Below are 124,251 nucleotides of genomic sequence, written 5' to 3'. Positions count from 1 at the left end.
CAGGAAATTTACCACTAACGCCCGCCCCTTTTGCAAAGTGTGTGAAACTGGGAGCATAAAAGCAGGGGTACAACTGTGAGAGAACTTAAATTGTTGTTCAACCGTCGACTGTGTCGCACCAAGTGAAAAGCCCAACCCGGGAGCACAACAGAGAGCATCTGAGTTATTGCAAAGGTTGTTGCTAGCCAAGCGGGCTAGTCCAATCCAACCACGTCGTGGCTATCCGAGTGAAGCCAAATCTAGGTGTTCAGGCCAGCTGCCCTCTTGCGAAGGAATGCCAGGTTTCCTGCTCCCACCCGGCTCGGTTCCCGAAGGGAAGGCGAGTACCGTCAACCAACCAGTGCAGTACAGTCCACCGTACCTTGATCAGGGATGATCCAAGAGATGCGTCTTGATCTTCTCGACGTCGGTTGTCATTGCATGCTTCCGCAGGCGAAAACGAAACGTTATTGAGTTAAGGTCCTCCTGGACAACAGGACCTACCATTAGGACATCGTTCAGCGACATTCCACTAGTCGTTGCGCAGGAAGCGTCAAACACGACACGCAGTTTGGTCGTCGTGCTTTCGGGCTTTATTACCGCATGGTGCGGTAAGAAGTAAGCAACCGGGAGTTTACTTTTTAACTCCAGTGGAGAAATCTCACGCATGTGCTGCATCCGTAGATATTCGTCAATGAAGTCAGCATACATCTTCTTCACAGCAGGATCTGCTTCAAGTCTTCGCTCCAATGCCATGCAGTGACGAACTGCGATTGACTGCGACTCTCCCAGACGATCAACTATGAATTGCTTCTTGGGTAATTGCACGACAAATCTTCCACTAAAATCTCTCGTTGTCATCCTCTCGAAATGTAGCTCGCAAGCTGATTCTTCCAGCGACACGATTTCAACTCGAAGAACCGCGCTAATTCTTCTTCTATGCTCTCAGTGGCAGGAAGGTCCTTTCAATTAATGACATTAAAGGGTGTCCACGATGAAATTGCCACACTATGAAATTGCTCTAACTTTTTAACCGTTGGGTAGAATTTAATGAAAATTTGGGTGGATTTAGTTCATAGTGCATTATTTACATCCTGCAAGTTTTAAAGTCCTGTGATCAAAACTCGCGGAAATGGAGTCGAAAGAACAGCTCGTGCGTGATAAAATCTTGCGCATTCATCACGAGAACAAGGATCTCTCGCATCGTTCCATCGCTAAAACGTTGGGAATCGCGAATTCCACGGTGTCGCGAGTGATTAAGCGGTTCGAGGAACGGTTGACCACCGATCGGAAGCCCAGAAGTGAAGGAAAAAGTATTCCGTACAACACCAAAAATCACAACCGCCTAGTTGGGGCCCTCAACCGAAATCCGAACGCCTCCGTTAGGGATGTGGTTAAGAAGCTGCACCTAAGCCGAAGTTTTGTCCAGAAGGCCAAAACTAAGGCTGGGCTTCGAACGTTCAAGGTACAAAAGGCCCCTAATCGTGACGAGAAGCAGAACAAGTCCGCCAAAACCCGTGCCAGGAAGTTGTACCTCAACATGCTGACGAAAGTTGGACGACGAAACATATGTGAAGGCCGACTTCAAACAGATCCCCGGCAACCTGTTTTTCACGGCCAAGGATAAGTTCAGCGTTCCGGAGCATGTCCGCACTCAGAAGATGTCCAAATTTGCGAAGAAATTCCTGGTTTGGCAAGCCATCTGCACGTGTGGGAAGCGGAGTGCACCTTTCGTGACCCAGGACACGATGAACGGACAGGTGTACACAAAAGAGTGCCTCCAGAAGCGGCTGCTTCCTCTCCTGAAGGCCCACAACGTCCTAACAATCTTCTGGCCGGATTTGGCCTCATGCCACTACTCCAAGGACGTGCTGAAGTGGTATGCGGACAATAAGGTCAATTTCGTGCCGAAAATGTTCAACCCTCCCAACACTCCGGAGCTCCGCCCCATCGAGAAATACTGGGCGATTATGAAGCAGCACCTTCTTAAACGACCTAAGGTAGTGAAGACAGTCGAGGAACTGAAGAAAGTATGGGTTTATATGCAAAAAACGGTTGTTTCACAGGTTGTGCAGAATCTTATGGCCGGGGTTAAGGCCAAGGTGCGGGCATTTGCGTATGGACTGTAAATATTTTTTGACGTACGATTACGTCTTTTGGCAACATATTGGGGGTGCAAATTAAAAAAAAACTAAATCAACCACGTTAAGAAAAGGGGTCAGGTTTCGACAACTTATAACTCTGTCAATGGCGGATGGATTTTAATTCTAAACAAGCCAATCGATTGAAAAAATTTCTGCAAATCTGCTAAAATGAATACTTTTTCAATTTTCAATAGGTCACTATTGAAAATAATACAAGTGTCCAACTGTTGCAATGGTGATTAAAAACATCTCCGATTGCCAGCAAAAAGCGCTTTCCCTAACAAAGATTTCAAAATCGAATTGCATCCGGTCTCGCCGAAAGGTGTTTTTTCACTCACTGCGTGTGGTGAGTGGTGGTGTCCAGTCGTCATCATCAGCAGCAGCAGCAGCAGTGCTTTCGGCGCGTGGCGTTGTACATTTTTCTCCTGTACGCAACGATAGGCTCTCCGCAAGCAGCCATCTATCAGGCTGCCCTCAAGTAGTAGTAGTAGTAGTAGGTGTTAAAATATGTTTATTTCTGTTGATTATGGTAGGACATTGAATAGCCTACCTGGTTCTTCATCTTTGTTTAATTTGATATTCTAATTTAATATTTGCGTTTTTCAACTAGTTTACAGAATATCTCTTTGGGGATGTGTTTTATTTGAATTGAAAAAAGTGATAACCTACCTAACTACGAGTATAACTTAACCTAACGTGCTTCATCACGTTTGATCTGATGATTTGATCTCAGACAGGTATCTCTGAACCTTTCCAGGATGAAAACTCTCCGTTCTTCTAATGTCTGAATTCCAGCCAGGAGGTGGATCTCAGAATTTCTAGTCCGCGGGGGACTGTTTAGGACCATCCTAAGGATCTTGTTTTGGATCCTTTGGAGTTTAAGGTGATGGCATTTTGCGCAACTCTCCCAGATTGGCATACCGTACTCGATTACAGGAAGGATGATTTGTTTGTAGACAGCAAGCTTATTTTTCAGGAACCGGGTTGACTTCCTGTTGATAAGTGAATACAACGATCTTATCAAGATGTTGCACTTGGTTTTCGTTTTGTCAACGTGCTCTCTGAAAAGAAGCTTGCTGTCTAGTGTTAGCCCGAGGTACACGACCTCTTTGGACCATTCCACCACTGTGCCGTTTAGGCAGATTTTGTTATTCTCCGACGGAACAAGTCTAGAAGATTTAGAGTGTGGAAAGATAATGACCTAGGTCTTTGCCGCGTTGATACGGATTTTCCAGCTGTTGAAATATTCAGACAGGATGTCCAGGCCTCTCTGCAGTTTGACAGTCAGAGTTCCGATGACCCTACCCTTGTAGACGATGGATGTGTCATCTGCGAACAGAGACAACGATCCACCATCAGGGAGAGCCGGCATATCGGAGGTGAACAGGTTGAATAGGATGGGGCCAAAAATGCTTCCTTGTGGAACCCCGGCACCAATGTTGAAAGCATCCGATGTGATACCATTCAGAGAGACTCGGAACGTCCTGTCTGATAGATAGTTATTTATGATCTTTACTAGGAAGATTGGAAGACCATACTGCTGCAATTTGAACACCAGGCCATCATGCCAGACATTGTCGAATGCTTTTTCAACGTCCAACAACGCCATGGCAGATGTTTTCGAAACAGACTTGTTCCGTCTGAGAATGTTTGTTACTCGAGTCAGCTGGTGGACGGTCGAACGACCTTTCCGAAAACCAAACTGTTCCTCGAGTAACAAGTTGTTTTCATCGGCAGATGTTAGGAGCCGGTGGTACACTGCTCTTTCGAACAGTTTTCATAACCCTGAGAGAAGGCTGATTGGTCGATAACTTGAAGGAGGGGACGGATCCTTCCCAGGTTTCCGGATGGGTATGACTTAAGCTGACTTCCAACACGAGGGGAAGTAGCCCAGTCTGAGGCACTGATTAGTAATCAGTGCCAGATGGTTGTAGAATCTGGAACTCAAGTGTTTGAGTTCCAGATTCAGGATGTTGTCGAAACCTGGGGCCTTCATGTTTTTAGATGATTTGATATAGGCCAACAGTTCGTCAGCCGTAATCTCGGATTCCTCTGGAAAAATGTTAGGAATCTGAAGAAGATTGGTTGCATTTTCAGCAACCTCAGATTCATGAGGGCTGACGATGTTTTGTCCGAGATTATGGGAGCTGACGAAGTGTTGACCTATCTCCGCAGCCTTCTCTTCAGGAGTTATCAGTTGAACCACTGGGTCGCCGGGACGCTCCAGTGGGGTTAGTGGGGGAATGGGCCTAGGCTTGTTTTTAAGAATTTTTGTAAGTTTCCAGAAGGGCTGCCCAACAAACAATTTGAGTTGATTAATAGTCGAATAAGTTATTTTTTAGCTGACGAAGCATATTTTTGCCTGAATAAGTTCTTATTCAGCTTTCAATGTTTGTTGGGTGAGCACAATCTGGGAGAGAGCGGATCTTACTAGCAAAATCGTTATTTCTGAGACCTGAATGGTCTTTGTTAATCGATTACAATTGGTCTTGAAGTTAGGCAGGCCAGTACGCTGGTACTGCCTACGAATGGTGTTACGGAGTCTAATGAGATCTTTGGTAGGGCTGTCAAGGTTCAGGGTGTTACTCACCTGTCTGGATACTGGCACGTGATTTGTAGACACCGCTGGACATCGTAGTCGATGGTTGTGTCGACGCAGTGTTGATATTGCGCCCAGTTGACTCGATGGTAGTTGCGCCGGGAAGCTTCGAATCGGTTTACCGAGGATCCAACTTCGGCCACCACCGGGTAGTGGTCCGAGCTCAGCTCCTGGAATGCCACAGGTTGCGAGACGTTGTGTCCCATGTTGCTTACGAAGATGTCGATGGTCGCATGGACCCCAAACCGACTCAACCGGGTGGGAGAGTCCAGAGCCTAGATGGTATAGTGGCCCTCTTGCAGGTCTTCATTGAGGATGATGCTGTTTCTATTGCTCCGACCGTTGCCCCAAGCTTGGTGTTTTGCGTTCAGATTGCCAGTGATGATAAAGTTCCCGCTCCTCCGGGTGAGTTTGATGATGTCTTTGCGGAGGGCTACTGACGACCCGTCCCTGATGTTGGTTTGCTTGGGGCAGTAGGCCGCGAAGATGGTGATTGGGCCAAGTGATGTGCTCACCTCCACTCCGATGGCTTCAATTGTTTTCAGCTGGAAGTTTGGTAGCAGCTGGCAACTGATGTTCCGTCTTGCAGCGATGGCCACTCCTCCACCTCCAGAGCAGATGCAATCAAGTCTGACGAGCCGGAAGTCGGGAAGGAATATGTTCAGTTCGGGCTTCAAGTGCGTCTCGGTGATAATAGCAATGTCGACCTCCTTGGTGTTGAGGAAATCGAGTAGCTCTCTATGCTTGTTCGTCAGTGAGCAAGCGTTCCAATTTGCAAGTTTTATAGCTTCACGGTCCATACTTGGTGACGAGTGACAAGGCAGCATGAAGCTGTTCAGATCGAGTCTTGCAGGTGCGCATAATGATGATGACCTCGGCCACGAGCGTCACAAGTTCCTCCTAGGTGAACGGAGAATCGTCGACAGATTCACCTGAGACAGCACCAGCGTATGATAAACCAGGGGCGGTGGATTAATCTGGAATTGGCTGGGCCGCAGCAACAGCGAGACGATGCTCAACTGTCCGACTGTTGGGAACCATTTGGATACTCGCAGGATTGGCTTGTTGGTTGTTGAGCGGAAGCGAGGCTAGGTTCGGAACATGTCGACGGGGCTGGAGAGCTGGGTTCTGGACTTCCGTGAGTACAGGAGGCGAACGATGATTACGGAGGCGACTGAGCTGGTTGTTGATTGTGGCCTTCCGACAGATATTAATGAACTCCACTCGCTTGGGACATCCGCGATTGGAGGCTTGGTGGTTTCCACCGCAGTTGACACACGTTGGCTCGATGTCATCGACTTGCTCACAGGACGCAGTTGAGTGAGTTCCAGCACACTTGCCGCAGTTTGTCTTCATGTGGCAGTTTTTGGTGCCATGTTCATATGAGAGGCAGTTCATACACTGCGTTACATCACGATGTTGCGGTTTGTATTGCTCCCAACTGATGATGACCTGAAACAGGTCCCGGATTTTGGATCTCAGAGCCGCAAGACTGGTGGATCCCTTCGTGAAATGCACCAGGAACAACTGATCGCGGAAGCTGGTGTTTTAGTTGGGACGCCGGTTCATCTGGAACACGGCCTCAGGTTGGAGCCCAAGCCGCTCCAGCTCGGATTTCACCGCAGCAGCCTCGAATGACGGTAATCCACGCAAAACCACCTTCAGTGGCTTGCTCGATAGCAGATCATGCGTGAAGAAGTCCACGTTGTTGTTCTTCAGGAAACTTCCTGTTTGTTTGTACTCCTCCAGGCTGGAGCACATGATTTTGGTACCGATGCTGCAAAGCTTGAAGCGAGGCAGCAGCTTGTGTTTTGCCAGTTCGGCACCCAGCTTGGCAACATCCTTCACCGGCGTGAAAAGCGGGGGAATCCGCTCTCGTCTTGCAATGGGAACGGCGTCACCATCGCCATTTTCTTCCGGGAGTACTGCATACTGGTTGGCTTGCAGTACTCGTTTTCCGGCGTCATCCTACGACGCGCTGGGCTTGATTAGCATCTTCTTTGAAGGGCCCGCTAATCTTGGGCCCGCTTGTTTCGTGTTTGCAAGTTCAAGTGAACTTATTTGCCAGAACGCGAGAAGGTGGCGACACTTCCAAGGCGCAACGCGACAGCAGAAAACGAAACAAAATCGAATCGAGAACTCGAGCGAAAATACGGACTGAACAGCTCGACAGTCGAGCAAAGAATCCAGGCTGCCCTCAAGAGCCCTCGATTCACCAAATAAGGAGGAAGAAGCCGCACCGCTACTGATCGGATTCAGTTGCTCGTCGTGAGTCGCTGTGGGCCATCTATGCCAAGCGCGTCATCCTCGTTCCAAACTACATACAGCTCACCAGCCTCATCCGTGTTAAACACCCTAAAAGCTCAGGATTACTCAACCATCACGACAAAACGATTCACCCTAAATTATTGTTGTTTAAGAGTCAATTTTCATTGAACGTTGCTCGCTCTGCTGCCAGCCACATCACCCTCAAAGATCTTTGGTAATGTACCCAGCAACCAAACGTTTGTAGTCAAATGCATAATAGTATTCTCGCAAGAATCCAATACCACCTGACCGTGTCAATTAACCAGAAACACATCGAATTGAGGTAGGGTTTTTACCCAGGACGCTATAAAAAAACGCAATAAGATCTAGAGTTTATATGATTAATTGCGAATGTCTCGCGATTGAAAAATTTAAGCAAGAAATCCCTCCAATAAATTTTTACTTTTTTATTATCTATTGAATAAATCAAAAATTCCGTGCGTTTTGTGCACGAAAATGCGCAATTTTGTCATTAGAAAACGAAGCGTTTCCGTGATGGGAAAAAGTGGTATCCCTAACACAGTCGCCGAATATTAATACCGAGCTACGTCAAATCTACGGTCGTGTCTTGGATACAACCTCTTACTTTTTTGATGTCCACCCCAGTGTAGATTTTCGTTAGTACAATAACATGGCGCCTACCAATCAAAAAATATGAAAATTTCACTAAACTTTTTCTTTGAGCAATAAATGTTCTAAATTTGTCCCTAAAATAGGCAATTACTTTATGGACTACAATTTCACAGCAGGTGTGGTATTAGTTTTTCATAACCATTGTGCATTACTGCTGAATGAATGAATTATCTGCTTGACCGGCCGAAGTGAGGGGCTAGGCTAACATTACATCCCGTAGCCCTAGTTGGCATTTCAAATTCATTCCCATTTCAAATATTCGAACATCCCCATCAACCCCATTCCAGCTGGCAGCAGCACTGGTGATGATGAAGGAGCAATCTCCAAGTTTTAAAAGTTCTGTTTCATGTACATTCTTCGTTGAACCAACCGACATCGATGATGAAAACCAGTGCCAACGGCTCCTGCTGCTGCTGCTGGAACTGTTTATGGAATTACTTCACCGATTTTGTAAAGGATGCTCCAACAGCAAAGGCACCTATCCCGTATAGAGCGTCAGGACAGGACCGCTCGGGGGCGGAGGCTGTGAGCACCCCGTTTGGAGCAATAAAACTTAACGATGCAATCGTTCCGGGTTTGGACAGTAGTGTAGGGTACTACTGCCAGCCAAGAACCAGAAGTGGTCGACTTTTGAAGAAGCGTAAATAGTTGTAACTGTTGTACAGGGTGCCTACACAGATGTATCTCTCCCAGCACCGTCGCACCACTTCTGCATCGATGGGTGGAGCTCGTTTGTCGTAAATTTCACAACTCCACGCCCACCTACACCCCCCTTATTGCCCGATCTGATGTGTTAGGTGAAATCGTAGCCGGCTGTGAAAACGAGTTAAATTACAATGTTTTATGGGAATCATTTGCAGCGGCCTACTACGCGTCTGTTTACATTCGGGATTATCAGGACGACGACGATGCAACTGACGTCGTAATAGTTGTTGTTTTTAGTCAAAGTGGCACCGCGTTGTGTCATTAGTGTTCAGTTACGCCCATTTCACTTCTGGCGGTAATAAAATGTGTAACTTGCACAGATTTTCAACTTTGTACGGCGTGGGATTTGAGCGGATAAGTGATCGTAAATCAAGTACAGCGTTCAAGACGAGCCCCCGACGAAGATAGACCGCATCGTTGAGGAAGGCCAGGATTAGAAAAGCAATAATCTTGGATGATTGGATTAATAACGGGGCAATTCTCAGTGGCTAGAATGTACTCAGTAAGAGTAGAATGTCCTGTATGCTATGAACTAAAAAAACTCTCATGCTGGAATATAACTTTCCTTATCCCAGTGGCCAGACTGCTCCATTACTTTTCCAAAGCTTCCGAACGAAGATGTCACTGGTTCCACATATACCAGGATGATACTAACAATAATTAGGTACATAACATATTTATTAGCATTACTCCCCATCCAGCGGTCATAATGTTTGGCCCTTGGTCTTGCACTGCCCGTTGTTCGTCTACTACCGACCGATGCTGTTGGTTCCCTATACGATAGTATTTTCTAGGAAAACATGCCACACACAGTGCCCTGAGCTGTGTCCTACGTCTTTGTCATCGTGAAGCTACTGCGTTAAACATTGAACGTGGACGGTGCTTGAAGAAAAAAAGCACACAAGGCTAACTAGATTTTCCGTGAATCTATTTGTTGTAATGAAAATTTGATGCGAAATTTTCGCAGCCAGTTTAAACAAATGATAACTAACTAGACGGATGCGATGTGAATCGCCAAGTTGCCCGACAAATTGCTACTTTCCATCAAAATACAAACGGAACATTGCAGGAAATTCAGCCAAAAGCCCAACATTTTCCGGATACCAAAATTCAGCCCGGAGTCCAACCGCCAAGGTTTGCTGGAAACGCCCGTGTTTCCATTCATTGTTATCGTGCCGTTATCATTGTCGTCGTCGTCGTCGTCGTCGTCGTTCTGGTGGCAAGTTGAAACAGCACAGCAGAGCAACCCGGAAATGGTTCGCGGAAATTCCATTGGTGAGTGGTGAATTCCGGTTATGCCTTCTCCTGCTCCTACTAGCCATCTCATTCATTCATTCACTCCCGTGGCAGAGACAAAGGCAGGCGTCAAACAAGCCAACGGAAAAGGCGGAAAAGTGCCATAACTAGCTAAAAATTACACTTTTTTTTTGCTCTCTCCTGTGTGTGTATTCCCAGCCGTCATCCGCCCCGGGACACGGCCGAGTACCATTCGAGCATGAACTTCCTGTTGGGCATTTCCGGGTATGGCGGTGTTGTGCGTTTTGAAAGTGGTTATGGCGAGTTACAGCCGTTGTGCGATAAGCCGTTTTTGTACTTTCTGCTTCTGCAAAAGACTGACATGTTCCCTGTGAATGGTGGGGTGGGATGGTTTGGTACACGTGTTTATCTCTTCTGGAGCGTTTTTCGTCAACAAATCATTCCCCACAATCTGGATAATGAATCTAACTTTTGCAAATGCTTCTGACGCGTTAGGCATGCAAATTTTGGTGGATGAAAGAAATTAGTAGAGAGGATATTTTTAGCAATGCGTTACGGTTTTCCTACACTGGTAGAAGGAAGTGTATTGACGTTGATATAGTCTCAAAATTATCAATTTTCTAAATAACATTTCAAATACCAGGGACAATAATTGCTGTAAACCAAATGTTTAACCAGCTGGATCTCGGTGGTTTCGCAACCAATTCCTAAAACTATTTCACTAATGTCTTACCCAGCTCATCTAGTTGAAACCAGTGAAAGTTACATAACAACAAACTGAGGTCACTACAATTGAATTACACAACACAGCAGAGCGACCAGAAATCACACAGTTTAGTTAACACAGTTGTGGCTCAATCCGTCGAATGTTTCGTGGTAAATCGCTCGACACAGCAGTTCTCAGAAGAACAATTGACACTTCTCAACAAGGGATTGGGATATGCGATCTCCTCAAAACCTGACGTGGAAGAGGCCATCGTTGTCATGGAGAATTCAATCACTCACACACTTCCTATTCAACTACACGAGACTGTCAGGAATATTATTTCAGAGACAATACAAAACTGAAAGGGACATTCACTTAGTATAACCGAAAAAGAGGAAATTCGAATTCTCAATGAACTAAAAACAAAGCTGGTATTCTATACAAAAGCGGACAAAAGGATGACGGAAAAAATACTAATGACCCATTCAGACAGTTGAGGATTGACCCCCTCCCATCTATTATAAGACCACTTTTCGGCCCCGGAACCGCTGTGTCCCAGAAGGAGACCAGCCAAGACTCCAAGCTACTGGTCTATAGCCGACGGTAGCTTCCAGGGTGGGCACACAAAGCCACAAAGGTTCTGGGTCTCAGGGCATTCGGGCAAGGGGGACCTTTCGGATGTGAGGAGACCTAGAAAAAGGTTAATTTTGTTGCCTTACGCTTTATTCGGCCAGTGATGACAGTGGGGCGGTTCAAAAATCGGGTGATGGTTGATCTCGGTCCAACGTGGCTGAAGAATACCGAGGTTGGCAGCTCAGGCGGAATGACGGGCGGTAGTGCCGCTCTAGACGGTGATCGGGCGGTCGCCAGGAAGGAAATCGATTCTTGCAGCGTTGGTGGCAGTGATGGATGCGACGATGGTGGCGGCTATGGACCCAACGCTCAACTGCGCCCGTTCACTATTCGGCGTCGTCGACCGCCGACGCTGTACCATGAGTGATGATAGCTTGGTGGATAGCGGACCAGCAGGGCGTATTCTTGAACCGCCGGGAAGCCTGGCTACGGCGATGTGACCTTGGTTCAGGGGTCGCCCGGAGCCAGCAGAGGCCGACGTTGTCCGGTGGTGTGACGAGGGACTAGCGGATCGCGCTATGGCGCCGGTGGAAGGCCGGCGGGAAGGCGACCGACGAACGGGCAATCCGTGGAAGTAGAACCGGGGATGATCGCTGTACCTGGCCGGTACGTGGGTGGCTTGGCCTGGTAATAGCGGTGGTTGGCGGCCACAATGGTCGAGTTGCTGCTGGAACTAACAGTCCGCGCTTTCCCGGCAACGAGAGGCCAATCCTTGCTAGGCGCTTTGGTGACGACCCGACAAGCACAGTTGCTGGATAACTTTCGGTCCGATAACCCGGACCCGGAGATCATTAGACGGCCGTACTGATACCGGACACTTCACAAACCGCGTGGGTCGAAACGGGGGTCTTGATCCCGAAAACGTCTGTTTTAACTCCAAATGTCATTCGTCCTCGGCAGAGGCTCGCCACGCACACGCGATCCACACCGTCGGGCGTTGATCGCCCCCACTTCAAATCGACCGTTAGCTACACTAACAATTTTATTTGCCCTACTTCCCACATCTAATGATGGAAAACAAAATGTTACCCGCCGGTAACACTATGGTTAAACATGTGGATAAAACGTTGAAAGAGTGCAAGGCGTTTATTGGCAACACTACGAATCAATTGAAAGTTTCAAATCCTGTTCTACCTAAGATCAAAGGTTTACCAAAGATTCACAAACCAGGAAGCGAAATGAGGGAGATTATCTCGGCTGAAGGATCACCCACTCATAAGCTTGCCAAATGGCTAGTAAAGGAATTTCAATATATGCCTAAACCCTTTACCACTCGCTCAGTTAACAACACACATAAATTCGCAAATCAACTTCAGGCACCAGGACAGATTCGGGAAGATGGAGTCATGGTTTCATTTGATGTCACAGCACTTTTTGCGAGTGCACCAGTAAAGGAAGCCATCAGCCTTTTAGAGGACTGGCTTCTGAAGCAACGTGAGGATTCTACTTGGAAAAACAAAGTTCGGTCATATTTCAAGCTTACTCGTCTTTGTATGGAGGAAAATTATTTCATTTTCAGAGGAAATTTTAATAAACAAACTAAAGGTTCTCCTAAGGGCAATCCGCTTTCTCCATTTTAAAATGTTCATGGCTAACATAGAAAATACTCTGGAGGATAGGAATTTGTTACTTTTGGTTTAGGTACGTGGATGACATTTTTAGCATTGACAAAATGGAAGATTTATCAAAAATTTTGAAGGCTGTCGTGACCTGACCGAGGTTTTAAGCCTCGGCCATTTGTCTCAACAAAGACTAGCACGTCATTGAAAAACTGGTAAATGTCCAGCATTGTCCAAAAGCGTCGAATTAACTAACAAATCCACCAATAACCTACATGCATATGCTGCTTCCCCAGCACAGTCGTCAGAGAGTAGCAAGTAGACGAAACAAGTTGAAGTGGCATTCGCCTCCGATCCTCGGACGCGTGCGAATAGGGAGGATGGAATTGCGTAATATTTTGCACACTCATCGCCATATTCAGAACCAAACGCAAATTCTTCGAGATAACCACCATCCGTCGTCTGGCTCACCGTGGCGGTGTCTGACGTATCTCCGGTCTGATTTACGAGGTGTGCTGAAGGTGTTCCTGAAAAATGAGATCCGTGATGCTGTCACCTACACTAAACACGCCAAGCGTAAGCGGCTGCGGATGTCATCTACGTTTTGAAGAGACGCACTCTATTTGGTTTCGGAGGTTAAATCATCACCAACTTTGGCAACAAAACGGCTCTTTTCAGGGCCACCAAGCTTATTACAGTAAAGAGCAGGAATAGAATTCATCTGCCTGTTTGTCCATATTCAGAACCAACGACCACACAAAATGCTCATGCAATCAAATTGGAAGCAGGGGTACAAATTATTTTGAACAACCTTGATCAACTTTGAATCGCCACGGCCGGATATTTTCGATGGAAGAAGCAACAATCTAGCATCTAATTCGACGAAGACGGCAGAAAACATTTGTGAAGCCGAGTTATTTACGAAAGAGAGTGTCGATGAAGAGAATCGATCAATGTAAATAGGACCTGTTGAAAAGTGACGCGAGATTTGTTTTCCGTACTGAGCTCCAATGCTACCGATGCCAGGGAGGCAGCTCCCACACCTGGACCCTATCAATCGACCCATCAACTCATGAACCGGGGACCAACGGCTTTTCTTCCAAAAAAAGGCTTGATCAGAGATGTTATGCCTTAGAACATGCCAGTGGCACCGACTGAGATTGGACCCAGGCCTGCTGGGGTGAGAGTTTATCACGCTAACCACCGGTACCGATATCTTTCAAGGTGATATCACGGCGAATGAGAACGACCCAAATTTGAGCTTCTTCTTCTTCTTCGCATTTCAAGCTTATTGCATATCGCATATTTAGCTTATTGCGTGCTCTCAACTTAGTGTTCTAGATGCACTTCCACAGTTATTAATTAAGAGCTTTCGATGCCTGTACCATTTTTGCGTTGGTATAATTGTGTGGCAAGTCCAATCATACTTCTATGCCCAGGGAAGTCGAGAAATTTTCCAACCCGAAAAATTCCTAGACCGGACCGGGAATTGAACCCAGCCACCTCCAGCATGGCCTTGCTTTGTAGCTGCGCCTTTACCGACTGAGCTAAGGGAGGCCCCAAATTTGAGCTTAGTTATCTCAGAAATAAGAAATAAATTGCAGGAACTCAGCGATGAGTAAATTTGCGTCATGTTTTCCCAGATTTTTCCAGGATTTTCCTGGGAAAAATTCCTGAAATTGAAAAAAGTAAAGATTCGATTTACTCAGTCTATTGGTACTACTCCGAGACTGAATAAAATTTTCGTCAATTTCCTCATTTTCTGGCAGATTTTTTAGGTTTTAGGAAACCATGAGACAAATTTACTCATCGCTGAGTTCCTGCACTTTTGGCGATAATGAGTGAACTAAACTCAAATTTGGGTCGTTCTCATTCGACGTGTACGCAAAAGAAAAAGAGCCAGTGTCGCTACTTTATAGCAAACTACTCATAATGGGAGGAGTGTTTGTAGCTTTTATACCACTTGGTTGCAAAATCATTTTGCTTTAACCTGAAAAGATATAAAAGAGCCCTGCTGTATGGCATTAGCTCATTTTCGCTTCGGACAGCGTGGTCATCGCAAAGTTCTTCAAGATAACCACCATGAAATGTCAAACGTATCTCCGGTCTGATCTACGAGGTGTGCTGAAGGTGTTCCTGGAAAATGAGGTCCGTGGTGCTGTCACTTATACTAAACACGCCAAGCGTAAGTGGCCATGGATGTCCTCTACAATAAAACGGCTCTTTTCAGGGCCATCAAGCTTATATCAGTAAAGAATTGGAATAGAATTTATCTATGCCTGTTTGTACATATTCAGAACCACAAGCCCCCAACGACCACACAAAATGCTCTCCAGAGTTGTAATCTTGTAAGCAAACTTGGAAGCAGGGGTGCAAGTGATTTTGATTGATTGTCTTAATCAACTTTCTCTTTGAAAAAAAAAATACTACAAATTTGGTACGCCTACAATTCAAAAAAGGAAAGACTTGAGATAATGGATAATTGATCAATTAAAAGAACTAAATGCTCTTCACATTTATTCCGTCCACTAGCGGTCCTACGTCAAGCTTCCGTTCGTGCCCCTAGGCACAAACCCTTCTACTTTTTTAATAACATGTGCGCTATCACAAAATTCATGATTTGCAAAGGTTCAATTGAGATTGTCATAACTTATAGTCGTTACTAATTCAATTCATCTTCTCGTTATAATTCTGAAATAAAAGCATCAAACTTGCCTACATAATTCTAGTGATCTAGTCTAGCTGATTTGCATGAAAACTACAGCTTTACAGCCTTAAAACCATCCCAACTTTTATCTTGTACATACATTAGGATACATGTCATCGCTGATTGAAAACAACATGGAACATCTATGCAACTTGTTAATTTTACAATTGATTCAGCATAGGACTCCAAGGACGCTGCTATAGTGGGAGCGAAAAGGCGTGCTTAGCGTTCTATACAAAAGAATTCCTATTATTTATATTATTCGTTACATTCGATTTCACGCTTCCTCTTCGCTCTCAGTGTTGTTAGATTCTGTGAGTGAACTTGCAGTTGTCACAAATCGTCGATTGAATTGATTGTTTACAATATCTGATACGTTGATTTGAATGATTATGCTTGAAATACCTGAAATCACATAGAACCAGAACGTCAAAATTGAACACATGTTGGATTCAATCTGTGGGGCTGTGTTCCATTTGGTGAATTTTAATTCAATTTCGACAGATAGAAAATTTTCAGATTGTACCAAACTTTATTCTGGCATTCAGCATAATTATAATAATAATTTATTTTCGAAATGCAAATTTAAGTAAAAATTCAGAAAAATGGAAGGCCAACCGTTGAAACATAACGATTTTAAATTGGCTCACTACTTTACTAGTCTATTGGTCCCAAGTAAATCTATAAGCGTACCCCATTAGACTGATGCAAAATTTGAAATTATCGCTCCACAGTGCTCAAACGGTTCCAAATTGGGCCCTGATTAGCCTCCCAAAATTTGAACTCATTTAGTGAAAAACTGACTTGGCACAAACTATTTGAAATTTATATGGGAATTAATATGGGAATTAATATGGAAAAACCCATACTTTCGGTTCATATCTATCTCAAAATTCACCAGAAAGTGATAGCTGAGCTTGTTGAAAATTTTCTCAGCTACAACTTTGTTCCAGATCACTTTTCGATCAAATGTAAGGAACAAAAATTATTAATGATTCAAGTCCCTGATGTCTTATGATTATGCTCAATCAACTGTTCAGCAGGCAACATTGGTGTTTATGGCGCGTAGAAAAGAGAACCAAAATCATGGCTACACACTGCAGAATATAGTGTTGCCCACAATACAGTTGCTTAATCTTGCCATAAGATTGTCAATCTCTTAAACAATTAATAATTATTTAATTTGGCGTTTGGCTCAAAAACGATATTCAGCCAAGTTGTAGCTGATAAAATTCCCATAAGAATAGTCATTGAATTTTTTAACAGTACAATATGTAAAAAGGCTAGAAGACAATGAACAAAAAGTTTGGTTTTCTTATAGTAATTTCCATATAAACTTCAGATGGTTTGTGTCAAGTCAGTTTCTTATCAAATGAGTTTTAACTTTCGGAGGCTAATCAGGACCCGATTTAAAGCCGTTTGAACACTGTGGAGCAAAAATTTCAAATTTTGCATCAGTCTAGTACCCCATTCTTGTCTAAATTCTAGTACTACACTATTGTAACTGTTCGTTTTTTCCCGGCAAGTTCAGTAGCAAGAGACCCTTCGAACTGGGTCTCAGGATCGGCTTACTACTTGGTAATCTCGAGGAACTTCGCGGACAAAATGTGCAGCGTACGGTCACCTGACTAGAAATACTATGTAGTGTGAATTTATTGATTTAAAAATTAACTTTGACTGTGAGGGTTTTTATTTTAACAAATTGGTGTGTTGGTGGGATTGGGTTAGATTTCTGTAGTCTATTTTTCTAATTGTGGGTGTGGATAAAATTAACTTCGTTCTTCGGTACGTACCACTGCACTGCTTATTCTGGCGTCCTGCGAGCGCTCGCTGCTGCTGCTGCTGCTACTGCTGCTGACGACGAGCTGGCAAGCTGATTCCCAAACAGTGGGTAATTACTGTTACCGCACGATGGTTTGGCGGGGTTTGTCGAGGGTATGTGGCTGTGTAAGCCTTTCAGGCGTCCTCCCTCATTGATGGAGATTGACACGGCCCAGGACGATACCAGAGTGACCGCGTCAAGAGGGGGAAGGCTCCTTTACGTTTAGGGGTTTCGCCCCCGAGCTTGAAAAGCCTCCTTACGGGCGGCTGACCCAGAGGTTAGATTGGTCCTTTGCGGTTAGACGTAGCAAAGCGAGGTCTACTACGCCGAATCGTGTGCACCTGGTCGAGCTTCTCACCAGACAAAATGGCGACTTTCAGTCGAATTTACACAATACAAAAAGGTCCTGACGAATCCGCCGTTTTCTCCCTTTTTCGCTGGATACCACTCACTTAACAATGTGAAGGGCACTTTAAAATATGGCTCTTGTGCACACGAACGCCTGTAACTTTATGAGCAATGGCGCTCCTCCTTATTCTCCTCAAGCCCGTTGTAGCTTTTTTGTTGCTGTCTGTAAGGTTGGGGGGGGGGGGTTTGTTATCACCACCTTTGTAAATTTTGACCCACTTCGCCTGCTGGTCTACTCTTCTATCATTTAGTTGTTGTACCCACTGGCTTGCATGCGATTCACCCCACTTATTTTGTACAAAATTCAAATTCTACTAACCTATAACATTTTTAATAGATACTAGGTACATTTTTACTAACATTTACTAGCCTATAACATTTTTAATAGACAATAGGTACATTTTTACTAACAGTTACTAGCCCTACTACTAACCCTAAATTTAATCCAACACCACTTAACTCTAGAGACGTGACTGTACACAAAATAAAAGCACAGATAAAAAAATACTAATAATTTGTAACAGTCGGTTACACTACGTTTGTTTTGATTCACTATGAAAGTTTGACAGATAAAATGAGGGGTTCGGGGATTTTCCTATGTTTCGAGGGGTGCATCGATTAGCTTGGTACCGAAGACAGTACCAGAGCTAAGCCAAAAAGTTGAGCACTTTTCTTCTGGACCTTCTGGTCTTAGAGTTACCTCTATGCTAAGGCTGTGTTCCATTCGATTAATTTTCACTGAAACTTCGATAATAAATTATAATGATCAAAAATCTCTCTGCTGTTGATCGTTCGATTCACGAGAAATTGTTGGTCAAAATTGATTCAGGTTTGTCTGAAATAAGTCTGGTAGAATAGCAGGTTTATTTGATAATTTTGCATCTGTCAAATATGAGTTAAAATTCATCAAATGGACCACAGATTATATAATAGGGAGGGGGGGGGGTTGACAGCTGTAGTATACTCCGGCATAGCGGTGCAAACTCCAATATGCACAAAACGATTCTACACAAAAAGCCGTCGACACATTTCAGATACATCTCCAGACAAAAGACATTATTCACCTTACCTTTCTACGAACTTTGCAAACACAATAAGTGGATTTTTAACTTCACATACCACGAAAAATACACCCTGACACTAAGTACACTTAAGTACTATCTACTCGCACTCCCGCCTCTTCCACGGTTCAAGTCAAAGTGAACGAGTAGAAGTTCCAGAACCCTCAAATAGGTGTGAATTCAACGGTCATCGTGGCCGGAAGTACGTCAAATTATCGAAGTAATTCCACGACCTTTCAAACGACAATTTTCATTATCTTTCTCTGTAACCATTCAATACACATCTCTTTCCTTATAGTGCAATTTCAACCTACTATCATGCTCAGATATATTTTCGGTTACTCTTTTATACGAGAGAAAGGTTCGGATTCGAACCCCAGACTTAAACGAACAGGTAGAGTATTCGGGTCCAGTGATGGGAAAATATCAAAAAATCAAATCTCACCAACGCCCAAGATCACGCTTGATTTTCGCAGACAAAAATCAACAAGCAAACTACTGCGGTTGATTTTGCAAGCTGTGATATCGCAGTTCGGAATATCAAGTTAACAAAACTCACCAACTGCAAATCTCTCCAAACTGTGGTGAGATTGAGTTTAATGATTTTTGCTTTACACCCGAATGCAACCGAAACTTCCATAACGGCTTGCAGCAGTCCCTTCGCGTCTGTCATCGGTGAAGATTAAAAAGAAATAGCAAACTATGCTTTCTCTTTCCATTTGTGTCGAGTCAACTCTCAGCTTGATTTTTGCACGTTGTTAATAGTCTCGCAATATCAAAGGAGCTAAAATCAATATCAAGCATGATATTTTGTTCCAATATCACGCGTGATATTGCGAGCGCATGAGAGCGGAAAAATATTACTTGATTTCTGATTTTGCCAACACTGTTCGGGTCAAATGAAGTGAATTAGCTGAACGTATTGAGCACTCGTTGGTTTTTGTATGACAAGTGTAACTATATATAAGTGGACGTACGTTCTTTGGCGGTGAATACATTTATGAATTTAATTGTAAAAACGAAAGTTCATGCAAAATACTTAAATGTGGAAAATTGTATAATTAGGAATACTGTGAAAATAAATAACTAAATAAATAAATGGAAAAGCGTACTTGTTACACACTTCAAACCATTCCCATCAACACAAAATGGCCACTTTTTCACCACACACACCAAAAAATTCTGAATTTTACGGGCGATGTAAACATCCATGCATGCAAACATTCATACATGTAAACTTCCTTTTCACGTAAATTAGCAACTTGCAAGAAATGTTGCAAACAAAAGTGGACAGTTGCATAAAATATATGGGATATTGCATGACATGTCTCATAAATTTACACGATCTATAATCTTAATTTGTATGATATATGACGCTCCATTTATGTGCATCATAGTAACGGAAAATTACACTACTTTTTTTTAGCTGTGCATGGTTCACAGGATGCAAACTCTTCCTCTTAGCGGCAAATCAAAGGAAATAGCTCACATTGACAACTCATACACCAGTAACTGAGGGTTTAAAAAGGGTAGCGTTGAATTTTGACAAAAACATTACCAAACCATTGATTTCGAAGTTTAGAAGTTTTGGCCTAGATTTAGTATTCAGCAGCAGGACAAATCAGCTGAACAACAAGCCAACAATAGAGCCATTTCCCCTATGTTAATTAAATAAATTAGTTCATCTCTCACACCACTATCAACCAGACGTGTTCATCAATTGTTATATTACTGTCCCATGCTATATGCAATCTATATGAGCCATGAGACTTTTATGCGTGTAGTGGCAGAATCGGCAAAAGAAAAATTAGAAGATGAAAATAGAGAAGAGAAAAAATAGAAAAGAGCATACAACACCAGGCAATGAAAGAGCTGGGCATTCAATAATAGTAATGAGATAAATTGAAAATATAAATATAAAGAACGTCAAAACAGATAACGACAAAAAACAGACAATTGAAGGCTAGATAAAACAGAGAACAAAACATTAAAAGAAAAGAATAACAAAATTGTACAGCAGGGAAGAAAATTGAGGAAAGAACAATCGAAAACAGGAAACCAAAAAAAAAACAAAACATAATGGTAGATCGAAAAATTCCCTAATCTCTCGATCAATCAACTAGGTCAAACTCCGTTCCATCCTGCTGGGTCGTTTGATTAAAAATCAACACTAAATCAAAATGGGTAAAACCGATAAAGGCCCCTCCGGCGTCCATTGCTGGCAGCGCACATGTCCGAGATCCGAGAAAAGTAGCAATCTTGGTCGAACGAGCTTCCGAAAATTTGCATACAGTTTCTTGCACACCAAATTGCCTTTTTTTTTTTTGTTGGCTTGGTTGGTACTCTCGTTCCGTTTTATGTCATCGCAGGAAGGATTGTATGTCACCGTAGAAGTCGATCGCACGGCCGGAGGACAGCTGGAGCAGGCCAGGGAGGGGGAGGTTGAAGCAGTATGTAAATAACAGTTTGGAACAGAAGGTTTTTCCTGCACATTTCACCACCATCATCACCAGATTCCACCAAGAAGGGAGCTACACTGCAATAGAGCAAAGTCATTTCCCACTGCAAGACGAAACCCATCTGCACTAAGCAAGTTAGCTACTACATGTAGGCATGGGGAAAGGGGGACGACAGTTTTCTTCTTCCGATGCTTTGTCCTCACTGAATGCTGATATGCAGATGTATGTAAATGCGACCAGTCAGGAAAGTAAGATCGAAAAGCAAGCCTGGATGAAAAAAGCTGCAACTGTTCGCCCTTTGGAAAATGGCTTGTTTCAATGTTGACATTGCCTTTTACTGGGCTGAATGGAATGAAAGGAGTGAGGCACCTACAGCCTCAGCAAAAAAAAAATAAAGAAGAAAAGAGCTCGAAATACAGAAAAACCATCGTCGTCTGCCAGGAGAAGGATTAGCCTGATGAATGGAATTTCCTCATTTTGTCGACTTTTATTTTTTGCCCATCGAGGATGTTGCTTGTCAAGCAGCAGCAGCAATGTTCAAAGCCTCGCTTTTGTGGTCATTATCAAGACAAGTGTGAGAACGGGAGGGGAAGGGGTCGGTCATGGGAGGATGAAAATTAAAAGAGCAACACTTTGATGAATTTGCTTTGATATTGCATAGCGAATTCTGCTTCAAAAATTAAAAAATAAGGAAAATTGCTTCGATGACTTTTTTCCTTGATTTGTTTTCCGCATTGAGTACAAATGCTACCAACGCCAGGGAGGTAGCTCCCACACCTGGGCCCTACCTATCGACCCATCAACTCATGGACCGGGGACCAACGGCTTTACTTCCCATCCGAAGGTAGATATGATCAGAGATTTTATGCCTCAGAAAATCCCGGCGGTACCGACTTGGATTGAACCCAGGCCTGCTGGGGTGAGAAGCAATCACGCTTACCCCTTAAACCACCGACGCCGCTGTTTTTAATATCTGTTATAAGTTGTCAGTTTTCAAATGTGATTTGTTAATTTTTTTTTTAGTTGTCAATTTCTGTTTTCAGTTTTCAGTGTTCAGTGTTTTCTGTGTTGTCTGTATTTTCTATGTTTTCTGTAGTTTTAGTGTCTTCTGTGTTTTTCCGTGTTTCTGTGCTTTTTGAATTGTATGGATTATGCATTTGGTACCTACATTGAGAGTATTCCATATATGTTTTCCATTATTTCCATGGCCTCCGCATGTTTAAGATTTTATGTTTTCTGAGTCTACAGGGTGTTCAATAAGTTCGAATACAACTTTTTATAGTTGTGTAGGTGCGCACCATGTGCAGTCTGTGTATTGGTATTGGTGTCAGCCAGTGCTGAGATTTGTCATTGTCATTGACAGACTTTCGCGCGATATTGACAAAATTTTTCGTCACATAGTCACTGACAGACTTGATCCTCAAAAAAACCTTCGTCAAAATCTCATTCATTTTTACGTCAATGACAAAGATTCACCTGGTAATAAAAAGTGTAATTTAGTATATTCTGTGTCACATTATTGTTATCCAAGTAGCTCAGGACGTAGATACTTGTTCACTAAAGTGGATCCATGTAATTGTTTTGCTTTTGCATTTAATTTCGTAACATATTTAGCTAATAAACAAATCTGCACATGTTCGTCACTGACACCATTGTCATTGACAATTGACATGGTTTGCCTTGACTATGACTGTTAGCTCAAATGAGTGACCAAAGCAAAATTGTCAATATCACCGTGTACTGTCGAGATTTTGCAGCACTGGTGTCAGCTTTAGCCTCATATATAGGTGTCAACTTGCTGTCATTTGTTGATTGTTTACCGCGCACGATGAAGGAGTACCACGACGTCGTAGTAAAGCTGTATGCGAGAGGTGAGCGACCGGAGACATATTCCGGTGATTGAAATCCCATGGGGTGAAGCGGAATTTCATCTATACCACCATCCGTCAGTACCAGGAGACAGGTTCGGCCAAGGACCGTGCGAGATCCGGACGGCCGCGTTCGGCGAGGACGCCATCTGCAATCAAGGTGGTGAGGATCCGGAAGACCGCTGCTGACCTGGATGTGTTGATCGAGACTGCCCACACCATTATGACGAAAGACCTGGGATACAAGCCATAAAAGAAACGCAACGTTGACGGGGTAACGCTACAACGAAGAAGAGGCTGGACAGAGCCAAACTGATACTTCCGCGGCACGCAGGTCAGGAGTTCGTGTTTTCTGATGAGAAACTCTTTGTCTTGCAACAGCCGCACAATGTCCAAAATTATCGGCTTTGGGCTCCGACGTCGACCACCATCCCCCTCTCAGATCCCACTGGTGTATATCGTTAAAAACGTGAAAATCAACGCCGCGTACTATAAGACTGAGGTTCTGGAGACGGTTGTGGCCCCTACACTTCGGGACCTCTACGAGAAGGATCATTACGTTTGTCAACAGGACGACGCACCGGCCCACACAGCGAATATCGTCCAAGCGTGGTGTCGGGAGAATTTGACTGATTTTCTCGATAAGACTTTGTGGCCTCCCAGCACCCGGACCTTAAACCCCTGGACTTTTATGTATGGTCGTACATACTGGCCAAGCAGAGCAAACATCAAGTGAGCACTATGGACCAATAGAAGCTTATTTCCAAGATCTAGGACGAGATGCCGATGGACCAGGTGCGTGCCGCGTGCGGTTTATTTTTGAGATTTCTGATTTCCATAAATGACGTTGCATGTATTTAGCCCCCCCCCCCCCCTTCGCTCTCGTAGCGTATTTTGCTATAACTAATACATGGCCAGTCACAGCTTCTATAAACACCCCTCCTCCCTCAAATACTTCGTCATTTATACATGTGCCTTTTATAAAATCTCTGTTTCCTGAGGTTACTGTTTTATGAAATATATTTTTCAGAGTTCTTTGGTTTCAAAGTTTTTAATTTTATTAGGTCTGGAAAGCCGAGTGTTAGGTATATCGATGCAGCTCGACGAGATAGGAAAATGTCTATGAATGTATGTATGTGTGTAAGTAACGAAATGTTTTTCAAGCCCTGTTTCCCGACAAGCACTGAACTGCAATGGACGCAACATCCACCAAATGAAAGGTATCATAGTTCATAGAATTTTGAATCTTTTTTGGAATCGGTCAACTGGTTCCGGAGATAGGATCTTTTTTTTTTTTCCTTTGGTTTGTTTTTTTCCGTCGATCTTGTTTTCCGTGCTGAGCACCAATGCTACCGACGTGCCAGGAAGGCAGCTCCCACACCTGGACCCTACCTATCGACCCATCAACTCATGAACCGGAGACCAACGGCTTTACTTCCCATCCGAAGGAAGGCGTGATCAGAGCTGTTATGCCTGAGAACATCCCGGCAGCGCCGACTGGGATTGAACCCAGGCCTGCTGGGGTGAGAGGTAATCACGCTTACCACTACACCACCGGTGCCGTTGGAGATATGATCGTATATAATTGTATTTCTCGGCAACCACTGAACCGAATCGGACGCAAAAATTGTCAAATGAAAGGTTTCATGATCTCGTAGAATTCTATTGAGTAGTTTTAGAATTGGTTATCTGGTTTCGGAGATACGGTCGGAACAAGATCCAGAAAACACGGATTTTGGGAACTGAGTCAAGTTTCTCAGCAACCACTGAAATTGGACTTAACAACCGCAAAATGAATGGTATTATCTATTATGGTCTCATATAATTTAACTGAATAGTTTTTGAATTGGTCCTTTGATTTCGGAGATATAGCTGGAAAAAGATTCGAAAAACACCGACATTGGGAACTGAGTCAAGTTTCTCAAAAATACTGAACCGAGTTGGACGCAACAACTATACAATGAAAGGTATTAATTTTGGAATTGGACATCCGGTTTTGGTGATATGGCCGGAATAATTCTTGTTTCTTGGCACCAGTGATGGCTAAAATCAAGATCAGAAAATCAACATCAGCTCTCTTTTAAGATCAATATCACCTAAAATCACAAGTACCAATATCTCACAAGCTATCATCACCACGAAAATCACCTGTGACTTTGGACCAATATGAGATGTGATTTTCAAAATCATTGAAAATCATAGGATTAAAAGATATATTAAATTCTAGAGTATAGAAAATTCTGAAATTTAAGTCAGTATTAAATCCAATATGGCGGCTTTCGGACAGCAAAAATGCATCCAAACCTATGCAATACGGGTATGTACAGAACGGGCTTTATGAGTAGAAGCGGAACATTTGCATTCGTCGCCATTTTGGAATTCAAGATGGTGGACCAAAATCAAATTTGGCAGCCTTCCGGACAGTGAATATGTAATATGGGTATATACGGAATGGGCTTGATGAGAAGAAGCGGAAAATCAACATCCGCCGCCGTTTTAGAATCCAGATGGCAGACCAAAATCCAATATGGTGGCCTCCGAACTGCGAATATGCATCTAAACCCATGCAATATGGGTATCTACAGAATGGGCTCGATGAGTAGAAGTGAAAAATTGACATCTGATACCACTTCAAAATTCAAGATGGCAGACCAAAATCAAATATGGCAGCCTCCGGACAGCGAATAAAGGGTGATACGGTCAAAATTTGGTCAAGGAAAAACGCGTGTAAATCGGTGAAATCGTTTATTTAAAAAATCAAATTAAATTTCTTTTTCAAGTTCAATTAGTATAAAATTCAGGAAAAATATTTAGTTAGGCTTCCGCTTTTCCAAATCCGAATTGCCGGGCCTTACGCTTGACCCCTGCCATCAGATTTTGTACAGCCACCTTGTCCACCTTCTTCGCCGCAGAAAGCCAGTTTGCCTTGAACTGCTGCTCGCCCTTAGCAGTTTTTTTTTTTGGTCTTCTTTAGGTTCCGCTTGACAATAGCCCAGTATTTCTCAATTGGGCGGAGCTCTGGCGTGTTGGGAGGGTTCTTGTCCTTGGGAACCACCTGCACGTTGTTGGCGGCGTACAACTCCATGGCCTTTTTACCGTAATGGCAAGATGCCAAATCCGGCCAAAACAGTACGGAACAACCGTGTTTCTTCAGGAAAGGCAGCAGACGTTTATTCAAACACTCTTTCACGTAAATTTCTTGGTTGACAGTCCCGGAAGCTATGAAAATGCTGCTTTTCAAGCCACAGGTACAGATGGCTTGCCAAACCAGATATTTCTTTGCGAACTTTGACAGTTTCATGTGCTTGAAAACATCTGCTACCTTTCCCCTTCCTTTTGCCGTATAAAACTCCTGTCCCGGAAGCTGCTTGTAGTCGGCTTTGACGTAGGTTTCGTCGTCCATTACCATGCAGTCAAACTTCGTCAGCATCGTCGTGTACAGCCTCCGGGATCGCGCTTTGACCGTCGTATTTTGTTTATCATCGCGATTTGGAGTCACTACCTTCTTGTAAGTTGATAGTCCGGCTCGTTTTTTGGCTCGATGCACGGTTTTAGACGATACACCCAGCTTATTTGCGGCATCTCGGAGAGAGAGGTTAGGGTTTCGCTTGAAACTACCGGCAACTCTCTTTGTCGTCTCAGCGGCTTCCGGTTTTCGATTTCCCCCCGATCCAGACTTCCTGGCTGTCGACAAACGTTCCCCAAACACTTTAATTACATTTGTAACGGTTGATTTGGCAACTTTTAGCAATTTTGCCAACTTTGCGTGCGAGTAGCTCGGATTTTCGCGATGCGCGAGCAAAATTTTGATACGCTGCTCTTCTTGCTTGGACGGCATTTTGACAACTGAAGAGTGAATTCCAAAATCAAAATAGGAGCAACATTCTACACACACACCTTCAAAATGAGGGGTGTTCAGGTTTTTTAAATGCAAAATTGAAAGAAATACGTCAAGTTGATATTGACCAAATTTTGACCGTATCACCCTTTATGCATCTAAACCCATGCAATATGGTATTCATTTTCCGTTTGGTGATGTTGTTACCTCAAAATCAGCTAAGGTTAACATCAGCCTTGATTCTTTGCTATGTGATTTTGCTACTCTCAAGATCAGCTAAGATCAAATCAGCCGTGAATTTCTGGTTATGATTTTGCTGATCGCAAAATCAGCAGTGATTTCAGCCGTTCTTGATTTTGGATTTTAAGGATTTTTCCCATCACTGCTTGGCTTCTACCAGTGATGGAAAAGTTCGCAAAAAATCGCTATGACTCGCGAACTTTTCCCTTGGAGAACTTCGTGAAATATCGCAAACTTTTCCAACACTGGCTACCACTAAACCAAATTGGACGCAACAACCACCATATGAAAGGTATAAAGATCTCATAGAACGCATTTTTGGGATCGTTCAACTGTTAGCGTTAGCGTTGTTATGATATACTTCGTAGATTGGATACTAGCGACACTCACGTCTCTTCTAAAATTATCAGTTAGACTACTTTCAAGAATAATGCTCGGGAGTAAACATTGGTTCCAATCTAAACAAGAGTAACAGAAGCATGACTGTCGCTATTCCCGGCCACGCCCATCTTTACCATAACTAGGGATAGGGAAGGAAATGTTGATGTAGTACTTACTTAACGAGAGGCCACCGACTTAGCGACACCCTCATAAGTGCTACGAATCATAAAACCACAGACTGCGACACTCTGAAAGCGAAATTGACAGGCTCTATGCGTCAAACCCGTCAAACGTCTCCTCCCGCATCCAACAACACAAACCTTCACTACAACATCTAACGAATTCAAAACTCCAAAAAATCACTCATCTATAGCAAGTGAGTGGAAGCAACCCTGCATGCAACCATTCTTCATGATACACTTTTTTCTGCCTATTAGGCCTGTGGACATGCGTTAGCTTCGAAACTTCTAACCAAACTGGGAAAATTTTCAGATCAAAAAAAAAACTTGAACAAAAATTATCGCAGTAGGCCGCGCTTGAAAGCTGGCGTGTTTTTCTTTTGCTGTGTATTTTTCGTCAGCGAATTAAATATTTAAAACCCATCATGAGATCCTTCCGGTTGTAATTAAATTGTTGGTTTCAAATCATAGCCAACATACTTTTTAAGTTATTTGATACTGCAAATATTTTATTGCAAATATGATGTTGAAACTACTAATGGCAGCGTTTTCTGGGCTGTTGACCTGGTCAACCTGATATCTTTAAACAATATCTGTGAGACGTGACTTGAATCGTTGAAATGTTGAAGATCTTCAGAATAATATCCGACCAATTTGAAGTCTTGATAAAATATCCAAAGGAATTAATGGAGATTTTTGATCAACTGACGGTCTTTGGAAAAAAAATTTGCTCAACACGATATCTTTAAAAACATATATCTAACAGACGTAACTTAAATTGTTGGCCTGTTGATGATCTTCAGAACAATATCTGGCCAACCTGAAGTCTTGAAAAAATAGCCAAAGGACTAATAGGGATCTCTGATGAACTGATGGTCTTTGGAATAGTTCTTGGTAAACTTGATAGCATTTAAAGATATCTGAGAGACGTGACTTGAATTGTTGAACTGTTGAAGATTTTCAGAACCATATCTGACCAACCTGAAGTCTTGCAAATTATCCGGAGGGCTTAATGGAGAACTTTGATCAACTGAAGGTCTTTGGAATATTTCTTGATCGACTTGGTATCTTGTGAAAATATCGGATAAACGTGTCTTGAATTTACAGGCAGTTGAGGATCTTCAGAACGTTATCTGATTTACCTGAAGTCTTCCAAAAATACCCAAAGGACTTTATGAAATGAAGGTCTTTCGCAAAATTCTTACTCAACCTGATATTTAAAAAAAAATACATATCTGAGATACGTGACTTAAATTGTTGGCCTGTTGAAGATCTTCAGAACAATACCTGACCAACCTGAAGTGTTGGAAAAATATCCATGGAGACCTTTGATCATCTTAAGACCTTATTTCCTGATCGTATTGATATCTTGAGATAATAGATGAGAAACGTGACTTGAATTAAAGGACAGTTGAAGATCTCCAGAACAATATTTGACCAACATGAAATCTTGAAAAAATATTCAAACGACTTTATTGGGATCTTTGAAATAATGCTTGGTCAACCCGACAACTTTAAAAAATATCCACGAGACATGACTTGAATTGTTGAACTGGTGAAGATCTTCCAACAAGCTCTCTAAAATTGCGTCAAGTTCACAGAACTTCTGACAAGTTCAAGTAATGTCAAAAAAGAACATAGATCAATCGAAAAGTTCATAAAACTCACCTATTTTCCTGCAATTTCGCTGAACTTCAGACGAGTTCACAAAACTACTTAAAAGTTAACAAAATTTTCAATAGGTTCCGACATATTTATAGAACTTCCGACAAGATCCGACAGAACTTCAACACTTTTAAGTATTTTTCTTTTCTTTCCGTTTTTTATGTATTCCCTTCACGAGTTCGTAGAGCTTTCGGGCAGTTCACAGGACGTAAGAGGATTTCATTGGATTTTCTATGTGAGTAGTTCACTGAACTTACGAGATGTGCATGGAACTTTTGAGATGTTCGTAGAACTTCCGAGAATGTAATAGACCTTCCGAACAGTTCATACAGCTTTTGAACAGTTCATAGGACCTCCAAGGCGTTCATAGAACTTCCTAGATGATCATGGAGCTATGTTATGTATTCTAGAATTTCCGAGTAGTGTATAAAACTTCCGAGATGTTCATAGAACTTCTGAGCAGTTCATAGAACTTTCTGTTTTTTAACCCGTGTAATACCATAGTCTCTCAAGTCCAAATATGGTCTGATAACATCTCTACAAGTATTTTCCAAAAAACAAGAAGCTTCACGCTCTTTTTTTGCAATTCAACCACTTTTAAAATTCTTCCGGATCTGCCAGAGAACCGCTATGTGGCCCTCAGGGTTCATATTTTAGTCGCAAGTTCTAATTTAGTCTGATAGCACATGTACAAGCATTTTTCTATAAACCGTGGAGCTCTACGTTCAGTTTTACGAATTGAACACTTTCATGATTGGTCCGAATTTTTGAAAAGCAGGGGGCCTTCAGCTTCATATTCCGATCATAATTCACATGATAACACACCTACAAGCATTTTCCTAAAAACCACAGTGCTCTAGGATGAGTATTATGAATTGACCACTTTTACGGTTGTTCCGGATCTTACAGAGGACCCCTCTATGGCCCTCAGGGTTCATATTCTGGTCACAAGTCCAAATTTGGTCTGATACTAGATCTACAAGCATTTTCCAAAAAAAAAAAGTGTGGCACTTAAGGATGAGTTTTAAGAATTGACCACTTTTACGGATGTTCCAGATCTTCCAAAGGACCACTTTGTGACCCCCATGGTCCGTATTCTGGTCACAGGTCCAAATTCGGTCTGACAACACAAATGAATGGATTTTACAAAAAAAGTGCGGCATTCTAGGATGAGTTTTAAGAATTCACCACTTTTATGGATGTTCCGGATGTTCCAGATCTTCTGGAGAACTATAGGAATCCAGCATGTCCTGATCTACACTACAGAAATCTGGAGCTGAGTTTTATGTGGCCGAAGGAACAAGGTTCCCTAAACATACTGCAATTATGTGCCAGTAAATAAAGTGAAAACGGAAGTTGGTCTGTTTTTTACCCTGTCTGACCTAGGTAACCACCGGTGAAAATCTGGTCTGGTGGTTAGAAACGACTTGATTATATATTTCCCATAAACTAATCACTTGAATGAGTAAGTGTTAAACCTTTCATTAAATTTGGTTGAAAAATGAGAGACGATTTTTTTAATTTGCAATGCAAACGGGTTGAGCAACATGTCCCATTGAACTTTCGAGTAGTTCATAGAACTTTTGAGTAGTTCATAGAACTTCCGAAATGTTCATAGAACTTCCGAGATGTGCATGGAACTTCTGAGATATTCATGGAACTTCTGAGATGTAAATAGAACTTCTGAGCAGTATTATGATCTTCCCAGAAGTGCATACGACTTCCGAGATGTCATGGACTTATGAGATGTTCATTGAGCTTCGGAGTAGTTCACAGAACTTCGGAGAAATTCATAGAACTTCTGAGCAGTTCATAGAGCTTCTGAACAGTTCATAGAACCTCCGAGGTGTTCATAAAACTTTCGAGATATTCGTAAAAATTCCGAGTAGTTCATAAAACTTCCGAGATGTTCGTAAAACTTCCGACATGTTCGTAGAACTTCCGAGCATTTCATAGAACTTCTAAACAGTTCATTGCACCTCCGAGGTGGTTCATAGAGCTTCCGAGATGTTCGAAAAACTTCCGGGTAGTTCACAGAACTTCCGAGCAGTTCATTGAACTTCCGAGATGTTCATAGCACTTCTGAAATGTCCCTAGAACTTCCAACGAGTTCATAGAACATCCTTGCCGCTCACAGGTCATTGGAGAAATTCATAAAATGTGTGAGATGTTTGTAGAACTCCTGAGATATTCATAGACCTGCCGAACAGTTCACAGAACTTCCGAGCAATTTGCAGAACTTCTCAGCAGTTAATAGAACTTCCGAGGTATTCATAGAACTTCCGAAATAATAATAGAAACTTCAGAAAATTTAATAGAACTTTGGAGATATTCATAGAACTTCCGAGAGTGCCTGGAACTTCTGAGATGTTCATAGAACTTCTGAGCACTATTTTCCAGTATCTTCCAGGCAGTGTTTAGGACTTCCGAGATTTCATAGACTTCCAAGCAGTTCATAGAGCTTCTTAACAGTTCATAGAACATCCGAGGTGTTCAAGGCACTTCCGAGATGTTCGTAGAACTTCCGAGTAGTTCATAGAGCTCCTGAACAGTTCATAGCACCTCCGAGGTTTTCATAGAGCTTCCGAGATGTTCGAAAAACTTCCGAGTCGTCCATAGAGCTTCCGAGCAGTTCATAGAACATCCGTGCAGTTCACAGGACATTGGAGAAATTCATAAAATTTGTGAGATGTTTGTGGAACTCCCGAGATATTCATAGACCTGATAAACAGTTCACAGAACTTCCGAGCAATTTACAGAACTTCTTAGCAGTTAATAGAACTTCCGAGGTATTCATAGAACTTCCGAGATGATCATAGAAACTTCCGAAAATTTAATAGAACTTTCGAGATATTCATAGAACTTCCCAGATGTGTCTGGAACTTCTGAGATGTTCATAGAACTTCTGAGCAGTATTTTTCAGTATCTTCCAAGCAGTGTTTAGGATTTCCGAGATTTCATAGACATCCGAGCAGTTCATAGAGCTTCTTAACAGTTCATAGAGCCTCCCAGGTGTTCATAAAACTTCCTAGTAGTTCATAGAACTTCCGAGTAGTTCATAGAACTTCCGACATGTTCGTAAAACTCCCGAGTAGTTCATAGAGCTTCTGAACAGTTCACAGCACCTGCGAGGTTTTCATGGAGCTTCCGAGATATTCGAAAAACTTCCGAGTAACTCATAGAGCTTCCAAGCAGTTCATAGAACATCCGTGCAGTTCACAGGACATTGGAAAAATTCATAAAATTTACGAGCTGTTTGTAGAATTCCCGAGATATTTTTAGACCTGCCCAACAGTTCACACAACTTCCGAGCAGTTTACAGAACTTCCCAGCAGTTAATATAACTTCCAAGGTATTCATAGAACTTCTGAGATGATCATAGAAACTTCCTAAAATTTAATAGATCTTTTGAGATACGCTGTTCACAGAATTCCCAACCAGTTTACAGAACTTCCCAGCAGTGAATAGAACTTCCGATGTATTCATAGAACTTTCGAGATGATCATAGAAACTTCCGAAAATTTAATAGAACTTCTGAACAGTTGACAGAACTTCCAAGACGTTTATAGAACTTCAGAGATTCTCTTAGAACTTCCGAGGTGTTCATAGAACTTCCGAGGTGTTCATAGAACTTCCGGCAAGTTCACAAAACCAAAACGTGATTCAGAATAACACTTTTTATCGGTTTCCGTTTTATGTGTTTCCCCCGAGTTATATCCGGTTTTCTGAGTCTGTTTCAGAGCTTTCTGATATTTTTTTTTTTCTGTATTCTGTTTTCTAAGTTTTCTATTTTCTAACTTTTCTGATTTCAAAATTTTCTATTTTCTGATATTTCTATTTTCTGAGCTTTCTGACTACTTAGATTTTGCTAGAAATCGATTCCTCCCGGGCATTTGATTAGAACCATAAATATTATTTCTTAATGTCTTTGTCATTTGGAGAGACACCATGTCAACCGTTTCACTTGAACCTGCTACGGATGACGGATGTCACTTCCGGAAAACCATCCCGTCAAAAGTAACGCATCCAAAATGGAACAAGACACATTTTCCCAAACGCCCTTCCACAATCTATCTCGACCAACAACAGCAAAAAACCCATTCAATGTTGCCATTGGGAGACCCCTCTACCCATCCATCCATCGTTAGCCAGGGCAAAAAGTTGCCCGTGGTTGCGTTGTTGGTCGGTGCAAGATTTATGACTCACTTTGGCCGCCATAGGAACGCACTTTCCGACCGGCTAAACAGCGACGACGAGGCGCTGGTCCTGTCAACACCCGTAGCCTACTGATGCTGTGCTGAGCCTGACTGGTATGATGATTACAACTCGTGGCACCGTTGTCGTCGTCGTCGTCGTCATCAATTGGACCGTGCGGGGGCCTTTCGGCATTTTTCGGTGGGCCGTGTTGTGACAAATGCGGTCGGAGTTGCTGCGCTCAAATGGAGCAAACGAGTTGGCCATTGGGGAGACATAAATTTATTACAAAACAATAACTGCGACGCGAAAAGATGGGATCGCTTTCGGCAGCCTGGTCGTTCGCATTGAGCACGGACAGGACCAGAACCATCAAAGGATCTCCGCTGTTGTACGACAAAATTGCTTCGCATATGCCGGAAATCGAGCGAGTGTCATTTAGCGAGGCGTTTCCGCTTTGCAATCGGTTTATGGCTTCCTGGGGTCGGGGATATTTGACAGCGTAGCTTGTTACGTGTGACGGAAGTGGAACGTTTTGCTTTACGTGGGGGCCAGTGGATGCGAGTTAATCGATCGATCACTAATAGGATTCGGAAGTGGCGTCCCTCGGGAGGAGGATTGCTTATATCTTTCCGTATTTGCCCTAGTTAGCAGCCGAAAAGTTCTAACCACCAATCCGTCACGTATGTTAAGTATCGATACCTATTTATATAACAGTATCAAGGGATAATAACCCAAATTCCAGCGCCAAACAGCGCAACCATCTTGAACGTCCTTGCCATCATCGTCGCTACAGGGAACCAAAGTATGTCATGAGCACGTAGTCTTTCAGCAGGAAAATGAGTCAAGTTCACTTAGTCGATGCTGCTGCCGAGGAAAGTCAAGTTCGTTGCGAAACTCATTCCCAGAAGATTATCGCAACTTTTAGCGTCAGATGGGACTACGTGACAAATAACTCCACTAACCTCCCATTCTCTCTAGGAGGAAGAAAATCTCCAAGGGCAAAAGGAAGAACAAGGCCTCATTTTCCATCAACAGCATCAGCATCGGTAACATTATCATCATCATCATCATCATCATCATCGTCATCATTGTGACAGACACGGTGTAGCAGCCATGACAGCGGAAAACTCTTGCGATCGGGGCTTAAAAATCAATTACGATTCTCTGCGTTGTTTCCCATTCGCACAGAATCCCCCCATGTTACACTCCATGGTCGCTAGTCTGTGGTAATAAGAGCTCCAGTGCATCTCAATCATAGCAGGCGGGTTTACCGAAAGTGATACGGTTGCTTGGTTAGTAGAAAAAAAGGCAGCTGTGAGATGATCAAAAAAGTGACATTGTTATTTTTATTTTTTTCAAATTCGAAATTCCAAATTCTGAGAATTATAAATTATTGAAATAGTATTCGGCTTCTTTTGATCTCATAGAATATATGTTTTACCATATCTACCGACGCTTCCACTCAGTCATTATTCAGCTATTAAGCTGAGTGTGAAATTGAAAGGCGCCTATTCAAATGTTAGCCAGCTGAGCAATTCCACGCACAATAACGAATCGATCAGATTCGACCTTCTCTATACCTGTGGCTACTTCGTACTGACGTAGACAAAATGGACAGTATTTGCGGGGCCGTGTACGCGGAAATATGTAGAAACTTCAATCTTAGCTATTAGTGGCAAGAGCCACGAAATAGTCGCTTGCATACGTGTTTCTAGTTTTTCTCCCCGAAAGTATCCGCGGTTCTTTTGTCTGCTCTCTGGTGCTCCCTTTGTTCGCTTTTCCGGTGATTCCGTGCGTCCCTGTTGGTGCATAAAGGTCTACATGATCAAGATTGGAATAATCGTAAAAGATTATCCCCTGCAGCAAATGTCCACGGCACAACTTGATGCTGTACAAAATCGAAGAGCAAAGGCATGAGGTAATGAAACCGAAATTCATCAAATGCAGCTAAAAGCATGGTTATGTGTCCTTAGTTTTTAAGGATCAAGCAACAGCGACGTGGCTAAAGGAAGTGACGAAGGTTCTTACCCCTTGGGAAAATGCAGAACTTTTTGCCCAGGACGAGAAGGAGGTCCCTCGTCCGGATTTGTTCCACGCATTCTTCCCCCTAAGTGCCGAATTCAGCGATGAGAGGATTATGGGACTCATCGAGAGTCAAAATGACGACTTAAGCACGAATGGCTGGAACATACTAAATCGTTCCAACGTAAATAAACATGCCAAATGGACACTAAACGTTGATTCAAGCTCGCTTAAGACACTAGCGGAACGTAACTTGGTGTTCAAAACTCGAGCATCAAACGTTGGGTCTATCGCTCGCCATAAAGGCAAAAATGACCGAACCAATAAACAAAATGAAACCAATTAAGCTCCTGCAAGCGAACCTCCACCATGCAAAAGGTGCTTCAGCTGTAATGTGTCGGAGGTTCAAAAAGCAGGAGCTGGACGTGGCACTCATTCAAGAGCCATGATCCAATAGAGGAAAAATACACGGTATCTACATAAAAGCATGTAAGTTGTACTATGATGAAAAGAAAAGTTCACTCAGAACTGCTATTCTAGTTAGTAAAACATTGAAATGCTACCCTATTTCAGAATTCATCAAACGGGACATCGTTGCAGTCATGGTTGAGGTACCAACCACCAGGGGGAAACCGATATAGTAGTTGCTTCGGCTTAGTTTCCTGGTGATGCTCCTGAGGTGCCTCCTCCGGAGATCGCCTCGTTAGTCCAACATTGCAGAGAAAACAACAAATAGTTCATCATCGGCTGCGATGCCAACGCGCATCATACCGTGTGAGGTAGTACGGACATCAACAGTCGAGTTGAGTGCCTTTTGGAATTTCTCTCTTCTTACAATATAGATGTATGCAACAAAGGAAATGAACTTACTTTTTCAAATGTCGTTAGACAGGAAGTTTTAGATTTGACCTTATACAATTTCGGAAAAAAAACATCGAAATTGGCATGTGTCCGATGAAATCTCTTTGTCGGATCATAAACATATTATGTTTGAATGGGGGGAGGTGATTTGTCACCTTCTGCATTAAGGGATCCTAGGAAAACAAACAGGGATCATTATGCACAGTTCAATTCTGACATATTAACAAATGATATTAAAATTGAATCGAGTCAACAGTTGGAGCTATTTTCCCAAAAGTTAAACGAAAGGATTACCAGTTTTTTCAACAGTAGTTGTCCTATCAAGCGGTCCTCCTCTAGCAGGGATGTACCGTGGTGGAATTCGATCTTGGAACGCCTTTGGAAAACTTCTCGTAAGATGTTCAGTAAGGCGAAAATCACTTCTGATTGGACACAGTACAAGAAATCTCTATCTGAATATAATAATGCAATAGGGAAATCTAAGAGGCGGTCTTGGATTCGAATGTGTGAGAGCATAAACAGTATTCCGGAAAAGGTGTTGAATGATTTCATCAATTCAACTTACATGTTCACCTATCCATTATCTAATTTTCAGTTTGCGTATCAATCCGGAATGTCAACAGTTACTGCTCTCCATACCTTAGTAGCAAAAATTGAAAAATCTCTTTCAGTTAAAGAAATTGCACTCATGAACATGTGAAATTGGTGCATGAACATATGCAACTAGAAGCGGAAAGAAGTGCTCTAAGGCTCAAAAGATCTAAAAATGTCATGCCAGATGATCTTGTTGGTGATCTAAGCATCTTACAATACTTCCAAAGAGGACCAGTGATGAGTATGAATGGAGACTGGATGAAACATTAGGACAACTATGAAATTCCCTTCAACGTATGTGAAACGTCACGTTCGGATTGGGAAACTGGTGGTCCTAACGTTCGTCAAGGCTCAATCATATTTTTCACAGATGGCTCAAAAATGGGATTACGAACAAGTTCAGGAATCTTTGGTCCCGGGACAAACATTTCAGTTGCGATGTGACATTTTCCAACAGTGTTTCAAGCGGAAATTGTAGCCATACTTGAATGTGTACATGTTTATCTCAGGAGGAAATAAATGGTGGGGGAGACCAACTATGTACGTTCGAGGGACCAAAACCGTACCCAGCAGCCTACCTCCGAATGCTGACCTCTGCTGAATATGATAAGAACCGTATCTTGGGGACTTCTTCGCTTCTGGTTTGTATGTCCACTGGGCCATGCAGCATGCACCTTCAGTTTTTTTTTTCAAAACACTACACTTAACACATTAAAGTAAAGTTTACTACATAAAAACATTTTATTATAAAGCAACATTTATTCTTAACTATAAACAATTTAAAATGGGGTTTGCGCGAGGGCCATGCCCTTTTCGACCGTATCCGACGGTGATCGAGTGGTGACTGATATCTGCTTCGTTAGAAGAGATCACATATTCTTGACGATTCATTCCTCTCAAGGCTCTCAGCATCCCGAAGATAATCCTCGATCCGCGAACTCCTACAGTAGCCCACGGTTTGGACAGTAGTAATAAAGTTGTGATGGCTGCGTACGTTGTTAACCTAATTGGTAAGGTATAATCGTAGACATCCTCGCCCACCCTGAAGTAACTGGTGACTTCTGAAAAGAAAAAAAGAAAGATCTCTTTCGACGCACTGAATGGGTACCACCGGTAGAACTAATCGCTTGCGGCATCATTCGTCGGACTTCAGTCTTCTTGTGTTGGTAGTAAGCAAAGTTTGACAAGAGGTCTTGTCAGAAATCCTGTTGCTGTCTTCAGTGTCGCTACACGTGATATACCGTCCGGTCCTGGATTGAGCTGATGAATTCTACCTTATTTCCATTTCATCAGTGGTAAATTTGGATCTACGATGACAACGAGCCTGCCGACGTCCATCTGTATTGCTGGTTTCCAGTTCTTCATCCGCCCCTGCAGCTGTGAGAGATACTCGGTTCACCATCTCCGCCAAAAATCCTGTAACTGCTGCTGTATCTTCTGCCATCGGTTCAGCCTATTCAATTTAACGCTGCTATAATCTGGTTCTGGCAGCGCCTGTAGAGATCCACCAGTTAAAAAATGAGCCGGTGTCAGAGGTTCGAGATCTGTAGGTTCATTAGATAAAGGAGTCAATGGCCTTGAATTTAGGCAAGCTTCGATTTGTGTTAGAAGAGTTGTGAAATCTTCGTATGACGCAGGATTTCCTCCCAGAACCCGTAGAAGATGAAATTTTGCTGAGCGAACTGCGGCTTCCCACAGCCCGCCAAAGTGCGGGGCAGCTGGAGGGTTAAAGTGCCAGTGTATTTTTTGATTAGTGCACTCCTTCGTAACTGCTTCCTGATGTCCATTATCCTTCAGCAGCTGAAATAGTGCCTTCATTTGATTTTTGGCTCCGACAAAATTGGTCCCATTGTCAGAGTATATGTCGGTGCATCTTCCTCGTCGTGCTATGAACCGTTTCGATGCTTGCAGAAAACGATCAGTACTCATATCCGTGACCAGTTCCATATGAACTGCTTTAGTGCACATACACACGAAAACAGCAACGTATGCCTTTATTGCAGCTCGTCGTCGACCATCACGGATATAGACCGGTCCAAAATAGTCAACGCCGGTTCTGGAAAACGGTCTGGCGACCGTCACTCTCGCTGTTGGTAGTTCACCCATTTGCTGCTGAAGAATAGAAGGCTTTGCTCTGAAGCAGCGTTGGCATTTGTGAACCACCTTCTTTGCAGTACTCCTTCCTCCTAGTGGCCAAAATCGTAATCGAACTGTGCTGAGAAGTAACTGTGGTCCCGCATGCAATAATTTTTCGTGATAATGCTTCATGATCATTTCAGACAACAAGTGTTTTGATGGTAGAATCATCGGGTTTCATACGTTTCTTTTGACTGACCCAATCTTCCACCCACGCGTAAAACTTCTTCCTTTGCCGTTACAGGTTTAAGCCAGCGTAAAACGGATCCATTTTGTACGGAGCTAGTTTTGGACAGCGCTGCACTTTCCTTGGAGAATGTTTCTTGCTGTACACATCGTACAATCACCATCTCTGCTTGCTTCAGTTCCGTGCTGGTTAAGAACCCATGGCCTTCCGATCTGGTGTGACGTAATAGTGCCATTAATCGTAGCCAATACACTGTATCCGGAGCATCTTGGTGTACGAAGAGAATTTAGAGATGAACGAAACGCAGAACGGTGGTTCTACCGTGCCCATGTTGACTACAGTGCTACATCGTTTTTCAGGAACATCCTCCAGATGAACATCTTGTTGATGTGGCCATCCCGTCTGCTCGTCTTTAAACCAGTTAGGGCCCTCCCACCACAAACTGCATTTCTGGATTATTTTTGGTTGAATCCCTCGTGATATTAGATCCGCTGGGTTGCTGATACCTGGTACGTGTTGGCATGTATGATTTTCCGTGATTCGTTGTATTTTTGCGACACGATTCGCCACAAATGTGGTCCATGCGTTCGGAGTCGCACTGATCCATCGCAGTACGCATGTTGAGTCTGTCCAGAAGAATGTGTGAAATGGACCCTTGATTGCTTGCGATGCTTTTTCGAATAGCTGTGCTGCTAGTAAAGCACCACACAGCTCCAGTCGTGGTAACGATTGTACCTTCAAGGGAGCCACCTTAGATTTGCCGTGAATAGTTGAACCGACAACTTGCCTTGCTCGTCCACACTTCGAATGTACAAACAGGTACCGTACGCCTTCTCCAAGGCGTCTGAGAAACAATGTATCTCAATTGATTTTGCCTTTGATACGATCACGCAGCGAGGTACTCGAAGCTCGTTTAAGCATACCAGTTGCTCATGAAAGTTTCGCCACTCCTCCCCCACCGTGTTTGGTAATGGCGCATCCCAATCCAATCGCTGCCCTCGTTCATTTCGCAAACTCCATAAATGCTGCATGATGATTTTCCCCAGTGTTATAGTTGCCCCCAAAAGTCCAAGAGGGTCAAATAGCATCGCTACGGCAGACAAAACCATCTCAGTCGATTTGAATTCTCTCTAGTTTCGTTCGTTCGTTCGCAAGTCGAATTAGCTCCGCGTTGTATAGTGACGCTCTCGCTGACCCAGCCATGGGTAAGAAATCGCGCGGTAACGCGAGTGCCGGCTTATCGGGAAAACAGACTCTCCCAGGAGACGGCGCGACCACCGAGCCAGCTCAGAAGAAGCAGAAGAAAACCCCATTGCCCGTCCCGACAGGCGTTGCGGACCCGCAGCCGGGGCCTCCCGGAACTAAACGACCCAGACCTGAAGACATCAGCGCCACCGCATCGGCAGCAAAAAAGCTGCTGAGCAACAATCCGTTCTCCGCCCTGCAGAACGGAGCCCAGCCGCAGTCGGACCCTGAGACGGTGCCGAAAAAAGTTAAGTTGCCACCCTTCTATGTGAAGGGCTTCCCTCCCGGGCTATGGGAGCAGCTGGATTTCTACATTAAGCAGGGCCTTCGCTGCACCATTCAACGGTGCACGGAAGGCTACAAACTGATGGTCTCGGCCGAAAATCACTACAACGCAGTCCAGGCCCTCTTGGACAGGATGAAGCTGGAGTACTTCTCCCACGACGTCGAGGCCACCAAGCCGCTGAAAGTGGTGCTGCGCGGGCTCCACGACATGGACACCACCACCTTAATGGACGAGATTAAGGCGAACGGCCTCAAGCCGGTCGAAATCCACAAGATGACCCGCAGCAAGGCCATCAAGTATCGTGACCAGCTCTACTTGGTCCATCTGCAGAAGAACTCCACAACCGTGAAGGATCTCCATACGACACGCACACTGTTCCACATCGTAGTGAAGTGGGAGCGGTATAAGCCAACCCACCGTGGCGTCACTCAGTGCTCGAACTGCCTATTGTTCGGGCACGGCACCAGGAACTGCCGCATGGCCAGCCGCTGCATCAAATGCGGCAAAAACCACAAGATCGACGACTGCGACAGCATCGAGGAAGCCGCTCCCACATGCGCCAACTGCGGTGCTGCCCACAAGGCCACGAGTAAGGCCTGTCCGAAGCGAGCCGAATACGCCGAGATCCGGAAGAAGGCCTCGTCCAACAACCAGCCCGGTCGCAAGAAGGTCCCGGAAAACAACGCGCAGAACTTTCCTCCGTTATCACCGGTCCAACCACGGCCAATTCCAGTGTTGGCGCCGCTCCCGCTCAACCAACAGTTGGCTGCTGCCCAGTCGGCTGCCGCTGCAGTACCTAGTCAAGCCTCCGGCCCATCGACGGATCCCCCTGCTCCGGGATTGGCCGGTACAACCGGTGAAGCTACAGACGATTCTCCGCTGTCAACGGATGAGATCGTCACACTGTTGGCCCAGGCCATCATCATCAAGCGCACCTGCGCAACAAGAACACAACAGTTCCAAGCTATCATCTCCTTCGTCGCTAATTATGGACCGTGAACCCATAAAGATCGCCTACTGGAACGCTCGCTCCGTAGGGGCGAAAAACATTGAGCTTGCAGACTTCCTCCGCAAGCACGACATCGACGTGGGCCTCCTCACCGAGACCCACCTCAAGACCGGTGACAGCTTCTGGCTGCCCGACCACAGCATTGTCCGGCTTGATCGCACCAGCTCCAGGGGGGGCGGTGTCGCGGTCATCATCAAGAAAGGCATCAAGTACTGCACCCTACCCCACTACCGCACTTCCATCATCGAGGCCGTTGGCATAGAGGTGGAAACATCGACCGGAAACGTCCGGTTCATCGCCGCCTACTGCCCCCGGCAATGTACCGTTAGCAATGGTACAGCACAGCAGTTCAAGAACGACCTTGCCATCATAACCCACACCAATGCCCGCTTTGTAATCGGAGGGGACCTGAACGCCCGGCACGAGGCCTGGCGGAACTACCAGCAGAACCAGAACGGCCGCCTGCTATTCGACCATTCCCAGCATGGTCTCTATTCCGTCTGGTTTCCGGACGAACCAACCTTCACATCACCGACGGGCAACCCATCGACGCTGGACCTGTTCTTGGCAAACACCAGATTAGCCAAGCCGGTTGCCGTCAACGACCTGAGTTCGGACCACCAACCGGTGCTGACCGAGCTGGGCTACAACGTGGCCCCTGCACCGTGCCAGCGGAAGGACTACCATCGAGTCAACTGGGTCCAGTTTCGACGCGTGGTCGGCCGCCACATCGACGACAACCCACCACTCGACACAGTGGAGGACATCGACCGGGCCCTGGAGGGTCTCCATCAAGCCATATCCGTGGCTGACGAAGAGTGCGTTCGACGAGTTCCTGTGAGGGGTAAGTTTCAAGCAATTGATTCCCACACCAAACTCTTGATTCGGCTCAGAAATGTTCGTAGACGCCAGTTTCAGCGGACTGGGGATCTGCAGCGTAAATACGAAATGGTCGATCTGAATCGGCAGATCGCTTCCAGAATGGTCTCAATCCGGAACGAGAGTTTCGGGCGGCTCGTTCAGAACCTGGACGACCGTTCCAGACCATTCTGGAAGGTTGCCAAGGTGCTGAAGTCTCACCCCAAGCCCATTCCACCACTTAGAGTCAATGACGAACGGCTTATCACCAACGAAGAGAAGGCCAATGCGATTGGGGAGCACATTGCCCAGTCGCATTTGCTTGGCTCTAAAATCCCAAGTCCACTCGAGAACCAGGTTGCGCAGTGCGTCCTGACGTTAGATGCCTCCCCTTGTGCCGTCCCTCCAGAAGAACGGATTACAGAGGAACAAATTTGCTCAGCGCTGAAATACAGTAAGAACATGAAGGCTCCCGGGTTTGACGGAATATTCAACCTAGCGTTGAAAAATCTCAGCCCGAGGGTGCACTCGCTGCTAGCAGCCACCTTCAACAGATGCTTGGAGCTGCACTACTTTCCAAGCATCTGGAAGGTGGCAAAAATCATCCCGATCCGCAAACCTGGGAAAGACCCTTCACTACCGTCAAGCTACAGACCGATTAGCCTGCTCTCAGCGCTGAGCAAGCTGTTCGAAAAATTGATCCTCAGCCGACTAAACAAGTTTGTGGAGGAACATGACATTCTTTTTCCGGAACAGTTCGGGTTCCGTAAGGGGCATTCCACCAATCATCAGCTAGTGCGGGTGATGAATAACATCCGGAGTAACAAAGCTGTATCCAAGTCCACAGCCATGGCCTTGTTAGACGTCGAAAAGGCGTTTGACAATGTCTGGCACGACGGACTTATATACAAGCTTTGTAACTCCAACTTTCCACCATACCTTGTGAAAATCACCCGTAACTATCTCCAGCAAAGGTCGTTCAGGGTGTCGTTGAATAGTTCCCTTTCGGGACAATTTCCGATCCCAGCAGGTGTTCCGCAAGGGAGTCTGCTGGGACCACTGCTTTACAGCATCTACACGTCGGACATCCCTCCTCTAGGAGACGGTTGCGTGTTCTTTCTGTTTGCAGATGACACCGCGATAGCCGTCAAAGGTAGGATGCCTCGTGAAATTACGAACAAGCTCCAACGATGCCTTGACACCTTTACTGATTATGCCACCACGTGGAAAATCAAAATCAACGCCTCGAAAACCCAAGCGATCATGTTCCTTCACAGACAATCATTAAAACTTAAACCGTCTCCCTCCTGTACCGTAATAATGGATGGTACAAGGGTCGAGTGGTCCACTGATGTTACTTATCTCGGGATGTTGTTCGATGAGAAGCTCCTGTTCCGCTCGCACATAGAGAAAACCCTAGTTAAGTGCTCCGCCTTGGTTAGGTGTTTGTATCCGCTCATTTGCCGCAGATCCCGCCTCTCAAGGCAAAACAAACTGGCTGTTTACAAACAGATCATAGCCCCCGCGATCTTCTATGCCGCCCCGGTGTGGGAATCGTGCGCTCAGACCCACAGGAACAAAATCCAGGTTGCACAGAATAGAGTGTTGAGGATGATCCTAGATCGTCCATTCGACACAAGAATAGCAGACCTCCATCAAGAGGCAGAAATTCCCAAAGTAGATTCCAAAATTGATGATATGACAACTAAATTTATTCAAAAATGCAATCTTTCTGAACATGCTTTAATAAGCAATTTGTACATAGTAGGTTAAGTGTATATAGTAGAGTAGGTTAGTTTTAAGCTGTAAATAGTAGTATTAAGTAGTTTCTCTTCAAATTCTAAAAACAAAACAAACCAATCCCACCAAGGTGGTCGACCGTGTACTAAGTCTAGGACTAATTCTGTAAAACAAATTTTGAATTTTGCCCATACCTAAAGATGAAGAAAGCAATTAAATCACTTAGTAAAAAATTTATATGGTAATCGTCCAAGTTAAACTAAAATAAAGATCATTTAAACTAAAAAAAAAAGACAAAACCATCCGTTTGGTAAGAATTTCGTCTGGCTGGAAGGTTGGTATTTGAAATTGGTATTTGGTAACCAAGTTAACCCCAAGGTTTTTACTGATTGATCCTGTTCCCAATTAACTTCCTGCGTGTTGTGAAGCGCTAGATTGTCTCGTGGTATGCCATCCAAAGCTGCTGAGCAATTAGACGCCCATTTTCTAAGCTTGAACCTGCCACTTGCCATCATGGCGTTAAATTGTTTTTGTAGTTCCACTGCTGTTTCAATGTCATCTGCGCCGGAGATAACATCATCCATGTAGATATCCTCATCTACAGCCTGTACTGCAAGGGGGTACCTTTCCCGCTCGTCTACAGCTAGTTGATTGATCGTACGAGTTGCCAAAAAGGGTGCCGGCTTCGTTCCATACGTCACCGTCGTAAGCTCGTACGTTTCATCCCGTACGTTTCGTCTGTCTCGAACCGCCATAAACTACTTTGCAGTGGAATATCCGTTGGGTTCATATTAATCTGCTGATACATTTTTTCCGCATCCGCTACCAGCATCACCTGACGGGTACGACTGCGGAGAACTATTGTACGGAGATCTTGCTGGATGACTGGCCCGACCAGTAGTGTATTGTTGAGGGAGATCCCACTCGACGTTTTGCACGAGGCGTCGAAGACAACCCTCACCTTTGTAGTTGTGCTGGCCTCCTTCACAACTGGATGATGTGGTAAGTAGCACCGCTTACTCCCGTTCAGAGCATCATCCTCCACCTTCCGCATGTGACCTAGTTTCAAATATTCCGCCATGCAGGCCTTGTACTGTTTCGATAGGTTCTCGTCCCTTGAGAGCCTGCGTTCCAGTCCTTGCAGACGTCTAAACGCAATGTCCTTAGATTCCCCGAGTTGTGATAGAATATCCTCCAAATACCGTCTCCGTTAGCATGGGAAGACCGTGACCCAATGATATTTCATGTCCTGTCTTGAAGAACCTGAAGAAGGATTGTGTTCCCAAGACCAGATCTACTGTGCTTGCCTTGAAGAAACTTGGATCAGCCAATTCTATTCCTTCTGGAAATTCCCATCCTTTAGTATGCACCAATGTTGTAGGTAGATTGACGATCACTTTTGGTAACACCAGAAAGCTCAGGGACCGACAAAATAGTGAAACTCGTGACTTAATTGCCACTTGCAGCCGCTCTGTTGCCTTTGTCGCGACGTGGCCAATACCCAACACCGACCCGTCGACTTTCTCTCTGCTACGAATGTTCAAGCGCTGACTCAATGTCTCCGATATGAAATTGCATTCTGAACCGGAGTCAAGCAATGCATGAGCTGGATACCGAGATCCCGTACGTCTTCAACGAGAACTAATGCTGTGGCAAGAAGAATGCTTGAAGTCCGCCCATGAGCCATGTTAGATGATGCAGTGCTAGAGAATCCCGTATTCGCCTCTTGCTGATTGGTAGCTGCCGACGACCCGTTGTTAATGCCAGAACCTCCATTATTTCCATTTGGAGCAGCTTGAAGTTTTGAGTCTGATTCACCCTTAAAACAGACTAGGGTGTGATGATGAGCCTTGCATTTCCGGCAAGTGTACTTTGAAGAACAGTCCCTTGCCTAGTGTCCTCTCTTAAGGCAATTACGACAAAGAGCATGTGTACGAATCAGAGACTCTCGACTGGAAACCGTCATTTGAAGAAAGGATGGACAAAGATGCAGCAAATGGTTCTTCGTGCATGCAGGGCATTTCAATGAAGTTGACTGCACAGCGTTGTTGGTGACACGAACCCACTGTTTCCTTTTCATTACCGCTGGTACCGACTCTTGACGACTATCCGAAGATCTTATGGGTAGCGATTCTAAAATACGAATGCGACGTTGAATAAAGTCAATGAGTTCCGGCAAAGTGTCTTGTTCTTTCGTTGAAGAGAGCTCTTCCCATCCACGCCGTGTACTGGGGTCCAACCGTGCACTGAGAACTTCTATCAGCAAAAGATCCTTATAATCTGCCGGCTGAACTACTTGATCCAGGTCGATCACTGATTCCTTCCCAAGGTTTGGCAGTTTGAAAAGCGTCTGAGCCTGCCTTTTCTTTAGCAACTTGCTGTTATTATATCGCTTTTGAAGGGTTTCCCATGCTATCGAATAGCTGCCTCGAGTGATTTTCAATGAATCTACTAACGCCTTCGCTTCACCTCCGAGACAACCCTTAAGGTAATGGAATTTTTCTACTTCTGATAAATCTGGCTTCCGGTGAATCAATGAAGTATAAAGATCCCGAAAGCTCAGCCTCTCGTCTATGTTGCCGTCGAAATTTTGTAGTTTAATTTGCGGCAGACGAACATGATTCATCTCTCCATGCAACGTTGCAGCTGATTCGTTGAGAGCTGACGTATTTGTAAATTCCTTGGCCTTGTCAAGCAAAAATGACTTGACGTCATATTAGCGGTTTTCAAAATCCGAACGTTCCTTTGAAAATACATCGCTTTCAGTGTATTCCTCGTGAGTTTTGATTTCATAGAGAGATTCACTAATTTTCTCCCATAGATCATCTAAACGTTCAAGACGCACGTGAATTTGGCTAGCAGTGGTACCCTCCGGAAAGTTCTCAACGAATTTGTAGATATTGTTGACGGAAGTTTGTTGCCCCTTTGATTTAGTGTAAAGAGACTTCAGTGGTGGACCTTCCTTGGATCTTGAAGGCATGTTGACGGATTTTAAAAGAGCAGCGTCTGAACGAATTTATGGTCGACGCAACCCGGTACAGACTGACAATCCAACAAATCCAAAATCGAAAGAAAAGAGAGGTGTAGTATCCAAATGGCCCACTTCGGCCAAACATATACTATGTAGTCTCACCTTCGAAGCTAATAGCTGCGCTGGATGACCGAACGATACTGGTAGCAATCTCCAATTTTCTTAAAGCTCGTTCAAAGTGCAAGGCAATGTACGATTAGCTTTCATCCACACGTATATGTTAAATTATCACCGATTCAGGAGTGTCGAAAGAGAAAATGGCAGATGTAGTATCAATAATCCAACTACGGCCGGACATATACCGTTTAGCTTTACCTGGGCAAAGAACGAAGGCGCCAACCCAGTACGATCTGAACCCCAATGAAACCGTAGGTTCTCTTATGCGACGATCGTTGGCGAGACAATGAAGCGATGGAATTCCATAATGAATGAATGAAGAAAATCGTCGAAAGTAGTTGAGAGATTTAATCTCGAACCTCGCAAATCAGGGATTCGTCCGCAAGAAAGTAGTGATCCCATGTTCACCGAAAAGGTACAATTTATTGTTGGAGTACAGTTCACAAATCCAGCAACGGCTGGACATATATTTGTGTTAAAATTTGCCTGCTAGAAATTATGGCTCCGCGACGTCCACCGTAACGTTATCTCATTCACCGTCACCACTCGATATCTACGAAATCTTTGATTCGGAATATCGTCCACTGTATCCATTCACGGTAGTCTGCAATCCACTGATGTGGTCACCAAATGACGAATCGCTTTTGGCAACGGTTGAGCCAACGGAACACCTCCAATAGTAGATGTCGAGCGAATCTCAGTTCCGAGAGTAAGAGTGAAGAAACGAAATTTGGTGTAAGAAAGTTGCAGGTCGATGCTTCGGCTGCACATATACTCGTTCTCGCATCCCGAAGATAATCCTCGGTCTGTGAACTCCGACAGTAACCCACGGTTTGGACAGTAGTAATAAAGTTGTGATGGCTGCGTACGTTGTTAACCTAATTGGTAAGGTATAATCGTTGACAACAGATGTGCAAAAATTTGTATTTTTTCTGATAGTAAAGCAGCACTGAAAGCACTGAGTGCTTACAAATGTACATCAAAGATCGTCTGGAAATGTATTCTCTCGCTTCGGAAACTATGCCAAGGAACTCAGTAAACTTATATTGGGTACCCAGACACTGTGGCATTGAAGGGAATTAAAGGGCAGACGACCTAGCAAAGTTAGGTTCCAATTCATAGTTTTTGGCCCAGAACCATACTGTGGAATATCATATTATCACACATGGCTGGAGTAAATTGGATCATTCGGGTGAGACGGTTCCTTTTTGTTTGTTTAATTTTATTTTAAACAGGATTAGAATTTTAATTTAGGAGCTTGGCTAGCTTGGCGGCTACCTAAGCTTTTGCTTACTGACTAGAAGATCGTGGGTTTACTCCCAAGCTTCTCGAGAACACAACAATTACTATGGTCGCATCGCCTGCTTAAGCGAATCCTGACCCATCTCCTACCAAACTAAAGGGCGAACACGAAATTATTGCGACACCGAAAATGTCATGCCAATTTTCTTATAATGTTTAGAATCAAACCAAAATTTAAGGGTAGTTTTATACATATATTTAATTCAAAAATCAAAAGAAAAGTTAATCGATGGAGCCTTGAGTGTAAAATTGAACGCATTTTCGCTTGATGCCCTCCATCAAAGTCTTTACAGTGTCATCCGGTACCAGTTTCTCAGTTTTTTTTCCATTTTCTTAACATGTCCTTCTCGTCTTTGACTGTCTTCTTGCTCTTCCGAAGTTCCCGCTTCATTATTGCCCAGTACTGCTCCACCGGGCGCAGCTCCGGACAGTTTGGCGGATTCATGTCATTTGGAACAAAATGGACAGAATTGGCCTCATACCACTCCAGGACACGGCAAAAGGCGCTTCTCGAGGCACTTAGATTTGTAGATCTCGCCATTTACTGTGCCCTTTGTCACGAAAGGCTCACTCCTAAGTCCGCAAGAGCAGATGGCCTGCCAAATGAGATATTTGGAGGCGAACCAGAGGCCGGTGAAAAACTCCAACCCCGGAATTTGCTTAAAATCGGCTTTTATATACGTTTCGTCGTCCATCACACAGCAGCCATATTTTGTCAGCATCTTCTCGTAGAGCTTCCGTGCCCGAGTTTTAGCCGTCGATTGTTGCCGCTCATCGCGGTTTGGGAAGTTCTGTACCTTATATGTGTAGAGTCCCTCCAGGAGGCAACAATCGAATTCACCAGAAGGAACACTTTCGGAACTCGCCAATAAAACTCGTTTAACCACTTTAACTTTAACAGACCGTTTTATTCACTACCAGTCGCAACAATCGTTCATCGGCTTCTGCCTCAATAAATCTCCTTTACACCGAGGCGCTCGTTTGTCGTCGTCCGTTCTCTTTCACTCTCCTTGATTCTCCCGCTCGATATACATAGGTCTCTTCCGGGGGTGGAGAATGGTTGCCATATTTACGTTTATCAACTCTACAATATGTATGTAGTCCAGCTCTCTTCTTTGCATTCTGGGCGTAGCTCTGTGACATGCCGATCTTTTTAGCCAAATCACGGCTTGAGACGTTGGGATTTGATTTAATCATCCGCTTCACCTTTCCCTCCGTCTTTTTGTTCTCCGGTCCCGGTTTTCTTCCAGCTCCTTTGCCGTGGTCCAACGTCAACCGCTTCTGGAACCGCTTCAACACTCTGGAGACGGTTGAATGGTGAATGTTCAACATTTTTCCCAACTGCCGGTGCGACAGGTCAGGAAATTCCAGGTGTTTGGAAAGAATTTGTTCTCTCAACTCGCGTTGGTTCACCTCCATTTTCGTTGAATCGAAAAACACGACTTCGAGTTTGACAGCATGTACACAATACACATCAATGAGAAAGTGTGCAAAATTTGGTTGATTTTTACCCAATGGTAAAAAAGTTATGCCCTGTTGAATGTGTCGCAATAATTTCGTGTTCGCCCTTTAACCCATGTCCTGAAACTAAGTGACGGTGAAATTCGTAAATTATTGTGGAGCGACGAAATATTTAAGCGAGCATGATTCCGTTAAGAGATTTCAATTATAATAAGCAAATCACAATACTTCTCACCAAGCTGTTTGAATTACCGCGACTATAGATTGAGAAACGCTGCCTTTAGGTATTTCGAGACTTGCATCATGTGTTGATGGAATTTTTTCTGAAGAATCCTTGTAACCTCTCAGATCTTCTCTCGAAACGTTCTTGAATATGCATTAGAACTTACCTGAAGTTTGATTGTCACGGTCACCGTGGTCAATAAAAGTAAATTTTCTTTTGCCATTTTCAAATGACAGTGTCAAATTGATTAAATCTCTGCTAAAAACTCTATCGTTGAACACCACAGAAAAAAATCTACTAATCGTCACCTAAACGTCACGCACGCACGTATGGTTAATTCAATTATAATTCCTAGCCTGCTGGGACCTGTTGCCATGCGAACGGCCCACACGAGCGGCATGTGCCACTATAAATTGACAAGGGAATACGCCGTCTCATGTCCCGGAGAGTTAGGGGCGGGACACAAATTGAATTTCATTCTCGGCAAAGTTTGTGTCGCTGTTGGCAGTGGTACCGATCCCATACCAAAACAATGATCACGTGAAAAAATATGTATGTGGGGTAAAAGCGGCAGGTGGGAATCGGTTAGCGATAATCTAGAAAAGGGACTGTTTTTCATTCAACAGAGTAAACGCATTCTCTGCTGGAGATTTATGGCCAGTTTAGGAATGTCGGTCGTTTAATTGCTAGGCTTCCACCGTGCTCTCACAGGTATTGCGGTGACGTTTTCGAAGTTGTCGGTATTGTTCGCAGTGACGAAGAATGCAACGCGTTGCAAAATATAACAATTGCTGCGTGTTTGTGTTTGTTCAATGAAACATGTCAACTGGTACGCAGGAAGCTTAGAAAATGTCATTTACTGTGCATTTGCACACGGTCAAGCAGTGTTTAGTAATTAATTTCGAAAATTTTACCCAACAGCCGCAATACCCCTCATTAAAACCGTCGGTACGTCGATCAGGCGTTCCCGAAATACCCTATTCCCTCCCGGTGCAGCCTACTGCCTTCGCTTTCGACTGGGCGAAATTAATTGAATTCCTCGTCTCCATGGCGCTGGCTGGCAGTTTCCACCGGTAGAGCTCCGGATGGGTGCGGTCAAGCTCATTTACGAAATCGGTGGAATTTTGTAATCGAAAATGTGGTCCTGGCTGCCTGGCCGGGTTTTTTGGCGGACGTCAGTCACGGAAGCTATTTTACACTCAAGTTGATGTTATTTCTCTGAAACCTGTAAATAACCGAACTGAATATAGGTAGCATTTCCATACAATGGGGACGGTATGAAATGTAAACATGAATTTGTTTTGTTTGGACTCGGATGGGCTTGAGTCGTTTAACGAACTAGTGGAAATGTTTTAGAACATGGTCAAGTTCGTACGCTGATAGTTCCAGAAGCTTGTAGAAGGGATGGCTTGACCCTTTTAATAATTCATACTTAGAAATAACTGCTTTTACACGAGACGTAATCCATATTAGATGTTCTCAAACCGAAACATAAGCAAAACTTGACTAAGAGAACGTTTGATTGAATTGATTTTCTCGTTTCTTTCAACTGATTCTTATGTCGAAAGGACCGCTTACATGTGCCGGTCTCAGGGAACCGAAATTTACACGACCTATTCGTAGTGTGTAAAGCACATCCTGGTGATTAGCCATGCAATTAGCAAGAAAGAACGGTTACACCTTTTCACCTACACTCTCCCATCGTTGATTTCAATGAAGTTTTATTAGTTTTACATACAACGGTTCTCATACCTACCCTTCGCATTGAATATAAGCGGATTCCAGCGATTCAATGGTAGGGAAATGTAACATTTTATTCTGTGGCCCATTTTCGCAAGTTTCCCATTTAAAAGTAGTTCCATTTCGCTCCTAAGAGGATCAAGAAGATTGAAATATAACGTAACAAACCCGGACGGAAATCGGGAGCAAAAATCGAGTTGAAAATGTTCCTGAAACATAAATCCCATTTTCCGTGTTATTTTGCTGTGCTTACTTGAAATCCTCAAAGAGAAAAACATCATACCCAGCAATTCTACAGTTACAACCGGCGAGAAACACAGAGCTTAGTGAAATTAAATGCTAACACATATCCACCCCAAGCCAGGCGTTCGGTTCAAAGGTCATCTGACCGAGCCGTCTGACTCCAGACCGGGGATCTTGATAAAACAGAAAACCCGTCAGTCGTAAAAGCTTTGCAGTAGTGAAATGCCGTCCAGGCGCCGGGCCGGCTTAGGGATTCATTTCACTTCCAGGATTAACAAAAAGCCAACGTGTCTCGGGGACCGAATTGATAAACTTGCCGAGCGGCGCCATCACAACAGGATAACATAATCGCAGCAACCACTTGCGAGGGAAAATGACCGACCGAGGGCGTCCCTACACGAGAGGATCAAAGCAGGCTACCACCGCAACAAAAGCCAATATTTAAAGGATTAGTGTTCCAGCGGGCAGTAAACGTTTGTAGGTCGCCTGCTTCGTCCACTTGAAGCAGGATTACCAAGATCTTGATTCTTTGCCTACTTTTATTTTTCGTTTTCATCTAATTCGTATCTACTGTGGGATGTAACCATCTTGCCTTGAATTTGCTGCTCGCTGCATACAACAGCGGAACACCGAACACTCTCTGGCTCCATCACCGTAAGGTCGGTCGGTCGGTCGGTAGTTAACCACCATCCAACAACACCATAAACCCACGCTGCCGGTGATGACGACGGCAGTGGGAGGCGTTGGCTTCTGCAGACCATGTATTCAAAGTTTATCTACATTTTGCAAAGCACCGGTACCAGGTAAATGATGTGGGCAGGTCAGCGAATCCAAGGATGGGTCGCACGCTACACGTCTGTCTTGTTTATCCTTCGAGCATGAAGTCAAGCGGATGCGTTGCTTCGGTTGCTGGCGGGAGTTGTTGCCCAGGTAATTACTGCTTTAACAATGTGCGCCGGTTACTGCGATTTGTTCGAAGTCGTTAAAAATTAGACCTTGGTTTGAGGTTTTGTTTGAGAGTTTTGAATTTAGTCGGTGACATCGTTCGCAATTTAATGAGCACAGGTTGATTGAAGGTAAATGAACTGGTGGGGGTTTTGTTGTTTGCAGTTGAACAGCTATTTTCTTAAGTACATTGAACAAAATTAGCATATATTAAGCTCATTTGTAATCAAAACATTAATCATCATTCGCCTTGGATGTAGAAGGAAAAGAACGCGAAAACTTATTATGACTCGTGAACTTTCCTCTTGTTTACCTTGATGCAATTTCACGAATACTAAAATCCCCCGAAGGTTAGTGGTTCTGCCCACTCACCGCTATTTCTCAGCTGTTTTCCAACCGATTGAGCTGATTTTAGTGCTCACCCGGAAGACCTCCTTAAACTATATAAAACGACTATTCTTCAAGGGGTAGGTCACTCCGCACACCAATCTTGGGTCATCTTTTTTGTCAGTGTGCCGCAAGTATGCCGATTGTGCCGGTCATAGAGCAAGCTGCGATTGTTTGTAAAATACCCATCCCGGCAACCCGGTATTTCTGACACATTGAATGTTTTGGTTTGAAATCGCAAGGATTAATCGGATTGAAGATGACGCGGGAACTGGCAGGTGTGTGAACTTTCGGTGTTTTGTGATCCATAGGGTAATAAAAGTCCTGTGTTTTAGTGTTTTATAATGCCCTCAAAGGCAGACCAGAAATCTAGCTTTTCGGCCGGAAAGAGTTGGAACCAGTGGGCAGCATTGTTAGAGACCAACTATAGAAGATGATGAATATACTTCTTTAGCCTGTTTTATGTGATTTGCAGCATTATTTGAATTAAAGGTACTAATGAGGTCTGATTAACTGCCTCTTCCTCTTGAGTCCACTCTAGAACCTACATTGCATATTTAGATCTATAAGTGAAATGCTGGTCTGAGTTCCTCTGGTATATTCATTTAGAAGATATTCCTTTACATACAGTCAAACAGCACGTAATGTTCTGAACAACTTCAATGACAGTTGTCCAGCAGTGCTCCCATTTTATTTACAACAATCTAATCCCTACGAGATTGTGCCGAAGGTATGCTGACAATGTGCCGATGGATGTGCCCAAGCTGTGTAAAATATAATTCAGGCACATTGTGCTGAGTGACTTACCCCTTGCTATTCTTTCAGTTCTTGAGTATGGCTCTTTCTGGTTCAATATCGTTGTTTACGTATTGCCCTAGGCTGTATGCATTCAACACACAATAATATTATGAGCTTAGAGGTTCTGGCAGGCGTAAAACCCCTGAAGAACCGTTTCTGGGAGCTCTCATTAAGAGTATTGATCAAATGTAGTGTCAGTAACATCCTTGTGATTGAAAACTTCGATCTATCTCAATTCCCCGTATTTTTGCTGAAAAGTACCAACAAGTCAATTGCAATAGAAGATTTTTCACTGATGGATCATGCATTGGTCATCCACTGGCTTCAGTGTCTTCAATGAATACTCATCCGCCTTCCGGAAACTTCAACTTCGCATTGCATTGGGGTGTTGGAAAGTACACCACATGCCGTCTACATCAGTGCGTCCCTCGCACAACGACAACGTAGAGAGCAAACAAACTATGTTCTTTTGAAAAACGTATGATGCAACCAGAAGTTTATTTTCCGTCATTCTTCTAAAAGCATGTAATTGAACCACATTGAAATAAAAACGTTGCTCGATAAATCTCGCCTTTAATAGTTGTTCAATATCCGATATTTCCCAACAGGTTATGGGCCCAGCACGCTTCCACTGCGCGTAGTTTGCAAATTGTGAAAAATTCCGTTCGGAAATCGGATGTAAAGTGTGTTTTTTTTTCTCCGATAAAAAACATTTTCACTTGTGAAGACATTTTTTTTACTCGCTGCTCATTCTGGATAGTACCATAGCAACATGGCAACGAACGCGAGCTTGGCCGTAGATAAATTGAATGATTTCAACTACGAGCTCTGGAAATTTCGTATGGAGCTGGTGCTTTTGAAAGAGGGAGTGAGAAACGTTGTCGATGAGGAGAAGCCGGAAGTCCCTAACTCGTCCTGGATCTATAGAGATGGCAAGGCTCGGGCTCTGATCGGTCTCTCAATTGATGATGGCCAAACATGCCACGTCATGCATGCTGCCACAGCTCGCGAAATGTGGTTGTCACTGAAGAACTACCATGCCTGGTCATCGCTTGCCACGAGAATACATGTTTTGCGGAAGCTCTTCCGAATGTACTTACCGGAAGATGGAAATATGGCCGATAATTTGGCGCAAATCACGCAACTGGCCAACCGGCTGTTAAACATGGGAGATCCGCTGAAACATTACTGGTTAGTTGCCATCATCCTGTCAAGTCTGAACGAGTCATATGACAGTCTGATCAAAGTCCGGTGGAAGTGCTAGCGGCAGTAATGAAAAAGTGTTGAAAACGGAAGTGAACCAAAAGAAACAAAAGAAGAAGAAAGAAAAAGTTTGCCATTATTGTGGTAAAGAAGGACATTTTCGACGGGACTGCCGGAAGCTGGAGTACGACATGAAGAACAAAGAAAAAGAAAGTGCCAACAATCAGAAGGCGAACATAGTGGTCGAAAATAAAGAAGCTGACGAGGTGTGTCTGGTTGCTGGACTGCTCGGTGGTGATTCAGGTGATGTTGTGTGGTGTCTAGACTCGAGAGCCACATCGCATATGACCAGTGATGCATCGCTTCTGGAAAACGTTACGTAGGTGAGTTCGATTATTGGCCTTGCTGATGGTAACAAGATCGCTGCGGCAGGGGTTGGTTCCAGCAGATTCCGTGCGCTGGATGGCAATGGTAAGAAGGTACCTGTGACTATCGAGCAAGTTTACCATGTTCCTGCGTTGGCTGGTAATCTACTGTCGGTAAGTAGATTGACCGATGAAGGGTGTTCCGTATTGTTCAACAAAACCAGTTGTGAGATCCAGAAGAATGGGAAAGTTCTGCTTGGTGCTGAAAGAAGAGAAAATCTGTATCAGCTGAAAATCTATGTTCAGAAGGCGTTAAAAACGATGGCAGGCCACAACCAGAATTGTATTCATGTGTGGCATCGTCGTCTTGGCCATCGCGATAAGCAAGTGATTGAGAAGATCGTTCGAGAGGGTCTCGGAAATGGCCTAAATTTGCAGGATTGTGATGTTAAAGCTGATTGCGGAGTGTGCTATGAAGGAAAAATGTGTCTGCTGTAGCGCTGTAGGAGATCTTGTCCATACTGACTTGTGCGGACCGTTGGAGGTTGCGACACCTCGAGGAAATCGTTTCCTGATGACTATGGTGGACGATTACAGCCGGTATTGCGTTCTATATCTGCTGAAGCACAAGTCGGAGGCGGCTGAGAAGATAGTCGAGTACTCAAAAATGATGCAGAATCAGTTTGGTAGGTTGCCGAAAGTAATACGCTCGGATGGAGGAGGAGAGTACTCCTGTACTGAGTTGAAGACATTTTTGACTGGAAATGGAATCCTATTGGAACAAACAGCACCCTACAGCCCTCAACAGAATGGCACGGCTGAACGAAAGAATCGCACTTTGCAAGAGATGATGCGATGTCTTTTGATGGAAGCTCGACTTGGTAAACAATATTGGGGGGAGGCAGTGTCAACTGCTAATTTTCTGCAAAACTTACTACCGACTGCTGCTATCGAAGCTACACCGTTTGAACTTTGGTGGGGGAAGAAAGCAAACTATTCTTTCCTCCGAGTGTTTGGGAGTGAAACGTACGTTCACATACCGCATGAGAGAAGACGAAAGCTTGATCCGAAGACAAGAAAGATGGTGTTTGTTGGATATGCTGATGGCAGGAAGGCATATCGTTTTTTGGACTCCACTACGAACCGTGTCACTATTAGTAGGGACGCAAAGTTCCTTGAACTAACTAATGGTACGCGCGAGCGAAGATCCTGAAGAAGTTTCGGAGCAAGAGGATGGAACCGATGACAGCAATTCGTTTCACAGTTCAGTCGAGAATGAACTTGCATTCGAGGAGTTTGAAGGAGACAAAAATCTTCGTCGATCATCTCGCGTCAACAAGGGAATTCCCCTACGTCGCACAGTGAGGCAGCGAAGCCATTCGTCTGGCCAAAACCTCTAGCGCCGTTGGTTTGCTTTCTACAGCAATACAATGTTCTACAAAGTTGTTCAATACTAAAAGCGCCATCTTTTGAAAGTTTCATATTAGTTCATTTTTACGCCAAATAGGTGGCACTCGAGTCTATCTTTTGAACGGAGCATCCTAGGTGAATGGTTTTCAGGGCAAAGTTGTGTAATTTAAAGTGTTGAGAAATGTTGTCCAAGACATCAAAACTCTATGACTCACATTAAGCGAGATAGTGGGCAATTAGGAAAACTAACCTCTAAAATTGCGTTTTTTCCTTTTTTTCACCTATATTCGTCAAATGTATAAGTTTTATACTCTGATAATTATCAAAATGGTTTGACTCATCCAATAAATACCCATTACTTTATATATCATGCCTTATTATAAAGTTATTAACATAAATGTCTCAAAAAAGTGATGTATAAAAATGTCAATTACTCAAAATATAGCAAAAAGTAGCAGCCAATTTTTATACAGTGATTAGTGTAGACCTTGCTGGATAAAATAACGACCACAGTTCAACAGGCAACAGGCTTGGATGATTTTGTTCAAACGGTTGCAATTGGTCTTCAGGTTAGACAGCCCAGTACGCTGGTACTGGCTACGAATCGTGTTGCGGAGTCTAATAAGGTCTTTAGTGGGCCTGTCAAGGTTCAGAGTATTACTTATCTATCTGGATCAGGGCTTTTTTTTCGCCACGAGCTGTCTTCGGGCGCGGACGCATTTGCATTTTGGTCCGCAAGTAATTTGTATATATATATATATTTTTTTTTTACACTTCGACAACGACGCGTGTGGGTCTCGCTGGCCATTTGTACCTTATATTATCGCGTCGAATATTTAAAACATAAGCAGTTATGCCGTGCGGTGTAATATCATGCAGCATCAACGACGACCGCTTTCTATGGAAGTGCGAATTTTGCAACAAAAAATACCATGCTGCCTGTGTCGGAGTACAGCGACAACGGGAGCATTTCATCACGGCATTCATGGTGCCTATGTGTGCTGACTGCCAGCACATTTTACGGAAGGAAGCCGACGTGAGGAAGCTGCTTCATCAACAGGAGCAACTTGTGGAAGCAATCCACTCTCAAACGGACGCGAACCACCGCATTGCTGCTGACCTAAAAAAATTCTGCTTAGTATCAGAATTATTCGACAGCATTGAGCACCTGCTAAATGACGTAAAAGAAACGTTGGCAGTAATAAATAAAAACAATAATAACATGTGCAGCGCGGTCGGCCAGCATATGAAAACGTGTGATTCACAAGCGCACGCGACAATAACCGGCATCAACGAATCAAATTCGTTGATGTCACAAAAAATTACAAAATTACTTGACGAACGGCTATCAAGCTTATCTAATGACATGGCACTTTCAATAAAAGGGGCCGAATCATCACCTCATCATCATCATCCAGAGCCGAAACTTCTGGAAATTCTTGAGGAAGTGAAATTTGTATCTGGGGCTGTTTCTAGTCTTCAGATAAATGCTGCAGAACCTCATCAGAAGACCTTGGAGGAAGAGTTAGCTGAAAGTCCTCCAGTACACAAAAATACAATATCTCCAAAAACTGACCATTCATCTCCTGGATGGCGGTTTTTAGGCAACAAATGGCACTGGAAGCAGGACTGGTCTAAATTTGACGCAAAACAACGGACTCGCAGGTTGCAGGAAAAAGCTGCTGAAAAATCCAAACGCAGCAGAAAACGACGAAAACAACAACAAATCCACACCAGCAGTACCAAAAACATCATCCAAGGAAATGAATACAGCCGCGCCAAGGGATCGGACAAGCAACTACTGGCCACAGCGAAAGTACAATTTGCTGGTCCGCCATTGACCACCGACCACCCAATTGCAGCCCTCTCGGTCCCAAAATTCATCAACTTCAGGAAGGGTGAAACCATCAACCAATACCGGACAGAAAAGCAGGTACAACACAACAACAAGACTGAAACGCCGTCATCATTGCAATCAAATACAAATACATCAAATCAAACATCTGGATGGTCACTCGACCCTATGCGCCCACCCATCGTAAGCTTGACGCAGCAATCAGCTGATGGGGACGGGCGTTTCCTGAAAGCACGACTACGGGACACAAAAATAATGTACATCGTTCGCCTTTATTTGGCATATATGCATGACAAGGCATGACTCCTTTCGACGAGAAAGAGGTAAATAATAATACCAATGAAAATATTTTATCAACCGACGTACTTCCAAAAGTCTCTTCACATAAACAGAATGCGACTGAAATTTTGATTTACTGTCAAAATTTCAATCGCATGAAAAGCCCAGCTAAAATGAAGGAAATCTATCAAAATTTATTATGCTCATCCTTCTCGGTCATTCTGGCAACTGAAACAAGCTGGGACGAAAGCGTGAAAAGTGAAGAAATCTTTGGAAATGCTTTTAATGTATTCAGAGACGACAGAAATTTTCATGCAACTCAGAAGAAGTCAGGCGGTGGAGTCCTTATAGCTCTTTCGGCCAATTTTAACTCAGAAATTATCTTTACACCAAAATTTACAGAATTTGAGCATATTTGGGTGAAATCACACATTGCCGGTGAAACGCACGTGTTCGCCTCAGTGTATTTTCCACCAGACCATGCTCATAAAAGCACTTATGAAGCCTTCTTCCAAAGTGCTGAACAAATTCTATCTGAGCTTCCTCCTGAGGTTAAAGTTCACATCTATGGAGACTTTAATCAACGCCATGCTGACTTCATTCTGGACTCTGAAAATGAATGTATCTTACTCCCAGTCGTTGGGGATAATGAAACATTGCAGTTCATTTTTGACAAAACTGCTAATTTAGGACTGAACCAAATTAACCACATCAAAAATCAATAAAATTGCTATTTGGACTTTTTACTAACGAATATTTATGAAGATTTCTGTGTGACCGAATCATTAAACCCATTGTGGAAAAACGAAGCGTTTCACACAGCAATTGAATATTCTTTATTTGTACACGAATACCAAAGACCCAACGACTGCGAATACGAGGAAGTCTTTGAATACAAATTAGCAGACTACGAAAAAATCAAACATAAATTAAACAGCGTCAATTGGCAAATAATTCTAAGGAATGAAGGAAATGTCGAAACTGCTGTAGACATCTTCTACCAAATTTTATCAGGAATAATTTTGGAAGAAATACCTTTGAAGAAAAAAAGACGCTACAGAAGCACAAAAAATCCAGTCTGGTATAACAGACAAATAAAAAACTTAAAAAATCGAAAACAGAAAGCACATAAACATTACAAAAAACACAATAATAGTGAAAATTTGGCTATCTATTTGGACTTATGCGATCAACTAGATTTAGCCATCAGTAATGCATTTGAAGAATTTAATTCAAAAACTGAACTTGAAATAAAGTCCTGCCCAAAGAACTTCTTTAATTACGTAAAAACCAAATTAAAATCTGACAATTTTCCATCAATAATGCATCTTGACGAACGTGTCGGGGATAGCTCGGAAAAAAATTGTAAGCTTTTTGCAATTTTTTTTCAAGAAATCTATACGACATTTTCCGATGAAGATCGCGACCGCGATTATTTTGCATTTCATCCAGAATTTTCAAGGGACATTGGCGTCAATCAACTTCAAGTGCAGGATATTTTGCAGGCTTTAAAGAATTTAGACGCCTCAAAAGGTCCTGGACCTGACGGAATTCCTCCAGTATTTTTAAAAAGTCTAGCAATGGAACTCACTGCTCCATTGTTTTGGCTTTTTAATATGTCACTGGAATCCGGAACCTTCCCAAAAATATGGAAAAGCTCATTTTTAGTACCTATTTTTAAATCTGGCCGAAAATCTGACGTACGTAATTATCGTGGAATAGCCATTATCTCTTGCATTCCAAAGCTTTTCGAGGCAATTGTAAATGAAAAATTATTTCTTCAAACCAAAAATAGAATTACTGACATGCAACACGGCTTCTTTAAAGGACGTTCGACCTCGACAAATTTACTTGAATTTATAGACTATTCATTAAATGCAATGGATAATGGAAACCACGTAGAAGCTCTCTATACAGACTTTAGCAAGGCATTTGACCGAATTGACATAACAATGCTTCTTTTCAAATTGAAAGAAATTGGAATTGAGCCAGGACTCCTGAAATGGCTTGAATCATATTTAACTAACCGCCAACAAATAATTAAATTCAACGGAAAGAAATCGACCCCAATTCAAGTCACCTCAGGAGTCCCGCAAGGCTCTCATCTGGGACCTCTTCTTTTTATTCTGTACGTAAACGACATTTCCTTCATTCTCAAAAAAATAAAATTGCTAATCTATGCCGACGACATGAAGCTCTTTTTGGAAATAAAAAATGATGAAGACATCAATATATTCCAGAGTGAAATACACATATTCTACACATGGTGTAAAAAAAGCCTATTAGAACTGAATGTAAAAAAATGCAACTTAATATCATTTAGCAGAAAAAGAACACCATCAAACATTTCAATTGCATTAGGAAATCAGAATGTAGAAAAATGTGAAAGAGTCAGGGATTTAGGGATTATCTTAGACTCCAAACTAACTTTCATAGACCATTACAATACAATTATTCACAGGGCAAATAACATGCTAGGCTTTATCAAGCGCTTTTGCTATAACTTTCAGGACCCATACACAATTAAAACACTATATATTGCCTATGTGAGGTCAATACTGGAATATTGCAGCATTGTATGGTCTCCATTTTCAATCACGCACGAAGAAAGATTAGAATCAGTACAAAAGCAATTTCTATTATATGCCCTTCGTAAATTAGGTTGGACATCATTTCCTCTTCCATCATATGAAGCACGCTGCATGCTTATAAACATACAAACATTAAAAGAGCGTCGTGAATATGCAATGGTTTCGTTTGTAAACGATATCGTTTCGCAGCGCATTAACTCAGCAGAACTTTTATCAAAATTAAATTTTTATGTACCTACTCGACAACTCAGAAATCGAAATTTATTTGCCGTAACCCATCATCGCACAAATTATGCAAAATTTGGGCCATTAAATCGCATGATGGCGTCTTACAATCAATACTGCGAAACCATTGACTTTTCAATGTCTCGGCATAAACTAAAACAATATTTTAACTCCATACGGAATCATAACTCGTAGGAAGTAAAAATATAATAGCTGACAATATATTTTTTAATATTCTTAAGAAAAACAAATTTGTATATGTATTTGTACTAGTCTACATCGGTTGATGAAATAAATAAATAAACATGTTCGATGCTCTAAAATGAACTCGAGTTTTGTTTCTCTCATACAAACGTGTTCAACGCTTCATTTCTAAAACACAGCTAGCTAGAAACGAAAATGAAAAAGAAACACGCTTAGAAGGAAAGGCTGGCTGTGGATCTTCTCGTCGTTGCTTTGCTCATCGCTTTTAATGTAAGTAACGTCGATTTTCTAGTTAAACAAAACCTCTTTATTACTTTCAATCACCTTTCATGAACACTCTATCACCCCTCTTTCAATTTGTTTAAAATGCGTTATGTCCCGTTTTCGTTAATTTTTTTTAACGTAGGACTACGTCTGTGATTTATATATGGGGCTACACTTTGTGAAAACCGAAAATGGAACATGTAACAAAATAATGAAAGATTTTGAACGTTAATAACTCAGCTGTCCCTGGACCAATTTCAATAATTTAATCACCAATCGAGCAGAAATATTCCTACGCATCTACAAATTTAAGACTAAATCATTTTTCAACATGTGAATTGCACGAATGTGCAACTGTTGCTATGATAATCAAAATTATCACCGATTGCCTGTGAAAAGCAATTTCCCTAACATAGATTTCAAAGTAGAATTCCATCCGGTCTTACCAAACGATGTGGTGAGTGGTGGTGTTCTCCGGTACACAACGAAAGGCTCCCCGAAAGCAGCTAGTTATCAAGTCTGGCCTCAACCGCTGATCGGATTCAGTTCCAATCACCGTGTGTGTCACGTGCTTTCGGCACGTGACGTTGAACATTGTTCTCCAGTACACAACGAATCCAATGCAATGCAATCCATCCCACATGAGCATCCATAGAAGGAGGAAGAAGCCACACCACGATTGATCGGAATCAGTAGCTCTTCGAGAGTCACTGTGGGCCAACTATGCCAAGCGCGTCACCCTCATTCCAAACAACATACAGCCAACCAGCCTAATCTGTGTTTAACACCCTAATAGCTCAGCATTACTCAACCATCACGGCTAAACGATCATTTTCAGGACCACCATAAATTTGTAAAAGAGTATTTTTTGGACATTGGTCAAGGTCATCAACCGGATGTCAGTTCCCATATCAAGATAGAGCTGGAATTAGGGCGTAACAGCTTTTGTAAACAATGACTTCTTTCGATGATGTCTTTAAAGTCAAGACTCGCCCACGCAAATCAACATCACCATCAGGTGGCGTAAAATTTCCCCTGGCTGACGGTAATGTAGGTTTGCGTGGGCGTGCCTTGAATTCTTAAAAATCATCGAGAGAAGTCATTGCTTACAAAATCTGTTACGTCTTATTCCAACTCTATCTAGATATGTTGAAATCTAACATTTACTTATTTATTTATTCATCTGACTTTTTGTCGTCTTAATGAATGTGATGGGGAAAAGCCAATTTAAATGGCGTATAAACCCCATATCTTTTCGCAATACAGTACAAACATTACAAAACAAGCACATCCGTGAACAAGAACATAACATAAAGTGAACATGGCTTCAAATATCAACTGTAGTCAAAAACATAAAAAACATTATAACTCTATCAGCTCCATTGGACATCCATCATCCGAAAAAGATACAGATAGCATAATCGTTACAAACTAGGAGCAATGGAATATTACTCACCTTTCACAATAACGAATCTCACTCGATCCATTAATGCAATTCAGTCAGTCTATGCTTAAATGTTGCCACAGTAGAGTTGAAGTCGAAGAGGATGTAGACTTCGTTGAACCTAGTCGACATAAAGCGGACAGGATCATGAAGGCCGTACAAGGAGTTGCGGGGCTCAAGCAGCAAAAAGTTCCGTTGGCGAAGTAATCGTTCAGGAACGTAAAGGTTAAGTTGACCTAGTAACTCCGGTGTGTCAGTTTTTTCTGTGAGAAGTTTAGCTACAAACACCGCTTGGGCATCCTTGCGTCTCTGCTCAAGCGTCTGCAGTCCCAATAATCTGCATCGATCTCCATATTGTGGTAGGTTTTACGGATCTCGCCACGGAAGGCGTCGTAGGGCATATCTCACAAATTTTCTCTGAATTGCTTCGATCCTACCAATCCAGGTTGACTGGTACGGGCACCATACTACAGAGTTGGATTTCATTTATGTTTTCTTAAAGAATATTAACCTTAGATTGTAAGTTTGATTAACCTTGTGTGTCACGTCCCTCGGACGGTACGCACCTACCTTAACAACACCTTGTCTTCATCGACCGTTGGCATGACTGGCGTTAGGGACGATGAAAGGCAATTTGACAGGGAGAGAGAACAAGCAAACTGCTGATTCATGCAAAGGCCACGGCATCGTAGTAAGGCAATAATTTAATCTAGTGCATTTAGATGTTTTTTGAGCTTAGTCAGTTACAATTATAAGCAGTTACGATTAAAAGTGGTTAGTTGTGAAGTGATGGATTATTAGTTGCATACGATTCATAAATTCCTATTATTATTTATCCTACAGTTGGTTTATTGATTATTCTAGAATTGGTTACCCTAGAATTTATTACCCTACAATTGGTTATCCTACAAGTTGTTTATTCTATAATTTAGTAATACTAGTTTGAACAAAGGTAAGAATTGAATCCTAAACTAACTAAACGAATTAGTAAAAAGCTTATCCTAAAATGTATACCTATTCATGCAGCTTAACCTAAATTGGGAGATCTGGCTCAGTGGAATCGTGGTAAAGGAGGTTAGGAGGCACTAAACGTAAGCAAATTTATATACCCGTATTCTAAAAACTAATTAATTCTTTATTAAAGGAAATTTTAACCAACCTAAAATTCCTGTGGTGGTTCATTGTTTCGGAAATCTCCCTCCAGTTGGCTCGGCCAACAAATTAAAATTTCGTTTACCAAGGAACGATGTCGGATAAAAGTCCTCATAGCGACGCAGTCGCGAGCTCGACTCCCAAATCTCAAAATCGTGCCAATCCAGTGCATAAAGCCACACCGGTGGTTCAGAGTACTTGTGCGAATTGCGATCAGCTGGACGATGATGATATGGTGCAATGCGACACTTGCGATGTGTGGCACCATTTCTCGTGTGTGGGTGTTTCCGCGGACGTCATGGACCATAGTTGGGTTTGCTTGAAATGCGCTACCGCGAAAGCAACCAAATGTGTGAAATCCCGAAGGAAGAAACCATTGCAGAAAAAATCGTTCATCAAGAAGGTGGTTCGGCCAAGTAATGCGAAATGTGCGAAGAAGGTGACCGCTACAGCGAAGCGGGCCGATGGTGTTGGTGTTTCGGATGGGCAACGTGGAGCAGTTCCAGTTGCTACAACGAGCGGAAACAAGGAGCGTGTGAAGGCGGCAGTACAGTCGATAGTGCGCAAAGCCGGTTCAGTTCGAGGTTCAGTTGCATCGGCAGCATCAGCCAAAGCGCGTTTGGATGTGGAACTTAAGCGGATTGAGGCAGAAGAAGCATTGATGCAGGAAGAGATACGTCGTAAGCGGAAATTAGTGAAGAAGAAATTTGACGTCCTGAAGGAGATGGCTGATTTGGAAGGCAGTGGTGAGTCTGTTCCTGATCTGCAGATTTCCCGTAAGAAAGTGGTGGATTGGTTGAAGCATCGAGACGAGAAGCGTACGTCGATCGAAGATTCCAGCGTTGATTCGGAAAACGAAAGCGAGACTGAAGATTCGTGGGAGGATGACGATTCCAGCGAAGATTCGAGCGAGGGTTCCGGAGAAGAGCCAACATCTGTCAGTGAAACGGATCGTGATGACGATGACAGGCGACGCAGGAGATCGACGATGAAACCAACCAGGAAAATACGGAAAGACGCCAGCAGGCCCGTACGCAACAACCAACTCTCCAAAAACGAACTAGCAGCGCGCCAGGTCGTTCCCCGCGAGTTACCTAAATTTAACGGTAATCCTGAGGAATGGCCAATGTTCCTGTCTACGTATGAGGATACTACGAAGATGTGCGGGTATACCGAAGCCGAAAACATGATTCGTTTGAGAAACTGTTTGAAGGGGGACGCATTCAATGCCGTTCGAAGTTTCTTAATGCGACCTGAAACTGTGGAAAGAGCGATCAGTGCATTGAAATTGCGTTTCGGAAGGCCGGAGACAATAATCGAGTACCTGAAGGACAAAATTGTGTCGATGCCGAGTATTAAGCCTGACGCTATGGACAAGCTTGTGGATTTTGCTCTGGAGGTACAAAATCTGTGTGCCACTGTAGAATCTTGTGGAGCACAAGAGTACATGTTTGATATGACGCTGCTGAAGGAGTTCGTCAAGAAACTGCCACCGCAAATACGACTGGACTGGGCGCGGTACAAAAGGAAGCTTTCCAAGGTGCAACTGACCACCTTCAGCCAATGGATTTACAATTTGGCGGAAGATGTGAACGTGGTGTTCGAGCCTCAGTGCCGAGGGAGCAAGAATCAGGAATTTCAACGAGTTCGAAAGGAAAAGTACGTGAATACTCACTCAGAGGTCATTGCCAAGGACAAACATCAGCAACAGCATTCGACTCCAAGCAGCACAGTGACCGGAGACAGCAAACCTTGCCCGGCATGCAAGGGTGATTGCAAAAATCTCGGGAAATGCAAGCGATTCCAGGAGCTATCGTACGAAGCGAGATGGGCGACAGTTCGTGGATTCAACTTTTGCCGCAAGTGTTTACGACAGCACAAAGGTGGTTGCAACTCTGTTGTTTGCGGAAAGAATGGTTGCACCTTCAAGCATCATGTATTACTCCATAAGGATATGTCTGTTCCAGCAGGACCGAGCAGAGGCGCACTTAACACACGTGAACCGCAAAGTCAGAATGAAGAACGCAATGTGAATACACACCAGTCTGGTATGGGTCCCGGTTCTTTTCGCTACTTGCCAGTAACTCTGTTTGGAAATGGAGTGCAGGCAAAGTGTCACGCCTTTTTGGACGACGGATCAGAGCTCACTCTAATCGACCAGGAATTAGCCGAGGAGTTAAATCTGTCTGGAGATGTCCTTCCACTTTGTCTAAAGTGGACGGGTGGCACACACCGGTACGAGTCCAATTCAAGGAGTGTAAACATTGAGATCAGCGGACACGGAGGGAAACGAACGTGGCTTCAGGACGTAAGAACGGTTGAAGAGTTGCAGTTACCCTTCCAATCTTTGGATATGGCTCATCTCGCGGAGAAGCACACATACTTACGTGGATTGCCGGTTGAATCTTATTCAAACGTCCGCCCGCGAATACTGATAGGTCTACGGCACGCCAATCTCATGTTAGTTCGTCGGAGCCGCGAGGGAACGATAGGTGAACCGATTGCCGTGAAAACAAATCTCGGCTGGACGGTGTATGGTGGTTGGACCATGGAGAACTCGTTAAACAACACCAGTCACACTTATCATATCTGTACCTGCAACGAGCAAAGCGAAACATATCTCAACCAAATGGTAAAAGATTACTTTTCCATCGACAGTTTGGTAGTCAAGCCGAACCAGCTCCGAATGTCTAAAGATGACGAACGTGCCATGTCACTGCTTGAATCTCGTACACACTTCAACGGAGTCCGCTACGAAACGGGACTGCTGTGGCGTTCTGATAAAATTCGTTTGCCGGATAATGAAGCTGTAGCAGTTCGTCGTTGGAGATGTTTGGAGAAGCGCATGGAAAAGGATGAGGATCTGGCGAATACCATGAACGAGAAGATTGCGGAATATAGGACGAAAAACTACATCCGTAAGTTGACATCGGAGGAGCTTGCAGCAAAGTACGATCGGGTTTGGTATTTGCCTATTTTCCCGGTATTTAACCCAAATAAACCCGGAAAAGTGCGGATTGTCTGGGACGCTGCCGCACAAGCGTATGGAATATCCTTGAACTCGGCACTCCTCACTGGTCCAGATCTACTAGCATCGTTGGTTGGCATACTATATCGGTTTCGGGAGTATCGGATCGGTGTGTGTGCGGACATTCGAGAGATGTTCCACCAGATGGGGATCATTCCCGAAGACCAGCATTGCCAGCGTTTCCTGTGGGGTGATCGTGATGAAGACGGGCCGAGCACATACATAATGCAAGTTATGACCTTCGGAGCGAGCTGTTCCCCAGCCACGGCCCAGTATGTGAAGAACAGGAACGCCGACAGATTCGAGGAAGAATTTCCGGAAGCGGTAGCCGTCATCAAAGAAGGGCACTATGTGGACGACATGGTGATAAGCGTAGAAACGGAACAGAAAGCGGTTGAGCTGGCTGAAGCAGTACGGTTCATACACATGCAAGGTGGATTTGAGATCCGTAATTGGGTATCGAACTCGTCATTGGTACAACTCAAAATGAACGGAGAGAAGGCGGTTGAAAAGGACTTAAATATTACTACCGAGCTAGCAAACCAGAAAATACTGGGAATGTGGTGGGATACGCGAGATGATGTCTTCAAGTACAAGATTTGCTGGACGAGATTTGATCAAGCGTTGCTCAATGGAAGTCGTTGCCCTACAAAAAGGGAGATTCTCCGGACGCTAATGACAATTTACGATCCACTAGGTCTCATCGATCATTTCCTGATCCTGCTGAAAATCCTCCTGCAAGAAGTATGGCGCGCTAATGTTCAATGGGACGAGAGTATTCCTGAGAATTTGTTCGAGAGATGGCGTGATTGGGTACGTTTGCTGCCAGAGTTAGAACAACTGCGGATTCCTAGATGCTACCGGCAAATTGTGACGTCAACGGAAGCTGCTACTATCGAAATGCACGTTTTTGTAGATGCGAGCGAAAGCGCCATGGCGGCGGTCGTATACCTGCGATTAACGGAAGGCGGTAACGTGGAATGCGCGCTGGTGGCTGCCAAGACACGGGTAGCACCTATCAAGTACACTTCAATTCCACGGCTGGAGCTGCAGGCTGCTGTTCTCGGCTGCAGACTGGCGGCTAGCGTTACACAAAACCTGACAATGAAAATCTCCAAACGCACATTCTGGACCGATTCTCGGAATGTACTTTGTTGGCTACGAGCCGACCACAAACGGTACAGCGCATTCGTAGGATCAAGAGTTAGCGAAATTTTGGAGTCAACAAACCTCCAAGAGTGGAGATGGGTACCAACCCAAATGAACGTGGCTGACGATGGAACACGATGGCGGGACCATCTCGATTTATCATCCAGAAGCAGGTGGTTTAGGGGTCCTGAGTTCCTGATGCAAACAGAGGAGACATGGCCCGAGCTTCCACTGAAATCTCTTTCCACTGAGGAAGACATGAGACCCAGTATACTTCTTCACTACAAAGCTCCGGAACCGGCAATCGACGTTTGCAGATTTTCAAGTTGGCGGCGGCTGTTAGCGGTAACTGGATACGTACTCCGATTTTGCTCGAATCTCCGACGTCGTCATTGCAAAGATTCACCTGTTTCTGGACCTCTGTGATCCGAAGAGCTACGAAAAGCTGAAGCATACCATTTCCGACAAGCGCAACGGGATGTATACCAGGATGAAGTCGCAACATTGGATGCAAAAGTGGCAACAGTTAAGCAGATTCCGAAGACCAGCTCTATCTATAAATTGAGTCCATTTGTAGATGACTTGGGTGTCATGAGAATGAAAGGCAGAACCGGAGTGTGCTCCTATTTACATAGTGACGCGAAGAACCCTGTTATTCTACCACCAGTTCACCCAGTGACATCGTTAATACTTGCACATTACCACGAAAAATATTTGCATCGCAACTACGAGATCGTTGTCAATGAAGTCCGTCAAAAATTTAGCATCTTCCGTTTGAGACAGACTCTAGCCAAAATTCGCAAGAACTGCCAGTGGTGCAAAAACCGAGACGCTCTTCCTCGGCCACCAGAAATGGCCGATCTTCCAGCAGCAAGGCTGTCCGCATACACAAGGCCATTCGCACATGTGGGGGTCGATTATTTTGGCCCAATTGAGGTATCTGTGGGTCGAAGGGTCGAAAAAAGATGGGGTGTTCTACTGACTTGCCTGACGATAAGAGCCGTCCATATTGAGGTAGCCAACACTCTCACAACAAGCTCTTGCATTATGGCTTTAAAAAACTTTATCGCTCGAAGAGGTACACCTGTAGCCTTTTATAGCGACCGAGGAACCAACTTTGTGGGTGCCAACCGGGTGCTACAGGAAATCCATCAGGTAATCGACCAAAATCAACTAATGAACGAGTTCGTTACTTCATCCACGGCTTGGCACTTCAACCCACCAGCGTCGCCCCACATGGGCGGTAGTTGGGAGCGTCTAGTCCAATCGGTCAAGCGCAATCTGGTGGAAGTTCTACGTGTACGACGACCAAGCGATGAAGAGTTAAGGAACGCTCTAACGGAAATAGAAGGTGTACTCAACGCGCGCCCTCTTACTCACGTGCCCATCGACGACGAAGCCGCACCAGCTTTAACTCCCAACCACTTCCTTTTGGGCTCATCTGATGGATCTAAGCCGTTGACGACGATCGATGCGGATACTGCGGTGTTACAACGAGGGTTCCCAACGTCCCAGTGGTTAGCAAACCTGTTCTGGAAACGCTGGATTAGGGATTACCTTCCCGATATAACACGGCGCTCGAAGTGGCACATGAAGATGAAACCTTTGCAGGTAGGAGATATTGTGGTCATTGCGGACCACGAGAACCCCAGAAACTGTTGGCCCAAAGGGCGGGTCATCGGAGTGGTAACCAGCGGAGGACAAACTCGTAAGGCTACCGTGCAGACTATCAGCGGGATCTACGAGCGGCCAACGGTGAAGCTGGCAGTGTTGGATGTCAGGCGCGAGACGGAGTAAGCTGGACCGGAGGACCGGGTCCACGTACGGGGGGGAGTGTCACGTCCCTCGGACGGTACGCACCTACCTTAACAACACCTTGTCTTCATCGACCGTTGGCATGACTGGCGTTAGGGACGATGAAAGGCAATTTGACAGGGAGAGAGAACAAGCAAACTGCTGATTCATGCAAAGGCCACGGCATCGTAGTAAGGCAATAATTTAATCTAGTGCATTTAGATGTTTTTTGAGCTTAGTCAGTTACAATTATAAGCAGTTACGATTAAAAGTGGTTAGTTGTGAAGTGATGGATTATTAGTTGCATACGATTCATAAATTCCTATTATTATTTATCCTACAGTTGGTTTATTGATTATTCTAGAATTGGTTACCCTAGAATTTATTACCCTACAATTGGTTATCCTACAAGTTGTTTATTCTATAATTTAGTAATACTAGTTTGAACAAAGGTAAGAATTGAATCCTAAACTAACTAAACGAATTAGTAAAAAGCTTATCCTAAAATGTATACCTATTCATGCAGCTTAACCTAAATTGGGAGATCTGGCTCAGTGGAATCGTGGTAAAGGAGGTTAGGAGGCACTAAACGTAAGCAAATTTATATACCCGTATTCTAAAAACTAATTAATTCTTTATTAAAGGAAATTTTAACCAACCTAAAATTCCTGTGGTGGTTCATTGTTTCGGAAATCTCCCTCCAGTTGGCTCGGCCAACATTGTGTTTAGTTTGTATTTTGTGTGTATGGGTTTTTTTAATGTTTAATTTGTAATAATAGAACGTTTACACTGTTGATACCAAGTTGAATAGGAATAAGTTCATGTTTTAGGAATAATTAAATATTTGTATCGTAAATCATATTTCAAACCTCCTTTTTCCTCTCCCATCCATGAAACTGTAAATCTCCACTAACCTCGAGACGATCGCGTGTAATCGGTTCAATTCCTTTAACTTGAGATTTTAACTTTAGATTTAAAACATTAATAATGCATAACGAAAAAGATAATTTGGCTCTGTAAAGTTTATTCGATTGAGCCTGTAAAAATAAATTAATTTACAAAAAAAAAATCATTAGGGTGCTCAACACGGATGAGGCTGGCGAGCTGTATGTTGTTTAGAACGAGGGTGACGCGCTTGGCATAGATGGCCCACAGCGACTCACGAAGAGCTACTGAATCCGATCAGTAGCGGTGCGGCTTCTTCCTCTTTCTTCAATGATGTGACGCTCGTGTTGGCTGCAGCTCGCTGCTTGTGGGCAGCCTTTCGTGTATTGGAGAATTATATTCAACGCCACGCGCCGAAAGCACTGCTGATGATGACTGACCGGACACCGTGTGTGGTGATGATTGAATAAGCACCGTTCGGCGAGACCAGATGGAATTCTATTTTGAAATCTGTTGCAGGGAAAGCGCTTTTTGCAGGCTATCGGTGATAATTGTGATCACCATTGCAACAGCTGGACATTTGTGTAATGTTCATTAGTAAACTATTGCAAATTGATAGAGTGTTCATTTTATCAGATTCGTAGAAAACTTTCCAATCGAATGACTTGTTTAGAATTAAAATCCATTCGCTACTGACAGAATTATTAGCGAACAAAACCTGACTACTTTTCGCGTAGCGCGATTGATTTTGTTTTTTTTTTATTATTATTGTTATTGCACCTCCAATATGTTGCCGAAAGACGTAATTCTACGTCAAAACATCTCATATCATGCAGTATATCACATTTAGTTCATGATTCCGCGTATTTTTGCACAAAATGTTGAATATTTTGAATAAAACACACTTGAACAGTTCTATTCTAGTTTGGTTTGTCGTGGAAAGTTGTGAAAAATGGTAGAAAATCGTAATTAAGGGGGAAAAAATTATTTTTGGTTTCCACTCATGAGGAATTACATTCATTATAGTTTATGCACAGGACGTTCTTGCATGATATGTTTCCCTTTAAGGTGGTTCGCTGTGAGATCCTTATTCTCGCTACCGCTTCGAAATTTTAAGTGCACAAATATAAGCTTCCACGACACGTACTGCAATGAAACTGTTACTCCACGTTTGCTGCGCTGCAGCATACATACAGTAGAAATTTCAGGTGAAATGGAACTCTAATTTCTGAGTTTTGTGTAATTGAAAATTTGAGGTGGAAGTGAATTTATAGCCTATGTGGCGGCCATTTTTGAACTCTTCAAGGAATCACCTTAAGCCCCTCAATTATACTTCTATGCCTTTAGTAGTTGAGTGATGAGCATGGCTACCTCTCACCCCAGTGCGTCTGATATCAATCCCAGCCGAGGTCGTTGGGATTTTCAGAGGCTCTATCACACCAAATTTTTAACGCTAAAAATCAGCAATTTTTCGCTGAATTTTGCTGAGCTGAAATTTCAGTAATCATTTCAGCAATATAAAATTACTGGAATTTTCATCAATGTGAAATTTCCTTCTGCTTGACAGAGGTTTACTGAATTATTAGCATATTTAATAAAATTGCTGAAAATTCAGCTAATTCGGCAATCGCATAATTTGACAGCACTTTGCTGATAGAATTCAGCAATATTTATCATTGTACCGAAAAAGCAGCTTTTAAGTTCTAATCATACTGGTTTATTCAACACAAAATTAATTTCGGTTTATTTGAATCATTTTGATTTATTGAAACAAATTCAATTTAATTTCCATGCAATCTTTCGAAGAGATTCGATTGAAGTGTCACTTAGTACCTCATCAACTAGGTTTGCGGTTCCAGCGCCCATAATGAGTGCGATGTTCTCCTCAGTGCAACTGGAATTGTCTGGCTGTAACTGATCGAATTGTTGGTGGTATTGTTTATGCTGCTGTTAGTGGTGGGAATCTGGTGCCCTTATGGGATGTTTTTTTGATGATATGCTGCTTCAGTCTACTGAACTTCCGGTAGCTCATCCTGCAACCTTTTTTAGTGCATGTGATGTGCACAAGCTCCTTATCAAAATGATGTTTATTCTCGTGTACTTTTAAGGTGTCGTCGAAGTCCATCAATATATCCCTCAACCAACTGATGGCAGTAGAAACACTTCAGGGTGTCTGCCATTGCTCACGAGACTGAAGAAAATACAAGGTTGTATTTAACTATTCTACTTACCGAACAACTCCTCCACGTGACAACTGTCAGCTTTCAGATTCAGCAGAGCTTCTGAACTTTCGGAACCATTACGCACTTAATTTGTTGCAGAATAATTACTCAAAAACTACACGCACACTGCACTCAGCGTAGTCGAAAAACAAAAATATTGGCGACTTTTTTATCTTATTTTGACAGAGTGAAAACGATACGATGAAATATGCTGAATTTTCAGCAATCTGGTCAAGTTGCTGGTTTTCAGTTAAAACGAACCAAATTGCTAATTTTCAGTAAAATCGTAGATTGCTGATTGCTTTTCAGTAAATCATTTGGCTGAAATCTTTGGTGAATTTTCGGTGTGTACACTGCCTATAAACGCATATCAGTCCCATATGGATATTCGTCAATTTTAAGATAATAACGCTATCCACTATCAATTGGCATCTACTTTCATAACACATGATAAAACTACGGACTTTGATCATGAAAAATGTGAGAACAACATCAAGTCAGTTTGTCCCATCAAGCAAAGTAATCGCATATCAGTCCCATCCTGAAAATCAATCGTCCAGAAGACAAGTTACAGTTCTGTTTATTTTTATTTTATTTTTTTTGAAGCGCCATATATCTTGCTGATATAACAAATCATGCAAACTTCATTGCAACAGACTTTAACTTGAAAAAAATATCAAGTAAATTACTATTTTTTTCAAATATTTACATGGGAATTGCACTTCGTAACTTTAGCTGCCAGTTATTCAATGCCTACTTTTTCCATCCGGGACTGATATGGGATTATAGGCATTACATTTCTGGTCACACTCTTCGGAAGTGTAGTAAAACCGTTGCGTTGCGTTGCTCCCGACCCTTGTGATGACGGTTTCGATATGTAGGTTCCGGTGTGTAGTCACACTCCCTAGCCCCTGGCGATTGACACTCGAACAGAGACCAACTTTAAATAACGCAAATAAGAAAAAAGTTCTTCCAGGAATGAGATTTCGATATTCACCCTTTAGGTCTACCACTTCAATCTTGAGAGGAAAATTCGACTTTGCTTCCACGAAACGAGAAAAAAAAAATATTCGTAGTTAAGTAACGTTCACCGAATGCTGTGATTATTGGCAATTATCCTCCCTCATTGTGTGCCGCCCACTGCTGTGGCTCGTGGAAACCGAATCGAGAAACTTTCACTAGGAAAATGTTGCAGCTCATTCCGGGCCGTGCCCCGCTGGACTGCGGTCCTGTTCGGGGAAAGTACTAGGGCAAAAGACGACGCCGATTATTCTCTTGACCGTGTTGCGGAAGCGTCGAAAGGCTGGATAGACGATGGCGGCCAATGGAAACAATGAAACCGATCGATCTCTCGAAGGAGTAAAGTTTTTTAATTTCGAAAGTATTCTCTTTCAAGTTTTTGCTAGAAAACGGGGGAGCTTCACTGGCAGGGTAAGATTTTCCGATGGATGGAGAAATTAATCCCCAGAGTGCGAACCTTGGCAATGATAGTTTTTTGTTCTTGGAATCGGTGGTATCGGGCATTGGAATGATCGTCACTGTGATTATCTTGATGAAACTCAGGCCGGCTTTATCATTGTAACCCTGAAACATCGAGCAAACACGTTATCTCTGCAGCAGTTGCTAATTTATTTGAACAGAGTGTTGGTTTGGGCGGGATGAAGGAGGTGGTCGCTTTGAGTACATGCGAATTAATGGGATCATAAAATCGCAAGTGCCATCAACATGTGATACTATCAGACTAATTTATGTCAGGGTGAAATGGTGAAAATTTGTTGCTGATTCTACGCCCCCGAGCCGTAAATTATTCCGTTTCCATCCATTCCCAATATCCATGCTGATGTCGAGGCAGCTGTACTAACTCATCGGTGTGATGGTGGAAAATTGAATTTATATACCACGTAAAAAACCACAACCCTTTCATTATACTCCGACAGCAGCAGTTCAATCGATTCCGACCATTCTGAACTGCCTGTCTGCATTGATGAATGATTGTTCGATGGGTTCAGCGTTGCAGTAAGGAGAGATAATGTTGGGCTCAAGCTGGTGGAAAAGTTAAACCTAATATGATCCGTCATTTCAACTTATTATTGTAAAGAAAGATAGAAGGATTAGTAATTTCCATTTAATTCCATTACCTGTTTGTCATGTGACTTCATCTCGATGAGTCTGACCGTCACAATGCACAACGGTATAGTGCTGGCGACAACTCTCTGTTGAGACAACGGTACCCCATTTCCATGCTCCTCCCCTGATCGAACCCAAAAAAAAAAGTTGTCCTTTCTAACCTCGAGAAAACCACGAGCAATCAGTCCCCTCTACTAACGGGTGTCCACTAAAAAATGAGAATGAAAATAATGGGTCGGGAAACACCCCAGTGAAGTTTACTTTAAACTGATTTATTTCATACAACGGATTAGCTTTAGTCTTCAAACTGAGCTTAGTAAATATTGGCATACGTGTGGTTACTTTTACAATTCAGCAAGCAGAATCCTTCTTAATGCTCTTCTTTTCTTCTTTCCTCTATTTAACGTCAATCTCTGTTCCGCAATCTAGTGCCAATCACCGACGGATATCGATTGACATCCATGAACGGCAATCGAATGTGCAGGAAGGCAGCTTCCACACCTGCGTAAGATATCGCTCCTAAAAAACCTGAATTTATAAAGAGACGAAATGGCAAAATTGAAAAACAATCGATTGTCTGTCAAAGTCATAGGAAAAGCCAATCGAGCAGAAGACCTGTCAAATTGATAAGATCTCTTTATAAATTCAGGCTCTTTAATCGCACCCATTCAACACACATGGGCAGGGTACACGTCAGGTCATGGTTGTAGCCGACATTGAGAATATGTCCCGACAGATTTGGCCGAACTTGATCGAAACTCCTCTTCAATGCGTTCTTTGGTTGGGGACCGATGGAAGCGTTGTAGCGTATGAACTGCTGACGGTGACATATGGCACCAAATCAGCACCATATCAGGTGACTCGTACGTTGAAGCAGCTGGCAAGTGACGAACGAGAGCAGTTCCCCTTGGCTGCACCAGCAGTAGAAGAGGACGTGCATATGGACGACGTTATGTCTGGAGCGGACGACGCCGAATCTGCGGTCGAATTGAGGCGACAAATCGACGCAATGATGAACCGTGGAGGATTCAAATGGGCCTCCAACTGTCCCTCTGTTCTTGAAGACATTCCGAAGGAGAATTTGGCGCTACCGGATTCTAATGGGATCGACTGGGACCAGGATGCAGAGGTGAAAACATTGGGTTTGACCTGGGTTCCCAACGTGGACTGTTTCAAGTTCTCGTTCACGATACCACCACAAACGGATGACCAGATCCTAACGAAGCGACAAGTGCTCTGCTTCATTGCGAAATTGTTTGATCCACTGAGACTGCTCGGTGCGACGATCACAGCAGCAAAAATGTTCATGCAAATGCTCTTGTGGTTGAAGGGAGAACACGGGCAATGTCTGCAATGGGACGACCCACTACCTGGAACGGTGGGTGAGGAATTGCGAGCATTTCACAAGCAAATTCCTGCACTGAACATGATTCGCATATAACGGTGTGGCATAGCACCAAGAGCGGTGCCCGTGCAATACCACTGCTTCTCAGATGTATCAATTCTCGCTTACGGTGCCACAATCTACGTTCGGAGTAAACGACAAGATGGTTCGGTTTCGGTGCACCTTCTGACCTCGAAATCAAAGGTAGCACCTCAATCACTGCCACGGTTGGAGCTATGTGGTGCTCTTCTAGTGGCTCAACCTTGGGTAAAAGGTAGCGGAATCTCTGAAAGCAGACGGCAGCGTTAACTTCTGGTCGGTCTCAACCTGTGTTCTCCACTGGATTCGTTCTTCTCCAGGAATGTGGCCCACTTTCGTGGCAACAGGGTCGCCAAAATTCAAGCGCTGACAGAGGGAAACATGTTTCGGGAAGCACCAATCCCGCTGACCTAATTTCACGCGGAATCGCTCCGAAGGATATTCTCGAGCACGACTTATGGTGGCATGGACCCACCTGGTTAGAGGATCCTCCTGAAGAATGGTCTAAAGGAGCTGGAAACCCACCAGAAGAAGATTTCGAACGACGACGCAATGTGGTGGTTTGCGCTTCGTCGATGAAAAGAGAATTCGTTTCGGATTACTTAGTGAAGTTCTCATCGTTTACTAGGCTAATTCGCACAACAGCTTACTGGCTACGCTTCATGGACAACTTACGGTGTCCAGGAGAACAAAGACGGACAGAATACGCGATTATCCGGAAAGTGCAAGCGGAATGGTTTAACCCTCGAATCGATGAAAACGGTATCCTGCGAGTTGGTGGTAGACTAGCGCACTTGAATCACAACAGACAAAACACCCGATGGTTTTACCCACTAGACATTTATTCACGGAATTCGTTTTACGCTTCTATCACCGCAAACATCTTCACGCTGGGCCTCAACTACTTTTGAGTACGGTTCGGCAACGATATTGGCCACTAGGTGGTAGAAATCTTGCGCGAAAGGTTGTTCGTCAGTGCCAGCGTTGTTTTCGAGTTACGGTTTCGAAACCGTTTTCCAAGACTGGTGTCGATTTCTTCGGACCAGCCCATACCCGAGCAGGACGTGGACGACAACCGGCCAATGGCTTTGTTGCGATCTTCGTGTGCATGGCAACGAAAGCGGTTCATATGGAGTTCATCTCTGATGTGTCGGCAGAACGGTTTCTTCAAGCGTTACGAAGATTCTTTGCCCGCCGAGGACGGAGTACGGATATTTACTCGGACAATGGTACAAACTTTGTTGGTGCCAGGAATCAAATTCAGGATCTGATCGCGTTACTGAAAGGCAAAGAACATCGTGAGACAGTGTCAAAAGAATGTGCGAATGAAGGCATTTTTTGGCATTTCAACCCTCCGAGTGCCCCACATTTCGGTGGGTTATGGGAGGCAGCGGAACGTTCGGCGAAGTTCCACCTTCTACGAGTTCTCGGTAGCAATCCTGTATCACAAGAAGACTTTGTCACTCTGCTAGCACAGGTAGAAGGCTGTTTAAACTCAAGACCATTGACAGCTCTAGCCGATGATCCATTAGAACTAGAAGCGTTAGCACCAGCACACTTCTTGACTGGAGGTTCACTGCTTACTATGCCCAGGCCAGTGACAAGGCCTATACTAACAACAGAGTTTGACAGTAGGCAGCATGTCCCGGGCCCAAAACATTTATTTTGCTGTGCTGTGCCCGTTGTCACAGTATAACGTGTTGTCTACGCACTTGCCACTGGGCTGACTATGCCAAATCCAGATTTACGTGATGTCCATATGAATCACCTCACTCGATGGCAATTGGTCCAGCGGCAGCTCCAAGATTTCTGAATACGTTGGCGTCTCGCATATTTAACGCAGTTTCAAACACGATCAAAACATTGGCAGCCAGCAGTAGAAATGCAAATCGACAGACTTGTTGTTATTGTCGACACAAATCAACCATCCACACAATGGAAGATGGGCCGTATACAAAAACTTAACCCAGCACGGTAACTCGCAACAACTCAAAATTGAGTCGAACATGCTCATTTCAGCAGGAAGATGCATTTTTACTCACTTTTGAGTAAACAACGTTCTCGCGCAGAGTGAGTCAAAACCACTCTGTGATATTTTCAGCCGGGAAGTTTCTTTTTTTTATTTGTTTTGATAAAAAATGGAAATTACCTGCTCCAGGTTCATTTAACTACAGCTGAAGACGACTGAAAACTGTCTTCGCATGCAATTCCTACTTACCTTAATTCATTTCGGTCAGTGTTATACAATAATTTCACCGTTTCTTAGATCGTTTGCTCCGACACAGCTGGCATTTTTTTTTTCTTAGTTACGAATTCGGCTGACTGAGTGGCTTTTACTCAGTTTGACATTTCTCGTTTACTCAGATTTTGACAACCTAATGCATCAGACGATATTGAGTACGATCGACTCACCCGGTGAGTAAGCTGAAGTAAGCGTGAGACGACGATGGAGTCACTCCCGTCATTACAGTACGGACATCAACCGGTTCGATGAAACGTGTCAAGAACGAGCAAACCGATCGTAGTAGCTCTATTAAGATATGTTAGATCGTAGTAGCCATGCGTTTGAGTTTGAAGTTAAATAAATCATTCTTCTAATTATTCTTCGACAGAAGTAGTCGTCTTTCCATAACTCTCTACTATCACGACAGGTTATGGCCCCAGCCATCCTGTAACCCTTGGAAACGGAAGATTGTTAGTCGAAGAAATTTTTTTTTTTCACGAAGAACCGGAAGAATGCAAGCGGAACAGAAGCCCTACCTTTTCGACGGGAAGAACTTCCCTAACTGGAGTTTCCGGATGGAGACGTTATTGGAGGAGCGGCAGCTAATCGATTGCATCCGGCGAGAAGCGGACGAAATTCCGGAGATCCAAGTGGCTGAAACGGATACGGCACAGGTAAAGGCGCAGAGGGAGACGAAGCTGGCGGAGCGGAAACTTCTGGAAGCTCGTTGCAAGTCGTTGCTGGTGGAGAAGATCGCAGATTCGCAGCTGGAGTACATCAAGGTCAAGTCTACTCCGAAGTCGATGTGGGCAACGTTGCAGAACTTGTTCGCGAAGAAGGGAATTTCCGGCCAGTTTTACCTACTGAAGCAACTGGCCGTAATGAAGTACAGCGAAGCGGAACCGATGGAAGAGCACCTGCTGCGGTTCGAGAGGATCATCCAGGAGCTGGGCTCGGCGGGCATCGTGATGCACGAGCGGCTGGTGGTGTTCAATTTGCTGCAAACCATACCGAAATCGTTCCAGCAGCTGGTGACAGTCCTCGAAACCCTGCCGGCGGAGCAGTGCACATTCGAATTTGTGAAGGCCAGGTTGCTGAGTGAAAACGTGAAGCGTCAGAACAACTACGAACCGGAAGGCACTCTGGATGGTGAGTCGGCGTTTTTCAGTGAGCGGCCCAAGATGAAGTGTTTTTCCTGTGGCAAAGTGGGTCACAAATGCGCAAACTGCCCCATGAAGAAGGACTTGGACCAACGGAAGTCGTCCGGGAAGCCGAAGAGGAAGGAAAAGGCCAACGTCGCTGGGTCCGGAGTGGCGTTTGTAACGGAGTCGGACGGTGAAGCGAAGCGTGACGGTGGGAGTCTGAGTCAGTTCTGGTGGATTCTCGATTCAGGTGCCTCCGAACACATGGTGCATTCAGCGGATTGCCTTCGAGACGTGGTGAAGCTGGACAATCCGGTGCCAATCGTGGTGGCCTCCGGGAAGGTCGTGTACAGCTATCACTCCGGCACGGTAAGCATGGTCTCGATGGTCCGAAAGCGTCAAATCAGCAGCGTGGTGAATGACGTCCTGTACGTGCGGGAACTGCAGTACAACCTGTTTTCCATTCGGCGCTTCGACAAGTTTGGGATGCGTGTGACGTTTGAAGGTGATGCTGTGGAAATCAAGCACGGCAGCGAAGTGGTTACCACTGGTAAATTGTCCGGCAAGCCGTACGTGCTGAACGCCACCGTGAAGCGTGGACCAGTGGATGGAGCGCTCTGGTAGCCTTGCCGGTGAACGAGTACAAGCTGTGGCATCGGAGGTTCGGCCACATTGGCAAGAGTGGTCTGAAGACTCTGGTGCGCAACGAGATGGTCAACGGCATGGTGCTGAGGAAGGACGCATTTCAAGACAACGAAGTGTGTGAACCTTGTGTGCTTGGGAAGCATGCGAGACATACCAGTACCGAGATCCAACAAGCCGTTGGAGCTGGTACACAGTGACGTGTGCGGTTTCCTGACCCCGACAGCCTGGAACGGAAAAAGGTATTTCGTTACATTCACCGACGATTTTACCCATTTTAGCGCCGTATACATCCTTGCGGCGAAAAATGAGGTACTGGAGGTCTTCAAGCAGTACGCGAGCATGGCTGAGGGGCATTTCGACAGCAAGATCCGTCGCCTTAGGTGCGACAACGTCGGCAACGAGTTCCAGCAGTACTGCCGAGACCGTGGAATGCTAGTGGAGTACATCGTTCCATACACGCCACAGTAGAACGGCGTAAGCGAGCGTTTGAACCGGACGATCCAGGACAAAGCGAGGGCGATGGTTCAAGATTCTGGCCTACCGAAGAAGCTTTGGGGCGAAGCAGTTCAAGCGGCGGTGTACATCGTCAATCGGAGCCCGACGATGGCGTTGAACAAGAAGACGCCGTACGAGATGTGGTACGTGCACAAACCAGACGTGTCAAAACTCCGCATCTGGGGGAGCAAAGCCTACAACTTCATTCCCAAGGAGAAGCGATCGAAGCTAGACGCGCGTAGCCAGGTATGTTAGCCCACGAAGTAACATACCTGGCTACGCGCGTTTAGCTTCGATCGCTCGAACGGGTATCGTTTGTGGGACAGCCACAAGCAGAAGGTGTTTCTTGTTCGTGATGTCATCGTGAATGAATCAAGGTATACGTCGACCAGCAAAGAACCAGTGAAAAATGTCAAAGACGACGAAGCGCAACCGGTTTGGACCCGACCGGAATCGCAGGCGGTAGTCCCTGATGAACCAGTAGTTACAATTGAGCCACCCAATGAACAAGTTGATCCTCCAAACGTCGACCAGGATGACGACAACGATGAAACACTGGTGTAAGAAGATGATTATGAAGAAGAAGAGGTTAACCCGAGAAGAAGCGTACGTGTACGGAAAGCCCCGGCAAAGTTGGGCGACTACTCGTGCCTGGCGTACGCGTTGAATGCAGAGCACTACGTGCAGAACCTACCGGACACCATTGAAGGGATGAAGTCGCGAGAGGATTGGCCGCAGTTGCGTGAAGCCATTGAGGACGATTTGAAATCACTAGCTGAAAACAATACCTGGGAGCTGGTGGATCTACCGTCGGGACGAAAACCGGTGGATTGAAAATGGGTGTTCAAGCTAAAGATGACGCCGGATGGCAACGTAGACAAGCACAAGGCGAGATTGGTTGCCAAAGGATTCATGCAGTGGTATGGATATGATTACTCTGAAACCTACGCTCCGGTGGTGAAGATGTCGACGGTTCGAATGGTGCTGGGATTGGCAAACCAGGAGAATTTGCTGATCCACCAGATGGACGTCTGGACGGCGTTCTTGAACGGTCATCTATCGGAGGAGATCTACATGCGCCAACCTCCAGGATTTGAGGAGGGGGATCGAGTCTGTAAGCTAAACAAATCCATCTACGGTTTGAAGCAGGCATCGAAGGCGTGGAACGACTATTTTCACGAGTTTGCAACCCGGATCAGCTTTCGCAGGTCCGAGAGTGACAGCTGCCTGGACGTATGTGAGCGTGATGGTGAGAAGGTGTTCCTGCTGCTGTATGTCGATGATATCCTCGTCGTCTCTCGTTCCTTGGGTGTCATCGGTACCATCAAGAAGCTGCTGAAGTCAGAGTTCTCGATGCAAGACATGGGCAAACAAAGATGTTCCTGGGATTGAAGATTAACCGGGACGTGTTGTCGGGACGAATGCTACTAAGTCAGGAACACTACACGAAATCGATCCTGAAGCGATTCGAAATGGAGAAGTGCAAGCCCGTATCAACTCCCATGGAAGCGGGTCTGCAACTTGTGAAGAACGACACGGACAAGAAGCTGGAGAAGCCATACTGTGAGCTGATAGGTTGCCTCACCTATTTGATGGTGACGTCCAGACCAGATCTCAGCGCAGCGGTGAATTACTTCAGTCAGTTCCAGAGCAATCCATCCGACGATCACTGGGTGCACGCCAAGCGGATTTTGCGGTATCTGCAGGGGACAGCTGATCACGGACTGGTGTACGACCGGTCCCATCCGGCAAGTGACTGGCTATGCGGACGTGATTTGGGCTACGGATATCAACGACAAGCGTTCGGTTTCGAGAATACTGTTCAAGCTGTACGGAGTCACAGTCTGTTGGAGTACCAGGAAGCAGAGCACCGTATCCTTGTCGTCGACCGAAGCGGAATGTTCCGCTCTAGCAGACGCAGCGTGCGAGGCCATTTGGATCGGCAAGGTCTTGAAGGATTTGGGGGTGCTCGAACCGCAGCCGCCACTTTCATATGAAGATAATCAATCAACCGGACCTTCGAAGCGTTTGAAGCACACCGACGTCAAGATACATTTTGTGCGGGAGTGTGTAGCTTCGAAGAAACTTGAAGTTCGCTACATTCCAACGGGTGAGCAGCAAGCTGACTTGTTGACGAAAGGTTTGTCGACGATGCCGTTCCGGAAGCACTGTTCGAGTATCGGAGTTTTCCCACGATCAGTTTGAGGAGGGGTATCAAGAACGAGCAAACTGATCGTAGCAGCTCTATTAAGATATGTTAGATCGTAGTAGCCATGAGTTTGAGTTTTAAGTTAAATAAATCATTCTTATAATTATCCTTCGACAGAAGTAGTCGTCATTCCATAACTCTCTACTATCACAACAAAACGTCCAGTAGCAAAATTGTGTTTACTATCGTCACCAGATCAAAACCAAACCTCTGATCAAAATTGAGTCGGTGGTCCAGTGCGTCGAGAGGAGTTCTTTTCTTTCTTTATTTTCAGAAGTTTCCCCGGTAGCTTCTGTTGGCACAAACATGCCAGCAACGAATAAAGTCAATGATTTGACATACTAGATTTGATACAGTGTAGCTTACAGCACACGACCCCATGTAACTGACAGTAAAAATAAAGTTTTAGTTCCTACTCGTTTCTTCCAGACAACAGACGTTGTAGCATTACTCTCTCGCAGCGCATAATCCTCCGACAGGGCCTGTGCATGATAGAGAGTGGAAGAACAAAAGAAAATTCGACGCCATTTTGAGATCTCTTGGTTTTTTTTTTTCTTTCGTGAAAATTGTTCGGTTTTTCGCAAAGTTTCGAAAGTTTTCGCGCGGAAATCGATGGCAATCGATTCAACATCCAACAATTGAACGATTTCAATTATCCCACCTGAAAATTTAAGGTGCAATTGCTCCTCACTCGAGAGGATTTGTGGCGGTGCGTCGACCCCGGCGTCAAGAAGCAAGGGGAAACCGACGACGCCTGGAACGCGTTGGACTCCAAGGCTCGGTCCACCATCGGCCTCCTGATCTCGGATAACCAACACGGGCTGATCCGTAAGGCCAAGACAGCGAAGGCAGCATGGGACGAGATAAAGAAGCACCACGAAACAGCAACCCTAACCTCAAAAGTTTCGCTTCTGAAGCAGATCTGCGATAAACGTTTCGCGGATGGTGAAAATATGGCGGAGCACCTCTTTGCCATGGAGGATTTGCGATGGTCTTGAGAAGTCTGCCGAGTTCCTACGACACGCTGACGACCGCCCTAGAGAGCCGGTCTGACACCGACCTCACCCTCGAACTCGTCAAACGGAAGCTGCTGGACGAGGCCGTAAAGCATCAAGGATCATCCGGAGATTTGGGGCTGAAATTCGGAACTGTGCACGGTCGGAACAACAAGAAGAAACCCCTAATTTGCCACCGGTGCAAAAAGGAGGGCCATAAGCAGTTTGATTGCCCACCGCGCGGTCGTGATTCGGACGGCGACCCGAAGCCGAAAGGAAAACAACAGAAGAAAAAGGAAGATTGTGTTTCGTTCGCGTTCGTCGCCGGCGCATGTGAAAGTTCTAACGATTCGAAGCCGTGGGTAGTGGACTGGGGTGCGACGAGCCACACAGTTGCCGATCGGAGTTTTTTCAGTGAATTGAAAAGTTGTGACATTAAATCTGTGACGCTTGCCGACGGAAAATTCGCGAAAGTGGAAGGCCAGGGGTGTGGGACGATTGACTGTTGTGATAAAAATGGACTACCCAGAAAAATGAACATAAGTGTCGCGCTTTACACACCCGGTCTTGCCACGAACTTGTTGTCGGTACCGGCAATAGTGGAGAAGATGATGCCCGTGGGTGCCGAATCTTTCGTGACGGGACGACACGGTAGTCGCGGCAACGTTGAAGCGTGGGCTGTACCAGCTGAAGCAACCGGAGGAGGTCGTGTTGTCGGCCAGCAGCCACCACAACAAAGACCGCAGCATGTCTGGAACAGACGATTCGGGCACAGGGACCCGACCGCGATCATCCGGATGAAGAAGGAAGACTTGGTGATCGATTTGAAAGTGTTTGAGTGCGGCATCCAAGAGCCATGTGATTGTTGCCTGAAAGGGAAGCGCTCCCGCGCTCCGTTCCCGATGGAGTCATCATCAAGCACGAAAGCGACGATGGACCTGGTGCATACCGACGTGTGCGGCCCGGTCGAAGTGCCATCCGTCAGCGGGTACCGTTACTTCATGACTGTGATCGACGATCACTCCCGCTACTGCGTGCTGTACCTTCTGAAACACAAGTCAGAGGTGGCAGCCAAAATCCGGGAGTACGTGGCGCTAGTGCAGAACCGCTTCGGCCGGAAGCCGAAAATTATTCGCTCGGATCAAGGCGGAGAATATACCGGCTACGTGATTTCTTCAGAAAGGAGGGAATACAGCCGCAGTTTACGGTGGGCTACAGCCCGGAGTAGCGGAACGTAAGAGTCGCTACCTTGTCGAGATGGTTCGATGCCTTTTGTTTGAGCTTTGGCACGGAACCAAACCGGACGTGGAGAACCTGAAAGTGTTCGGGTGCAGCGCGTAGGTTCACGTTCCGAAAGAAAAGCGGAAGAAATCACGACCACTGCGAAGGAGCTCGTCTTCGTAGACTACTCACTGGAGCACAAAGTCTACAGGTTCCTGGACAAATCTACGCGGAAAGTGATAGTGAGCTGTGACGTCCGGTTAATCGAAAGCGCTACGGAAGTGCCTGCCGAGGTTGGTCATAAGAAGAAGAAGAAGTCAATCGTGAAGCCGGCCCCTGTCTGCAGCCAGGAGGAGATAATAGTGTTTGACTCGGTACTGAAGCCGAGCCCGTTGCCGAATCCGTAGCGGAAGAAGATGAAGATGCCGAGTTTGGTACTGCGGAGTCCGAAGCAGATCGTTTCAGTGACGTCGATCCTGTGCGCGGTATTGAAGAAGCCAACGATCAGGATGACCACGAACGTGAACCCAGAAGATCCGAACGGGCCAATAAAGGTATCCCACCGGAACGATTCGACGAGATGACCAGCGTGACGAAGCATTTTGTGAAGGAACCACGAACGTACGAGGGGACGGTCCGACGTCCCGAAAAGGCTGTCTGGCAGGCAGCGATGGAGGAGGAGATCGACGCACTCGCCGAGAACCAGACCTGGGAACTGGTGCAATTGCCTCTTGGAAGAAAAGCGATCGGCTGCAAGTGTGGACGTTCAAGGAGAAGGAGGACGAGACCGGTCAAGTTGTACGACACAAGGCAAGGCTGGTAGCGCAAGGCTTCACACAGTGCTACGGTACGAACTACGACCAAGTGTTCGCACCAGTAGTGAAGCAAACAACCCTCAGAACGCTACTTACGATCGCGAATCGAGACGGCATGATGGCAAAACACCTGGACATCAAGTGCGCCTACCTTTATGCCGACCTCGAAGAAGATATCTTTATGAAGCAGCCCTCCGGATTTCAATCGGACGGCAATGTGGTGTGCCACTTGAAGCGTTGCCTGTACGGCTTGAAACAGTCGGCGAGGGTTTGGAATGCCCGGCAAGGCGGACTCGTGTCTTTACGTGAAAAAGATCAAGGACGGGAAAAGGTGCTTCATCGTAATTTACGTGGACAATATGGTCGTCTTCTGCCACTCGGAAAAGGAGTTCGAGCAAATTCGGACCGCCCTGGAGAAACATTTCAAGCTGTATTCTCTGGGAGATCTGCGTATTCTCTGGGAGATCATGAACCAAGGAAACTACATCGAGAAGCTGCTAGGAAGGTTCGGACATGGGGACGCTAAGCCGTCGAAGATACCGCTTGATCCAGGCTATATAAAACAAACGGAGGAGACAGCCCTGCCGACGAACACGTCCTATCGTTCGCTGGTGGGCAGTTTGTTATGTTTCGCGGTCAATACCAGGCCGGACATCAGCATCGGGACTTCACTACTGTGCAGGAAGGTGTCAAATCCGACAGATCGCGACTGGACAGAAGCTAAACGTACGCTGAGGTTCCGCAAGGGGACCAAGAACTTTCGTCTGCACTTGGGTGGCGGAGCCGAAGGTCTCGAGTGCTTCGTCGATGCGGATTGGGCCGGAAATGATTTAGTCTAAAATGTACACCGTCGCGAGTAGTCGACCGGGGGCGAACCCCGTACGAAATAATTTTGTTTAGTTAGTAAGAATAAATGTAGTGTCTAGTAAATAAAATCAATGTTGTGCTTTTTGTAAAATAAACGGTATTTTGTGGATAAGACGTATAGTGTTCTACGTATCAAGAAGGAGAATTGGTCTATGGATGACGAAGGACTAGTTCTCTGGGAGAAACTGCTGCTGTTACAGACGCATCTACAGAATGGCAGGACCGGTCTGCACTGGGTTCTTGTTGACACCATACATCAATGCTGCAATTAGAACTGGATTCTGCAATTCTCTTTACCTATACAATTTGCATTCGGTCCGGATCCCATGACCATCTGGGGTAAGCAGGCCTATTCTACGTGGCATGGGGACTCTGTCAAAACATAAATCCTTTCGAAACTATGGACATCCGTCAAATACCCTGTAGACTTTCTTATAGAGGTCCATCCGCAGGGCACGGAGAGTATCGTCAATTGTGCAAACTTTTATTATGATTTGGACACCCTCGCTGGAAAGTCGAAAATTTACTATGATGTAAACAAAGAAGTAAGTAAACCTTAGCAACGCTTGGCAAAATGTCAACCCAAAGCAGTGATGCTGTTTTATATTATATTTCGTGTGCTACGACGTGCTTCGACACAGTGTGCACAGTTGATTACCCCTTGCATAATATCTACTACTGTATAGCTGTTATCTTGAACTATGAAAAATATACAAATTCCGGGAAAATATCGGGAAAAACCAATAAATTGCACGGGATTTTAATGAATATTGTAACTAGGATGTCCCAAGACCCGTTGAGGTACTTCTGAATGGAATCCCAAAAAATATTCTTCCTTCTCCTTACCACGCCACTGGCTGCCCATAATGGCAAAGTACAATTAGTACGCCAACCCCAAACCCACAACTTCGGATCGATTACGAATCGCATTCCCCGCGGAGGCGGAAAACTACGAGATAATTAGCTTCAATTATAGCTTCGATTCTGCTTTCTGCTCCGACTGCCATTTTCCCAGTCGACTCCCCCGCCGCTCGCTACAGCATTTGCATTAGACAATTCGCTGAGACCCGCAAAAGCGCGCCGCTCCAATTACGTTCTTCGACTTTTCTAGCTCTGATCCTTTCCCTATGTCTGCTCTGCACCACCCAAGCCAAGTTTTGTGCTCACTGTTGTTTCTTGCTAGGTAAGTATTCCGTTCGCCTTCCACCGATGATGTGTAATTAAATCCTTATTCAATATTTAATTGATTTCTTCGATTCCGTGCAGCCCCATCGGTGATTATTATTTTCCCTCCTATCTCGGTCCATGTATTCCGCTTTCCCATTGGGAATCAAATGCAAAAGTCTTACCCATTTCACCCTTCTGATGGCGGCTCTAAGTAGGGGAAAAAAGTAATATCAACCGTCGAAAGCCCTCGAAGCCTACTCTGTGAGCCTACGCAGTCAGTGACTGTGAGCTGTGAGGATTGAGAATCGATCGCAGCAGCCTGGTTTTTATTTCCTTATCAAGGTAAACAAATGGGCTCACCTGCACGTGTGCGTTTGTGTGTCGTCAGTTCGTGCAGAGCCTATAAATCAGAGCTCAGTCACCCACAGAAGGCAAACAACGAAAAAGAAGTCCAATAAAAACTTGTGCTATTTGTTCGGTGCGTTAAAACCGAGTCAAACAACGGATAAATGGCTGTCTGGCGTTGGATGGCTGCGCGGGATTTGCAATGGCTTCGGGGGAAAGTCAATAAAAATTGCATTTTGGACGTCTTTAGAACGGTGGGACATGCTTACAGAAAGTTTGTTCGCAGAAAGTTTTATTCTTGTTGAAGCGTTGAGCAAACAGAAAAACCAAAATTAACGTTAAAAACCGATAGCTGAGCATCAAAATTTTGCCTACTTTAATCATCACTCAAGACGTTTCCGAACCACCACCAATAGCCGCTCAGCCAACTGAGATCGATCGTTACATCAGCAACCATAAACGTCTATTCTTCCGAAAAGTTCTTTGGAAAGCGCTTCAGCTCGGTTTCGTAAAGCGTAAATTTCACTTGAAAACAGAAAATAGGAAAACTTTTCCATTTCCCCCAAGCCAACCCGGTCCCGTAAGACTTTGTAATAGTTTCGTAAAGTATAGACAAATGCACGAGGCTTACGTCGGAACGGGAGGCCACCATCGAGGAAACATTGACGGCCGAGAGCGAGCGCACAAAAGAACGAACATCATCATCATTCCTTTTCTGGGTGCTGGGAAGAGGAGCGCATCTTCAAGTGGAAATGTTTTCCGTTTTTTTTTCGGATCTAAGGATCTCGTGGAACGAAAAACGCAAGTCAGGAGTAATTTATTTGTTAAATTGCATCCTGAACGCGATGGATGCGATAGCTGAGTAACTTCACGCTGCGCTGTATTGTTTCGTGGTATTTCCACGAAACCACGCCGTGTAGATTGGAAATGTTATGGTTTTAGCTAGCGGAATCATGGACTTGTAGCCTAATCGGAGGCGGCAAACGCGTCAAGCGTATTCTTCTATTACTTTGGCTTTATTACGGGGACACTCACAGGGACTTTTCACCGGTTACCGGTCTTAGAGCATTTCCACTGTTGTTAACTGACAAAACTTCAAGGCTGCAAACAGCGTGTCGATGCATGTTTACAGGGCTGATTCTCGGCAATGCGACGATGAATCGTTATGATTTAGCCACTTTTCGAAAGGTATGGCTATCCACTATTGGTTGGCCATCCGGAAAGGAAAATCCTGGAAAAGTCCCGAGCAAAATGCATGTCGATTCAATTTGACATAACTGGTTCTCCGCAATTTGATGAGGAATCGCAGTAGACTGCGCTTGAAAGCTGACGTGTTTTTCTTTTGCTGCGTATTTTTCGTCAGCGAGTTAAACATTGTTGGCTTTCAATTTGTTAATTTATGTGCTTAAATTTAGTTTCAAGTGTTCATAAAGTTATCATTCAGTGATATATCGTGTTTGCCTTGGGTGACTCGGTTGACCTTGAATCTAACCACATAACATATCTAGATAGAGCTGGAATTATGGCGTAACAGCTTTTGTAAACAATGACTTCTATCGTCGATTTCTAGGATCTCAAGGCTCGCCCACACAAACCTACATAACCGTCTGGTAGGGAAAGTCTTCCTCTACCCGATGGTGTTGTTGATTTGCGTTGACGGGCCTTAACTTTCTAGGAATCATCGAAAGAAGTCATTGGTTACAAAAGTTGTTACGCCCTAATTCCAGCTCTATCTAGATATGTGGAACTTCATCAAAGAAAAGAACAGCAACTTCATGCAAACGCTAATCCAGAAAGTGTTTACTCCGAGGGGGCGACACATCTAAAATGGCATGTGGATGGCAGATAAAATGCATCTACTTTTTTCGATCATTGTAGTTTCTTCATATTCGACTTCCTACTGTTCGCTGCCTCATTCACTGCATCAGGCTGCATCTACTTTTTTTTTATGCTACAAAAGATGCAGAAGATAGACGTAGTTTTTGACGTAAATGGCAAAACAAGAAACGAGAAATTATATTTGAGTATGAGAGAACAGCGAAAAATGTTCGGTTTTTAAAATCCTCCAGTAAATTAAACGGTTTTAAGTGATGAGTGTTGTTTTATTACATTTCGTAATATACTGTGTAATGCCAACGGGTTATTAGTAGTGATTTATTAAAAATAAGGAATAATGTATTGTTTATAGTGACTCCAACAGCGTCAAAACTTTTCTAGCGGAGACCTGGTTTGCGAAAAGTATGTGAATATGATGAACATTTCCAAGAACAATAACAGTTAAGTTAGGGTCCAAAGCAGCTTCGTAAACATAGCACTGGGTAAGATCAAGAACCACCGAAGGATTGCAATTGACGTTCGCCAATCAAAAGACTACCTGCTGACGAAGGCACTGCAGAATATCTCCAAAGAGCTCGGCAGGTTGTTCAAAGTGTCATCAAGGAAAGCGAGGTACCCAGTTTTGTTGAGAAACACAGATGTGATTTATTTGGCTAATACCGCCTTGCTTCACTCTCTAGGTTTAGCATGGACATCCAGCTCGGGATTGATCTCTTCAATCATGAAGTGTTCCCGAGTTTATCTGACATCTAAGAATAGTTTTCGAATGGTCCTCATAGATTTATTATATTTTTTATATATCATCTCTGAATTTTATGATTTATTAAACGACTATTGAAAACACAGTCATTTGTACAAAATAATATTCCTGATTATTTGGCTTCTTTTTTCGTCTAGAATTATATATTAGCGTAGCTTTATAATAGTTTCTACATGTTACTGTTGAGGGTCAAATCCCGGTATCGCTTCCGGAATCACGTTACGTCCTTGTAAGCGTTAATTCTTTGAGAACCACCGAAATTGTTTCTTTAGACTTTGTACGGTTTAAAAGGACAACATCGAAAATGATTTCATTTTTATTTGCATTTCAAGATATTTTGCTATTGGACAGTACGACAGGATGTACAACAGGGGCTTTTGGTATTTTGCTGACCGAAGTTGTGATCGGCGATAGATTTATCGAAAACTTCGATCATAACGACATAACGTCCAGTAAAAAATCTTTCAATACGACTTGATAGGGCAAAACCATGTCTGTAATCTCCTATTGCTATCATCCTAACGTTTCTCAATTTTTCAGTTTAAGAACGAGTACGGGTATAATTCCATAGTTTCATTTTCTCCTCATCGTTAGGCATGGAAAGCTCTTTGTCTTGCGACATATTCCAAAATTCCATGACCACGTGCTGCACAACTCATCTACCGAATAAATTCAGCGTTTATCGGTACACTTTACCAGCAAATTAATTATTCTCTTCGTGGTATATTCTCCCGTATGCTCTTCGTTATTGAACTGCCAGTTCTTCGTCATCGGTCAGGATACCGGCAAACATGACCGAAGAGTAGCACCGTAGCACAAAACACACAAAATGACGGCTGAAAAAATATGCAGGGGTCAATGGTATACAACGCACCCCCTGGGCAGAACGCAGCAGCTGACTTTCATTTGTGTTTTTCATGGCTTTTACGTAACTGTTTTTGTGGTGTTTATTACGTTTTATTCATGATCGAGATACAGTGGCGTCGTGTAAACATAGAGTAGATAGGGGTATGTAGAGGAGCATGTATAAAGTAGGGGCAAGGTTTCTGATATCTGTTACATCTTCCTTTTCAAAAAGAACAACTACAAATTTAGTCTGGTTACTGGTTTGATCGTTCTTTCTGCTCTTGTTACGTATGGCTGAAGGCCGCTATCATCATTGGATTGAAGAACTGGTAGAGAAGGTTGACCCTGTGGTGATACAGCTGGCGACGATGACGGCGTATTTCCAGTTTCGGATGACGGTCCATCGGGATCGATTCCTTCGGGATTCTCGGGATCATCTTCACTAATGGCTTCGGGTTTAGGTGTAATCGAGACAACGGATCTCCTTACATGCTTCATGTTGCATCGAACGATGTCACCGTTGTTTTTCTCAACGATAATAGACCGTGGAGTGTCCGTTTTGGCGATCACTTTACCCGACTCCCAGATATTAGTCAACTGATTCTGCACCAGTACATTATCGTTGACATCCAATTCCAGGCGTTTCCGAGCTCCTCGATCATAGTAGTCCTTCTGTTTCTGCCTCGCAGCTTCTAGGGATTCCTTGACGTTTTCGACAACAATTGGTTTTAGCTTCTCTTCTACTATCGGCAGCGGAGTTCTTGTTATCCTGCTAATAATCCTTTGGTTCGGCGACAATAGTTCCTTAGATCGTGGAATATTGCGGTAGTTCAATAAAACAAGCTGTACGGAGCTGTTGTCTTCTTTGCACTTCCTTAGAATGTTCTTGGCTATTTGAACTGCTCTTTCAGATAGACCGTTGCTTTGTGAATAGTACGGGCTCGACGTTACGTGTTCGAAATTCCACGTTGATGAAAACTTTTTAAACAATTGTGACGTATACTGCTTCGCGTTATCGCTGTTGAGCTCTTCTGGAACTCCCCAAACTGCAAACCATGTTTCCAGCTTCTCTATTACCTCCGATGACTCCATCGTGCGCAGTTTCTTAAAGTCAATCCATCCCGAATAGCTATCGATGAGTACCAGATAATTTACTCCGTTGAAGTGGAAAATATCCGAAGCGACTATCTGGAATGGATAGTCAGGAATCCTCTTGACGATCATCGGTTCCTTTACACAACTTCGACTTTATCCACATACCGCTGGATGTCACGGCCCATGCCAGACCAGAACACTAACTGTTTCGCACGTTTAATGCAAGACTGGATTCCGAAGTGTCCAGCATGCGTAAGGCTCAGTACTTTCTTTCGAAGCGATTCTGGTACCAGAATGCAGTCACCCTTGAAAATCACACCTTCATACGTTGATAACTCATCTCTGAAGTTCCAATAGGGCTGGAGATCACCATCCACATGTGCTAGTTCTTCTGGCCATCCTTCGAGTAAGCAGCGAATTAGTTTCTGCAACACTTCAGACCTTTCAGTCTCAGCTACAATTTGATTTATCTACGGCTTCGTCACGTTGAGTACCACGTGAACCTCTAGCTCATCCTCGTTTTTCTCCTTCGGGTTGTCAACGTCACGGCTTAACGTATCAGCAATTGGTACATTCTCTCCTCTTACGTAGATAATCGACGGTGCATACGGTTGGACATCGAGAATGATGCGTTTCAGTCGTGGTGGGGCTTTATCCAATGGTTTCTTGAATATCGATTCAAGAGGCTTATGGTCGGTTTCAATTGTTACCGGCCTCCCGAAGATATAAGGATGAAACTTCTGACATCCGAATCTAATTGCAAAGGCCTCTTTTTCGATTTGAGGATAATTTTGTTGAGATGGAGTCAGCGCTTTAGATGCATATGCTACCGGGCGTCCTTCTTGCAGGAGAACTGCTCCCATCGAGTGTGAGCTGCAGTCCACCGATAGCACGTTTTCCTGATTCACGTCATAGAATTTCAGCGTTGGGAGACTTGAGAGATGTCTTTTTATCTTCTCGAATGCTGCTTGTTGTTCGTGGCTCCAAACCCAAGCAACTTCCTTCTGGAGTAGCAATCTTAGAGGAGCTGTAATTTGCGAGAGGTTAGTAATAAATTTCGAAAGGTAAGTTACCATTCCAAGCAAACGTTGTAACTGCTTCTTGGTTTCCGGTACTTTCGGCCTTCTGATTGCCACAATTTTCTCATCGTCTGGTTTCAGTCCCTCCGCCGATACAATGTGTCCAAGAAACTTCACGGATCTAACGGCGAACCGACACTTTTCCTTATTCAGCTTCAATCCAGCGCGATCTAGGCGGTCAATAACGTTCGCTGTGATCTCCTTATTCTTCTTGCTGCTACTGCTAGACGATTCCCGGTCCTTGCTCTTCTTGAAGCAGCACTCTGGCAAGTGTCCAGTTTTGTTGCTAACAGGACAGGTTTTCTTGAATGCAGGACAACTTTTCTTTCCGTGCTTAGTTCCACACCTACGGCAGTTGAAAGGTTTATCAGCTTCTCTTCCCTTGATGGCATCGCAACTCTTCGTGTCAGAGCTGATCTGGTGCAACGTTTCCGTCGTCTTTTCACTGGATCTGCAGATTTGAATTGCTTTCTCAAGGGTCAACTTGGAGTCACTGAGGAGCTTCTCCCGAACTTTTTGACTGCGCACTCCCAGCACGATTTTGTCCTTTAGCAGTCGATCTTCCGTAGACATACCTTCCTGTGGAGTATTGAAATCACAATCCACAATAGCCTGTCGCAGCTTAATAAGAAAGCTGTCAAAACTTTCAGGAATATGTACGTGCTGTACGTAGGGTTAGTAGTAGGGTTGAACGCTTCGGCAAACTTTCGCTTGATCACATTCGGGTCTTTTTTCTCCTCTTCCGTCAGTTGGAATCCCGTAAACGTTCCTATTATATCCGGTCCCAGACTGTTCATGAGGATGCCGACCTGCCTTTCCGCCGGGAGCTGTTTAATTCCTGCTGCTAGCTCGAACCACTCGTATTGCTAACTCCAATCTTTCCAGATTCTCGCCTTGTCAATTTGATTCCGGATGTTGATTCTCTCCGGCGGCTGGGCTGATAAACTTTGAATGGGGTTATGTACGCTGTTCGCTTGCTGCTGAGGCGGTGGCTGTGGTGGATCGACCATTTTCGCAACTTTTACGCTTTACCGATCCGTATCCAATCAATATTTACGTTGTCCAACTTTACGTTTCGCGTTTTCGAACTATTTTTCCCGTATCCGCGATATTTTCATCGGTTTTTTCGGGTTTTTCCGCGCGTGAAAACCACTTCTGACACCATGTGGTGTTTATTACGTTTTATTCATGATCGAGATACAGTGGCGTCGTGTATACATAGAATAGATAGGGGTATGTAGAGGAGCATGTATAAAGTAGGGGCAAGGTTTCTGATATCTGTTACATTTTTGTTCTCTTATCAAGCAGAACTTCTAGCATAGCATCTGAAATCAAAATCCTGCATGATAAATCCTAGAATTGGATTCAAAATTCCAAGAAAATTTCAAACTAAAATGAAAAAGTGCGTTCTATCCCGGGGTGCGTTATATACCGTTCTCCCCTACATTACTAAGGTAAGATTCTAGCTCTTATGCTCTCCTTCCATACCACCTCCAGGTAGGTGTATGGGATTGAGTGGAAGAATACTTGTACACAGCAAAAAAAGTTGTTGAATATTACATCCAAACTGCTGCAACCAGGTCAATTCACCGGTTGTGTAATATCGCATTGTACGATGTACATCGATTTTGCGAACAAAATTACATCCATTGATGTCATATTGTATCTGCTTTTTGCTATTACATCATTATTTCATACATCAGCTTGAATAACGTTGATTGATATTACTTTTTTTTTTGCTGTGTAGCTGTGTTGAGAGCACATTGTTTTCTAAAAGAAACCGTTTAAACACTTTCAAAAGGTACCTGATCCCCCCGTAGATACCTATTCCACAGGAACTTCTGTTGATGCGGCATAAGTCGAAGGGTAGGTAATGATTTCCACTCTCTGCTTCCAAACCAGGGTACTCTCTGCTCTGCAGAAACCGAATGTCGTAGCACTGGAAAGTTCTTGGTTAATATAAAAGCACTTGGAAGTAATCCAACGTAATACAGCATCTTACGATCTGCAAAGCTTCCCAATTAGAAAATCGATCAGTGACACCAGTTCACTATTCGATTAGTGAAACGCAAATTCCGGCGTTGATGATTTACAATTTACGTCACTACGGTCACTACTCAACCTTCAACTCACAGCAAAATGTAAACAAACAGTTTTCGTTCGCTACATCGCTTGCTGCTTTTGTTCGTTCAGCGTTTGGGTTGATCGCGAGAAGATGCGTGACGATATAGAAAGATGCGAAAGAGGTGAAAGTAGATGTCACAGATGGAAACAAATAGTAAATTGTCGCACCAAAATATTGTCACACTTGCTGCGGATGACTCACAGTATATTTGGGTTTTATTTCAATGTTATACAATTCAGTTTTTTTTAAAGAAATAAATCAACTTTTATTTCAAAGTCAGGCTGAGGAGTCTTTAAACTTCATCCAACATCAACAGTTAGATAGTTTCCGAACAATTCTGAGCACAAATATCGAAATAAAATTCTTCCATAAATTTAATGTTTTATCACTGGGTACGATTTATACGGTCTCCACTGTACATGCTGTTTTGACATTTCTTTGTTTAGATTGTGCATCGTTTTCAGTCGATACGAGTTGAACGTTGATTTGTTTTGATTTTTCCGTACGATCGGTAAGTATTTGAGTATTTTTCCTTAAGATTTCTCCCATAAACAGACAATTTCAATTGAACAGGAAAGAAAATGGATAGCGTTGATTCTCCTGAACAAGCTATGGGCGATACGGATGACCCAGAAGTGATGATACTGCGGAGGACAATGCAATTTGGAATGTGGAAAGGACGGAAAATTCTTTCAACGAGACGAGCGAATTGGATCAATCAGATGAGCATATGTTTGCCTATACGCGTCAGTTCAAAGGCCAATCCTCTGGATCCTTTGTGGCACGGTGGCAGATTTCGGCACATATATTGAATAAGGAGGTTTCGACCAAAATGCTGATGGAACAACAAATCCAGCGTGGGAAGTGAATGAAGTACCCACTGAAGAGGAGTTTGAAAAATTCGTTCTGTTACAGTCGGGTCGTAGGCATTACCCATTGGATAAGCTTAAAGAAAGCAGCAGCCTGATGCAGAGTTGGAAAGGTAAGGATATCTCGCTGCTCCTGCATGTGTACTCTTTATCGATTAGCAACCGTACTATTTGGAACTCGGTGAAAGAGAGCTTGATCGATCCATCTGAACGGGACCTTTCAGGTGCTGCTACAACACAGGCTGTTGTCGAGTTGGCAAATGAACTGAGAACAGCACACGGAAATCATCTCGAGGCACATAGCATGGCATGGTCGTTCTGGTCGAATTCGATTTTGAAATCTCCAGCTCATCTTAGAGAATCCCTTAAAGACCATCCTCCACAGCACCTGTTCCGGGCGAAAGAAGGACCTTATGTGAATGCTATTCGCAGAGAGCTTACGGTGGCGCATACTGGTTGGCCTACGCCAAGTTTGCAATGTGATTGAGTCGAACATGGAGAGCTTGACTGCATCAATGAAAACATTCAGGATTCACCTTGAGGCCTTGGATTTAAGGGATAAAGTAAGCGAATAGATGATCAGTGCTATGGAAACATCGGTAAGGGTACAGGAAGATCAATTGGGGTAACCATTGAAAGAACGAATAACAGACGTTGAAGATATGGACCACATGTAAATGGTGGTACTCTTATGTTTTTTTTTATTGACTGTTTTAACGACTTACAAGTCACATGTTTAATTTTTATGTTTTATGATGCGAATAAAATGACCACATGATTTTAATACTTTCATTTTCGGTTTTGCTCATTTTCTTCGAATCCCAGGTCAATTATGTCTTCCGGAGAGGCAGCTTCACATCACGAGTATTACTTTCGTTGTAGCTTTGTTGCATCCTTTTCTTTACGATTCTAAAAACGATTTCAATTGGATTATAGAACGAGGTATAAGCTGGCAAGAAAATGATGTGGATTCCAAGTGATCGAAGATACGATATTATGTTTGCATTGCAATGAATGCGAGCTCCATCGAGAATCCAAATTAAATGAAATCCGGGGTATGTTTCTACTTTACCACTTTGTTGAGCAAACTGTCTAATATGTTGGAAGAAGTTGAGTCGAGTGAATGTTCCTTCTGTGTAGCAATATTCCACCATCCCAGTCTGGCCTATCATACATAGACAAGAAACACGGGGCTTCCGAATGAATTCCCCGCGACAAATCAGCCTTTTACGCTTTTCCGCATATCCCCGGTTTCGTAGCATTCCGCGGTTTAAAATAATGCTGGAAGAAGCAACGGTAAAAAGACGAATACGTCAAATTCATGCAAAACATTCAGTTAGGTTTAACAGAAAAAAGGTCATGAAAATATGGAAAAACAATTTTATTATTTGCGATCAACTTAACTAGTTTTGACAATATCTTGGTTTTAACTCTTCCAATTCTATCAAAAAAAAAAATACTACCGATAATCGCATGAAAGTCCCATACGGATAGGAAATCAAGCAACGATGGGACTTCTCTGCGATTCCATGCGGCATACCCCAGAAAACATTGGACCTAAAAGCTATAATACAATTACGAGTTGTATTTGACTTCGTTCAGTTCATGGATGCCCATTTCTGTTAAAGTTATGGTTGAAACCATTTCACATAGGCATTCAAATATATTTGCTCGGAGCTGTCAAGCGCCCAACCTGACGATGCACGGTATTCCAACCTAGCTCAAGCCATTAAAATCTCAAACAGAGCTCAGCTGAAAAATATCACCTCCCCAGTTAGAGCATAGGTATGCTCATGTGTGCAGACAAACTTTTCCGAGCCAACCCAAACGGATGATGTTGATTTTTGAGATTACCAACATGTCGGGCCCGAATTTGCAACTAAAATGCACAAATTTGCCATCGGTTATCAAATATTGCAAAGTTGAAATGGAGTTTCCCCATTCTGTGCATCAGACGACGAATGCCAGCCGGGCTGTTTCTAGCTAGTTGTTCTCATAAAACCCCCTGTATTTTTTTTTTCGTGAGCGTAGAACCAGAGCTGCTTCAAACAAGCGGTAACTTATCAGCAGTTTCAGCATTCCAGTGTAAACTTTTCCAACTTCTTTTAGCACCGTCATCCATGGCTGGTTGGTTGGCAGACGAAATTCGTAAAAACCAACCACCAGTCGAGAGCTGATCATTCCACTGTGTTTGTGTTTGCTGCGGGGAGATGGCTCGTTCCTCCCCTATTTTGGTATAAGCACACACATTCATAACCGCACATGTTTGGAATTGTTGTAAAATATGTGGAACAATATTTCTTGCCACTCAAACCAAACATAAATTTCCATTTCACCGTTCAACTAACCGCACAAACCCACCCTATAAGGCGTAGACCAGTGCGCCGATCGAAATATTTTCGGCGGCGGCGTGATTTTCCAAACCAATCGCACATGGACAAAAAAATGCTACCTCAAATATTACTAAAAATCGCTAAAACGTAGGTCACTCATAGTATGAGTAAATTTTCCGACACTTTCCCGGGGAAAACTTCTCGAATATGGGGAAAATTTATGAAAATTATACACAGGTTAGAAGTGTACCAGTAGACAGACTAAAACCATAATCAGTTTTCCTCATTTTCGAGAAGTTTTCCTCGGAAAAGCGTCGGAAAATTTACTCATTCTATGAGTGACCTACGTTTTCGTGAATTTGAGTAACCTGAACTCGAATATGAGTAACTCTTACCCAATTGTGAGCGTTTTCATTGGCCGTGCATGCGGAATTTATTTAGACAACACGCTAACTTGAAAGTACTCATTAATGAGTAAAAAAAAGACCCATTTTGAAGAAAAGTGGCTTAACTCATTAATGATTAAACAATTTTACCCATTAATGAGTATCTGTTACCCATTAATGATTAACAATTACTCATTAATGGGTAACAGATACTCATTAATGGGTAAAAATTTTACTCATTTAATGAGTTAAGCCACTTTTCTTCAAAATGGGTCTTTTTCAACCATTTATGGGTACTTTCGAGTTAGCGTGAAGTGTGTCAAGTACAGGTTAAATTGCAAGGGGTGGAGTCATATGGCAAAGTGTTACAAACAACCCTTTTATTAAGTATAAGAAAAGTACGTTATGTAGGGGTGGATAGTATATAAAAGCAATCTGTTGCATTACGTAACAGGCACTGCTTACTGCAAAACTCTATTTTTGCAAATACTGTAATTTTCATGAATGAAGGTTGTTTTATCCACATTGTTAGGGTGGATGCCTGACCGACGTGCAGATACGGTCAGCCCGGCTATGTTGAAAAGTCGTTCACTTGGCGTGCTGGTGGCGGGCACACACAATACCTTGCGAACCAAGGCTGCCAACCAAGCATACTTACTTAAGGGTCCTGTACACCACCGGAGGTGCAAAGGGCCAACGCGTAAGACTTCCATCCTGGGCCCTGGTCAGATTCCTATCGACTTGCTTTATTTCCTTATTGAGGGTCCGCCGCCATGAGCCCCTGGGTCTGCCTCTGCTGCGATGTCCTGCCGGATTCCAATCCAGCGCTTGCTTGCAGATTTCGTTTCCGCCCCGTCGAAGTATGTGGCCGACCCACCTCCACTTTCGCTCTCGAATTTCTGTCGCTATCGGCTTCTGATGATATCGAGGATGGAGCTCGGCATTCGAGATCCAGTTGTGAGGCCACCAGGCATGAATTATATACCGCAGGCATCGGTTGATGAAGACCTGCAGCTTCTGAGTGTTCTCCGCTGATACACACCATGTCTCGCTGGCGTATATCAATACAGATTTTACATTCGAGTTGAAAATTCGGATTTTGGTGCGTTGACTTATCTGGTTTGATCTCCATACTTTTTGTAGACTAACAAAGGCAGCCCTAGCCTTCTTGATTCGTGCACCTATGTCGCTCTTGGTCCCGCCGTCCGACGCTATTTGGAAACTTTCGACCTTCTCCACTGTTTGCCCCGCTACCGTAAAGTTGGAAGGGTGCGACGTTGATGGTGAGACCCGCCCCAGAGGAGTGTTCGCCTAGGTCATTGAGCTTACTCTGCATATCAAAGCGCCGTTGTGCTAGTAGAGCAACATCATCAGCCAAATCGAAGTCGTTGAGATGCTCCATGATGATAGGCTGCCAAAGCACCCACCATGATCTTATCGATTACGATGAGGAACAGTAGCGGTGATAGTATACATCCTTGTCTCACACCAGCGACTACCCGGATAGGGTCAGACAAGGCTCCGTTATGCAGAACTCTACACGTGAAAGCCTGATACTGCGCTTCGATGAGGTTGATCCGGGACTCCACTGCGTCTCAGGGCACCCCACAGATTCTCGTGATTGAGTTGGTCGAAAGCTTTTTCGTAGTCAATGAATACCAAATAAAGGGACTCTTGGATTTCATTGACTTGCTCCAGGGTGATGCGGAGCGTGACAATATCTTCCAGCACAGAATCCTGCCTGCTGCCGCAAGAGAGTCGCGTCGTTCTTCTCCTGTATCCGATTCAGGATAACTTTGAACAGAACTTTGAGAACAATACACAGTAACATGATGCCTCGCCAATTGTCGCAAACAGTCAGATCCCCCTTCTTTGGTACCTTCACTAAGACGCCCTGCTCTAAGTCGGCCGGAAAAGTCGCGGTGTCCCAGATAGTACAGAATAGTTGATGCAGCATTTGAACGGATAGCATGGAGTCAGCTTTGAGCATCTCTGCTGATATGTGATCGATCCCTGGAGCCTTGTTGGATTTCATGCAAGAATAGCATTCTAATTTTCCAAAAACATAGAATATCTCCACCTACAACGTTGTTCGGGTATGACGTAATGCGCAGGATCTATAGGTGAGGCAGAAGGACACTCTAGTCCACTGTTTCATTCATCCGGTGTTTTCGTCGGATCAAGAGAAAGAAAGAGTCTGTTGGTTTCCTTCTGCCTCACCTATACGTGATAATGTTTGCACCATCGTACAAATAAGGGTCCCGTTTCACCTGTGCATTCAATGCCTTGGTTTACTTTGCATGCACGTAACCTATAGCTCATACCGTAGTAGGCTGTGTATAAATGAAAATGATTTACTTAGTTTGACAGTTGCACCATGACGAAGTGCCAGCGTATTCGTGATGTCGCAAAAATACATTTCAATCGCCGTGGGAATGTCCCGATGGACCGTCAAAAGGGCTTTAGACTGAGAAACGAAAGGAAAACTATACGCGAAGGTGACCACAGGTCGTCCGAGGTCAGCTCGGGTTCCGAGGAAAAAAAAGGAAGATTCGGGTGAATCCTGAACGCACTGGAAAATGGCAAAGGAACACGGGATCAGTAACTTTAGGGCACGGAAGATCGTAAAGGAAGATTGCAGGGCAAATTCGAGGGCACGGAAAAAAAACTCACATGATTACCAACCGCATCCGGGATCTACGAGTCGAACGATGCAAGAAAATCTTGAACTTCCTTAAGCGAAAAAAACCGGTAATCCTGTTCACCGACGAGCGCATGTTTACCGTCGATCCCGTATCAAATTCCAGAACCGACCGATATATTAGTTCTCTTCCGGTAAAAGACGTGGCCGACGAGCACAAGAACGTGTATCTGACCAAGCATCCTGCTAGCGTTATGGTGTTTGGATTGGTGGCTTCCGATGGCAAAAAATGGACCCGATGTTCATTCCAGAAGGCGGCAAGGTCAACACGGAGGTCTACATCGGGATTTTAAGTATGTTCTTCCGTGGATCAAAGAACAGTACGGTCAGAAGCCAAATGTTGTATTTCAACAAGATGGGGCTCCGTGCCACACCTCGAACCGCACTCAGAAGTGGTTGCAGTAACATTTTCCGTTCTGGGCGAAGGATATGTGGCCGCCATCCTACCCCGATCTTAATCCGCTGGATTATTCAATATGGTGCGTCATGAAGGCCAAGGCCTGTTCTAAACGCCACCCGAGTACAACAAGTTCAGCCAAACATTGACGCGTACCTGGAGAGAAATGGATAAAGACTACATTATTAGAACCTGCCGTGCATTCCGGAAGCGTGTGGAGGCCGTAATTGCAGCAAGTGGAGACTCGATCGATGATTTACATAGTTTAAGACTCTGAGAAACATCCCTCCTTTGAATAAATAAAAAAACTCAAATACGAAATTTTTAAGAATTTTTTTATTTTCGACATTGCTGAATGGTGCAAACATTATCACGCATGCGGTAGATTTCGCTCGAACAAGTGCGAGCAGGAGGAAAAATAATGATTCATCCGAATCATCCCTGTGTGCGAGATAGAGAAAGCACGAACAAACGTCAAAAAACTAAGTGACAATCGCTGACTCATACACTCTTCTTTCAGGTTACTCAAAATAAGTCAGACGTACTCATTTTCATAACTTCTTTTGAAACGTCAAATCATGAGTAGTTGTGATTTGTTCATTTGAGTAACATTGACTTAACAATAAATAAATAAAGGTGGATCTCAATTTTGAGTTTTCAGCTCATTTGCTGATTCTTTATAAAATATAAAATGGCGTTATGATAATGTAAAAATACGAAGTTTGCCTTTCTGTAGTAGAAGAAAATTTGAAAATTTCGAAAGAAATCAATCCAAAATGGAGCAAATTGCAACCGCCGTGGATGCGGAAACGTCCCGCAAATTGAGAGGTAATTGTTTTGCATTCTGTTTGCTATAAAATAAAATGCTTGATTAATATGTTTTTCAGTTGTTGGTTTATTAATCCCAAAGGAAAAAAAAAAACACACGGAAACCACATGTATGCCCATTTGTGTATTTTGACTCATTTCCCTTTATTTATCTTATATATAACTCATCAACAAATACCTAGCCGTTTTAGTCAAAATTTAGTTCTGGCTATGTTACTCAATTTAGAGTAGATCTGGTTTTAATTAAATTGAATGGCTTTTCACTCATTTTTTAGTAGCCCCGAACGAGCGTGCACACAAGTCCAACGAGGGGGGCAACACATCTAAAACGCTGTCCAGACTGGAGAGTTATAACATGTTATAACGGTTGTCAAATAATTGCAACACAGAAACCACCATCAAGATAGCGATATAACATGTTATAACTCTGTAGTCTGAACGTACTATAAATCTCAATTCTTGTTTCTAAAAAAATCTCACAGTAGCGAATCAATCTTCGGAAAATCGTCTTTCATTTCTCGCATCTTCTTGCATCTACTTGCATCGCGCATCATAATTTTGCAGGAAATCTTCAGAATCATCATCAAACTTCTTTCAATCTACTCAGCGTGTGCGCAGCTAGCCACAGCGCCCTCGAATTTCAACGCGTTCAAGATGCATTTTACCGAAAAGATGCTACGGAATTTTCATCGGCGTGACATAAATTTATTCGGTGGCGAAAACCATTTTACTGCGGTGGCGCGCCGGCTCAAATTCATCGGCGGTGGTGGTGTATGAAAATTGGCAGCGGCGTAGCGCGGCGGCGCACAGGTCTAATAAGGCGAGTGAGTGAGCAAATAAGTGGAATGTTGACCCACAGACAAATAGACAAAACAATTGAAATTTTTTGAAAGTGATTTGTTTACACTTCTATAGAGAACAGCTGGAGCAAGTTTGATCAAAGTAGTCGATCGCGTTCAGAAACAATGTCAAATGGAACTCGAAAGAAGAAAAAACATTGCGCACAAACTATGAAATATTTCATGAGCTGAAGCAAGGATCCAGTTTTTCCAAATTTTTCCGAAGTGAATTAATTGTTGACGTAGGACTACGTCTTTGATTTCTATATGGGGGTACACTTTGTGAAAACCGAAAATGGAACATGTAACAAATTGAGAAAGATTTTGAACGTTAATAACTCAGCTGCCCCTGGTCCAATTTCAATAATGTTATCGCCAATCGATCAGAAATATGGCTACGCATCGATAACAATGCGTTGATTTTCGACAAGAAACTACGGAAACACTGGTAAATGTCCAGCATTGTCCATAAGCGTCGAATTAACTAACAAATCCACCAATTATCTACATGCATATGCTGCTTCCCCAGCACAGTCGTCAGAGAGTAGTAAGGAGACGAAACAAGTCGAAGTGGCATTCGCCTCCGATCATCGGGCGCGGTAGTAAAGAGTACGAATAGAATTCATCTTCCTGTTTGTCCATATTCCGAACCAACTACCACACCAAATGCTCATGTAATCAAACTGAAAGCAGGGCTACAAATTATTTTGATCAACCTTGATCAACTTTGAATGGCCACGGCCGGATATTTTCGATGGAAGAAGCAACAATCTAGCATCTTATTCGACGAATACGGCAGGAAACATTTGTGAAGCCGAGTTATTTACGAAAGAGAGTGTCGATGAAGAGAATCGATCAATGTAGATAGGACCTATTGAAAAGTGACGCAAGATTTGTTTTCCGTACTGAGCTCCAATGCTACCGACGCCAGGGAGGCAGCTCCCAAATCTGGACCCTACCAATCGACCCATCAACTCAACCGGGGACCAACGGCTTTACTTCCCGAAGGAAGGCGTGATCAGAGATGTTATGCCTTAGAACATGCCGGTGGCGCCGACTTAGATTGGACCCAGGCCTGCTGGGGTGAGAGGTAATCAAGCTAACCACTGGCGCCGATATCTTTCAAGGTGATATCACGGCGAATGAGATCGACCCAAAATAGCAGCAGTACGAAGGTGGTGGCTAGTCCACTCCTTCACACCTAACAAGCAACAATTGACTGGTCGTGGCAAATGAGGAAAATGTCTGGTAAAGAAGCAGGGGTGCAAGTGATTTTGATTGATTCTCTTCATCAACTTTCTCTTTGAAAAAATTACTACAAATTTGGTACGCCCACAATTCAAAAACGGAAAGAGTTTAGATAATAGATAATTGACCAATTTAAAGAACTATATGCTCTTCACATTTATTCCGTCCACTAGCGGTCCTACGTCAAGCTTCCGTTCGTGCCCCTAGACACAGACCCTTCTACTTTTTTTATAAAGTTCAGTGCTATTCGAAGTGATTCTGTGCGTGCTAACCTTTTTAGATATGGTTCAGTACTTTCCAAAGTGGTCCTAATCTTTTCTCAAGTTATTCAGTACTTTCTGAAGTGATTCTGAACTCTCTAAAACTCGATATTGAAGGGACCGTCGAGCTATAGAATAACAATCCCATGCAAATGCGCTATCGCAGTAGCCATGACATTCATTTTTACTACGGTTCTACAACTCGATATCGAGTTAGTGTGCATCGATTTGTGGAGAGTTGACAGCACTTCATCTATGTTGCCAAAATCGAGACCTTTTTCGATGTATCACAATTGAGTAGTAATATGGCGTAGTGGTAAGAATCAGAAGAGATTTCGAACTTTTTTAAATGATTCTGTGCTCCCCAAAGTGATTCAAATTTTTCAAAAGTGATTCAAATTTTTCAGAAGTGATTCAAATTTTTCAGAAGTGATTCAATATTTTCTGAAGGGATTCCAATCTTTTCTGAAGTGATTCAGTTATTACAAAACGATTCAGTTCTTGAGGAAGTGATTGCAAACTTTGAAGAATTGATACAGTACTTTCCGAAGTTTTGCGAAGTGATTCAGTCCATTCCAAAATTATTCAGTTTTTATGGAAGCAATTAAAAACTTTCTGGAAAGATTAAGTATTTTCCAAAGAGATTTAGAAATTTTCTTAAGTCATTCAATATTATCGGAAGAATTTCCGAGCTTGTCTGAAGTGATTTAGTACTTTCAGAAGGTATTTCAAAACTTTTCAAAAGTGATTCAGTTCTTTCCGCAGTGATTCAGTACTTTCGGAAGTGACTACAAACTATATTAATTCGGAAGTGATTACAAACTATATATAATTCAGTACTTTTCGGAGTGATTCCAAACATTTATGAAATGATTGAGTGCTTTATGGAGTGATTCTGAATTTTTCTGAAGTAATTCAGTACTATCTGAAATGATTCAGTACTTTCCGAAGTGAAAGTGATTCAGTATTTTCAGAAGTGATTGAAAATATTTCTGAAGTGATTCAGCACTTTCCAAAGTGAGTAAACACTTTTCTTAAGTGATCCAGTGCTTCCTAAAGTGATTTCGAACTTTTCTGAAGTGATTAACTACTTTCCGAAGTGCTTCAGTTATTCTCTTAAGTGATTCAGTACATTGCGGAGTGATTCCTAAGGGTATTGAAGCGATGCAGTACTTTTTGAAGTGATTCCGAAATATTCTCAAGTGATTCAGTACTTTCCGGACTTCCGAAAAGGAATTTTGAAAGCATCATCGTGTCAAAATTTCTATCTTACGCCACTAAGTAGTGGCAACTTTTATCCACCAATAAGGATTCACACCGTATTGCCCGGAATTTCAACCAATCGAAAAATACTGGGCAATTTTAAAGCAGCGACTTCGACGAAGAGGCGGGGCAGTCAAGGACATCCAGCAAAGGCGGGCAAAATGGAAAAAATGCGCTGATTCCGTGTCCGTTTGTACTGTGCGGGCACTGATGGGCTCCATCAAGAGGAAGGTTCGAGATTTCGTTCGAACTGGAGAAATGTAAGCATCTAATGCTATAACTTTGAAGTTGTTATAAAAGTACTGTAGAGCAACCATTAAATGACTTTTTTAACTAATTGAATCACGAATTAAAGGTCTTTTTGTGCTTACGAATGTACTTTTGGTCAGCCTTTATTCATTTAAAACTGATTTAGTTATCGTTGAAAACATCTTGATAAAATCCTGTTATCCATACTAATTTTTGCAACTAATTTCACATTATTTTATCAACTAACCTTGCATTATTTCTTACTATTTCATGATAACAACTGATAACACAATTAGTCGAGGTTGATAACTAAATTAGTCATGTGATAAAAACTGAGATCTGCAATAACAAAACTTGTTTTCAAGATGATATCAGGCTTTTATTTAACTTTCCTCGAGTAGCGTTCATAGTTCAAATGGTTGTAAATGACATTATAAGCTGCTCAAACGAAGTATTTTATTTGTCAGGTAATTTTAAATGATTGAATTCTGAATTCAAGCTCTAAACATCGGAAATAATCGACACAGTTTGGTTAGGCTGCTTCTCAGAACCACAGTGATTTCTTTTCCCCTTAAAAGACCACCAGTCTCCGAGTGGGTCTTCGCTCAATCAAACATCGTACGTTTTCACCTCAAGGCTCGTTTTGCTTTCTTCAGCCATCCTCTCGCCCCCTTAATAAACAACGAACCGAAACAGTTCCTGATAATCAAAGGACGTCAACATGTTGCCAAAAATAAACTCCGCTTTGCCTTCGCTCAACTTCCGCGCTGAAGTTTGTTCCTGGTGAGTGTTTGCCGAATGAAAAGGGTAGCTATTTGTCCGACGTTTGTTGCTTTTGACTAGGATTCAATCTTCTCATTCTGATACGTGATACCCGTTCATCCAATCGAACTTCGGAGCGGGGGCTATCAAAGTGGGCCGGTGAGCATTCTGGCATTAATTTCATTTCTTGGCACTTGACTGAGGGTGGTTCCGTAAGTTCAATATCCTCTCAGGATCTTCAGCAATCAGACATCACGGATCCACCCCAGGCTCGGAGTCATTTTCCATACGTGACGAGAGTGGCCTTCTTCGCTGGAGCGGAAAACTGTGAGCGAAATTTTCGAGTTGATTTTGAAGCAAGCTCGTTAGCAGTAGGCCGAGATCGTTGCTAACCAAATCACGGAAGAACGAATCGGTTCCTAGCTAGCTACGGTTCCAAACATCACGAACATCATCCAGGTCCAGTTTGGAACTATGGAGAGCTAAGAAATGAAAAATACACACATCCGAGAGCTGCCGAAATTGAATTAGATTTATCAGTTTGTAGACAAACACAAACACCCTGCAACAAGCTGCTGATGGCTGTCGTGCATTTCAATTTTTCTCCACCCGTTCCGAACACAATCGCAGAAGAGGCCCTTGATGAGCCAACGAGCGGCGAATTTGATCGCTTTCGTCAAACACTCTCACATGGCCAATTTTTGCTGTGCTCATTTCAATAATAGCACAGCATGCAGGCGAGATGAAGAATGGCCGGAATATTCAACAGCAATCGATATCAGTGTGAAAGGAATCAATTTCCATCACACTATGTATTTGGGTTGGTAGGGATATGAATGTTTGCTTGGTGTCCGACATGCTCGGCAGAACGACGACGGGAGAGTTTCGAGAACCGTTAGGATGATAACGAAGTCCGACCGAACTAGGTAGAAAGAACCAGCAGCCAGCCCCGGTAGTGGCTACCACTCCATCATCATCAATCATTTTTTGCACTGGGGCCGACTTTTTTTCGTTGGCTTGTTTTCGGAGGACGGGGGGATTTGAATTATTCTGAATACGGTCAGTGAGAGGTTGATTGATTTCATTTCCCAGGGAATGCATAATTTGTTCGATATTGTATGCTTGTAAGGAATGTACGAATGCTGGGAATGATGCTCGATTTGGTTCTTGAGTTTTTTGACGTAGGACTACGTCTTTGATTTCTATATGGGGGTACACTTTGTGAAAACCGAAAATGGAACATGTAACAAATTAAAAAATATTTTGAACGTTAATAACTCAGCTACCCCTGGTCTAATTTCAATAATTGTATCACCAATCGATCAGAAATATGGCTACGCATTGATAACAATGCTTCCGAATGTTGATTTTCAACAAGAAACTATTGAAAAACTCGTAAATGTTCAGCATTGTCCAAAAGCGTCGAATTAACTAACAAATCCACCAATTACCTACATGCATATGCTGCTTCCCCAGCACAGTCGTCAGAGAGTAGTAAGTAGACGAAACAAGTCGAAGTGGCATTCGCCTCCGATCCTCAGGCGCGTGCGAATAGGGAGGATGGAATTGCGTAATATTTTACACACTCATCGCCATGTTCAGAACCTGAGTGGTGCGAAGTGAAATTTTCTTCATGTTGGTAGTGTTGAAATAAACGTTTCATCACCGTCGGTTGGTAGAGAGAAGTGTCAAACGGCTTTTCGTGCAGAGCCGATTCGTGACTTTGTGATTGTTTGTTAACATTGTTCATAGCTGGAGTTTTTACGGAGTGGAATAAAATTCAGAATGAAGTGTTTTGCTCACTTTTGCAATTATAAAGATGGACACGACGAAAAGCGAAGCCTATTCAGTGGAAGTGCTGTCGAAATTCCCTGGGACCTCCAATGGCAACGATTTGACTTCCCTCCAAATCGTGTGAAACTCGAACACGAAAACTCTATAGAACCCCCGTAGAACCTCCCTGGCAGCAACTAAAATATCCACTGAAACCTCTTCTGTCACGGGAAAAATCTGTTGAAATTTCCTGGAACTTTTGTACTATCATCACAAATCTCCTTAGAACGTTCTCCGAAGTCACAGTCGTTCCTGAGCGAAAAAAAAATCGGAGGGGTTTTTTTCAGCGCAGGAGTCTACTTTGGTCCAAAATACGCAATAATACTGTTATTTTTAATTGTTTGAGTCGTTTCGAATCACGTTTTTAAAAAGATCAAAAACATTACTGAAAAATATTTATTTTTTATTTTGGACGATAACAATACTTCTATCTATTTCAACGAACCACAATGATAAAAAAGTGGTTCGATTTGACAGCTCAAAAGTGGTTCGATTTTGAGGTCCGTCTTCGCACCACTCAGTTCAGAACCAAACGCAAATTCTTCGAGATAACCGCCATTGGTCGTCTGGCTCGCCGTGGCGGTGTCTGACGTATCTCCGGTTTGATTTACGAGGTGTGCTGAAGGTGTTCCTGAAAAATGAGATCTGTGATGCTGTCACCTACACTAAACACGCCAAGCGCCATGGATGTCATTTACGTTTTTGAAGTGACAGAGACGCACTCTGTTTGGTTTCAGAGGTTAAATCATCACCAACATTGGAAACAAAACGGCTCTTTTCAGGGCCACCAAGCTTATTACAGTAAAGAGTAGGAATATAATTCATCTGCCTGTTTGTCCATATTCAGAACCACCAACCACACAAAATGCTCATGTGATCAAACTGGAAGCAGGGATACAAATTGTTTTGATCAACCTTGATCAACTTTGAATCGCCACGGCCGGATATTTTCGATGGAAGAAGCAACAATCTAGCATCTAATTTGACGAAGACGGCAGGAAACATTTCTGGATCAACAATAGAATAGGGCCCATCAGCATTTGTAAACAAACCGTTCCAAAGCCTCACAAATCGAAGGCCGCTCACACAAACCAACACCAACATCTTGTAGGTAGAAGTTTCCCCTATCCGATGATGGTGTTGGTTTGTGTGGGTGGCCTTCGCTTTGTGAGTAAAGGGCTTTGGAACGGTTTGTTTACAAATGCTGATGGGCTCTTTTCTATTGTTGATCAAGATTTGTGAAGCCGAGTTATTTACGAAAGAGAGTGTCGATGAAGAGAATCGATCAATTTAGATAGGGGCTGTTCATAAACTACGTAGACAGTTTAGAGGGGGGGGGGGTTGAGAATTATCCAAGGCCCATACAAATTTTAAAATTTTTGTATGGACAATTGTCTACGCAGGGGGAGGGGGGGGGGTCAAGAATCCCAAAAAACTGTCTACGTAGTTTATGAACAGACCCATAGGACCTATTGAAAAGTGACGCGAGATTTGTTTTCCGTACTGAGCTCCAATGCTACCGACGCCAGGGAGGCAGCTCCCAGAGATGTTATGCCTTAGAACATGCCGATGGCGCCGACTGAGATTGGACCCAGGCCTGCTGGGGTGAGAGGTAATTACGCTAACCGCCGGCGCCGATATCTATCACGGCGAATGATAACGACCCAAATTTGAGTTTGGTTATCTCAGAAATAAGTGCAGTTGTTCAAAATTCTCATGATGAATTCCAGAATTAACTTGGAATTCTGCTCTGAATTATCTTGAAATTGTTCTGAAATAAACCAGAAAACACTCCGCGTAATAATTACCGTTGAATTCTTTAGGAATTTTCTTCCAACCCCTTCTAAGAATTTATTGGAATCCTTCATATAATTCCCGTTCCCGCCTATCCGGAGACTTTGATTCCTTTAAAAATCTTTTCAAACATTCCTTTTAACTCTATTCAAAACAAAAGAAATCTTTCGAAAATTAATTTATAAACCCCTTGGAGTATTTTAAAGAATTTCTTTCTAATTATCTGCAAATTTTTTGGAATCAATTTTGTTTGGGTTATGTGATGAATCATTCGCACTAGGGTTGAAATTATTGCCAGAACATTTTAAGAACTCTGTTTCTTGTTGAATTCCGATCATAATTCTCTTGGAATTCTTCTTAGAATTCATCTGTCATGTTCCTCACGATGCCCATACAAATCTCATCAGAACCACGTAGGAATTTTTTGCAATGTTTTATTTTTATTTTCACAATTCTTTTTTAATCTACTAAAATTACCTAACAGTTTGATTTAGAACTTGCATTCTTCTCCAAAGAAATCCTTCCAAATTCATCTAACAATTTCTATGAATTTCATGTAAGAATAATTCTGGAAATCTGCTCTTCTCCTTCGAAAACTTTGTGGGAATCCTTCTCAATATTTGTTTTTAATCAACACTTTGAATTCTTTTAAATTTTACTATAAATTCCAGGGTTTGTCCGCCAGATTCTACAGATTGCTATGTAATTTGTTATTACCCTTAAAATGCTTCCAAGTCTCAGAGCGTGACAATTATGACTCCACGACTCATAAGTATGATGTTTTTTTTTATAAATCTGTTATCTTGAAAAAAATTCAAAATTTCACATTTTAATTATTGTTTCTCCAAATCTTGCATCACGAAGCATGTTATTAATCACAAATTTTGAAGAAAAGTTCTAGTTTCAGACTCTACACAAATTTCAAAGCTCCAGAATCTTGGGAATCTTTTTAAATCACATTTTTTTATCCTACCAGTAAATTTTGTTTTTTTTTTTTTTGTTGCATATTAACAACCGGGAATTTTTAAGATTTGAACCGGGAAAACCGGGAAAAAACCGGGATTTTCAAAATAAAAATTCACTGGCCACCCTGATTGATTCTCGTAATCAACTTTCTTTTTGAAAAAGATTACTACAAATTTGGATCGCCTACAATTCAAAACCGGAAAGAGTTGAGATAATAGATATTTCAGGCATAACATTTGATAACGGCACAAAAGCATTTGTAAACGAACCTTCTTAGGCCCTTTACACGCGAACCAAAGTACGCCCACGCAAACCAACAACATCATCGCATAGGGGCAACTATCACCTTTCCGTAAGTGGTATTGGTTTGCGTGGGCGTACTTTAGTTCGCGTGTAAAGGGCCTTAGAATGTTTGTTTACAAATGCTTTTGTGCCGTTATCAAATGTTATGCCTGATTTGATCAATTAAAAGAACTTAATGCTCTTCACATTTATTCCGTCCACTAGCGGTCCTACGTCAAGCTTCCGTTTGTGCCCCTAGGCACAGACCCTTCTACTTTTTTTAAAGAATTCAGCACACAACAAATATAGCTTTCGTTGTCCAATTTAAAATTTTCATGTGCTTAATTCACAAATTTCCAAACACAGTTTTGTTCGAATTTTGGCAACAGGATTCTTGTTTTTGAGTTACTAAAGCCGGAACCGTGCCATACACAGAATATTTTTCAAATTCGAAATATAGGTCATTCCATTTCAAGTAACCAAGCAATTGCATCAACCCTCTCCGATTTGAACCAAACTGTTGGATATACTTACTTAATACCAAATCTAAAAGACCCTAAGCAAATCGGCCTGTCCCTTAGCTCTGAGAACTGTCCACCCCACCATTTAATTTTTTACATATCTGTGGAACCAATAGAGATACAAACGCTATTGGACAGGGTGTCGACTCAATGAAGAAAACAAAATTCTCTGATATTCCCTGATTTTCTAGTCATTTCTAAAAAAAAATCAAAGTGCAATCAGATATGGGAATTGTCGCGTTTGTCATTGACGCACGACAAGATACATTAAAAACTGGTCATCCTGGAAAATTCTCGTCAAACAACAATTTCTTGTCGCACGACAAGATCACCACGACAAAATGAAAAATCCATCCAGTCGCGACTATCTATTTTTAGTCATATGTCACTCATTCTGTTCCCTGAAACAAAGTCTATAGGTCGTTTGAAAAGGAGGATCACGACAAGAAACCATCCATTCTAAAACGGAGGTCAGATTTAAAAAAAAAAGGCCGGACATAATGTTAATTTCCTACAATATTGGTATTTCCTATTTCAGAAAAAGTGGGAAATACTGCCAAATACCCTTCAATATATTTATTTTCGGAATCGTGATGACATCTCGAGACCAAACATCAATATCAAACGCCATCTTGAAATCCAAGATGGCGGCTTCCAATTTTAGAAAAAGTGGGAAATACTGCCAAATACACTTCGATATGTATATTTTTGGAATCGGGATGACGTCTCGAGACCTTAAATCGATATCCAGCGCCATCTTGAAATCCAAGATGGCGGCTTCCGGTTTCAGAAAAAGTGGGAAATACTGCCAAATACCCTACAATATGTATATTTTCGGAATCGGGATGACGTCTCGAGACCGAAAATCGAAGTCCAGCACCATCTTATAATGAAAGATGGCGGCTGCCGATTTCAGAAAAAGTGAGAAATAATCGATTTTTCCCACTTTTTCTGAAATCGGCAGCCACCATCTTTGATTTCAAGATGGCGCTGGAAATCGATTTTCGATCTCTGGACGTAATCATGATTCCGAAAATATACATATTGATGGGTATTTGGCAGTATTCCCCACTTTTTCTGAAATCGGAAGCCGCCATCTTGGATTTCAAAATGGCGTCATAAATCGATTTACGGGTTTCAGACGTCATCCCTATTCCAAAAATACCCATATTGAAGGCCGAAGGGTATTTGGAAGTTATTTTTCCACTTTTTCTGATATCGGAAGCCGCCATATTTTATTACAAGATGACCGAAAATCGATGTCCAGCGCCATCTTAAGATCAAAGATGGCGTTGGACATCGATTTTCGGTCTCTAGACGTCATCCCGATTCAGAAAATATACATATTGAAGTGTATTTGGCAGATTTCCCACTTTTTCTGAAATTGGAAGCCGCCATCTTGGATTTCAAGATGGCGCTAGATATCGATATTTGGTCTGTAGAGGTCATCCCGATTCCAAAAATATACATATTGAAGGATATTTGGCGGTATTTCCCACTTTTTCTGAAACCGGAAGCCACCATCTTGGATTTCAAAATAACGTTGGAAATAGATTTTCGGGTTTTAGACGTCATCCCTATTTCAAAAATACCCATATTGAAGGGTGTTTGGTAGTCTTTCCCACTTTTTCTGAAATCGGCATAGACGTCTTATCAGAATGACGTCTATAGACGTCTTATCAGAATGACGTCTATAGACGTCTTATCAGAATGAATTCGAAGTTATGACCTTATTTTGCACTCTGGGGACTACAGAATGGTCCACCGGAAGATCCGGAGCATCCGTAAAAGTGGTCAATTCATGAAAATGATCCTAGAGCTCTACGGATTTTTCAGAACCATTCATAAACGTCTTATCAGAATGAATTCGGAGTTGTGACCAGAAACTTGACCCTGGGGACTACGGAATGGTCCACTATAATATCCGAAACATCCGTAAGAGTGGTCAATTCATGAAACAGATCCTAAAGCTCCACGGATTTTTCGAAACCACTCATAGACGCCTTATCAGAATGACTTTGGAATTGTGACCGGAATATGGACCATGGAGACTACAGGATGGTTCACCAGAATATCCGGAACATCCGTAAAAAAGGTCAATTCATTAAACTGATCCTAGAGCTCCAAGGATTTTTCGAAACCGCTCATATACGTCTTATCAGAATGAATTCGGAGTTGTGACCGGAATGTGGACCCTGGGGACTACAGGATCCATATACACTAGAAGTTTCGGAACATTCGTAAAAGTGGTCAATGCATAAAACTGATCCTAGAGCTACGTGTTTTTTTTTTCAAAACCACTCATAAACGTCTTATCGGAATGTGTTCGGAGTTGTGTTCGAAACAAAGACTCTGGAGACTACAGGATGGTCCACCGAAAGATCCGGAACATTCGTGAAAGTGGTCAATTCATGAAACTGATCCTAGAGCTCCACGGTTTTTTTTTAAACCACTCATAATCGTCTAATCAGAATGTATTCAGAGTTGTGACCGGAATATGGACCCTGGGGACTACAGGATGGTTCATCGGTAAAAGTGGCCATTTCATGAAACTGATCCTAGAGCTCCGCGGGTTTTTAGAAACCACTCATAGACACCTTATCAGTTGAGTTCAGCTTATGGACTCTGGAGACTACGGGTTGGCCCATCGGAAGATCCGGAACATCCCTTAAAATGCTCAATTTATGAAATTGATCCTTGAGCTCCACGGTTTTTTAGAAAGCACTCATAGACATCTTATCACAATCAAATCGGAGTTTTGACCAGACAGTTTACACTGGGGACCACGGGATGGTCCATTAAAAGATCCGGAAGATCATTGAAAGTGATTAATTCATGAAACTGATCCTAGAGCTTCACGGTTGTTTATTTTTTCAAAACCACTCATAAATTAATTTTAATAATAACTCAATAAGACGATGTTTTCAATTGGCTTAATGATTAAATATTGATGTGATAAATTAAAAATATAAACATTGAAGCTAGTCCCTCGTTAACTTGTAACTCCAAAGAAACATCAACAAGAATTCAAGTGAAATAAGTATAAAGAAATCATCCATGTTAATGAATAATAAAAATGTGTCTATGAGCAGCTCTAAAAAACCACAGAGTGCTTAGATCAGTTTTCTTGACCTATCCACTTTGAACGGATGTTCTGGATATTCCGGAGGACCATCCAATGGACCCTGTGGTCTATTTTCCAGTCACAACTCCGAGTTCATTCTGATGAGTTGCCTATTATTTTCCAAAGGAGCGGTCATGGTCTCCAGGTTCTATTTTACGATCATAACTCCGAATTCATAATTATAAAACGTCTATGAGAGTTTACGAAAAAAATCTTGGATCAGTTCCAAGAACTGAGCCTTTTTACGGATGTTTTGGATCTTTCGGAGGACCATCCACTGCATTTGGGTCCCAAAGCCGTATTTAAGAAGACTTCGGGAAAGTTTTTTCGTACTTTTTAGCCGATTTTAAATTAGGGTGGTCCTTAAAATTGGTGAATGTATATGGCCGATCTTTTTATGTTAGTGAAATTAAGGTGGTCCACAAAATTAGAGATATCAAAATATAACTTTTTTTTCCAATTATTTGAAATAGACAAATGCAATGTTCTGAAAGTTTAAGAACAATCAATTCGAAGCAATTTTGCTCAAGACTCCTAATTTCTATCTTTTTTGGTTCATGAGTTGTGATTTTTTAAACAAGCAGGTTAGGATGGCCCAAAAAAAAACAGATTTCTTCGAATATCTATTAACAAGTTCATTTCTCGTAAAAACCTTGTTTGGTTACATTTAGAACTTATGATGACGCATATTTTTGCTGAATCATTCAGGCTACTATCTTTTTGTTTTATTATTAGAAAATTAATGGAGATTTTCTGTGAAAAAAATGGTTCTATTAAAATTACAATGTTTCTAAATGGAGCACACCGATTTTATTTAGAACTTTTGATTTCATTTAAAAGATGAGAGATGAGAGATAAAAGCAAAGTTGGTTCAAATTGATTGTTCTACAACTTTTTAAAACACTACATTAGTCTATCTCAAGTAATAAAAAAGGTTGAATTTTCAATTCCTAAAATTTCAGGACCACCCTAATTTCAAATCGGATAAAAAATACGAAGAAACTTTTCCCAAGACACCATATACCTAAAAGTTATGATTTTGGTGCTAATATATTTGGCATTATAATATAATAAATACGGCTTTGGGACAATTGTGCATTGGTCCCCAGGGTCGATTTTCTGGTCATAACTCCAAATTCATTCTGATAAGACACCAATGAGGGGTTTCGAAAAGAGCGGACCTCTAAGCTCAGTTTCAAGAACTGATTTTTTTTATGGATGTTCAGGATCTTCCTGGTGAACCATCTCGTGGTCCAAAAAGTCCATTTTCCGTCTAAGCGTTCATATTCCGGTCACAACTCAAAATTCATTCTGATAAAACGTTTATGAGTGGTTCCACAAAATTCATGGAGCTCTAGGATCAGTCTCATGAATTGACAACTTTTGTGGATGTTCCGGATCTTTCGGTGGACCATCCTGTAGTCCCCAGAGTCCAAATTCTAGTCAAAACTCCGAATTAATTGTAATAAGAGTTCTATGAAAGGTTTCGAAAAAAAAAACATGAAGCTCTAGGATCAATGTCATGAATTGACCACTTTATGGATGTTCCGGATCTTTCTGTGAACCATCCCGTGGTTCCCAGGGTCCATATTCCAGTTAGAACTCCGAATTCATTCTGATAAGACGTCTATGAGTAGTTTCAAAAAATCCGTGGAGCTACAGGATCAGTTTCATGAATTGACCACTTTTCAGGATGTTCCGGATATTATAGTGGATCATTCCGTAGTCCCCAGGGTCAATTTTTCAGTCACAACTCCGAATTCATTCTGATAAGACGTTTATGAGTGGTCTCAAAAAAAGCGCGGAGCTCTAGGATCAGTTTCATGAATTGACCACTTTTACGGATATTCCGGATCTTCTGGTGAACTATCCCGTAGTTCCCAGAATCTATATTTCAAACACAACTGCGAATAATTCTGATAAGACGTTTATGAGTGGTTTCGAAAAATCCGTAGAGCTCTAGGATCAGTTTCATGAATTGGCCACTTTTACGGATGTTCCGGATCTTCCACGAGGACAGACTTGTGTCCTACCAGAAATTGAATCGTCCCAAAAGGTGGTCAATTTACTGTTTAACAACTTCTCAAAAGACATCAGGAAGTTATCTCCTCAAATTGCCGTACAATCAGTGTTTGGTCCCAATTAGCTCTAATCCCATATGTATTCGTTAATGCCCGATCGACCGTACTATAGGAATCCGGCAAGAACGAATCCGCACTATAGGAATCTTGACTGTAGATCTTTGCAGAAATATTTTGCAATTGTACCCTCAAAATTCGCTTCCCTTGGTATTTTTCCCAAATCCTAGAATCCTTTACACTCTCTAGAGGTCTAGTGAAAACTCTCTTTAAGATGTTCCTAAAGCTTTTAAGAAAATATTCTCTGAAATACCATGCTGTTATCTCTAGAACTTATTCTAAAATCTGCTCAAATTAGTTTTGGAAAAACATTCTTAAATTCTCTAACTAATTCTTCAAAGTGAAATCTATTCCAGTCCAAGGGCCTTTGAATCTTGTTGTTTTCGAAGAGAGGACGAGGCTTATTTTTCCAGATTCGTCATCTAAATTCACAGGATTTTCCCGATTTTTTCCCGCTAACTTCAAATTCTCAGCTTTTTTCAGTTTTCCCAGATCACTGGTTACCCTGCATTTTTCATATGAAACGCTCATTATATTTGTTTTCCCGCATAAACGCGAACCATAGTTTGACCTTAGCTGAAATGGTTGAACATTGCTTATAATCCCTGCAAAACTTTAACGGAAATGGTTATGGAACTTTACATGAATGTTTGTGTGAAAAAGTTTTAACCTTATGTGTATTGGTTCTTTGGAAGTGAACCTTACAAATAATGGGTTGTTAAGAACCATTACCATTCAAAATAGTTGTTTCCTCCATACATTTTCGGAGAGAGGCCTATATTAGAACCTTTCTACTTAGGGTTTGAGAACTTTAATGGTAATGGTTATGGTAACCTCACTGGTTACCATTAATGGTTTTGTATTATCGGTCAAATTTACGTGGAATATATCACGAATTGGTAATCAGTAATTTACAGGCAACCAATTCGCGATGTATTCCACATAAAGTTGAAGGATGTTACAAAACCATCTATGAACCTTACCGAATACCATAACTGTTACCATTAAAGTTGGCAAATCATAAATAAAATGGTTACAATATAATTTCTTTCCCAAAAATGTATGGAGAAAACAAGAATTTAGAATGGTAATGGTGCTTAACAACCCATTATTTGTAAGGTTCACTTCGACAAAACCTTAATACATAAAGTTAAAAAATTAATAAATAGAGTTCATGGAAAGTTCCATAACCATTTCAGTTAAAGTTAAGTAGGGATTATAAACAATTTTTAACCATTTTTGGTAAGGTCAAGTAATGTTTTGCATTTATGCGGGTTGCCTTAAGCACATTTTGAGACCCAGTTCCGCAGGAAAATTATTCCGGATAATACGCTTAACCAAAAGCTAAGCGGACGGATTCCTTCGGTGCGAGGTTGTAAAAACAGCGCTTTCAACTCCAAAATTCTGTAAGTTAATTCCATCTAAATTCAAGGGGTGGTCTCTCTACACACTTATTTTGCGCCAACATTTTTCTCAGTGTGCCGCGCTGTGTCGAGAGTGCCAATCATCGAATTGACTTTGTTTGTGAATAATTGTATGTTTGGCAACCCGGCATTTTAACAGTTCAAATCTGGATCAACAATAGAAAAGGGCCCATCAGCATTTGTAAACAAACCGTTCCAAAGCCCTTTACTCACAAAGCGAAGGCCACCCACGCAAACCAACACCATCATCGGATAGGGGAAACTTCTATCTACACGATAATGGTGTTGGTTTGTGTCGGCGGCCTTCGATTTGTGAGGAATGGGCTTTGGAACGGTTTGTTTACAAATGCTGATGGGCTCTTTTCTACTGTTGATCCAGAAATGTTTTGTTTTGGTATGTCAAACCGTACGAGCTGTCGAAGACAATGGTCACGTCAATGCCAGATCAACAGAAATGACATTCGGTCGTTTGGCAGGTCGATCTATTCGGTTGTGAAGTACCTCAGGAAAGTGAATCACTACGATGGCAACGTGATCAACATACTGTACACCATTTCGAATCAGACGCTTCCCTGCGAGAGGAAGGTCTATTGCATCTGGGTAAGCCGGGATCCAGATTCATCATACAACAACCTACAGGATGAGGATAGGCATCTTAATCTGACGTTAACGTTCAACCACAAACGAAGTGACAGACGACTAACTGGCGAAGAAATCAATTAAAATAATGTGGTTCGCAGTAATAGAATTTTCTTAGAAGCTTGTGCCATCAGCCACCAGATGGGCTAGTATTTTTGTTTTGATTTGAACATAGTTGATTTTGTGTGCAATATGATCTTTGACAGTGTGCAAAGAGTGTATCATTTTAATTTTTTTATGCAGAGTGAAACAGATAGAACCAAAACATTCCAGTACATTTAGTGTTGCCATGTGGTACAATCCATTAGTAGTGTTGCCATGTGGTACCCTGAAAAATTGCAGTAGCAGGTGCGTCACCAAAGTTTTCGAGCCGCTCCGTCTGTTACTTCGTTTGTGGTTCAACAGCATGACTAGTACGGTGGACAACTCGCTTGGGCAGGTCATCAAGAATACTATTGCAGCGCAGCATTCGGATCGGCTCAGGTCCGTCACCCGTATGTGCGTAGGGCGATGGAGATTTGATCCACGGGGAGTACCTACCTGAGTACCTGATGGGCGACGACTCGTTGAATTCAAATCTGCGCCGAACGAAGTAACCGTCTCCATTGGTCTCGGTCCTGAGGCAATCGCTTCCAGTCACCTTGGACGTTCAAGGACCTAATGTCCTCCTCAACTGCACAAAGCCAACGCGTGCGTGGCCTACCCCGAAGCCGACGTCCTCTTCCGGGTTCCCTGCTGAATATTGACTTCGCTTGACGCTCTTTCGGCATTCGTGCCACATGCCCAGCCCACTGTAGCCTGCCGTGTTTTATAAGCTTCACAATATCCATGCCGTTATATACTTGGTACAACTCGTGATTCATGCGACGCCGCCAGATGCCAGAAGCTCTCCGATCGGCCTCTTTCAATGCCCACGATTCGTGGCCATAAAGGGCTACCGGCAGAATCAACGTCTTGTACAGCGCGAATTTCGTTTTCGTACGCAAGCTGCGGGACTTCAGCTGGCTACGTAACCCGTAGAAAGCCCTGTTCGCGGCTGCAATACGCCTTTTCACCTCGCGGGTAACAACATTATCGCACGTCACTAAAGTACCAAGATAAACAAATTCGTCCACAACTTCAAATTTTTTGCCATCTAGCACCACTTCACTACCAACACCACTATTGCTCACACGCTTTCTACCGGCGACCATGTGCTTCGTTTTAGTGGAATTTATCGTGAGACCAATCCTCGCTGTCTCCCTCTTAAAAGGCGCGAACGCCTCTTCCACTGCTCTACGGTCGATTCCGATGATGTCGATGTCGTCCGCAAAACCAAGGAGCATGTGCGACTTTGTGATGATGGTACCGTTCCTCTGCACGCCAGCTCTCCTAATC

General features: G+C 43.3%; 4 protein-coding genes and 1 pseudogene across 4 annotated transcripts; 4 read left to right on the top strand and 1 right to left on the bottom strand.

The window, feature by feature from the left end:
* Window positions 1–44,982: 44,982 nt before the first annotated feature.
* LOC135708972 (uncharacterized) lies at window positions 44,983–45,366 on the bottom strand. Its single transcript, XM_065231167.1, has one exon. It carries the CDS (start codon window positions 45,364–45,366, stop codon window positions 44,983–44,985), a length of 384 nt encoding a protein of 127 aa, XP_065087239.1.
* A 9,938-nt stretch (window positions 45,367–55,304) lies between these two features.
* Window positions 55,305–55,796, top strand: LOC135708971 (uncharacterized). The gene has a single exon (XM_065231166.1). The coding sequence runs from the start codon at window positions 55,305–55,307 to the stop codon at window positions 55,794–55,796; it is 492 nt and encodes a 163-aa protein (XP_065087238.1).
* A 9,822-nt stretch (window positions 55,797–65,618) lies between these two features.
* LOC135708970 (uncharacterized) lies at window positions 65,619–71,498 on the top strand. The gene is made up of 2 exons (XM_065231165.1): window positions 65,619–69,698; window positions 70,845–71,498. The coding sequence occupies exons 1-2, from the start codon at window positions 65,619–65,621 to the stop codon at window positions 71,496–71,498; spliced, it is 4,734 nt and encodes a 1,577-aa protein (XP_065087237.1).
* Window positions 71,499–77,429: 5,931 nt separating this feature from the next.
* Window positions 77,430–78,170, top strand: LOC135708969 (uncharacterized). Its single transcript, XM_065231164.1, has one exon. It carries the CDS (start codon window positions 77,430–77,432, stop codon window positions 78,168–78,170), a length of 741 nt encoding a protein of 246 aa, XP_065087236.1.
* A 20,578-nt stretch (window positions 78,171–98,748) lies between these two features.
* Window positions 98,749–99,564, top strand: LOC135708968 (uncharacterized; annotated as a pseudogene).
* Window positions 99,565–124,251: the final 24,687 nt, after the last annotated feature.

The sequence above is a fragment of the Ochlerotatus camptorhynchus genome, unplaced genomic scaffold (genome assembly GCF_037179485.1).
Source record: "Ochlerotatus camptorhynchus isolate MF236.1 unplaced genomic scaffold, CSIRO-AGI_Acam_v1.1 ptg000343l, whole genome shotgun sequence".
NCBI classification, from domain to species: Eukaryota; Metazoa; Arthropoda; class Insecta; order Diptera; family Culicidae; genus Ochlerotatus; species Ochlerotatus camptorhynchus.
Note: the sequence above shows the minus strand (reverse complement) of the source record. Positions and strands in the feature narration are given on the sequence as shown.

Excerpts from the sequence above, each read along its gene's own strand:
- LOC135708969 (XM_065231164.1), top strand. The coding sequence starts at position 77,430 with ATGGTTGTAGCCGACATTGAGAATATGTCCCGACAGATTTGGCCGAAC.
- LOC135708972 (XM_065231167.1), bottom strand. The coding sequence starts at position 45,366 with ATGGCGGAATATTTGAAACTAGGTCACATGCGGAAGGTGGAGGATGAT.
- LOC135708970 (XM_065231165.1), top strand. The coding sequence starts at position 65,619 with ATGTCGGATAAAAGTCCTCATAGCGACGCAGTCGCGAGCTCGACTCCC. Across the intron at positions 69,699-70,844 it reads TCTGGACCGATTCTCGGAAT|GAAATCCATCAGGTAATCGA; the intron begins GTACTTTGTTGG and ends CGGGTGCTACAG.
- LOC135708971 (XM_065231166.1), top strand. The coding sequence starts at position 55,305 with ATGGCAACGAACGCGAGCTTGGCCGTAGATAAATTGAATGATTTCAAC.